General features: G+C 39.8%; 5 protein-coding genes and 1 pseudogene across 10 annotated transcripts; 2 read left to right on the top strand and 4 right to left on the bottom strand.

Annotated features, from left to right (window-relative positions):
• The first annotated feature begins 9,211 nt into the window (after window positions 1-9,211).
• Window positions 9,212-40,048, top strand: LOC142194140 (uncharacterized; annotated as a pseudogene).
• A 1,567-nt stretch (window positions 40,049-41,615) lies between these two features.
• On the bottom strand, window positions 41,616-43,917 carry COA6 (cytochrome c oxidase assembly factor 6). The gene is made up of 3 exons (XM_075266319.1): window positions 43,839-43,917; window positions 42,656-42,806; window positions 41,616-42,004 (listed from the first exon to the last, which is right to left on the bottom strand). Exons 2-3 carry the CDS (start codon window positions 42,797-42,799, stop codon window positions 41,909-41,911), a joined length of 240 nt encoding a protein of 79 aa, XP_075122420.1. The 5' UTR covers window positions 42,800-42,806; window positions 43,839-43,917; the 3' UTR covers window positions 41,616-41,908.
• Window positions 43,918-49,745: 5,828 nt separating this feature from the next.
• On the bottom strand, window positions 49,746-55,477 carry LOC142196090 (gastrula zinc finger protein XlCGF66.1-like). 5 transcript variants are annotated; one of them, XM_075266295.1, is made up of 7 exons: window positions 55,360-55,477; window positions 54,864-55,043; window positions 54,351-54,530; window positions 52,735-52,864; window positions 51,834-51,919; window positions 51,702-51,747; window positions 49,746-50,606 (listed from the first exon to the last, which is right to left on the bottom strand). In XM_075266295.1, exons 2-7 carry the CDS (start codon window positions 54,951-54,953, stop codon window positions 50,032-50,034), a joined length of 1,107 nt encoding a protein of 368 aa, XP_075122396.1. In that variant the 5' UTR covers window positions 54,954-55,043; window positions 55,360-55,477; the 3' UTR covers window positions 49,746-50,031. The 5 variants fall into 5 exon arrangements, with proteins under 5 accessions (XP_075122396.1, XP_075122400.1, XP_075122397.1 ...); XM_075266299.1 differs by having other exon boundaries at window positions 51,834-51,913; XM_075266296.1 differs by having other exon boundaries at window positions 54,864-55,003.
• A 2,188-nt stretch (window positions 55,478-57,665) lies between these two features.
• PAAF1 (proteasomal ATPase associated factor 1) lies at window positions 57,666-92,855 on the bottom strand. Its single transcript, XM_075266294.1, has 12 exons — window positions 92,797-92,855; window positions 91,132-91,172; window positions 89,649-89,752; window positions 89,478-89,567; window positions 61,195-61,293; window positions 60,952-61,102; window positions 60,685-60,879; window positions 60,451-60,542; window positions 59,977-60,092; window positions 59,393-59,475; window positions 59,222-59,304; window positions 57,666-58,320 (listed from the first exon to the last, which is right to left on the bottom strand). The coding sequence occupies exons 1-12, from the start codon at window positions 92,841-92,843 to the stop codon at window positions 58,243-58,245; spliced, it is 1,179 nt and encodes a 392-aa protein (XP_075122395.1). The 5' UTR covers window positions 92,844-92,855; the 3' UTR covers window positions 57,666-58,242.
• A 164-nt stretch (window positions 92,856-93,019) lies between these two features.
• COA4 (cytochrome c oxidase assembly factor 4 homolog) lies at window positions 93,020-94,134 on the top strand. Of its 2 annotated transcripts, none has more exons than XM_075266317.1 (2): window positions 93,020-93,105; window positions 93,703-94,134. In XM_075266317.1, the coding sequence occupies exon 2, from the start codon at window positions 93,708-93,710 to the stop codon at window positions 93,960-93,962; it is 255 nt and encodes an 84-aa protein (XP_075122418.1). In that variant the 5' UTR covers window positions 93,020-93,105; window positions 93,703-93,707; the 3' UTR covers window positions 93,963-94,134. The 2 variants fall into 2 exon arrangements, with proteins under 2 accessions (XP_075122418.1, XP_075122419.1); XM_075266318.1 differs by having other exon boundaries at window positions 93,054-93,105; window positions 93,690-94,134.
• A 25,555-nt stretch (window positions 94,135-119,689) lies between these two features.
• Window positions 119,690-125,454, bottom strand: MRPL48 (mitochondrial ribosomal protein L48). Its single transcript, XM_075266312.1, has 9 exons — window positions 125,432-125,454; window positions 125,123-125,191; window positions 124,982-125,034; window positions 123,060-123,100; window positions 122,720-122,805; window positions 122,240-122,409; window positions 120,347-120,449; window positions 120,016-120,105; window positions 119,690-119,859 (listed from the first exon to the last, which is right to left on the bottom strand). The coding sequence occupies exons 1-9, from the start codon at window positions 125,432-125,434 to the stop codon at window positions 119,785-119,787; spliced, it is 690 nt and encodes a 229-aa protein (XP_075122413.1). The 5' UTR covers window positions 125,435-125,454; the 3' UTR covers window positions 119,690-119,784.
• Window positions 125,455-127,969: the final 2,515 nt, after the last annotated feature.

Raw genomic sequence — 127,969 nt, 5'->3', positions numbered from 1 at the left:
ACATGGTGACTTTGGGACAGAAGTATTTGAAGTTAACCCTTTCCCACTGGTGGCATTTTTTGATTTTCGTTTTTGACTCCCCTCCTTCTAAACCCCATAACTTTTTTATTTCTCCGCTCCCAGAGTCATATGAGGTCTTAATTTTTCCTGGGACAAATTTTTCTTCATGATGCCGCCATTATTTATTCTATATAATGTACTGGGAAACAGGGAAAAAATTCAGAATGGGGTGGATTTGAAGGAAAAATGCATTTCTGCGACTTTCTTACGGGCTTTGGTTTTACGGCGTTCACTGTACAACCAAAATGACATGTCCCCTGTATTCTGTGTTTCGTTACGATTCCGGGGATACCAAATTTATAAGGTTTTATTTACATTTTGACCCCTTAAAAAAAATCCAAAACTGTTTAAAAAAATTTTTTTTTTAAAAGTTGCCATATTCCAACAGCCGTAACTTTTCTATACGTACGTGTACGGGGATGTATAGGGTGTCTTTTTTTGTGGGGCCGGGTGTACTTTTTAGTTCTACCATTTTTGGGAAATGTTATTGCTTTGATCACTTTTTATTCAAATTTTTATCAGAATCGAAACAGTGAAAAAATGGCGGTTTGGCACTTTTGACCATTTTTCCCGCTATGGCGTTTACCGAACAGGAAAAATATTTGTATAGCTTTGTAGAGCGGGCGATTTCGGACGTGGGGATACCTAACATGTATGTGTTTCACAGTTTTTAACTACTTTTATATGTGTTCTAGGGAAAGGGGGGTGATTTGAATTTTTTATCCTTTTTATTTATTTTTTTTATATGTTTTTTACTTTTTTTAAACTTTTTTTTTTCCTTTATTAGACCGCCTAGGGGTATTGACATGGGTGGGCGGTGTCGCGGATTGTCAGAGTGGTGGGGGGCGGCAAACATGGCTGCTCCGGAGCGTTATAGAGCGCCTCCTGGAGTATCGTTAAGGTGAGGGGCAAAGTGGTAAAGTATATGTATATGAGATTGTGTGGGGTTAGGGGCGAGGCTGGAGAGGGCAATATGAATTTTGTGGCTTGCTATGGTCCAAAGTGTGTGAGATTGCAGAGATGGTGGTGTGAGTTTGGGTTTTGTGGGGGTCCTGGCACAAACGTATGTGCACTATTGTGACGAAAAGTAGCCTATTGCGCAATCGGGTGTATTAACTATGTTTGTGGAAAATTTCAGCCAAATCGGTCGAGCGGTGTTTCCGTGATTGAGGAACAAACATCCGAACATCCAAAACTCACAAACCCACAAACTTTCACATTTATAATATTAATAGGATATATATATATATATATATATATATATATATATATATATATATATATATATATATATAATGAGGTTAACCAAGTATAAGAATACATAAGGGCAGTGTAGAACAGTGACACACAAGAAGTAAGAAATGTCTCTATCTCCAGCAGAACTGCTTATCACTGTTGTTCATAGTTTGATAGAACACATATATTTGAGTAACATTTATAAAATTCATATGAAAATTCAGTTATGAAATATTAATACTATATTTTAAAGCTGGAGTCGGAGTCGGTACATTTCTACCGACTCCGACTCCAACCAAAACTAACTTCGACTCCACGACTCCGACTCCACAGCCCTGCTGCTAAGTAGATCCAACGTAACACTCAATCGGCGGCTGTCCTCTGCGGGTACCACACCGCCAGAGAAGGACAACCACTCAGTCCACGCAGTAGAATGAGCTCTCCACGTAGAGGCAGCAACCGAGCCTTGGACGAGAGGAATCAGACAATCTCTACCAGATCCCACAAGTAACTCGGGCACGTCGCACCTTCCAGATCCGCCGTAGGATGTAATGACCGAAAGACCTGAAATTGCGAGCGAGACAGAGAGTCAGCAATGGAATTTTCAACTCCCGGGATATGTCTCGCCCGGAACCAAACATTAGATTGCAAACAGCACAAGACTAAGTGGCGCAACAAAGACAATACCTCCAGCGATGACGACGACTGCCGTTAATCGCCTGCACCACAGACATATTATCGGTCCAGAAGCAAATTCTACCATTGCTAAAACTCCGAGCCCAAAGCTCGACAGCCACCACTATTGGAAATAACTCTAGCAATGGAAGATTCCTGACCAAACCGGCGTTAGCCCAGGAATCCGGCCAGGAACCCCTACACCACTGATTACCAAACACCGCAGCGTAACCGTCACTACCCGCTGCATCCGTGAATAAGCACAAGTCGCAACTAGACAACTCAGCCTCCTGGCAAATAACACGGCCGTTAAAAGACAACAAAAACTCGCGCCATATCAGTAAATCGGCACGCAACGACTTAATAATTCTAATAAAATTATGCGATGCCTGCACGCCCTTTCTCGCGAGCGACAGCCTGCGACAAAAGGCCCTACCCATAGGGATAACCCTACAGGCAAAATTCAATAAACCTAAAAGAACTTGCATCTGACGAAACGTGACCTTACGAGATCTGGACATCTCCTCTACAGACGCTAACAGACGATCCAACTTATCCGACGGCAAACGAAACACCATGGAGACCGTATCAATCTCTATCCCTAAAAACGAAAGACAGGTAACCGGACCAACCGTTTTTTCCTCAGATAGCGGGACCTCAAAGCGATCCATCAGTGATTTAAAGGAACGAAGCAACAACTCACATGTAGGAGACCCCGCCGAACCAACAAACAAAAAATCATCGAGATAATGTATCGTTGATAACAGACCTGACTCAAAACGTAACGCCCATTCCAAAAAGGAACTAAATAACTCAAAATAATAACAAGAAATTGAACAGCCCATCGGCAAACACATGTCCACAAAGAAAAAAACCACGCAAGGAACAACCCAATAAATGAAAACAGTCGGGGTGGATGGGCAAAAGACGGAAAGCCGACTCGATGTCAGACTTGGCCAAGAGGGCACCCGGGCTAGCCCTCCTGACCAAGTCCACCGCCCTGTCAAAAGACGCATAATGAACTGCAGCCTCCTCTTTTGATATTCCATCGTTTACCGAATCACCCCTAGGAAAAGACGATGGATGAGGCGGAACTTGCCAGGTTCTTTCTTTGGAACCAGGCCCAAAGGAGATACCCTGAAATTTGAAAATGGGGGGGTACTAAAGGGACCCGCCATCCTGCCAAGCTCCACCTCCTTCATCACCCTCTCCCATGCTAACTCAACATTCTCAGAAACCGACTTCAAATTAGAACATAACAATGACGATACCGACGGAACAAAAGGGATAACAAAACCGTCTTTGAAACCATCAAGCAGCAGCTTTGCCTCCCGTTTCTTGGGATACAGGCTTAGCCACCGACTGATGACCTGCCCTCTCACCGGAGTTCTCCGGGACACCGGTGGAACCCACTCTGGCAGACTGCTTTCCTTTCTTGGAACAACGGAGAGCCGGGTGGGTACCACCACATATGGAGCAATCATGCCGGAATTTGCATGATGCGAAAAATCTACAGTGACCTTCGTTAAATAACCAGCATGACCCGGTCGGTTTCTGGGAGACTGAACCCGAGGGGGCATCCCCGGGGACTGCCTGAAAGGGACGCATAGCCTTCTGCGATAGGATCAACTGGATCCAGACATCAGCCGCTTTTGAAGCCCAACCAATGGCAGGAGTAAAGGCTAAACGCCGCCTGTACTCCTCGTCATAGCGCCACCAAGCCGCACCACCGTGCATTTTGTGGGCGCTATAAATTGTGTCTAGGTACACGAAAAGCTCTGGACCCTTCTCAGGCGAGTGCTGACACAAGATATACGATAAAACAGAAAAGGCCTGTAACCAATTCCCAAACGTCTTAGCGACTTTGGGCTTCCTATCTGAACCGCGCTCAAATGACCTCTCCTTATCAACCGTCACATGGTCGGGTGAAAGGAGAGACCAAATGTCAATATACTCCCCTTTCAAAATCTTTTCCCGAGTGTCTGCCGGAACGTTAATGCCTAGCAGAGACACTCCGCAAAAGATGGAGTCACGGAAAGTCATACCAGTCTGCCCATCTACGGACGGAAGGCAAACACCCCAAGAAGCCGTAGGTGAAGCGGCCGGTGCAACCGAACCATCTAACTGACTAGCTACCCTACGCAAAACTGAAGCTAAATCCTCAGGAGGGCCCTGGGCCGATAGGGCAGACCAAGCAAGAGAAGCAGAGCACTCACCTTCTCTTCTGGTCCCTGATTCTGGCAAAGGAGGGGCCGGCGGTGGAACGGAGACTGCCAACTGAGCAGGTGAAGAAACTTGAGGATGCTGGTGAACCGAAGGGCTGTGGGACGCCCCCGGAGAGCCCCTTCTGGATGTCCTCCCCACTGAAGCATGGCTCGTTCTGGAATGTGAACGTCTTGACCCGGAGAAAGAAGAGCGTCTATGTGACCCAACCGAGGAACGGCGGAGAGAGGAGGACCTTCGTTCGCCCGACTGGGTACGGGAAAACCTACTTCTAGACCTGGATCGCTGACGTCTTCCTCGGGAACGCGAACGATGGCGAAAACTCCTCCTGGAGTGGACAGGTGACCTCTCCCTCGACCGGCGGCGAGAGTGCCTTTGTAAACCTGAAGAGGAAGAAGAAGCAGAGGCAGAAGTGCGTCTATGCCGGTGAGGTGACATAACACCGGAAGGGGCCTGTGCATGTGAACTCAATCTATGTCCAGCAGGATCCCGAGCTGAACCCGTAGCCATGGGCGACTGCAGCAAAGCGGAGGGAGGGGCCTGGGAGCTGAGCAAAGCCCCATGTAAACTAACCGTTGATACAGTAGCAGGGTAACCCCCCAGACCAGGATACTGCAAAGGCTGACATTGAGGCTGAAGGGGAAGTGAAATATGACCTGTCGCCCCCCTGCTCCCCAAACCCCCCCCCCCCCCACAGGGCTTACCGGGCTGCTGGAAGAGGAAGCCGACGGCAAAGGGGGGGCCCATGCACTTCCATGCACAACCCCGAGGTGGGCATACGCTGTCCCGTGCTGCATTTGAGAAAATGGCGCCGGCCCCTCCCCCCCGCCACCCGGCCGGGAAATACTCGCATCCGCGCCCACTACAGCAAGCGGGAGATCTAGGGGCTCCCGCGCGCCCATGGAGGGATTCCCTGCTGCAGCCTCAGTAAAACGCCCAGGGGAAGCGAAGCCACCCTCGCCCAGATGAGCGCTAGGACCCGGGAGCAGTGTTCGCCCACCCACGTGACCCGCCGCACGCTGAGAGACAGGGATGACAGCAGTACCCGCACCTGCAGAAGCTGACGGCCGTGCGCGGGCCCGCGAACGCTCGGGTGCACGAGATTGACAACCTGCCGACACGGACTTACCCTTCGTCGCCGCCGCTGCGCCCGATCTCCCGCTCCGCCTCTTACCATACCCGGGGGGGGACTGGGACTCAACCGACGTGGAGGCCTGGCTTCCTTCTGCTCACCCGACGGACCCTCCGGCTGTGCTCCCGACATGTTAAGCTGTTGCTCCACCGACACGGTCCCTTGGAAATTCTTCAGCAAGGCATCAAGCCAGCCAGAACCCTCCGTCCTGAACCTGTCAACAATGAGCCGCTCCACGTCCATTGGCGCTCGATCCTCTCTCCAGCACGACACTGAGAGAAGGTGCTTCCACAACCACGTGACCTCATTTATATACTACTCCACCCTTTGAACCCAAGGGCCAATCCGAATAACCCACAAATGGAGTCTCCAATAATTTTAAAGGTAAACCTGTAAATCTCCCGCCAGTCCCAGCCCTTTTCTCTATATGCTTCAAGGGCCCATAGTATTACAAAGGGTTCTTGTACACAGCAGTGATCTGGCACAGGTCGTCCTCAGGGTCAGGGCTTAGCAGAATTTAGATACCACATCCTTATAAAATATCTCTTGCTGCTCCATGGTAGATCCAGATGACGCTGCCACAATCACCTCAGGTTGGGCTCTTATAAACTCAAATCTTCCCGCCACTGAGACCAAGCGACCAATCAGCTGCTGACCTTGCTGCTAGGCAGATCACCTCAGAACCTGCTCATGCTAAAAATAGCACAGCTGACACATCTCCATCTCCCGCCACAGCTGCCAGCTGACCAATCAGCTCATGACTCCTGTTACTAGGCAGACTTCACAGAAATCACCAGAACCTGCTCGTGCCTGGACACAGCTGACCCATCATTGACCTCCATCAGGTAAGACCAACTGTAAAGAACAAAGAGGGAGGGAACAATGATACCGGCCATACCAATAATAATTTAACTAATTCAATTAATAACCAACAAATTAAACCACCGTCCTGGGATCTGCAACACCTTGGGGCCCATTCGCTGTGACACATAGGGCCCTAACATGACAAGCAAGGAATAAACCATTATTTATGCAGACAGATCAATGTGTCATTTTGGTCATTAGGTGGCAGCAGCACAATAAGCCTAATGTGGTATAATGTAATGCCAATATGAAGCCATTACACACTATTATATAAGGCAAGGGTCCTCAAACTTTTTAAACAGTGGGCCAGTTCACTGTCCCTCGGACCATTGGAGGGCTGAAATATAGTTTAAAGGGATTCTACCATTAAAATCACATTTTTTTTCTCGTAGGAATAGCCTTAAGAAAGGCTATTCTTCTCCTACCTTTAGATGTCTTTCTTAAGGCTATTCCTATGTCTTATTGACAAAAAATGGAGATGAATGCAACCGTGGGGTGGAGGGGGGCACTCAATTTTCAATCTCCGGGGGCGTTCACACTTGTGCTAATGGTGCCAGCAGAACCAGCTCAGGATTAATGCTGGGAAGACCAAGGAGATGGTGGTGGACTTTAGTAAACGGAGAGGTGCTCCGACCCCGGTGGAGAGCCAAGGAACATGTATTGAGATAGTCAGGACCTATAAGTACCTGGGCGTGCTCCTCAACAATAAACTAGACTGGGCTGATCACCTGGAGGCGCTGCACAGAAAGGGCCACAGCAGACTCTACCTGCTCAGGAGGCTGAGGGCCTTCGGAGTCCAGGGGACACTTCTTAGGGCCTTCTTCAACTCTGTGGTTGCCTCAGCCATCTTTTTCGGTGTGGCCTGCTGGGGAAGCAGTATATCAACCAGGGACAGAAATAGACTTGACAGGCTGATCAGGAGGGCCAGCTCTGTCCTGGGGAGCCCCTTGGACCCAGTACAGGTGGTGGTTGACAGAAGGACGCTGTCTGTGGTGACCTCCATGCGGGAGAACAAATCACACCCCATGTATGGGACCCTCATGGGACTTGGCAGCACTGTAAGTGACCGTCTGCTTCACCCCAAGTGTAAGAAGAAGCTATCGCAGGTCCTTCCTTCCAACCGCGACCAGGCTGTATAATCTACATCAGACCAAGCGAAAATCACTCCGCACAGAGAACTAATGATTATGACCATGAGGTCTTCCTCTTTCTCTTCTGTTTTTCCTTAGCTGCTATGGCCTCCTAGTATATCTTCTCTTCTCAGCTTATGTGTGTCTACGTCTGTAATATATTACTCTATATTATCCTGTATCTGTATTACTATGCTGCTGTAACACGCTGAAATTTCCCCAATGTGGGACTATTAAAGGATTATCTTATCTTATCTCTTATCTTATTTACTAAAGATTTCCTCGGACAGTGAACGTGATCCTCAGCAGGACAAAGCTTTTAGTTTTCCATCTCTGAATTTTGAAAGCCGGAACTTTTTTCTTATAATCTCCATCGATAGATTTTTGCAGGACAACTTGTGTTTTTTAACCCCTGAAAGAGCAGCCAAGTGACAACTGAAGAGTCTCCCCCTACTGCTGACATCCTCCCCTCATGTGACATCACAGGTGCTATAGCCACTGTTATATACTGCACTGCTAAACTCCGCCCTCTTATGTAGTAATCACATGACCGTGACACCGCCCCCAGATCAGTGACATCATCACAGGTCCTAGAACTATTGTGGTGTAGGGAATACAGAGCAGATACTGGACGGAGATATCGCTGCAGTAAGTGGAAGGTTTACTATTATTATTCTGACTGTGTGCGGTATATAAGCTATACGCTGCGAGACTAGTTAATCCCTTACATAGCTTGTATTAAAATTATATTCACAAAGGGTTAAAGGACAAAATGCATCGCACAGTTTGTTATGCAATTTCTCCCGAGCACAGAAATCCCCCACATGTGGGTGTAAACTGATATTTGGGCGCACGGCAGCGAATGGAAGCGAAGGAGCGACACTTTGCATTTAAAAAGCTATTTTTACTGGAATAGTATTCGGGTGCCCTGTCTCCTTTGCAAAGCCCCTAAAGTACCAAAACAATGGAAACCCACCAAAAGTGACCCCATTATGGAAACTACACCCCTCACAGGATTCATCAAGGGGGATAGTGAGCATTTTGACCCCACAGCTGTTTCTCAGATTTTATTAACATTGGGATGTGTAAATGAAAAATTCCTAAAACATCACTTTATCCCCAAAGTTTTCATTTTTACAAGGGGATAAAGGAGAATCAGCCCCCCACAGGTAGTTACACAATTGCTCCTGAACACGGCAATACCCAATTTGTGGTTATCTGCTGTATGGGTACATGGTGGGGCGCGGATTGCATAGAGCATTATTTGGCCTTTGGAGGGCAGATTTTGCTGGAATAGTTTTCAGGTGCCATGTCACATTTGCAGAACCCCTAAAGTACCAGGACAATGGAAACCCCTCAAAAGTGACCCCATTTTAGAAACTATATACCAATTTCTCAAGGAGTATTATCATCTTGGGCCCAAGACTGCTTCCCAAAAATTAATGTACAAATCAAAATTAAATTTTTTTATAGAAATATGCCATTTCAGTGCCTAATACAGTATGTTGCGACCACTTTGTGTCATCAGAGACAGGCAATCGCAAAACTATTAAATGGGCTATCCCAGGGACAAAGAAGTTTATATATAAAAGTATATGTGGGCATCAACTGCTTGGGCACACAGCAGGACTCAGAAGGGAAGGAGCACTGCGTGTTATAGCTTTTGGAGTATAGACTTTCTGGACATTGTGTTGTTTTTGCAGAGCCCTAGAGGTGCCAGTAAACTGGTTTTTATGGTCTTAGAATAAACCAGGGCTGTGGAGTAGGTAAGTTTTGGTTAATAGTCATGTGGCCACCATACACATCAGATAGTTGGTCTGTCCTTCTGAAATACAAAGATTTTGTCACCTTTCTCTAATGTGTATGGCGGCCTTTCTCTATACATAGGATTACACTGTAGGGAAGAAGACATTAAATGACTGTCTGACTCGCAAAAGCCATCTACGTATGTCAGGAGGACGGGGTAAAACCCAGAGACCCATCACTGAGTCTCCACCTTTATCACTGATACATGAACAGAAGATCCTAGACTTTACCAACAAGATCACTGAGCTGCTGACTGGAGAGGTGACCCTGCTGGAAATACTGGGAAATTACATAGTAACCCTACTGGAGTGGTCTGGGTGATGATGGTATTTTTCTGTTGTCAGATTCCTATAAGGTGTCAGGACGTCCATAGAGGAGTGGGAGTATTTAGAAGAACACAAGGATCTGTACAAGGACATAAAGATGGAGGACCACCAGCCCCTCAAATTACCAGGTAAGGAGAGACTGTTCTTCTGGGAACCTTGTGTCTTGGCATCATGTGGATGTTACTGTGACGTGTACCACCTACCTAAATATAACAGACTAAGACCACCGCATGCATGGCAATGTAGAATGGGGAAGTGCTAGTGCAAATATAAAAACACCAAAGGACTCAGCACTATGGCTATGGCGGCTGTTTAAAGTGCATGCAACTGAGGGAGTTATCAGACATGACAGGTCAACTACAGATTGTGCAGTATTAAAGTGATGTCTAATTGGTATTGAAGGGGCAATTGTGATGGTAGAGGACAGGGTCGATTACCAGACAAGGTTATGCTTTTCAGATATTTGTAGGTGTAAATGTTATAGAAAGCTTTGTAAGGCTGAGGCCCCACATGCACCTTTTAAGGAATATTGTAAACTTCTCAACTTTGCGTTTCAAAAATTTAAATCACGTAATCCATTTTTAATCCTAACAGAAAATTCCAGAAAAAATTCTGAGGAAAATTTATCTCTGAAATATAATGTAGAAGATGAAGTTATAAACTATAAAGTTGAAGAAGAAGAAGATATCACAATCTATAAGGCAGAAAATGAAGATGTAAACTATAAAGTAAAAGATGAAGATACTTCAACCTACAAAGTAGAAAATCAAGATGTCATAAACTGTAAGGTAGAAGATGAAGATGTAAATTATAATGTGGAAGATAAAGACATGAGTCATAAAGTAGAAGATGAAGATGTCATAAACTCTCAGGTAGAAGATAAAGATATCTTGCAGCGTTCTTCAGAAGACCTCCTCACTCTCGATGTAAATCCAGGGCTTCACAGTACAGATCTATCATATAATCCCCCTAATCCCGGTGACCCATCTCCTGACCAGTCTCCGATTGTTACCACAAGTGCAGATCACAAAGGGGGTAAAAAATATCAATGTGATGAATGTGGAAAACACTATATAAAAAGGTCATCTCTTTATGCGTGCAGAAATCGTCACAAGGTTGGGAGGCCACATTGCTGTTCAGAATGTGGGAAATGCTTTCCCTGTAGGTCAGCGCTCGAACAACATCAGAGAAGTCACACGGGGGAGAGGCCATTTTTATGTGTAGAATGTGGCAAATGTTTTAGACAGAAATCAAATCTGGTTCTACATCAGAGAATTCACACCGGAGAGAAGCCATATTCATGTTCAGAATGTGGGAAATGCTTCATGTTGAAATCGGTTCTTCTCAAACATGAGGAGATTCATACCGGAGAGAGGCCGTTTTCATGTCCAGAATGTCTGAAATGTTTTACGCGGAAGTCAGTTCTTGTTGAACATCAAAAAGTTCACACAGGAGAGCGGCCACACGTTTGTTCAGAATGTGGGAAATCTTATATAACGAAAAGAAATCTTACTATTCATGAGAGAATTCACACAGGAGAGAAGCCATATTCATGTTCAGAATGTGGAAAATGTTTTATACAGAAATCAATCCTTGTTAGACACAAAAGGACTCACACAGGAGAAAAGCCGTTTTTGTGTTCAGAATGTGGAAAGTATTACAGTACTAGATTAAATCTTCTGGAACATCAGAAAATTCACACAGGAGAGAAGCCATATGCATGTAAGGAATGCGGAAAAACTTTTACAAAAAGTCGCTATCTTATTACTCATGAGAGAATTCACAGCGGGGAGAAGCCATATTCATGTTCAATATGTGGAAAAAGTTTTACAAATAAGTCTTGTCTTGTAAAACATGAGAAAATTCACACAGGGGAGAAGCAGTTTTTGTGTACAGAATGCGGGAAGCGTTATAGTAGTAAATACATTCTCCTGAAACATGTGAGAATTCACACAGTACTTAACATGCTTCCGTCCAATCTACTGAAGAAATGAAGATACTTGTTTGTTCTGAGTCTTGAAGCTGAATCCTCATCTTATTTTTTTGCTGAATTCATAAGTTCTTTCATGTTGCAGGAGAATTCCATGTAATAGTGAAAATCTATGGGCACTCTAACTATTACGGGTAAAAGTGATAGAACAGAATAAAAAATACACTGAAGTAATTTTTTAAATAAAATAAGAGTCACTGATGTCATTCCTTGTCTTGAATATTTGGTGCTGCCCCTTTGGCAAAGACAGTTTTTAGTAGGCAATTATAAGGTCTTATTCACACATGGATATGTTATATATATGCCTGGTCTCCGATATATATAGACTGTTGTCCTCCTCTGGAGGTGGACACCTTTGGTCCATAAATACGTCTAGATGGTCTGAGGCCCTGGATAGACGGATCTCACCAGAGCAATGGCAGGTTATATGGTCTCGTGCAGCTAAATCCTCTTCATGTGTGACATTTAGGGAAACACATTACAAGATGCTTATGCACTGGCACCATACCCCTGCCTTGCTTCACTCTCTTAATCCGACCACACCCCGTACCTGTTTGCACTGTCAGACTTCAATAGGCACATTAGAGGTCAGGACTATCGCTAATGCCCTTTTTCTTCTGGGAGTCCCATTAGACCCTGTCGCCTTCCTCCTTCATCTTCCCCCAAGACATCTAGGTAAGAAAACTTCTTGGTTATTCCTTTATTTATGCACAGCAGCTAAGACGCTTATTGCTCTAACCTGGAAAATGGGGCGACCCCTACAGCTCCTGAGTTGATAGCATGGAAGAACGATGTTCGGAGCCTGGAGTATCTAACCGTCTTCCTCAATCATTAGGTAGAGGCTTTTGCTGCGATCTTGTCCTACTGGGATACTTACTGTATTTTACAAGGTTTCTAGGGCCTGTCCTCCTTCCCTCTCCTTTTTTCCTTACCTGTTCTTCACCCGTCTCCTTGTCCCTTATGATTTCCTGAAGAATATCACCTTGCCAAGCCTCTTCGCACACCTGCGATCACCCTTCTTAACCTTCCACTCATGCCCTGTAAGTGGACTGAGTTCACAGGATAATATGAAATGAGCTTTATAAATTTTATATATTTATTAACCCAAGTGGGTCAGTACTAGCCGCTAACATAACAGAATACAACATAACAGAAATACACATCAAGGATGGTCAAGCAAATACAGGAAAAAGCACAATACAGTACAGAAAATAAAATGGGAATAAAAGTAAAAACAAATACCAGAACAAATGTGTAATTCAGTTCACTGTGGTCTCACTCCTAGAGCCCAGGATCAGAACAAGTGTAGAGGGTCTTCTTGTAGAGAAGGGACACCCCAGCTGCCTCCTTACTGAGTATCACAGAATCTTGTACTTCCTCCCAGTAAAAGGCTGGTTTCTAGCCACACCTTCCTTCTAGGTAATCTCCTACCCACACTGCAGAATCTTGAGAAAGAGGTATACCTTCTAGGCTGCTGGGAAAGATGTGTCTGGGGTTCAACTCAGGTTCATTAGCCCGCTCTCCCTCCTTGGACACCTGCTGTCCAGTGACTGTAAACTGGCTGGCCAGAAAGACACCCCCGGAGCCATCAGAAAATGGGGACATGACTTTGGGATGGGGGAGCCAATAACTCCCACAGTTTCTTCTTTGTGCAGTAGTTGTGTACATTTATACACACTGGTTCAGCTTTTAGGAGTATATATCTGTGTATATTCAGCATTAGGAGTAGATATGTGTGTATATTAGGAGTATATATGTGTGTATATTCAGCATTAGGAGTATATATATGTGCATATTCAGCATTAGGAGTATATAGTGCCTAGTGTGTTACTGTAGGGAGGGAGCAGTTTAGGATCAGATGTCACTTCCTGTCTCCTCCATCTTCATCCTCTTTGAGGAAACATGTCTGCTGTATCAGGGAGTATAATACTGGGGTCTGTCACCTTACACAGCACTGGTGTGACCATATTCACATTACACAGCACTACTAGTGTAGTATCACCCACTATACTGTATATACTGCAGTATTACCTCAGTATATATACAGTCACAGACAGGGGTGAACCTACCTTTTTCGCTGCCCGAGGCGGAGGAGGAGGGGGCGGAGCGAAGGGGGCGTGGTGGCGCAAGGGGGGCGGGGCGGAGTGGCGTTAGCAGGCAGAGAGCAGGCAGGGAGAGGACTTGCTCTCTGCCTGAGCGTGAGGGGAGGCGCTGGAGCAGCGCTGCTCCAGCGGCTTCCCCAATCCACCGCTCGGTGACGCTAAGCCAGTCCAGGACAGCTTGTCCTGGACTGGCTTAGGTAAGCAAAAATGCCGCCCTCCCCGGGGCCCTGGCATAGCGCCGCCTGAAGCGGTCGCTTCAGGTCGCCTCATGGGAGGTGCGGCGCTGGTCACAGAGTCCCCTCATGTATTTACCTCACACACTGCAGTATATAGCTGATATATCATATATACTGGCGTATTACCTCAGGAGATATACAGCCACAGAGTCCCCTCATGTATTTACCTCACACATGGCTGATATATCATATATACTGCAGTATTACCTCAGGATATATACAGTCACAGAGTCCCCTCATGTATTTACCTCACACACTGCAGTATATAGCTGATATATCATATATACTGCAGTATTACCTCAGTATATATACAGTCACAGAGTCCCCTCATGTATTTACCTCACACACTGCAGTATATGGCTGTATATCTCTCTATATTATAAAAATGAATTCCTGTCTGTCTGTCTGTCTGTTCTCTAATGCAAACCAAACGACTGGACCGATCTTCATCAAATTTGGTACAGAGATACTTCAGATATCCGGGAAGGTTTAAGACGAGACTCCAACTCGCTCGGACGTACCGTTGCTGAGATTCAGTATTCCAAACACAAACCCCCCCCCTTAGCCAATACAAACCTGCAAGACTTTCACTCATATTCCAACTGCAATATACACGGTCACTCCACATGCACAATACATCACTGATATCCAAACTGAGATACACGCATCAGAGGATTAGATACACAGATCAGCACACAGTATCACACACCAGAGGATTAGATACACGGGTCTGCACACAGTCCCACACACCAGAGGATTAAATACATACTTCTGCACACGGTTCCACACACTGAAGGATTTGATACGTGCGTCTGCACACGGTTCCAGATGCCGAAGGATTAGATACAGGCGTCTGTCTACACACAGTTCCACACTCCAGAGGATTAGATACGCGCGTCTGCACACATTTGTACACGCCATAGGATTAGATACACGCATCTGCACAGAGTACCACATGCCGTAGGATTAGATACACGCGTCTACACACAGTTCCACACTCCAGAGGATTAGATACGCACTTCTGCACACAGTTGTACACGCCATAGGATTAGATACACGCGTCTGCACACAGTACCACATGCAGTAGGATTAGATACGCGCGTCTACACATAGTTCCACACGCCGAAGGATTAGATACGTGCCTCTTCACACAATACCACACAGGGGAGGATTAGATACGTGTGTGTGCACACAGTACCACACTTTGGAGGATTAGATACATGCCTCTGCACACAGTACCACAAGCCAGAGAATTAGATACGTGTCTCAGCACACAGTATCACACGGGGGAGGATTAGATACGCGCGTCTGCACACAGTACCACACGGGGGAGGATTAGATACGCGCGTCTACACACAGTACCACGTGCCATAGGATTAGATACACACGTCTGCACACAGTACCACATGCAGTAGGATTAGATACGTGCGTCTACACACAGTTCCACATGCCGTAGGATTAGATATGCACCTCTTCACACAATACCACACAGGGGAGGATTAGATACGTGCATCTGCACACAGTACCACATGACCGAGGGTTAGATGTGCGCGTTTGCACACAGTTACACACGCTGAAGGATTAGATACTTGTGTCTGCTCTAAGTACCACACGGGGGAGGATTAGATACACACATCTGCACACAGTTCAACACGCTGGAGGATTAGATACGCATGTCTTCACATAGTACCACCGCCAGAGGATTAGATACGCGTTTCTACACACAGTATCACACCGGGAAGGATTAGATATGCGCATCTGCACACAGTACCACACGCCAAAGGATTGGATATGCACATCTGCACACAGTTCCATACGCCGGAGGATTAGAAACGCCCATCTGCACACTGTACCACATGCCGTAGTATTAGATATGTGCGTCTGCACACAGTTTCACACGCCGGAGGATTAGATACGCGCGTCTGCACATAGTACCATACGCCGGGGGATTGGATACATGCGTCTGCACACAATACCACATGCCAGAGGATTGGATACGTGCATCTGCACACAGTTCCACACACCAGAGGATTAGATAGGCAGGTCTGCACACAGTACCACATGCCGTAGGATTAGATACGTGCGTCTGCTTACAGATCCACACGACAGAGGAATAAATACACGCATCTTCACACAGGATTAGATACACACGTCTGCATACAGTACCACATGCTGTAGGATTAGATAGACGCGTCTACACACAGTTCCACACGCCGTAGGATTAGATACGCGCCTCTTCACACAATACCACACAGGGGAGGATTAGATACGTGCATCTGAACACAGTACCACACTTTGGAGGATTAGATACATGCCTCTGCACACAGTACCACATGCCAGAGAATTAGATACGCATCTCAGCACACAGTTCCACATGGGGGAGGATTAGATACGCGCATCTGCACACAGTACCACACGCCAGAGTCATTAGATACGCGCGTCTGCACACAGTTTCACTTACTGGAGGATTAGATACGCGCCTCTTCACACAATACCACACGGGGAGGATTAGATATGTGCATCTGCACAAAGTACCACACCAACAAGGATTGGATACTTGCATCTAAACACAGTACTACACGGGGAAGGATTAGATACAGCTTTACTCCAGGTATCCATAACAACTGATCACAGGTTTTTCACTGACATCCAAAATGAGATACACATAATCACATGACGCTTATGGACATACACACAAACCACATACAAAATACACCAGTGCAAAATTGGACAATTCTTATGGGGCCACTACACAAACATAAATTGTAATATACCCGTGCGAAGCCGGGTCCTCCCTCTAGTATCATATATACTGCAGTATTACCTCAGGATATATACAGTCACAGAGTCCCCTCATGTACTTACCTCACACACTGCAGTATATAGCTGTATATATCATACAGTATATACTGTAGTATTACCTCAGGATATATACAGAGCCGGACGCTGCGTTTTTCCTTCCTATGCTGGCCATGCTGAGCGCTTTTTAAACTTTGTAATGGATGTTTTCCTACTCTAAAATGGAGAAATAAAGGCTGAGTTTTATTTAAACTTGAAAAATGTGTGCTGGATGGTGATTTCAAGAAAGTATGATATGTATATGGTTGATCCTTTCCTACACGGCGTCGTATGGAAAATGTTTCTGACTTACGTCGAAATACGGTTTACAACACTGCATAAGGACGGATCAACGTCGTAAGTCGAGGGCTACCTGTATAGTTATTTACTAATGTGTTTTCTTAATACTTTAGCTTAAACATAATCCTAAACTATAGCTATTGTTTTTCATCGGAGGTATGGTCCCCTGATGTGGAGGGGTAACCATCGGAGGTATGGCCCCATGGTGTGGAGTGGTGACCATTGGCGGCATGGCCCCCTGGCGTGGAGGTGTAACCATCGAAGGTATGGCCCCTTGGATGTGGAGGGGTAACCATCAGAGGTATGGCCCCCTGGTGTGGAGGGGTAACCATCAGAGGTATGGCCCCCTGGTGTGGAGGGGTGACCATCGGAGGTATGGCCCCCTGGTGTGGAGTGGTAACCATCGGAGGTATGGTCCCCTGGGTGTGCAGGGGTAACCATCAGAGGTATGGCCCCCTGGTGTGGAGGGGTGACCATCTAAGGTATGGCCTCCTGGGTGATGAGGGGTAACATCAGAGGTATGGCCCCCTGGTGTGGAGGGGTGACCATCGGAGGTATGGCCCCCTGGTGTGGAGTGGTAACCATCGGAGGTATGGTCCCCTGGGTGTGCAGGGGTAACCATCAGAGGTATGGCCCCCTGGTGTGGAGGGGTGACCATCGGAGGTATGGCCCCCTGGTGTGGAGTGGTAACCATCGGAGGTATGGTCCCCTGGGTGTGCAGGGGTAACCATCAGAGGTATGGCCCCCTGGTGTGGAGGGGTGACCATCGGAGGTATGGCCCTCTGGTGTGGATTGGTAACCATCTAAGGTATGGCCTCCTGGGTGATGAGGGGTAACCATCGGAGGTATGGCCCCCTGGTGTGGAGGGGTGACCATTGGAGGTATGGCCCTCTGGTGTGGATTGGTAACCATCTAAGGTATGGCCTCCTGGGTGATGAGGGGTAACCATCAGAGGTATGGCCCCCTGGTGTGGAGGGGTGACCATCGGAGGTATGGCCCCCTGGTGTGGAGGGGTAACCATCAGAGTTATGGACCCCCTGGTTACGGCAAACCAATTAAATTTAAGAAGACCCTGTTAGGGTAAGTCCCTAGGGTCATGGCTATCAGTTTTCACATGCCTGTCCACTAAGTTGAGCCCTCCGAGCTGGTGCTGGTTGCGGCTGGAGGGAGAGAAAAATATTTATAAAAAAAAAAAGGCATGTTTTGATAAAAATCTATAGCTTCAAGGACCCTTTCTGATGATTTGTACTTTTCTTAGTGAAGATATATGACCGCTTATATTGACCAACTCATATTTCTCTTAAGGTTGTCAAGCTGCAGTAGAGAGTCTATCGCAGCCAGCTAGCGAATGGAGCCCAGCACTGCTTACCATGATAACCCCATGCTCTGTGTGCAGGAGGTATATAGGCCTATAGCCCCCCCCCCCCTCCCTTTGCAGAACGGGCAGCATCAGGATAGTGCTGGTCCATGTCCAGCAAAGATGAACATTTCAGCTTCTACTTTTCTTGGTGCCCTTGGGCCAGCGCGTGCGGCTAAGGGTAAAGGTCATCGAGTGCTCAGAAAATGATTGAGAGGTGACATTACAGGGTCTCTCACTGCCTTCAGAGACTACGGTATCTCCAGCGGATCATGGGCTTCTTCTCATCATGCTAAGCAACATTTAATGGCTTGTTTTACAGTTGATGTGGTTGTGACCCATCAAACAACAATGGAGGGTTATTTCTTTATGTCTTTCGTTGCATTTTCAGTAACCTTCATAGCTTAGTATTGTGGGGGAGCTAATATGAGGACTTGTAGTATATAAGGTACAGGCTAGTGCATTCCTACTCAGTTTGGTGGCGGTCGAGTCCATTTAAGGTGTCCCATGGCCTCTTCTGTGGCGGTTGAGGAGTCCGGTGGAAGTTGCAGGCAAGTTATTGTGGACTTATTATAACTAATAGAGGAGGTTAAACCTCATGGTGGGGAACAGGCTGAGCTTTGGGAATGACTGGCCTGAAGGATGTCGTAATAGTAACGTCATCCAGGGGCAGGCACAGGGGTTAAGCACGGGGTCGTTGGTGCCTGCCTCTTCTGTCTTTTTGGAGTAACGCCCTCTTCTCCGTGTCTTCTTCCAGCTTCTTCTCGTGAAATCCCGCGCCTGCGTAGTAGCGCTTCCCTCCGAATCGCTACTGCGCAGGCTCACTTGCCATTTCACTTAATGGCAGTTCGCGATTATACTGCGCATGCGCAGTACTGTCGCGTACGTCTACGGGGACTGAGCCTGCGCAGTTTCGGAGGGAAGCGCTACTACGCAGGCGCGGGATTTCACGAGAAGAAGCTGGAAGAAGACACGGAGCAAGAGGGCGTTACTTCAAGAAGACAGAAGAGGCAGGCGTGCCCGAAGCTGACTTCGCATCGTTTATCCCCGCCCAGGGTGCACGTTCAGGTAAGTTTTGCATATATGTTTTTATCCTTTTATTTAAAAACGGGACCGGGGGTTAATATAAGATTTACGGTGCCTGAATAGCCTTTTTAAAGGCTATTCACCCATATGTGGGGCTCTATTAGCATAATTTTGCTGATAGAGCCCCTTTAACCCCTTAAGGACCAGGCCATTTTTTGGTTTCGCATTTTCGTTTTTCCCTCCTTACATTTCAAGAGCCATAACTTTTTCATTTTTCAGTTCACAGAGTCACATGATGGCTTATTGTTTGCGGGACAAATTGTACTTTGTAATGGCATCATTCAATATGCTGTGCAATGTACTGGGAAGCTGGAAAAAAATTCAGAATGAGGTGCAATTGGAGAAAAAATGCATTTGCGCCATATTCTTATGGGTTTAATTTTTACAGCGTTCACTGTTTGGTACAAATGACATGTTACCTGTGTTCTACGTGTCAGTACGAACGCGGTGATACCAAATTTATATAGTATTTGAAATGTTTTGATACTTTTAAAAAAATGATAAACTTTGCAAAATAGAAAAAAAAATTGTGTCATCATGTTCTAACACCTGTAACTTTTTCATATTTCCATGTATGGAGCTGGTTGTGGCGTCTTTTTATGCGGGACAAGATGACGTTTCTATTGATACCATTTGGGGAAAGATCTGATGGTTTGATCACTTTTTATTCAATTTTTTATAGGAGGCAAAGTGTTGAAAAAAACGCTATTTGGCTATTTTTATTTTTTTTTGCCGCTACGCCGTTCGCAGTACGGGATAAATGTTTTAATATTCTAATAGTTCAGGCATTTTTGAGCGCGGGGATACCTAATATGTTTATGTTTAATGTTCTTTAATTACTTTTATAGCTGATCTAGGGAAAGGGGGGTGATTTGAACTTTTATATTTTTTTAATTTTTTCAATACTTTTAAAAACTTTTTTTTTTCTTGTTATACATTTATGATCAGACCCCTTAGGTACCTTGAAACCTAGGGGGTCTGATCGCTCATACAATACTACAGTATTGCAGTGAATAGGAAAATCGCAGCACTTCTATTAGAGGCTGCCTCTGGCATCGTCTAATAGATCTCGTGCAGAGACAAGCCTGGAAGCCTTCAATAGGCTTCCGGCTGTCAGAGCAACCGATCACCGCCCTCATGTGACGTTCAGGAGGACGGCGATCGGCGAAACATGGCGGCGCCCGTGCCGCCAGCGCCGTTTACACACTGCGGTCACGTTTGACTGCAGTGTGTAAAGGGTTAACAGCAGCGATCGGCTCGGGCACCGACCGCTGCTGTTAGTGGCAGGTCCTGGCTGTATGATACAGCCGGCATCTGCCCTGTATGGAGCGAGCGCAGCGTGTGAGCTCGCTCCATACATCCCCATGCGACCCATGACGTACAGTTACGTCATGGGTCGCTAAGGGGTTAAAGTGTACTGGCTCTGCTAGAATTGCAAGCCGGATCGGCCGCCCCCTTTATTTATTTATTGCTGTCTGGCTGGGGGCTGTATATTAGACCGCCGGGGATCTCACAGTATTTGGGAATCCCAATGGTCTAGCACAGGGGTAGGGAACGTACGGCTCTCCAGCTGTTGCAAAACTACAACTCCCAGCATGCATACTTGCTCTGCTTTTCTTGTTACTCCCATGGATGTGAATGGAGCATGCTGGGAGTTGTAGTTTCACAGCAGCTGGAGAGCCGAAGGTTCCCTACCCCTGGTCTAGCACTTCACCTGACTCCTCCTGTCATTATTTTACTTCTGTGAGTTTAATAAAGCTGTGGCCATTTTGACACCTAAAATAAAGTGTTTTATGCATTTATCCCAAAGTCCATATTTACCGTAGTTTGGGTGGTTTTAGGAAGGAGTGAGGGACATCCCATATCCAAAGTCATGTTTTCAACCCTTTGATAAGATCACTTGCATAGCCCCCGACCGACCGGGATACGGCAGGACAGCCCCGATTTTACACTGTTGAACCGGATGGCTTTCAGTTTATCCTGTTATGCCCCAGAAGTGTTATCCTCATTAAAGGGATTGTCCCATCTGAAGCATCCTATCTCTACTGCTCGCTTATGTAAATGGAAGACTTTTGCTAAATACTGTATATTGCTTTAGAAATGCTGCTTTAGCCCATGGCAACCAATCAGAGCTCAGCTTTCACTTTTACTGAGCAGTTTAAGTAATGAAAGCCGATCTGTGATTGGTTGCTGTGGGTGACACAGACCAGTTTTTATTAATAAGGAGGTTAAAGGTAGGTTTTCTATAACAAGAGGCTCCAATAAATCCCATTCTAAGGGGCCCTCACATCCTTTCAGTGCGGGTTAGCAATGGAAATGTCCCAAATAGCAGGGAGGGGGCGCAGCTGGTTCACAACACCAGCACATTGTCCACCAGCTGAACCAGTATATGTACTGAAGGGGTTGTCCAGGTGGGAATATCATGGCTACTATCTTTCCAAAACAGCACCACACCTGTGTATAGGTTGGTACTGCGCATGTCTGTGCGGCCATTTTCTTGTGGCCGCTTACACAAGCGTACTGCATGCACAGTTAGCTCCGGTAAGCGGCCACAAGAAAATGACCGTAGACGGCTCTGCCTGAACCCCGATGGCAGAACGGACTGCACATGCCTGGGATTTAGATCGCAAAGATACCAGCGCCGGAAGAAGACATTGCAGCGGCGAAGAGGCATGCCGAAAGAAGATGAAGCAGTGCAGGAGAGCTTTCAAGGAGCACAGGGAAACGCCCCCAGTGCTGCGAGAAAACTCATTTGCATAACAACAAAAAACGGGAATATCTACCGAACGGCGTCGTGGAGAAGACTTCTAAAGGTAGGAAAAGAATAGCCTTTCTTAAGGCTATTCCAACTTGTTAATAGTAAAATATGGGATTCTAATGATAGAATCCCTTTAAGGATAAGTAGAAGTGTCAGAGTAAAACATGGGGCACGAAGACCGAGTCATAATAAAGAGGGCATCTTATGAAGACAACCTGGGTGTACATGGCCAATAGAGGAACATTCCAGGTCCAGCTGTGGCAGACGATGGCCATCCTTGTATGACATAAAAGGGGTTGTCTGGGACCCAAAGTTAAGAGATACTGATGACCTATCCTATAAATCAGGGGTAGGGAACCTTTGGCTCTCCAGCTGCTGTGAAACTACAACTCCCAGCATGCTCCATTCACTTCCATGGGAGTTCCCAGAACAGCAGAGCCAGTATGCATGCTGGGAGCTGTAGTTTTGCAACAGCTGGAGAGCCGTACGTTCCCTACCCCTGCTATAAATGATCAGTGGGGGCCGACACCTGGACCCCACACTGATCAACTCATTTGGCTGCTGCAAGCTGTATAAAAGTTATAATGCTGGAATCGGTTCTATTCAAATGAATGGGAGCAGAGCTGCAGTACCCTGGTGTCACCACTAGAGTGTATGGCTCTGTACACTGTATACAGCTTCCAGCTCTATATACCATAGTGGTGGTGCTGGGGAACTACAGCTCCGCACCCATTCACTTGAAGCTAGAGCTACTTCCGGCTCTATATCTGGTATATGAGTCCAGCAGCCAGTACAGCTGATCTGTGTAGGTTCCAGGTGTCAGACCCCCACTGATCAGATACTCATGGCATATCCTGTGGATAGATAATCCGTATCCATTACGGCAATTTGACTATTTTATTTATTTATTTTTTACTTTTTTTTTTTGTAAACTAGCCCAGGACAGGGCCTCTCTGAAAACAAACCGAGTGGGCCTATCCTGGGCTGTTTTAGACCTCTGCAACTCAGTACAAGCTCGTGTCATCACATTGCTTGTGCAGAGACACAGAAGTCTTTTGCCGGGCGGAGAGGACATGGTGGCAGCAGGAGCAGCAGCAGCAAGGTAGGTAAATAAATACTTTTTTTTTTTTTAATAGCCTGCTACCTGCTGAAGTATCCCCAGCAGGTAGTGGCCCATTTATCTACCTCCCCGGGCCACTTCTCCTTCTGCTATAGGACGTGGGGGACAGCCATAAGCGTGCTTAGCCTCGTACCCTCTACCGTCATAATTATACTTGGGGTTTTTTTTCAGACCCCCGTGTATAATAATTGGAGCCCCAGGGGAGGTGAGAGAACATAATAAACACTTTTACTTACCCTGCCTGGATCCGGTGTTCATCGTAGCATGATTCTGGCCTGTATGATACTACGTGACATCTGGGACATTACTATAAAGGCCTGAAGCCTGTGCTAGGAGTAACAGCAGATCCAGGAGAGGTGAGTATCATTGTTTATTTTGTTTTTTCACCTCCACTGAGTCCCCAATTATTATACACTGGGGTCTGAAAAGACCCCAGAGTATAATAATAGTTCATGGGTGGACCACTGTGGGGCATAATAGAGTTAGATAGGTAACTGTGGCGTATAATAGATTTGTGGGCAACTGTGGGGCGTAATAGAGGTTGCAGGGTCCACTGTGGCCCCTGCAACCTCTATAATCCCCTACAGGAACCCATGCAACCTCTATTATGCCACATTGCGCCCCTCTGCAACCTCTATTATGCCCTACAGTCTATTGTGCCACTGTGGGTCATAATAGAGGCTGCAGTGGCCGCTGTGAAGCATAGTAGAGGTTGCAGGGGCCGCTGTGGGGCATAATAGAGGTTGCAGAGGTCCCTGTGGGACATAATATATATATACATATATATGGGGGTCGGGTACGTGGAGAAGTGAGGGGTCAGAGATGTCTGTGTTGCAAACTTTACAGAGTCAAGTCACAGCTGGAAGAAGTGGTCATGGCTGTCCAAAGGGAGGAGACGGGAAATGTGGGAAGATGTCTCCTGTAAGTAACAAAATATTACTGCACTGTATTCACTGTAATGTTACCACTAGCGCCCCCCCTTTCCTGCTGCCTGAGGCGGGCCAAAAGACAACCTTTCCCCCGATATTCAATCCGGAGGAAGGGGGGTTCTTTTGATCGTCCGCCTGCAGAGAGGCTAGGTTCACCACTGTGCAGTAGTAGCATAATTACTCATCTCTGAGGTGCTCAGCATCTGTTATTTAGAATTAGTTCAATGATGTCACTGATCTGTGATGATGTCATGGTCATGTGATCAGTCCATGAGAGGGTGGAGCTTAGCAGAGCAGTATATAATAGGTTCTGTGTAATGGGTTTGTGATGTGGAGGAGAGGCTTTAGCTGTCACACTGCTGCACTGCCAGGGCTTAGATACGTGTGAAGCGCAGAACCTCTGACCACTGACAGTGGCTTTTGGACTATCAGGCCAAGTGTACACGTGATGAATGACACAACAAGATCACAATGTCAGGCTGCGGAATCCACGACTACTGATAGGGAACTTGTAAAGCTTTCGCCTTTTGCTAAAGATTTCCTCGGATAGTGAACGTGATCCTCGGCAGGACAAAACTTTTAGTTTTCCATCTCTGAACTTTGGAAGCCAGAACTTTTTTCTTATAATCTCCATCGATAGATTTTTCAGGACAACTTGTGTTTTTTTAACCCTTAAAAGAGCAGCCAAGTGACAACTGAAGAGTCTCCCACTACTGCTGACATCCTCCCCTCATGTGACATCACAGGTCCTTTAGCCACTGTTATATACTGCACTGCTAAACTCCGCCCTCTTATGTAGTAATCACATGTCCATGACACCGCCCCCAGATCAGTGACATCATCACAGGTCCTAGAACTATTGTGGTGTAGGAAATACAGAGCGGATACTGGACGGAGATATCGCTGCAGTAAGTGGAAGGTTTACTATTATTATTCTGACTGTGTGCGGTATATAAGCTATACGCTGCAAGGCTGGTTAACCCCTTACATACCCTGCCCTGTGGGGTAATGTATGTCCCTGCAAACCTTAAAGGGGTTGTCCACTTTCAGACCATTATTAACCCTTTAAGGACTGGGCCTAAAATTACCTTAATGATCAGGCCTCATTTTTCAAAACTGACGTGTCACTTTATAGGGCAATAACTTTGAGACGCTTTAACTTAAACAAGTGATTTTTCCTGAACACGGCAATCCCCCATATGTGGTCGTAATCTGCTGTATGGGAACATGGAGGGGTGCGGAATGGAAAGAGTGTTATTTGGCTTTTGGAGGGCAGATTTTGCTGGACTAGTTTTTAGGTGCTATGACACATTTGCAGAGTGAGTAGAGATGAGCGAACACTATTCGAAACAGCCATTTCGAATAGCACACTCTCATAGAAATGAATGGAAGCGGTCGGCACGAAGACTTTGCCAGCAGCCAGCCGCTTAACCCCCTGCGTACCAGCTACGTCCATTCATTTCTATGGGAGCGTGCTATTCGAAATGGCTGTTTCGAATAGTGTTCGTTAATCTCTAATAGTGAGCATTTTGATACCACAGCTGTTTCACATATTTTTTTTAACCACTTCCGGACCGCCCATAGATTTTATATCTCCGGGAAGTGGTTTCCTTGTTCTGACAGGACCTGCCGGTACGTCCTGTCAGAACACAGCAGCTGTACGGAAATCGTGCAGCTGCTGATAATGGGAGCTGGCTATAACTTCAGCCGGAGCTCCCATAGAGAAGACAGGGAAGGTTTATTACCAATGAGCTCAACTAGTGCTGTATACACAGTTATGAGCGCCACCATGATGCAGCTGCCCTCTGACCCAGCGGTCACGTGATCCTACAGGACCCAGATCAGCTCTGTATACTGTGTATACAACGTGCAGGAGGCTAAATGTACCAGCCCCAGTTGCAGGAGAAATCAGCCTCCCTAACAAAGAAAAAAGTGATCAGATGTCCCCAAAGGTTTCTTATGACCTTATGGGGCCACCATCTGAAAAAAATAGAAAAAAGTTTAACATTTTTTTAAATAAAAGAATTAAAAAAATAAGTGAAATAATACGCCAATAAAATGCCGTTATTAAAGGTTATAGCCCCACCCCCGACAACACCATACAAAATAAAAATTACCATAACAGAGAGGAAAAACTACTAAGGGGAGCCTTCACATGATGTAACGCTGCGCTCATTCTGATTGTAAAAACACGTTCAGAATGAGCGCGTTAAAAGCAGCTCCCATTGATTTGAATGGGAGCCGGCATACGTGCACTCCCCATTGAAATCAATTGGAGGCTTTTTCCCAATTGCTTTCAATGTATTACGCACGCTCCCCATTATTCAATGGGGAGCGCACGTATGCCGGCTCCCATTCAAATCAATGGGAGCTGCTTTTAACACGCTCATTCTGAACGTGTTTTTACAATCAGAATGAGCGCAGCGTTACATCGTGTGAAGGCTCCCTTATAAAGTTTTTCAGTAGGACTTTGTGTTAAAAAAAAAAAAAAAAAAAAAAAAAGAAAAGTGAAAACCAGACACAATTTTCCTCCTTGTTATGTTTATATTTTCCCGGATATAAAAAAATTAAAAAACATTCAAAAATAAAAACAACATAAAAATAAAGCCCTATGTGTCCCCGAAAAAAGACACAGAAATTAGTTGAATGAGATGTATGAGAAAAATGTTACAGCCCTCTAAACCACACATACAAAATAAACCTAAAATGTGTTTGGTCCTGGACCACAAATTGGCCCGGTACTACGGAGCCACACGGTGGCTCAGTGGTTAGCACTACAGCCTTGCAGTGCTGGAGTCCTGTGTTCAAATCCCACCAAGGGCAAAAAACCATCTGCAAGGATTTGTATGTTCTCCCCGTGTTTGCATGGATTTCCATCCCATAGTCCAAAGACATACTGATAGGGGGAAAAAAAAGTGTGGGGCTCACAATCTACATTAAAAAAAAAACTGGCCCGGTACTGAAGTGGTTAACTTTGGCATGTGAAAATGAAAAATTACTTTTTTCCAATAAAACGTCAATTTAGCGTCAAATTTTGTAATTTTTACAAGGGTTAACGATGAAAAAACAGTTTGTTAAGCAATTGCTCCTGAACATATGAATACCCCATATGTGGTTGTAAACTGCTGTATGGGAACATGGTGGGGCTCAGAATGTACGGAACGTTATTTGGCTGTTGGCATGCAGATTTTGCTGGAATAGTTTTCATGTCACTTTTGCAGAGCCCCTAAAGTACCAATGCAGTGGAGACCGCCTAAAAATGACCCCATTTTAAAAACTACACCCCTCAAGAAATTTCTCAAGGAGTATTATCATTTTGAGCCCAAGACTGCTTCCCAAAAATTAATGTACAAATTGAAATTTTAAATTTTTATAGAAATATGCTATTTCAGTGCCCAATATGTTGTGCCCCCTTTGCGTCATCAGAGACAGGCACTCCTAAAACTATTAAGTGGGCTATCCCAGGGACATAAAAAATTGTATATATGGGTATAAACTGCTGCACGGGCACACAGCAGGGCTCAGAAGGAAAGAAGTTCTTTTTGGAGTATAGATTTAGAGGGACTTTCTATGCGTCATGTTGTTTTTGCAGAGCCCTGCAGGTGCCACTAAACTGGAATTCCATAAGAAGTTACCAAATTTTGTAGGGGCAATTTTATGGTATCTGAAATTGTTACGTGGTGTCCAAACCCCAACAATCTAAATTAGTGTTCTAAAAGCAGAAGATCCTAGACCTTACCAAATAGATCACTGAGCTGCTGACTGGAGAGGTGACGCTGCTGGCAATATTTAGAAATTACACAGTAACCCTACAGGAGTGATCTTGATGGTATTTTTGTGTTGTCAGGTTCCTATAAGGTGTTAGGACATCACTGTCTATTTCTTCATGGAGCAATGGGAGTATTTAGAAGAACACAAGAATCTATACAAGGACGTAATGATGGAGAACCACCAGCCCCTCACATCACCAGGTAAGGAGAGACTGTTCTTCTGGGAACCTTTTGTCTTGGCATCATGTGGATGTTACTGTGACCTGTACCACCTACTTAAACCTAACAGACTAAGATTCCCCCATGCATGGCAATGGTGCCCTATTATGGAATGGAGGGTGCTAGTGAAAATCTAAAAACACCAAAGGATTCAGTACTATGGCTATGGTAGCTGTTTAAAGTGTATTGAAGGCAAGGTGTACTTTGCTCCTAGGGACCCAGGTTGTGTCTGTGAAGTCAGGTGGCAAATTACAGGTGTGACTTTGCAGGGTGCAGATCTAGCCAGCAAACTAATGGAACGAAGAGAGAGAACATTAGCAAACCAGCCGAAATGAAAATCAGGAGGGTACAGATAAAGCCAGATTGTAAAGAATTGCCAGTAGATACTGCCAGGGTCAAGTCCAGGAGGGAACAGATATAGCCAAATAAGGAAGCAAGCGGTTACAAGCCAGAGTAAGTGCTATAACAGTGATCAAAGCCCAAAGTGTGAGTACTGAGGACATCCAGGGGGCCAGGACACATGAAGCCATCACAGGCACTAACTCCCGTGTCAGTGTCAAGTTTAGCCCATGATAATGAACCAAAGCACTGATTGGCTTGACATGCCAGGCCACGGCCCCAGACAGAGTTTAGCTGATGGGCATAGCAAGCACCACAAAACAGCCACGTAACAGACACACTCATTGTTCACGATTTCCCCCAGCACCGCTGCACACCCCGGGGCGATGGCTGCTGGGAAGTGTCGCAGAAGTGCGGACAGGTCAATTCTGAACACTGAGGCAGTTTTATAGCCAGGAATACAAAAACTAAAAGGTGGTCTTCTCCTTGGTGCTGGATACCCTTCTGAGTTTGGTAAAAAAAAAAAATTGGATCAAACATGGCGTGTGTTTCCAGGCGATAAGGAATATTGTAAACTTCTCAACTTTGTGTTTCGAAGATTTAAATCATGTAATCCATTTTTCATCCTAACAGAAAATTCCAGTAAACATTCTGAGGAAATGTTATCTCTAAATTATAACGTAGAAAATGAAGCTATAAACTATAAAGTGGAAGAAGAGGAAATCACAATCTATAAGGTAGAAGACAAAGATGTAAACTATAAAGTAAAAGATGAAGATACTTCAACCTACAAAGTTCAAGATGTCATAATCTATAAGGTAGAAGATGAAGAGGTGAACTGTAAGGTAGAAGATGAAGACATAAGTCATAAAGTAGAAGATGAAGATGTAAACTATAAAGTAGAAGATGAAGATGTAAACTGTAAGGTAGAAGATGAAGATACTTCAACCTACAAAGTAGAACATCAAAATATCATAAACTATAAGGTAGAAGATGAAGAGGTGAACTATAAGGTAGAAGATGAAGACATAAGTCATAAAGTAGAAGATCAAGATGTAAAGTATAAAGTAGAAGATAAAGCCATAAACTATAAAGTAGAAGATGAAGATGTAAACTGTAAAGTAGAAGATGAAGATACTTCAACCTACAAAGTAGAACATCAAAATATCATAAACTATAAGGTAGAAGATGAAGACATAAGTCATAAAGTAGAAGATCAAGATTTAAAATATAAAGTTGAGCATAAATGCATAAATTATAAAGTAGAAGAAGATGAAGACATAAGTCATGAAGTAGAAGATACCTTAACTTATAAAGTAGAAGATCAATATCAAGTAGAAGATGAAGATGTCATAAATTCTAAGGTAGAAGATAAGGATATCTTGCAGCGTTCTTCAGAAGACCTCCTCACTCTCGATGTAAATCCAGGGCTTCACAGTACAGATCTATCATATAATCCCCCTAATCCCGGTGACCCATCTCCTGACCAGTCTCCGATGGTTACCACAAGTGCAGGTCCCAAAGGGGATAAAAAATATCAATGTGATAAATGTGAAAAACACTATAAAAAAAGGTCATCTCTTTATTCTCACAGAAATCGTCACAAGACTGTGAAGTCACATTGCTGTTCAGAATGTGGGAAATGCTTTCCCTATAGGGGAGACCTCGAACAACATCAGAGAATTCACACGGGGGAGAAGCCATTTTTATGTGTAGAATGTGGCAAATGTTTTAGACAGAAATCAGCTCTGGGTCTACATCAGAGACTTCACACAGGAGAGAAGCCATATTCATGTTCTGAATGTGGGAAATGCTTTATGTTGAAATCGGTTCTTCGCGAACACGAGGAGATTCATAGCGGAGAGAGGCCGTATTCTTGTCCAGAATGTCTGAAATGTTTTAGGCGGAAGTTTGATCTTGTTGAACATGAAAAAGTTCACACAGGAGAGCGGCCGTATGCTTGTTCAGAATGCGGGAAATCTTATAAAAGAAAAAGTAATCTTACTACTCATAAGAGAATTCACACAGGAGCGAAGCCACACGTTTGTTCAGAATGCGGGAAATCATATACAAGAAAAAGTAATCTTATTATTCATGAGAGAAATCACACAGGGGAGACGCCATATTCATGTTCAGAATGTGGAAAATGTTTTACATAGAAAACATGCCTTGTTAAACATGAAAAGACTCACGTGGGGGCGAAGCCGTTTTCATGTTCAATATGTCTAAAACATTTTACAAGTAAGTCCAATGTTTTAAGACATGAGAAAGTTCACACAGGGGAGAAGCAGTATTCCTGTACAGACTGTGGCAAGACTTATAGTAGTAAATTCAGTCTTATGAAACATGTGACAGTTCACACAGTACTTAACATGGTTTCGACAAATCTACTTTGAATGCAGTCCATGATGGAAAAGTATTGTGTGTATCCAGAAGAAATGAAGATCCTTGTTTGCCCTGAGTCGTGAAGCTGAATCCTCATCTTGGTTTTTGGTGCGTTCATAAGTTCTTTCATGTTGCAGGAGAATTTCATGAATCTATGGGCACTTTAACTTTTATACAACAGAATAAAAATACACTGAAGTCATATTTTTAATAAAAATAAAATTCACTGATGTTATTCCTTGGCTTGAATATTTGGTGCTGCTCCTTTGGCAAAGGCAGTTTTCAGTAGGCAATTATAAAGTCTTCTTCACACACTGATATGATATCTGATATCTATAGACTGTTGTCCTCCTCGGGGAGCGGACATCCTGGATCCATAAATATGTCTAGATGGTCTGAAGCCCTGGATAGACAGATCTCACCAGGGCAATGGCAGGTTATATGGTCTCATGCGGCTAAATCCTCTTCATGTGTGACGTTTCAGGAAACACATTACAAGATGCTTATGCACTGGCACCATACACCTGCCTTGCTTCACTCTCTTAATTTGACCACTCCCTCTACCTGTTGGCGCTGTCAGACTCCAATAGGCACATTAAAGGTCAGGACTATCACTAATGCCCTCTTTCTTCAGGGAGTCCCATTAGACCCTCTCACCTACCTCCTTAATCTTCCCCAAAGACATCTAGGTAAGAAAACTTCCTGGTTGTTCCTTTATTTATGCACAGCAGCTCATCCTACCTCCCTTCCCCCTTTTTTCCCTACATGTTCTTCACCCATCGCCATGTCCTTTATGATTTCTTGCTGTGAAGTATATCGCCTTGCCAATCCGCTTGACACACCTGCGATCACCCTTCTTAACCTTCCACTCACGCCCCGTAAGTGGACTGAATTCACAGGATAATATATATTTATTAACCTAAGTGGGTCGGTACTAACCGCTAACATATACAGAAATACACATAATGGATGGACAAGCAAATACAGGAAAAAGCACAATACAGTACAGAAAATAAAATGGGAATAAAAGCAAAAATGAACACCATAACAAATCTGTAATCCGGTTCACTGTGGTCTCACTCTTAGTGCCCAGGATCAGAACTAGTGTAGAGGGTCTTCTTGTAGAGAAGGGATACCCCGGCTATCCCCTAGCTGCTGAGAAAGATGAGTGTCTAGGGTTCAGCTCAGGGCCATTAGCCCACTCTCCCTCTTTGGACATCTGCCGTTCAGGGGCAATAAACTGGCTAACCAAAAAGGCAATCTCCCATGGTATACACATAAAACAACTGAAGCAAATTGACCATAAATGTAAACACAACTTAAACACAAGATTCCTAAAGGGATGTAACACTAATATGAATAAGGAATAACACATTTCATACATAGCTGATACATAGATACATAGCTAAGGGTCGCTCATCATCACACCTGCATTGTTACTTTTGGTTGTTTTTGCTAGCCTTTTTTTTGCAGGCACCCACTATGGACCATATAATACTGTGTGTGGGTCACTGGGCATATAATACTGTGTGGTGGCCACTGTGAAGCATATAATACTGTGTGGGGCCCACTGTGGAGCATATAATACTGTGTGGGGCCACTGTGGAGTATATTGTACTATTTTGGGGGCACTATGGGGCAAATTGCACTGTGTGTGGTCCCTTCACTATTTATATAACACAATATATGTTCTATAGCAGACGTGATATCATTACAAGCTGTGATAAAATTGCATGGTCACTCTAAAACAGATCCTGTCCGATGTAAGTAGCGAAGTGTTCAAAACTTCCAAATGCAGAGACTGTTACTTTTCAGTACAATGTTGTTTCTATTATTGAAAGCTCCGTAAAGCTCCATTTACACGAGTGTATTTTGCAGATCTGCACAGTATTGAGGTTAAATTACCGAGTTGGCACTTTGTGATAATGTAGTGGGTTTTGGGTTGCAGTTTGGGCACTCAGTCTCTAACAGGTTCGCCCTCACTGCTATAGGGTGTGTGCGGTTGTACTCACACAAAGCACAGATGGATCTAGTGGATATCAGCTGGAAAAATCTATTATTTTAATTTTTTAATATATTTTGATATGTCCCAAAAAAATTTTGAAATGACAAAAAAATCCTAAATTTAATAAACAGTAATTTACATTAATAAAACAAACATCATCCAGCAATGATCATGTCCTGGACACCGAATGCCATCTTTCTGGATTCATGGTGATCTTGTAATCCTTCCACCTCCACCAATGTCAAAACATTTTCCCTGTCTGATTTCTACCCTTAGGGTCCATTCACACGGAGTAAAATGGTGAGGAATTTGGTGTGAAATTTTTCACGCTGAAAAAAAAGCCTCCCATTGATTTCAATGGGTTCTGCTAGCTTTTTTTTTTTCCACTAGCGGAATTTTTTGACGCTACCTACCCATCTCTGTGGACAGAGGCTTTCAAAGCCTTGCTGTAACTGCTGGCACTTGGCGGCCTCCTCCTAATTGTCTTCTAGACACAGCCAGTAACAATACCCGGTGTCCCAGCATGCTGTACTTACCTGCGCGGAGGGCGACAACATTATACCACTGAAATAAAGGCAAAATGGGAAAAAGATTAAGCAGCGGCCTACTAATGTTCACTGTCAGCAAGTAGAGGTGCAGAATGTGGCCCTACTGCCTAAAAGTACAACTGTTTGGTACGCCCATGGCAACCAATTTACCTCACCCCCCGATCTTCATCGGCTGCTCCCCTCTGCCAGTCCCCCCACTGGTTACCCATAGCCCAGCGAATTGAATTCAATTGATTTCTCCCGTGCATCCCCCATACTCTGGAACTCCTTACCACGACACCTAAGACTGAGCCCCATAATCACAGGCTTCAAGAAGGCCCTGAAGACTCCCCTATTCAGGAAGGCCTCCAACCTCCAATAACACTATCATCGCACTGCCATCTGTACAGTCTCCCCCTCTCCTTCTGTCTCTACCCCCTTCCCCCATAGATTGTAAGCCCTCGCGGGCAGGGCCCTCTACCCCACTTGTTAGTATTATATCTACCTGTATAATTTGTATAATTTGTGTATTGTATGTAACCCCCAAATGTAAAGCACCATGGGATTAATATAATAATGTACAGCACCATGAGATTAATATAATAATGTACAGAGCACCAGGGGATTAATATAATAATGTACAGCACCATGGAATTAATATAATAATGTACAGCACCATGGGATTAATATAATAATGTACAGAGCACCATGGGATTAATATAATAATGTACAGCACCATGGAATTAATGATGCTATATAAATAAACAATAATAACCAATCAGAGCTCAGCTTTCTTTTTTACTGAGCAGTTTAAGTAATGAAAGCCAAGCTGTGATTGGTTGCCGCAGGTAACACAGACCAGCTGGTTCACAACACCAACACATGTCCAGATGGGAATATCATGGCTGCTATTTTCCCAAAACAGCGCCACACCTGTGTGTAGGTTGTGCCTGGTACTGCAGCTCACAGGTTCTTGGAAATAGTGGCCATGTTTTTCTAATCTCATATAACCCCTTTAAGGATAAGTAGAAGTGTCAAACATGGTGTAAAACACGGGGCACAGAGACTGAGCCATATTAAAGGGGGTATCTTATGAAGACAACCTGGGTGTACATGGCCAATAGAGGAACATCCCAGGTACAGCTGTGGCAGATGGGGCCACCCTTGTATGGCATAAAAGGGGGTGTCTGGAACCCAAAGGTAAGAAATACTGAATGACCTATATCCTGTGAATGATCAGTTGGGGGGCCGACACTTGAACCCCACACCGATCAGCTGATCCAGCTGCTGGAAACTGTACACAAGGTATAAGGCTGGAATCCGCTCTATATGTATCATATATGTATAATAAATGTATAATTTGCATACCGGCGGAAAACGGGATTTTAACCAAACACCGGCGCGGAGAAGACATATAAACGTAGGAGAAGAGTAGCCTTTCTTAAGGCTATTCTGTCATGTCAATGAGAAAAAAAGGTTTTTAATGGTAGAATCCCTTTAAGGGGTTACATAAATAGTTAATTAATCAACAATTTTCAATAACCAATATTTAACCAATTAATAAAATAACCAATAAATAACCAATAATATAATTCAAATAATTCATTAGTAACCATTCAAATAATTGATTGAAACCAGTCCCCCCGGCATTAGCTGGTAGACAAAATCCCCACTAACAAAGCATCGCAATCCCCACTAACATGGATGCTGCTCCATTGAAGATCCAGATGACGCTGCCACAATCACCTCAGGTTGGGCTCTTATAAACTCAAATCTTCCCGCCACTGAGACCAAGCGACCAATCAGCTGCTGACCTTGCTGCTAGGCAGATCACCTCAGAACCTGCTCATGCTAAAAATAGCACAGCTGACACATCTCCATCTCCCGCCACAGCTGCCAGCTGACCAATCAGCTCATGACTCCTGTTACTAGGCAGACTTCACAGAAATCACCAGAACCTGCTCGTGCCTGGACACAGCTGACCCATCATTGACCTCCATCAGGTAAGACCAACTGTAAAGAACAAAGAGGGAGGGAACAATGATACCGACCATACCAATAATCAATTTAATTAATAACTGACCAATTAACAATCATTACTATGGGACTGGCGCGGTACTCGGCATCCTGTCAGCAATTCTATAGTGACCACAAGGAGCCTATAGTCCCAAATTCCAGACAAACCACATAAGTGACATTTGTGACGTGTTGTGGATATTCTTGTTGTCCCTGTTCAGATTTGGATCCGACTACTGATAGTGAACATGGAAATCTCTCGCCTTTTACTAAAGATTTCCTCGGATAGTGAACGTGATCCTCGGCAGGACAAAGCTTTTAGTTTTCCATCTCTGAATTTTGAAAGCCAGAACTTTTTTTTTTTTATAATCTCCATCGATAGATTTTTGCAGGACAACTTGTGTTTTTTAACCCCTGAAAGAGCAGCCAAGTGACAACTGAAGAGTCTCCCCCTACTGCTGACATCCTCCCCTCATGTGACATCACAGGTGCTATAGCCACTGTTATATACTGCACTGCTAAACTCCGCCCTCTTATGTAGTAATCACATGACTGTGACACCGCCCCCAGATCAGTGACATCATCACAGGTCCTAGAACTATTGTGGTGTAGGAAATACAGAGCGGATACTGGACGGAGATATCGCTGCAGTAAGTGGAAGGTTTACTATTATTATTCTGACTGTGTGCGGTATATAAGCTATATGCTGCAAGACTGGTTAACCCCTTACGTAACATATGTCCCTGCAAACCTTAAAGGGATTGTCCACTTTCAGACCAATATTAAGAGACAAATATTACTGTTTATTAAAAATTTGTAAAATTTTCCATTATACGTTTTGTCTCAATTCCTCCTGGTCACTCAATCTGCTTACTCTCAGTGGATAAATATCAGTCCATGGGGGAAGGTGAGTATAAATATATTTTACAGCTCCCTTGGGCCTAGTCCTATTATACTCGGGAGTCTGAAGAGTATATTCATTTCATGTCCAGTTCTATTCCATCAAGTCTGAACTGAACCAGATCGATTCGGATAAAGCAAATCTTTAGAGGTTCACCATCCCTTAGTTCTTTGTCCGGAGAAGAAGAGGTGACGCTACCATGAGTCCTATGTCATGCCAACAGTAAAGTCAGAGAGGCCGTGGTGTAGATGTCAGAGTGGGCAGGAGACAACAGTATGCCTACTGGGAGACTTTAAGGGCACGTTACACCGGTTCAAAGTGCAAAGGAATTTGAAGTGGACTTCCACCTCAAATTATTTTCCAATTTCTGGCCCTTGGCTTTCCTTCACTTTCTCTTGCCGCAGGTTCTGTAGCCGGGAATCCATACCAAAATCAAACCGGATCTTGAATACAATGGGAGCAAGATTCAGCACAGAATTTGGCGCTCATTTTGCATTTGAAATCAAAATCAGCTCCAAATTAGGGTGTGAACAATGTTCCAGATTTAATAAATTTGGTCCCATTTGTACAAGAATTCTGACGAATAAAGTTTCACAAAACTTCTATTGGATTTACAGGACTAACCACCCAAAGGTTGGGCCCGCATCTATCAGACAATTACAGCACTGTCTGTGAGTGTTCCTAAATGTCCTTGTTGGGAATACTCCTTTAATCCATATGGTGATGGCGATGAGATCCGGTGATGTCCTCTGTATGACCTAAAGCCCCTCATTTTCTCCTAAAAGTTCAGGCAGTAATAGATCCCTCCTGTTGATCCAGTTTTTTTCATCCCAAACAGTTCTTCTCCATCCAAGAGGTGACTTTTCTATATTTCTATGCAATATTAGACTGAAGTTCCTCCAGGCCACCAGATACAATTATTTTCGGAGTGCACCCTACAACAACCCCTAGGACATAGACCACAGTACCCTTTATATTTAGGCGTCTTTTGCTGGGCCATTATTGTGTTAGATCCTGGGCCTACTGGAGAATCCTCTGGTGGACTGGTACAACACTGTTTCTACAGTCTTAGGTAAAACCAGGGCTGTGGAGTAGGTAACCTTTGGTTAATAGTCAGGTGTCCGCCATACACATCAGATAGTTGGTCTGTAATTCTGAAATACAAAGGTTTGGTCGTCTTTCTCTAATGTGTATGGTGGCCTTTCTCTATACACAGGATTACACTGTAGGGAAGAAGACATTGGATGACTGTCCGACTCTCAAAAGCCATCTATGTATGTCAGGAGGATGGGGAAGGACCCAGTGACTCATCATGGAGCCTCCACCTCCATCACCAATACATGAGCAGAAGATCCTAGACCTTACCAACAAGATCACTGAGCTGCTGACTGGAGAGGTGACCCTGCTGGGAATACTGGGAAATTACATAGTAACCCTACTGGAGTGGACTGGGTGATGACGGTATTTTTGTGTTGTCAGGTTCCTATAAGGTGTCAGGACATCACTGTCTATTTCTTCATGGAGGAGTGGAAGTATTTGGAAGAACGCAAGGATCTGTACAAGGACGTAATGATGGAGAACCACCAGCCCCTCACATTACCAGGTAAGGAGAGACTGTTCTTCTGAGAAACTTGTGTCCTGACTTTAACAGGGTGCAGATCTAGCCAGCAAATCAATGGAACAAAGAGAGAGAGAGCATTAGCAAACCAGACGAAATAAAATCAGGAGGGTACAGATGAAGCCAGATTGTAAAGAACTGCCAGTAGATACTGCCAGGGCCAAGTCCAGGAGGGAACAGATATAGCCAAATCAGGAAGCAAGCGGTTACAAGTCAGAGTAAGTACATAACAGGTTAATGACTATAACAGTGAGCAAAGCACAAAGTGTAAGTACTGAGGACATCCAGGGGGCCAGGACACATGAACCCATCACAGGCACTAACTCAGTGTCCGCGTCAAGTTTAGCCCTTGATGCTGAACTAGAGCACTGATTGGCTTGAGATGCCAGGCCACGGCCCCAGACAGAGTTTAGCTGGAGAGCATAGCAAGCACCACAAAACATCTGCGTAACAGACACACTCATTGTTCATAATCTCCCCCAGCACCGCTGCACACACTGGGGTGATGGCTGCTGGACAGAAAAGCAAGTGTCGCAGAAGTGCGGACAGGTCAGTTCTGAACACTGAGGCAGTTTTATTTATAGCCAGGAATACAAAAACTTAAAAGGTGGTCTTCTCCTTGGTGCTGGATACCCTTCTGAGTATGGTCAAAAAATTGTATCAAAAATTACACGTGTGTTTCCAGGCGAAAAGGAATATTGTAAACTTCTCAACTTTGTGTTTCGAAAATTTAAATCACGTAATCCATTTTTCATCCTAACAGAAAATTCCAGCAAAAATTCTGAGGAAAATCTCTCTCTAAATTATAACGTAGAAGATGAAGCTATAAACTATAAAGTGGAAGAAGAGGAAATCACAATCTATAAGGTAGAAGATGAAGATGTAAAGTATAAAGTAAAAGATGAAGATACTTCAACCTACAAAGCAGAAGATCAGGATGTCATAATCTGTAAGATAGAAGATGAAGAGGTGAACTGTAAGGTAGAAGATGAAGACATAAGTCATGAAGTAGAAGATGAAGATGTCATAAACTCTCAGGTAGAAGATAAGGATATCTTGCAGCGTTCTACAGAAGACCTCCTCACTCTCGATGCAAATCCAGGGCTTCACAGTACAGATCTATCATATAATCCCCCTAATCCCGGTGACCCTTCTCCTGACCAGTCTCCGATTGTTACCACAAGTGCAGGTCACAAAGGGGGTAAAAAACATCAATGTGATGAATGTGGAAAACACTTTATAAAAAGATCAACTCTTGTTGCTCACAGAAATCGTCACAAGGTTGGGAGGTCACATTGCTGTTCAGAATGTGGGAAATGCTTTCGCTATAAATCAGACCTCAAACAACATCAGAGAAGTCACACGGGGGAGAGGCCATTTTCATGCTTAGAATGTGGCAAATGTTTTATGTCAAAATCAAATCTGGGTAAACATCAGAGAATTCACACTGGAGAGAAGCCATATTCATGTTCACAATGTGGGAGATGCTTCATGTTAAAATGTGTTCTTCTCCAACACGAGGAGATTCACACTGGAGAGAGGCCGTATTCATGTTCAGAATGTCCAAGATGTTTTAGGCGTAAGTCTGATCTTGTTGAACATCAAAAAGTTCACACAGGAGAGCGGCCACACGCTTGTTCAGAATGTGGGAAATCTTATATAAAGAAACGTGATCTTACCGCTCATGAGAGAATTCACACAGGAGAGAAGCCATATTCATGTTCAGAATGTGGAAGATGTTTTATACAGAAATCAAGTCTTGTTAAACACGAAAGGACTCACACAGGGGAAAAGCCGTTTTGGTGTTCAGAATGTGGAAAGTGTTACAGTACTAGATTAAATCTTCTGGAACATCAGAAAATTCACACAGGAGAGAAGCCATTTTGAGGGTGATGAGGTAGAAAAAGTTTATTATTCGGTGAAATTAACGTGGTTTTCACAAATCTTTGCCTGGAGTCCATGATGAAACAGTATTGTGTGTATCCAAGATCCTTGGTTGCCCTGAGTCGTGAAGCTGAAGCCTCATCTTGTTTTTTTGCTGTTTTTTCATGTTGCAGGAGAATTCCATGAAATAGTGAAAATCTATGGGCACTCTAACTATTACGGGTAAAAGTGATAGAACAGAATAAAAAATACACTAAAGTTATTTTTTAAATAAAATAAAATTCACTGGTGTCATTCCTTGTCTTGAATATTTGGTGCTGCCTCTTTGGATAAGACAGTTTTCAGTAGGTAATTATAAGGCCTTATTCACACATGGATATGTTATATATATGCCTGGTCTCCGATATATATAGACTGTTGTCCTCCTCTGGAGGTGGACACCTTTGGTCCATAAATATGTCTAGATGGTCTGAGGCCCTGGGTAGACAGATCTCACCAGGGCAATGGCAGGTTATATGGTCTCGTGTGGCTAAATCCTCCTCATGTGTGACGTTTAGGGAAACACATTACAAGATGCTTATGCACTGGCACCATACACCTCCCTTGCTTCACTCTCTTAATCCGACCACTCCCCGTACCTGTTTGCACTGTCAGACTTCAATAGGCACATTAGAGGTCAGGACTATCGCTAATGCCCTTTTTCTTCAGGGAGTCCCATTAGACCCTGTCGCCTTCCTCCTTCATCTTCCCCCAAGACATCTAGGTGAGAAAACTTCTTGGTTATTCCTTTATTTATGCACAGCGGCTAAGACGCTTATCGCTCTACCCTGGAAAATGGGGCGCCCCCTACAGCGCCTAAGTTGATAGCATGGAAGAACGATGATCACAGCCTGGAGTATCTAACCGCCTTCCTCAATCATAAGGTAGAGGCTTTTGATCCTTTATTTATGCACAGCGCCTAAGACGCTGATCGCTCTACCCTGGAGAGAAGCTTTATTCATGTCCAGAATGTGTGAGATGTTTTAGATGATCTTGTTCAAAATCAGAAATAGTTTTATACAGAAATCAGATTTTCCTATCCATAAGAGAATTGTTAAACCCGAAAAATTCACATGCGAGAGAAGAGGTTTTGATTCCCAAATGTGGGAAGTGTTATATGTAAGCTTAGGGAAAAATGGAGAATTCACACAGGAGAGAAGCTATCTTTATATTTACTGTGTCATGACCAGAGTGTGGGAACTCTTATTTTATATTGGAGTTTGTTAAAAGGATCCTGTTTGGGGAACTAAATATTCCAGGGGGGGGAGGGGGGTTAGTACCCCAAACTGCCCTATTGTGAAGCCATCTTTATCCACAATAAATAATAGGAAAGCTCTATACTCACCCTGCCAATGTACTTCTCTGCGTCATTGCAGATTTTCACTGAAGCCAGAGCAGTACATCTCGTCTTTGGTACGCATGCGCTCCACTTTTAAAAACTGCGCAGGCACCAGAGAGGATTCGGACTTCACGGGTTCTCTTTAATTACCTCATGTCATCAAAGTGGGCAAGGATGAGCACTGAATAGGGATCTTCTAGGATGACGCTTTATTAGAATTGATTGGAATTTTTCTCTATCCGTTTCGATGCTGCCGGGCCCCCTAGTTTACCACTTTACCCATTAGATTGCAAATTGTATCCTACCCAGTGTCTGAATCTGCAGCACAGGAGTCCTTCCACCGAAACCAACTGAAAACTTATGAATGCAGCTCTGGATGCGACAGGAGTAGAGAACATGAAGGGACTTGGTATCAGCAGGTTGTATTTATTCACAAACCACGTATAGATATAAAACCAGAAGAATCCAGGAAAATCAGGGTGTATGCTCACGGTGGGACCGGCGACAATCACATGATTATATTGTGTAACCAAACGCTCAGTGGCAGCCCCACTGTGAGCATGCACCTTTGTACATTACAAAATGGCGGCTTCTGTGACAGCGACAAGGTGCAGAGAGAACAGGACCGCTCGGTTTATGACGATTAAGGTTCCAATAGATTCATTAAAATACCCCTATCCTCCATGAGGGCGCCGCCGCTACCTCTCCTCTGTGGGTTTTGCCGGCTCAAATCCTTTGGCTTCCATCTCTTCTTTGAATTTTAGGTAATCTCGCCTCTTGTCAAAGTACTTAATCTGTGAGGAGGGAGAAGGAATCACAAAATCAGAGTCTAAAGAGATTGTATCCTCTAGTCACCTCCAAAGCTGCATTCAAACCCTTTTTCTTTAGCATCATGCTGACCAGATAAATGTGTCCATAGCCTTCTACTGCCAGATAGAGGTGCTGGCCAGAGAGGCGAAACACCTGCTTGGGGGCAGAGGGAGGAGAACAATAGACTTACACCATGATATGGCCGGAGTAGGAGAGTGTTGGGGCCTATAGGTAATATAATATCCTGCTGTTTGTCTATACACAGAGAGAGAGCAGGGAGCAGCAATCTAAGAGTTAATGAGCAATAACTGACATTGTAAGTGCAGCTCTGGATGTAACTGGAGTATACCTGAAGCCCTACAGCATATCTAACATGGAAGGATTTGCACAATGACTGAACTAGGATTATAACACGGAGCCCTCCAACCCACAAAATGTCTAAACAGTCTTCCCAATCTGTGACCCCTACCTATAGAAAGGACCATCTGTTACAGGCCTCACACCTGAGGCTGCACTACTGAGACTGCCAAGCACATTTATGTCATGGTGACCTTGTGATGATCTAAATAACCAACTATAACAGAATCCACGTCCTCTTTGGCTTGTACCATGACGTAGATGCTGACGGTACCTACCCACTGCCGTGGACAGAGACTTTCAAAGCCTTGCCGTAACTGCTGGCACTTGGCGGCCTCCTCCTTATTGTCTTCTAGACACTGCCAGTAGCGGTCCCGGGCGTCCCAGCATGCTTTTCTCTCCTGCGCGGAGGGCGCTGACATTATAACACTGAAATAAAGGCAAAATGGGAGAAAGATTAAGCAGCGGCCTAGTCAAGTTATTGGGAGCAGAGGTGCAGTACCCTGGTGTCACCACTACGGTGTATGGCTCTGTACACAGCTTCTGGCTCTATATACTGTAGTGGTGGCTCTGCAGTCATTCACTTGAAGCTAGAGCTACTTCCGGCTGTATATGGTTCCAGCAGCCGGATCAGCTGATCTGTGCAGGGTCCAGGTGCCAGACCCTACTGATCAGATACTCATGGAATATCCTGTGGATAGATCATCCGTCTCCATTACCTTTGGGTTTCTGACAATCCCCTGAATGGCCACCATGTTATACTACATTGCAAAGCGCCTTGCTAGCAGCAGCGTCCCCAGGCAAAATTGGTTGATTGACAGGGGTCAGGAAGTTTAGCTGCATTCTAAGGCTGATGAGACCTCCTTAAAGGGATATTCCCATAATAACAAGCTATAACCCCTAGATCAGTGGGCGTCTGAGTCTGACAAGTCTGCAATGGTCACACATGTGCAGTATCACTCCATTCACTTCTATGGGACTGGTGCGGTACTCGGCATCTTGTGTGCTACCGTTGTAGAGCAGTGGATCTGCGGCTGCACACGGTCCCCGTCCACTACACCAGATTTTGGACCTCCGAGGCTGTTAGAACCGATGACCTGTGCAGGGGACAGGTGTTGGACCCCGGATTTCGGGTCTGAAAACCTCTTTAAGCCCCGTTGGATCGATATCGCTCTTTCCTCCATCGTCCACTGCACCACCTCTTGTCATGGACTTGTCATCTATCGGCCCTGAGTCTTCTATGGACAATCCCTTTAAGTCCCTATAACAGAATTACAGCCTGACTGACACCCAGGGCTATGCAGACTGTCACTCCTTATCTGGGGGGTGTCAGCAGCTTCAAGACCCTGATAGCATACAAAGGACCCCAATGACCCTAAGGTCAAAGGGAAAGAGGTGAGATGAGAGCCCCCTCCTCTACTCCCCGCCCCCACCTGCACCCCTCACCCCTACAACTCTTACCAGACACCAGTCAGCACACACACCACAGAGACATATAGAGGACTTTCACATTGCAGTCGCGCGTTAATGACGTCACACACTAGCCTACACGAGCTGCAACTTGTAATTACCAGCGAAGCCACGCCTCCCCAGTCACATGACTTGGAGACGGTCCGGTGATTTCTGACGTCAGCAGGTCCTCGCCCGGTCTAGGATTTAGTCTTGAGCGCTGACGCTGCAGATTCCTCCCACAGTCCTCGGCCTGATCTCCGGCCTCTCTTCTTCTTCCTCCGCCGCCTCGTCTTTTGTGTTTCTAGAGCCGGCTGGTAAGTGTCGTCACTAGGTGTAGGCTGGACGCCATTTTGTTGGTGGGTTATAGATCTCCATCTTATACTCTGTAGATTCCTGAATTGCAGTGAAAAGGAACCAGATCATTGTGAAATCCCTTCAGGTAAATAAAGTGACGCGGTGATAGACCTCCATAGTGCTGGGAGGGGCTGTATAGTGACTGAGAACTCTGTCCTGCCAAAATATTGTCCTTGTAGGCCGCCGGCGTCCATAACCCGCAGGGATCCTGGCCATAGGGTCATCTCCGAAGTGCATGCGCTTACTATGAGGGTCGCCATGTCATGTCTCAATCTATTACAGGCTTCTGTCCACCGAGAAAACGGAGCTCACGCATGTGACTGAAGGGAATGCGATGTGTGGCGGTGAGGACATAAACGGAGAGGACTATGGCGCGGGAATGTCTCCGGTGCGGGCAGAGATTCCAAAGCGCGATCATCTTCATCAGTCGCGAACATGTCCCCTGTGCAATGTGTCAGCGAGATTCCTGGATAAATCCCCCCTGTGATCAGGGCCGCACCTCTAAGGAGGCGAGGTGACGGTGCCGCGGCCATTCCCCCCCCCCCCCCCCTAAACTAACACAGGAGAAGGCCGCTCTTAAAACAACCCAAGTGGCCCCTCTTCTGTGGTGGTTTAGATCTCTGCGTGTCAGCGCAGGCGACGTCATCACGCCACCTATGCTGAGACGCAGACGTCTTACTGCCAGGTGAAGAGGAGGTGGCAGGGCCGCCATCAGGAATTTTGGGGCCCCATACAGCCTAAGTGTCTCCCCCCCCCCCCCCCCCCGCCATTTTAAAACTACTTTATTTTGCGACATACCCATTCTGTATTACATTTCCCTTTATTTAGCAGCATTACAAGGCTTAATCAGATTCTATTTGCAGGTAAAATCTGCTCCGTGTGACAGCGCCTATAGAGAGCCAACACCATCTATAAGAGCCCTCCTAATAAATCCTCAGGGCTTATTCACATTGCGTTTTTGGCCTCCCTTGCTGGGACACGTTGGTAACCAGTCAGAATCAGCTGTCAACTTATCCCTGCACGAAGAACTGGCCATTAAAAAAAAAGGGGGGGCCTGCAGTTCTCCGTGCAGGGATAAGTGGGGAGCTGATTGTGACTGGTTACCAACGTATCCCGGCAAGGGAGGTCAAAAACGCAACGTGAACACTCATTTAAAGTGAAAGTCCCAACCCCAAACAGGCTGCCTACATCATTATTAATACAAAGCACACATACCTTTGGAGGTATTTTGTGCTTTGTAGTTCTCCAGCTAAAAACTTATATCTCCCTATATTATAAAAATGAATTTCTGTCCGTCTTTCTGTCTGTCTGTTCTCTAATGCGAACCAAATGACTGGACCGATCTTCACCAAATTTGGTACAGAGATACTTCAGATACCCGGGAAGGTTTAAGACGAGACTCCAACTCGCTCGGATGTACCGTTGCTGTGATACAGCATTCCAAACACAGTGCCCCCCCCCCCCTTAGCCAATACAAACCTGCAAGACTTTCACTCATATTCCAACTGCAATACACACGGTCACTCCACATGCACAATACAACACTGATATCCAAACTGAGATACACGCATCAGAGGATTAGATACACAGATCAGCACACAGTATCACACACCAGAGGATTAGATACACACGTCTGCACACAGTCCCACAAACCAGAGGATTAAATACGCACTTCTGCACACGGTTCCACATACCGAAGGATTAGATACAGGCGTCTACACACAGTTCCACACTCCAGAGGATTAGATACGCGCGTCTGCACACATTTGTACACGCCATAGGATTAGATACACGCATCTGCACAGAGTACCACATGCCTTAGGATTAGATACACGCATCTACACACAGTTCCACACTCCAGAGGATTAGATACGCGCGTCTGCACACAATTGTACACACCATAGGATTAGATACACGCGTCTTCACACAGTACCACATGCAGTAGGATTAGATACGTGCGTCTACACACAGTTCCACACGCCGAAGGATTAGATACGCGCCTCTTCACACAATACCACACAGGGGAAGATTGTATACGTGTTTGTGCACACAGTACCACACTTTGGAGGATTAGATACAGGCCTCTGCACACAGTACCACAAGCCAGAGAATTAGATACGCGTCTCAGCACACAGTTCCACATGGGGGAGGATTAGATACGCGCGTCTACACACAGTACCACATGCCATAGGATTATATACGCGCGTCTGCACACAGTACCACATGCTGGGGGATTGGATACATGCGTCTACACACAGTTCCACACACTGTAGGATTAGATACGCACCTCTTCACACAATACCACACAGGGGAGGATTAGATACACGTGTCTTTACACAGTTGTACACGCCATAGGATTAGATAAACGCGTCTTCACACAGTACCACATGCAGTAGGATTAGATACGCGCGTCTACACACAGTTCCACATGCCGAAGGATTAGATACGCGCCTCTTCACACAATACCACACAGGGGAGGATTAGATATGTGTGTGTGCACACAGTACCACACTTTGGAGGATTAGATACGTGCGTCTGCACACAGTACCACATGCCGTAGAATTAGATACGCGCGTCTACATACAGTTCCACACTCCAGAGGATTAGATACGCGGGTCTGCACACAGTTGTACACGCCATAGGATTAGATACACACGTCTGCACAGAGTACCACATGCCGTAGGATTAGATACACACGTCTACACACAGTTCCACACTCCAGAGGATTAGATACGCGCGTCTGCACACAGTTGTACACGCCATAGAATTAGATACACACGTCTGCACACAGTACCACATGCAGTAGGATTAGATACGCGACTCTTCACACAGTACCACACAGGGGAGGATTAGATACGTGTGTGCACACAGTATCACACGTTGGAGGATTAGATACATGCCTCTGCACACAGTACCACAAGCCAGAGAATTAGATACGCGTCTCAGTACACCGTATCACACTGGGGAGTATTAGATACGCGCCTCTTCACACAATACAACACAGGCGAGGATTAGATACGTGCATCTGAACACAGTACCACACGGGAGGATTAGATACAGGCCTCTGCATACAGTACCACATGCCAGAGAATTAGATACGCGTCTCAGCACACAGTTCCACATGGGGGAGGATTAGATATGCGCATCTGCACACAGTACCACATGCCAGAGTCATTAGATATGCGCGTCTGCACACAGTTTCACTTACTGGAGGATTAGATACGCGCCTCTTCACACAATACCACACGGGGAGGATTAGATATGTGCATCTGCACAAAGTACCACACCAACAAGAATTAGACACTTGCATCTAAACACAGTACTACACGGGGAAGGATTAGATACAGCTTTACTCCAGGTATCCATAACAACTGATCACAGGTTTTTCACTGACATCCAAAATGAGATACAGATAATCACATGACGCTTATGGACATACACACAAACCACATACAAAATACACCAGTGCAAAATTGGACAATTCTTATGGGGCCAGTACACAAACATAAATTGTAATATACCCGTGCGAAGCCGGGTCCTCCCTCTAGTATTATATATTATTGCCCCAGTTCCCTCTCCGCAGTGCCGCACACCCGATGCTCCAACAATCCCCCCCATCCACCTTCTAACATCTTTCCATTGCCCCCTGTACCCATACCTCCCAACTTTTAAAGAACCAAAAAAGGGACAAAATGTGCAGCGCGCTCTGTGCGGCGTGGCAAATTTAGCCCCACCCACTGTTATGTTGACTCCGCCCATTCTCATAAATTTTTCATGTGCCCGCACACAGTATAATCCTCCTACAGTAACCCATAAATTATGTCCCACCTCTATTTCTCCCCCAGCTTCATATACACCCTTCATCTGCCCCCAGATTCATGTCCACCCCTCCATCTCTGCCCCCAGATTCATGTCCCCTCCATCTCTGCCCCCAGATTCATGTCCCCTCCATCTCTGCCCCCAGATTCATGTCCCCTCCATCTCTGCCCCCAGATTCATGTCCCTTCCATCTCTGCCTCCAGATTCATGTCCCCTCCATCTCTGCCCCCAGATTCATGTCCCCTCCATCTCTGCCCCCAGATTCATGTCCCCTCCATCTCTGCCCCCAGATTCATGTCCCCTCCATCTCTGCCCCCAGATTCATGTCCCCTCCATCTCTGCCCCCAGATTCATGTCCCCTCCATCTCTGCCCCCAGATTCATGTCCCCTCCATCTCTGCCCCCAGATTCATGTCCCCTCCATCTCTGCCCCCAGATTCATGTCCCTTCCATCTCTGCCTCCAGATTCATGTCCCCTCCATCTCTGCCCCCAGATTCATGTCCCCTCCATCTCTGCCCCCAGATTCATGTCCCCTCCATCTCTGCCCCCAGATTCATGTCCCCTCCATCTCTGCCCCCAGATTCATGTCCCCTCCATCTCTGCCCCCAGATTCATGTCCCCTCTATCTCTTCCCCCAGATTCATGTCCCCTCCATCTCTGCCCCCAGATTCATGTCCCCTGCATCTCTGCCCCAGATTCATGTCCCTCCATCTCTGCCCCCAGTGTCATGTCCCTCCATCTCAGCCCCCAGATTCATGTCCCCTCCATCTCTGCCCCCAGTGTCATGTCATCCTCTCCTTCATCTGCCCCCAGTTTCACGTTCCACCTCAGTGTACACGACATTACACTTACCTTCTCCTCGCTCCCTTGCAGCTCCCTGCGCGCCTCTCTCTCACTGGCGCACAGTTGTAGACGCGATGTGACGTCATCACATCGCGTCTACAAGCCAGTAGCAGCGGCGGCGGCGGTGGTGAAGCAAAGAGCTGAGCTGTGTCAGCTCCTTGCTTCAGCCGCGTATGTCTTCAACTCAGATCTGCGTCCTCTGGACGCAGATCTGAGTTGAAATAGGACATACAATGACTGCTGCGGGCGCCAGGGGGCCGGCACACGGTGGCGGGCCAAGACCGGGCCCCCCCCATTTTTCAATTTGGCCGGGCCCCTGACGCCAGTAGCAGTAGTACTGGCCTATCGGCGGCCCTGGGAGGTGGCAGGAGCGGCGAGGTCGGTAAGTAATATAACTTTTTTTTTGTTTGTTTGTTTTATAATAGGAGTATCCCCAGCAGGTAGCAGTCTATTTACCAACCTCCCGGACCTGTTCACTGTCGCCCCTGCTTTTCCTTGTACTATAGGCCGCGGAGGGCAGCAGTGAGCAGGCAAGAGTTCCAGCGGGCCACAGGTTGGGGGGGCATGGGGTAGGTAAGATGGGGGAAGGGGGCACGGAGTAGGTAACATGGGAGAAGGGGGCATGGGGTTAGGGGGGGAAGGGGGCACGTTCCTGGGGGGGCAAAGGGGCACGGGGTAGGAGGAAAGAGTGACCACATGGGGAAGCGGGTAGGGAGAAAGGGGGATGGCGGGCGCCAGGAGGGAGAGGAGGTAAAGACATCTAAAGGTAGGAGAAGATTAGATTTTCTTGAGGCTATTCCAACGTGTGCTCTACAAAAAATGAAGTTTAAATGAGAGGATCCCTTTAAGAAGATGGACGGGGCAAACAACCCAAAGATCAGATTCAAGAGTGGTGTGCATTTTTATTATGTTCATTCAAGAAATGAAAGGGTTAACAGCAGGGTAGGCGGGGCCTCGGAGGCGGCTCTAGGCCCTGGAGATGTGACCATTCCTTCTTGGAGTTGAAGCTCTCACTGTCTGGACGAATCCCATCATCATCGGACTGATCTGACAATCAGGAATCTAGGAAAGCTGAGTGGCAATCCTCATGCGAGCTGTACTGCTTGTCACAGAATATGAGAACCTATACAGAATTATATACAATCTAATCAATCCAATATGGCTCCCGGCACCACATTTTGCCCCCTCAGACAGGCGTCTTGTGGTTCCTGCGATGTTTCGCCAGGTGGGTGTTCTGGGAGAAGCATTTCCCGCACTCGGAGCAGACAAATGGCCGCTCCCCGGTGTGTATCCGCTGGTGTCTGGTGAAAGCTGACTGGTACATGAAGCGCTTACCGCAATCCAGACAGACAAATGGCTTCTGCTTGGGGCCAAACTCCAAAGTGGAGATGGGTGGAGTCTGGTGCAAGGCGGGAAACCATGACCCCGCCCCGTGCAGCGCCTGGTGTGTCAGGAAATCACTGGCGGTGCTGAAACAGTCCTGGCAGTGCAGACATTGGTACGCTGTCCCGGCAGTGGCGGCCTCCAGAACAGAGAAGATGTCATTGTCAAGCCCCGCCTCCTGCGCATCACCGCCATCATCAGCTTTTGGTCTGAGCGGCACTGGATTGCCCTTCCTCCGTTTACTTGGCTGGTGATAGGAATTCTCAGAGCAATTCTCTTTCTGACCTGGTGTTGGCGCCATTGTGGTGAGTTTCACGGGTAGGTCACAAGGGTCAGCGCAAAGACGGTCGGACTGTACTTGGTCGCCAAGCGTTAATGCTAAGAAAAGAAGGAGATGGGGTTTATTACTAGTGTCAGGTTGCCCTGAGCTTTCTGAATACAATGCGAGAGTTTGTGTGAAGACTGACACTGGCAAGGAATAAGAGCGTTACAATGAAGAGTGGCACAGGCAAGGAATGGAAGAGTTACAGTCAAGACTGACAGAAGTACATACAGTAGCTTACAAAGGTATTCATGCCCCTTGAACTTTTCCACATTTTCTCACTTTATAACCGCAAACTTATATGTATTTTATTGAGATTTTCAGTGATAACTAACAAAGGAGCCGGTAATTGTGAAGTAGAAGGAAGATGATACACTATGTACTGTGCAAAAGTCTTCAGCCCCCTGTACTTAAATAAAATCCAATGCACACAGTTGTCTTCAGAAGTCACTTAATGGGTTAATAGACTCCGGCTGTATGTAATGTAGTCTCAGTGTGTGTGTATATATTATATATATATATATATATATATATATATGGACCTGTTCTGTGAAGGCCTCAGTGGTTTGTTAGAAGACACTAGTGAACAAACTGCATCACAAAGACCAAGGAACTCACCAGACAGGTTAGAGATAAAGTTGTGGAGACGTATAAACCAAGGTCAGGTTATAAGAACATCTCCTGAGCTTTGAGCATCCCAAGGAGCCCTTTACAATCCTTCATCCAAACATGGAGAAAGTATCTACAACTCCAAACCTACCAAGACATGGCTGCCACCTAAACTGACAGATCAATGACAAGGAGAGCGCTGGTCAGAGGAGCAGCTGAGAGGCCCATGGTCAGTGTGGAGGAGCTGCAGAAATCCTCAGGTACAGGAGAATCTGTCCACAGGACAACTAGAGGTCACTGCGCACCCCACAAATCTGACAATCTACATGGAAGAGCGTCAAGAAGGAAACCATTGTCATAAGAAGGGGCGTCTGCAGGTTATGGGATAAAGCTCAAAGGGTGTGAAGACTTTTACAAGGCAATGGAACAATCCGTTCTGTACAATGTATCAGTTTGGAGTTCAGGCCTTTGGAAACTGGATACAATTGTAACAAACCCTCGGGGTGATCCCGATCGCTGACATCACAGATCTTACACCTCACCTGAAGTCACATGACCAGGGTCCGCCTCCTCCGCCCGCGGCCCCATCTGTATCATAGGGAGAGAGGAAAGAGTCAGGAATATTGGGACTTTTAATGGCGGCCATATTGGTTACACCCAGCTTTCCATTGTACCTGATAATCCCACAAGACAGACCCGGCATCTTCTACACAGTCCTGAGGGGGAGGGGGGCTCCCAAGATAGTCCTGAGGGTCTCCACCTGTAAGAAACAGACGATTAGGTGCAGCCCTTTCTTGAAAAGCTGGGGGAAAGTCTTCATATGGTGTCACTCAGCTCTCCTAGACCCCTGAGTGTCAAAGCTGCCTAGTAATACAACTGTACCAGCCAAATACTTAGACTTTACTCATCCTGCTCCAGTCACATCCAGAGCTGCAGTAACATGGATATCAGATCTTAATTCACATTTACCAAGGTCTGTGCTGCTTCACTGGCGTAATGGAATATTATCATCTTAATGCTGCTCTCGATGTGACTAGAGAATAACAATTATCACTGCAGCTCTAGGTGTGATTGTAGTTTACAAATTGTGATTGCAGCTTTCACGAATGCTATGGATGTGATTGCAGTATATCTAATATTGATGCAGCTCTGGATGTGACTACAGTATAAACTAATGTCAATGCAGCTTTGGATGTGACTGCAGTATAACTAACATCAATGCAGCCTTAAATGTGACTACAGTATAACATCAATACAGTTCTAGATATGACTGCAGCTTTGGATGTGATTGCAGTATATCTAACACCAGTGCAGTTTGGGCTGTAACTGCAGCTCTGGATGTGACTATACAGTATAACTAACGCCAATACAGCTCTGGATGTGACTGTAGTATATCTAACATCAATGCAGCTTTGAATGGGACTACAGTATAACATCAATACAGTTCTAGATATGACTGCAGCTCTGGATGTGACTGTAGTATAACAACTCTATTATAATAATTAGAATCCAGTTTTGGATGTAATTGGAGTATCAATATCATAAGGGCAGCTCTGGATGTGACTGGAGTCTGACACTTCCATCCTGTGGTGCGGGTCTGCTCAGCCTCCATCATGATGTCCATGTACAGATCCTGATGTTCTTCTATGTAGCCCCACTCCTCCATGGAGAAGTAGACGGTGACGTCCTGACACCTCACAGGAACCTGACAACACAAAGATACCATCATCACCAAGACACCCCTATAGTCCCCGCTCCTCTATAATCCCACATTTTATAGTCCCCGCTCCTCTATAGTTCTCTCTCTTCTATGGCTCTGCCCTCTACAGTCCCTGAGCGGAAGTGTAACTATAGGGGGTACAGAGATAACAATCGCTAGTGGGCCCCGCAGCTTCAGGGGGCCAAAGAAAACAACAGTATTCTAGATAGATTACAAACTGGGTCCCCATAATCCCTGCTGCACTATGGTCCCCCTCCCCATAATCCCTGCTGCACTATGGTCCCCCTCCCCATAATCCCTGCTGCACTATGGTCCCCCTCCCCATAATCCCTGCTGCACTATAGTCCCCATCCCCATAATCCCTGCTGCACTATAGTCCCCTTCTCATAATCCCTGCTGCACTATAGTCCCCGTCCCCATAATCCCTCCTGCACTATAGTCCCCATCCCCATAATCCCTGATACCCTGTAGTCCCCTTCCCCATAATCCCTGCTGCACTACGGTCCCCTTCTCATAATCCCTGCTGCACTATAGTCCCCATCCCCATAATCTCTGCTGCACTATAGTCCCCTTCTCATAATCCCTGCTGCACTATAGTCCCCGTCCCCATAATCCCTCCTGCACTATAGTCCCCATCAGCGCTGCACCTCCCATGAGGCGACCTGAAGCGACCGCTTCAGGCGGCATTATGCCAGGCCCTGGGGAGGACGGCATTTTTGCTGACCTAAGCCAGTTCAGGACAAGCTGTCCTGGACTGGCTTAGAGTCACCGTCACTGAGCGGTGGATTGGGGAGGCCACTGGAGCAGCGCTGCTCCAGGGGCCGCCCCTCACGCTCAGGCAGAGAGCAGGTCCTCTCCCTGCCTGCTCTCTGCCTGCTAAAGATGCTCGCTCCACTCGGCCCCGCCCCCTCTGTGTGGCCCAGCCCGCTTACGCTCGGCCCCGCCCCCTCTACTCCACCGGGGGCGGCTTTCTGACATCTGCCTCAGGCGGCAGAAACCCATGGTTCACCCCTGGTCCCCATCCCCATAATCTCTGCTGCACTATAGTCCCCTTCTCATAATCCCTGCCTCACTATAGTCCCCATCCCCATAATCCCTGCTGCACTATAGTCCCCATCCCCATAATCCCTCCTGCACTATAGTCCCCATCCCCATAATCTCTGCTGCACTATAGTCCCCTTCTCATAATCCCTGCTGCACTATAGATCCCTTCCTTATAATTCCTGTTGCACTATAGTCCCCATAATCCCTGATACCCTGTAGTCCCCTTCCCCATAATCCCTGCTGCACTATAGTCCCCTTCTCATAATCCCTGCTGCACTATAGTCCCCATCCCCATAATCTCTGCTGTACTATAGTCCCCGTCCCCATAATCCCTGCTGCATTGTAGTCCCCGTCCCCATAATCCCTGCTGCATTGTAGTCCCCATCTCATAATCCATGTTGCACTCCCCTTCCCCCGTTGCGCTCACCTCTTGGCTCAGCAGGTGACTGATCTTGTGGGTCAGTTCCAGGATCTTCTCATTTCTTCCCTTATGAGTTGGAGTCTCCATCATGGCGGGGGGCGGGAGGCTGCGGAGTCTGTCATCCAATATGGCGGAGCTGCTCTTCATCCTGTCATGGTCCGTCGGCTTCTTCACAATGATATAATCCTGGAACGGAGCATAGATGGCTTCAGAGCAAAAATCAGAATAGTGCCCCCTCTTGGTTCTTCATTGTAGAGGGTGCCCCTTCCCTTATCATTTTTGGGACAGATATGAGGGGGTTTATGGATATCAGAAACGCTTTAAATTTGGGTCGTCGTCATGCACTGACTTCCCAAAAACGGGAGGTAGATTTGTGACTACCTTACACACTAATGCTGGAGTCACTGATCATGGCTGCACCCATTTGGAGCAGAGCTGCAGTGTAAAGCATTAGCATGGGGTTAAGCTTATTCGGCAGTAGGCGGAGTCCAGGCTACCTCAGACGTGTGGGGGTCTCACCTCTCCGGTCAGCAGGTAGATAATCTGCAGGGCGACATTCAGGAGGGTCTCGGTCATCGGCTTATTGTCCATCCTCTTCATGGGCGTCATGACCTCCAGCGCTGACCAAGGCAAGAAGAAGAGTCCGATGTCCTGGAAAGCTGGGTGGAAACCATCAGAGGCCACGGGGAAGTCACCCAGCTTTCCCAGGAACAGATTTACTTAACAAGCTGTATAATTACTATAGTCACCACTACAGCTCACATAGGGTTAACACCAAGCTTTCCTCAGCTCCTGCATGGTTAGTCTGCCTAGGTATGCAGCAGGGGATAGATCGCTGCCATATTACAGACTCAGAAGATGCTGGGATTTGTAGTCCCACAACAGCTGGACATCGGCAGGATGTGTATCATAGGAGATTAGGTATGTAGCACCAACCTATACTGCAGCGCTGTACCCCCCCCCCCCCATCCTGAGTACTAGGCAGGATTAACCCTGTGATGGCTGTGTCACCTACCTGCAGCTCACACTAGAGAGCTCACTGTCCCTGGTCTCCTGTCTGCTTTATGCAGCCGCCATATTGTGAGTGGTCTGAGGATGACGTCACTGCTCTCCGCACACACTGGCTCTTTCTGTTTCCTTCTTTCCTCTCCTCTCCCTTATTTTCTATCTGCTCTCTTCCCTCCTCCCTGTCCCCGCTCCTTCTCTCCTCCTCCTGATGTTTCTAGGATCCATCTCCTCTCTCCTCCTACTTCTCACAGCTTTCTCCTCTCCGAGTTCTAATTTTATCCCCTCTTTCCCCATCTACCTCTCTACATGCTGAGCTTCTCTCCTCTCGGCCGTTCTCTTCTCTCTTCCTCTTAGTAATTCTCTATCTCCTCTCAGCAGCTCTTCTTACCTTCTTTCTACCTTTAGAAAACCCCACTTTCTGTACACTCAGCTCACTTCTCTCCCTCTCTCTTTCCTCTCAGCAGCTCTAATAATAAATTTTATTTATCTAGCGCCAACATATTCCGCAGCGCTGTACAATTTGTAGGGTTCAAATACAGACAGATACATTACAAAGAAAGTCATTTCACACAATGGGACTGAGGGCCCTGCTCGCAAGAGCTTAAAGACTTTATGAGCCATCACCAGTCGTGTCCTGTAACATGTGGATGGAGCTTGGACCTATGAAGATAGCATGAGATGACATCATATCATGTGGGGAAATGTGGGAGCGGGGACAGAGGAGGGTTAAGGGTTTACGTTAGACATTGTGATAGGCCTGTCTGATAAGATGTGTCTTTAGTTTGCGTTTGAAGTTGTAGAAATTGGGAGTTAGTCTGATTGTCCGGGGTAGAGCATTCCAGAGAAGTGGTGCAGCTCGGGAGAAGTCTTGTATACGAGCGTGGGAGGTTCTGATAATAGAGGATGGAAGTGTTAGGTCATTGAGTGAGCGGAGAGCACGGGTTGGGCGGTAGACAGAGATGAGGGAGGAAATGTATGGAGGTGCGGCATTATGGAGAGCCTTGTGGGGGAGGGGGAGAACTTTATATTTTATTCTATAATGAATAGGCAGCCAATGTAGTGACTGGCACAGACCAGGAGCTCTCTTCTCTCCTCTCAGCAGCTCTTCTATTCTCTCAGCAGCTCTCTCCTCTCTGTAGCTCTCAGCAGCTCTCTCCTCTCAGCAGTTCTTTTCTACTCTCAGCAGCACTCTTCTCTCAGCAGCTCTTCTCTTCGCAGCACTCTACTCTCAGCAGCTCTTCTCTTCTCTCAGCAGCTCATTTCTTCTCTCAGCAGCTCTTCTCTTAGCAGCACTCTACTCTCAGAAGCTCTTCTCTTCTCTCAGCAGCTCTCTTCTCTCAGCAGCTCTCTCCTCTCAGTAGCTCTCTTCTCTCCTCCTCTCAGCAGCTCTTCTCTACTCTCAGCAGCTCTCTTCTCTCAGCAGCTCTTCTCTCTTCCTCTCAGCAGCTCTCTTCTCTCCTCGCAGCAGCTCTCTTCTTTCTACTCTCAGCAGCTCTTTCCTCTCAGTAATTCTCTTCTCATCTATCAGAAGCTCTCTTCCTCCTTTTTATTCTACGCTCAGCTCTTCTTCCCTTGTTTCTACGTTTAGCCTCCCCCATTGTCTATACACTCAGCACTCCTTTTTATATATTCATTTCTATTCTCATCTCCCTCCTTTTTCTATTCTCAAAACTCTTTTCCTTTCCCCTACTGTCAAGACTTGGGACTTTTTTCTTTTCCATATATTCATAGTGCTCTCTTCTCCTCTCAGCAGCTCTCTTCTCCCCTCCTCATCCATGACTGGGCAGTGACTCCCACTTTTGTAATATTTTTGATGGATTTTGGTATTGTCTTTAGCATCCTCTCCCCTTAGCTTTCTTCTCCCTTACGCTCTCTACATCTTTTCTTTTTCCCTCCTCACAGCTCTTTTCTCCTCTCTTCCCCCTCCTCAGTTCTTCTCTCTTCCCTTCTTTCCACGCTTTTTCTTGTGGCGGTCTCCCATCATCATCCTCTTGACTGTAGATCTTTGGGGGACCAGGACATGTTGAATGAGTAGTGAGTGTTTTATTGTCCCCTCTCGCTACTCCTAACATGTTGGCTCAGGCTGGGTTCACACCGGCGTTGGCACTCCGTACAGGAATTTCGTTCCCCTCTCCGCATTTTCAGGCAAAAACCACACGGACCCCATTATATTCTATGGGGTCCACAGTGTGTCCCCGCTGTAATAGGATAAAGCTAATCCTACCATTTAACCCCTTAGGTGCTGCAGTCTCTGCTGATCCCAGGGATCATCTTATATGGACACAGCGACACAAGCTTAGAAAAAGTGCAACTTTAATAACAGAAATGAAATAATTTTTTTTACTTAAATACTTAGAAAAATAATAAGCCTGAATTTTGGCATCTGCTTTGTTAACAACTGGAGAATTCTTGGTTCCATTGGCAACGCCTGGTCACATGACTGAATGGATCGTCCTGTTTTATAGAAGTGTTCTACAGGAAAAATTCTACAAATTTCTAATCGATTTTCGGGTCAATTTCCTAAGAGCGCCCCCTGCAGTCAGTTACATTTTATTTTTTTTAGAAAATTTGCAATTTTTGCACACAAATGACGCACCGAAAATGGCGAGTTTTCTCATTCCATGTTGGCCATGTAGGGAACTGCAGTTGGTTCCATTCAAGGTTTCAGCCCTGCAGGACCCTAGCTAGTAGAGTAGCATATACCCTCGTGATGGTATACGTGAGCGATATCACACAGCACTAATGCTACAAGCTCCAATCTCTATGTGATCCTCAGCCACAGACATGCACAGCTCAGATGATACAAGGCGACGCCCCTGCTTCACGCCCCGCCCACAGCTTCAGCAAGAACACTTGTGATTGGCCGCCGTGCACAGGTAGGCGTGGCGACTCAGAGGTCAGCGAGCTGATATTTGCGGATAACCCCGTCCCTGCAGCATGTATAAACCAATTTCTCAGAGACTGCGACCTGCAGAGAGAAACACAGGGGGGTAAAGACAGAACCGAAACCTGACACACTGCTCTCCTGAAATGCTCTGTGCTGCTGTGGGAGCCTGGCCACTTATAACACTACTCTACATTGCCAGGAAAGTCTGCTCCTTCCGCCATGTAACCCTCCATTTGTGACCTCTCGCAAGACAGACACACTCGTCTCCTGAAATGCTCTGTGCTGCTGGAGACACACTTCCTCCTGAAATACTCTGCTCTGCTGGGGCACCCTGAGATTTCCATTATATGCAGTAAGCAACTATTATTCAGTGACTTTCCACGAGATCAGCACATCATTCTCCTGATACACACTGTGCTGCTGTGTGACGCTGAGCCTCCCACTATAAGCAGTATCATACTGTGACCTACTGCACTCCTCTCCTGAGATACTCTGTGCTGCTGGGGGACCCTGAGGCTTCAACTATATATGATAAGCAACTACCATTCTGTCACCTTCCACTGGATCAGTATACTCCTCTTTTGAAATACTCTGTGCTGCTGGGGGACCCTGAGCCTTCAGCTATAAACAGTATCACAGCAGCACAGAGTATTTCAGGAGGGGAGTGCAGAAGGTCACAGAAGGATAAGTTATTTACCGTATGTAATATAAGGCTCAGTGTGAGTAACTATCATTCTATGATCTCCCCCAAGGTTCGCAACCCTTCTCCTGAAACACTCTGTGCTGCTGTGAGAATCTGAGCCTTACACTTTAACAGTAACAGTCATTCTATGGCCCTCCAATCTCCTCTCCTGAGATACTCTGCGCTGCGGCGATACAATAATTCTTCCAATACCTAGCACCTGGAAATCAGATAGTTCCCGGGGTCCCCAAGGTATTTTGGGGTCACTCGGGGTTCCACATAGTTTGTGGCGTCTCTTACCTTATAGACGGGATCACAGTCCGGTTCTGTGAGCTCTAGAACACGATCCAGATCCTGCTGGAGGATGAAGCACGTCCCGTCCGCTGGAAAATAGAATTGTGAAATGTATGTCACGTGCACGTGAGATATGGCAAGGGCCCGCACAAAATCGCAACGCTTCTATGGCCGTACCTTGACTGGCGATGAAGCCCTCCCTGAATGGCGCCAGCGATAAAACCGGGGCTCCCGACTTGGACATGGTCTGAACGGGGACTCTGAGAAGAGACGGGACAATAAGAGACAATGCAACACCACCAGCCCCCACATCGTAACCCAGTATTTTTGTATATTTCCGTTCACAGGGCCAGGGCTCATTTTTTGTTGGATAAATTGTACTTTATAATTATACCAATTATTATTCCTTACAGTCTGACACCCAACACTCCCACTGACTAGCTATGTTGAGCAGCTGACAGACAGAGAATGGAGTAGGAAGCAGACAGCTCCGTTCTCTGTGTAGTGGCCAGACAAGGTACTGACAAGAACAGCTCACATTCATCCAAATAGGACCGAAGCTGCAGTTACTCTATTCAGCCACTACAAAGAGAACGGCGCTGTCTGCTTCTTGTTCCATTCTCTGTCATATTAATGACCCATCTTTAGGATAGGTCATCAATAGTACACTAAACCCCTAAATAGACCCGGCATCAACCATAATATTACTGCACACATCGGTCAAAGGTTAAAGTGTCTGTGACATCAGAGGGTGCACTTACTTTGTGTTTCTGATGTCCAGCTGGTAGATGTTACCATCTTGACTCCCTCCTAAGATGTTCACACTGGAGAGGAACGTGCAACAATTAAAGGCGTCTGCTCCGTCAAAGGTGAAGACCTACAATGTGAAGATGGAGGAGAGGGGTAGAGGAGTAGGAGTAGTTACTCAGGAGAAGTTCTAAGTACCTGCAGGCCAATCTAGGACAATATTTTTTTTCACCACTAGGGGGAGATCACACAAAGTAAGCCGCACAAATCAGTATGCAGAGAGCTCCCCCTGGTGGAGGCTGCGAGAAAACAGAATTTAAAGGGGGGTTTCCAGCTTTAGATAAGACAGATGAGTATCAGATTGGGGGGAGCTCGGCACCTGGGACCCCCATACAACTATGTAAGCCTAGGAACCCCCTTGTGCTGTCCGCCATATTGGGCTCGAAGCCAAAGGACCTTAATGGTCAACCCTCTGAGTAGTGACTTACAGACTGTCGGCTCTGCAGACTCACACACTCCAGCTTCTTATCTTCTCTCGCCAGGAGCAGTAACTTTCCTTCAGTCCCGATCTCCCGGTCACCTACAGCCAAACACGAAAAACATAATTAAAAAACGCCTTCCTTTTGTGTATACAGGTCTTATGTAGATCTATAGGTTTCCATGATTACAGACTACATGTAAAGCCTGTGTGTAGTCTGAGCCTGCCATCACCTTGCACTTACTTGGGGGTGTCTCTGGTGTTCCCAGGTCAATGGCGTTATCAGCGACACCAACGGAGATCCCATTAATGGAGGCTCCACAGTCCGCCACTACAGCCAGGCACGCAGATTTACCGCAGTCCCATAATCTTGCGGTGCCGTCCCTGGAACACGACACAACATTTCTCCCCCGATCGACCACAGCCAAATCCAGAATACCTGGAGAGTAAAGATGTCCGATAACCATATATGTATGTAACCAGAGCGGCAGGACGTATGGCGGTTATATACCTGCTTTATGGCCTTTAAAGGTGACCGGGCAGCTGGCGTCTTCCACAGACCAAATCTTGACTTGTGCATCCATACCGCCACTTAGGACCACCATACCAGAGGGGAAGTACATACAGCAATTAACATCATAGATGTGACCTTCCAGGAGCCGCTGGGGGGAGAGAAAAACCCGAAAATCAGTCCCAGCCCTGAGAAGAAAAAGGTAAAACCAGAAAGACCCAAATAATCAAACAAGAGACGTACTCTGATCTCTCCATTATTAGTCTGCCAGATCTTCATTGATCCATCTGTACTAGTGGAGACCCCCAGTCCTCCCCCACTGGAGACATCGAGACATGTGACCTGCAAAGAGAAGGACAAGGCGGTATTATAGTAGTTATATTCTTGTACATAGGAGTAGTATTATAGTAGTTATATTCTTGTACATAGAAGCAGTATTATAGTAGTTATATTCTTGTACATAGGAGTAGTATTATAGTAGTTATATTCTTGTACATAGGAGTAGTATTATAGTAGTTATATTCTTGTACATAGGAGTAGTATTATAGTAGTTATATTCTTGTACATAGGAGTAGTATTATAGTAGTTATACTCTTGTACATAGGAGGTAGTATTATAGTAGTTATATTCTTGTACATAGGAGGTAGTATTATAGTAGTTATATTCTTGTACATAGGAGCAGTATTATAGTAGTTATATTCTTGTATATAAGAGTAGTATTATAGTAGTTATATTCTTGTACAAAAGAGGTAGTATTATAGTAGTTATATTCTTGTACATAGGAGCAGTATTATAGTAGCTATATTCTTGTACATAGGAGGTAGTATTATAGTAGTTATATTCTTGTATATAAGAGTAGTATTATAGTAGTTATATTCTTGTACATAGGAGGTAGTATTATAGTAGTTATATTCTTGTACATAGGAGCAGTATTATAGTAGTTATATTCTTGTACATAGGGGCAGTATTATAGTAGTTATATTCTTGTACATAGGAACAGTATTATAGTAGTTATATTCTTCTACATAGGAGGTAGTATTATAGTAGTTATATTCTTGTACATAGGAACAGTATTATAGTAGTTATATTCTTCTACATAGGAGGTAGTATTATAGTAGTTATATTCTTGTACATAGGGGGCAGTATTATAGTAGTTATATTCTTGTACATAGGAGTAGTATTATAGTAGTTATATTCTTGTATATAGGAGTAGTATTATAGTAGTTATATTCTTGTACATAGGAGTAGTATTATAGTAGTTATATTCTTGTACATAGGAGTAGTATTATAGTAGTTATATTCTTGTACATAGGAGTAGTATTATAGTAGTTATATTCTTGTACATAGGAGGTAGTACTATAGTAGTTATATTCTTGTACATAGGAGCAGTATTATAGTACCGTATTTTCCGGACTATAAGGCGCACATAAAAACCTACGATTTCCTCAGAAATCGTAAGTGTGGCTTATAGTCCGGTGCGCCTTATATATGGATGGAAGCGGCGGCAAAGTCTGCGTGCCACTTCCATACATACATAAAAGGCACCGTAAGGGGGCATTCACACTACGGAACGCCGGCGTGTATCACAGCCGTACACGCCGGCGTTACAGCAGGGCTGCCGGACACTTCCCATTCATTTCTATGGGAGCCGGCATGCGAGCGCTCCCTATAGAAATGAATGGAAAAAAGCAGTCCATTCATTTCTATGGGGAGCGCTGGCATGCCGGCTCCCATAGAAATGAATGGGAAGTGTCCGGCAGCCCTGCTGTCACGCCGGCCTGAAACAGAACGTGAAACTTACCGAGCGGTGCAGGGCGAGCGGTGCAGGGCGAGCGGTGCAGGGCGGGCGGGCATTCAGGCCTCCTCTTCCTCCAATGTCCTGACCACTTCCTCCGGCGCTCGCGATCTGATAATGGCCTGGGCGCATGCGCAATATCATAATGCTTCTACTACGGCTACTGCGCATGCGCCCAGGCCATTATCAGTTAGCAAGCGGCGGAGGAGGAGGACGGAACATCGGAGGAAGAGGAGACCTGAATGCCCGCCCACCCTGCACCGCTCGGTAAGTTTCACATTCTGTTTCAGACGTTTATTTTAAAACGGGGGGGGTAGTTTAATCTAACTTTTACGGTTGGGCTCTATCAGCATGATTTTGCTGATAGAGCCCCTCCTCGCCTGCCGAGCGCTTCCAATAGAAGCGGCTGGCACGCGGGGGGTTAAGCGGCCGCTGGCAAAGTCTGCCTGCCGCCGCTTTCAATAACATATAATGCGCACCGGACTGCGGTTTATAGTCCGGTGCGCCTTATATATGAACCGAGACGGACTATAAGGCGCTCATGGGCAATGCGCCTTATAGTCCAGTGCGCCTTATAGTCCGTAAAATACGGTAGTTATATTCTTGTACATAGGAGCAGTATTATAGTAGTTATATTCTTGTACATAGGAGGTAGTATTATAGTAGTTATATTCTTGTACATAGGAGTAGTATTATAGTAGTTATATTCTTGTACATAGGAGCAGTATTATAGTAGTTATATTCTTGTACATAGGAGCAGTATTATAGTAGTTATATTCTTGTACATAGGAGCAGTATTATAGTAGTTATATTCTTGTACATAGGAGCAGTATTATAGTAGTTATATTCTTGTACATAGGAGGCAGTATTATAGTAGTTATATTCTTGTACATAGGAGTAGTATTATAGTAGTTATATTCTTGTACATAGGAGGTAGTATTATAGTAGTTATATTCTTGTACATAGGAGGTAGTATTATAGTAGTTATATTCTTGTACATAGGAGTAGTATTATAGTAGTTATATTCTTGTACATAGGAGTAGTATTATAGTAGTTATATTCTTGTACATAGGAGTAGTATTATAGTAGTTATATTCTTGTACATAGGAGTAGTATTATAGTAGTTATATTCTTGTACATAGGAGGTAGTATTATAGTAGTTATATTCTTGTACATAGGAGTAGTATTATAGTAGTTATATTCTTGTACATAGGAGTAGTATTATAGTAGTTATACTCTTGTACATAGGAGTAGTATTATAGTAATTATATTCTTGTACATAGGGGCAGTATTATAGTAGTTATATTCTTGTACATAGGAGTAGTATTATAGTAGTTATATTCTTGTACATAGGAGTAGTATTATAGTAGTTATATTCTTGTACATAGGAGTAGTATTATAGTAGTTATATTCTTGTACATAGGAGCAGTATTATAGTAGTTATATTCTTGTACATAGGAGTAGTATTATAGTAGTTATATTCTTGTACATAGAAGTAGTATTATAGTAGTTATATTCTTGTACATAGGAGTAGTATTATAGTAGTTATATTCTTGTACATAGGAGTAGTATTATAGTAGTTATATTCTTGTACATAGGAGTAGTATTATGGTAGTTATATTCTTGTACATAGAAGTAGTATTATAGTAGTTATATTCTTGTACATAGGAGTAGTATTATAGTAGTTATATTCTTGTACATAGGAGTAGTATTATAGTAGTTATATTCTTGAACATAGAAGTAGTATTATAGTAGTTATATTCTTGTACATAGGAGTAGTATTATAGTAGTTATATTCTTGTACATAGGAGCAGTATTATAGTAATTATATTCTTGTACATAGGGGGTAGTATTATAGTAGTTATATTCTTGTACATAGTAGTATTATAGTAGTTATATTCTTGTACATAGTAGTAGTATTATAGTAGTTATATTCTTGTACATAGGAGTAGTATTATAGTAGTTATATTCTTGTACATAGAAGTAGTATTATAGTAGTTATATTCTTGTACATAGGAGTAGTATTATAGTAGTTATATTCTTGTACATAGGAGCAGTATTATAGTAATTATATTCTTGTACATAGGGGGTAGTATTATAGTAGTTATATTCTTGTACATAGTAGTATTATAGTAGTTATATTCTTGTACATAGTAGTATTATAGTAGTTATATTCTTGTACATAGGGGGTAGTATTATAGTAGTTATATTCTTGTACATAGTAGTATTATAGTAGTTATATTCTTGTACATAGGAGGTAGTATTATAGTAGTTATATTCTTGTACTTAGGAGTAGTATTATAGTAGATATATTCTTGTACATAGGAGCAGTATTATAGTAGTTATATTCTTGTACATAGGAGTAGTATTGTAGTAGTTATATTCTTGTACATAGGAGTAGTATTATAGTAGATATATTCTTGTACATAAGGGGCAGTATTAAAGTAGTTATATTCTTGTACATAGGAGTAGTATTATAGTAGTTATATTCTTGTACATAGGAGTAGTATTATAGTAGTTATATTCTTGTACATAGGAGCAGTATTATAGTAGATATATTCTTGTACATAGGAGGCAGTATTATAGTAGTTATATTCTTGTACATAGGAGCAGTATTATAGTAGTTATATTCTTGTACATAGGAGCAGTATTATAGTAGTTATATTCTTGTACATAGGAGCAGTATTATAGTAGTTATATTCTTGTACATAGGAGTAGTATTATAGTAGTTATATTCTTGTACATAGGAGTAGTATTATAGTAGTTATATTCTTGTACATAGAAGTAGTATTATAGTAGTTATATTCTTGTACATAGGAGTAGTATTATAGTAGTTATATTCTTGTACATAGGAGCAGTATTATAGTAATTATATTCTTGTACATAGGGGGTAGTATTATAGTAGTTATATTCTTGTACATAGTAGTATTATAGTAGTTATATTCTTGTACATAGTAGTATTATAGTAGTTATATTCTTGTACATAGGGGGTAGTATTATAGTAGTTATATTCTTGTACATAGTAGTATTATAGTAGTTATATTCTTGTACATAGGAGGTAGTATTATAGTAGTTATATTCTTGTACTTAGGAGTAGTATTATAGTAGTTATATTCTTGTACATAGGAGCAGTATTATAGTAGTTATATTCTTGTACATAGGAGTAGTATTATAGTAGATATATTCTTGTACATAGGAGCAGTATTATAGTAGTTATATTCTTGTACATAGGAGTAGTATTGTAGTAGTTATATTCTTGTACATAGGAGTAGTATTATAGTAGATATATTCTTGTACATAAGGGGCAGTATTAAAGTAGTTATATTCTTGTACATAGGAGTAGTATTATAGTAGTTATATTCTTGTACATAGGAGGTAGTATTATAGTAGTTATATTCTTGTACATAGGAGTAGTATTATAGTAGTTATATTCTTGTACATAGGAGCAGTATTATAGTAGATATATTCTTGTACATAGGAGGCAGTATTATAGTAGTTATATTCTTGTACATAGGAGCAGTATTATAGTAGTTATATTCTTGTACATAGGAGCAGTATTATAGTAGTTATATTCTTGTACATAGGAGCAGTATTATAGTAGTTATATTCTTGTACATAGGAGTAGTATTATAGTAGTTATATTCTTGTACATAGGAGGTAGTATTATAGTAGTTATATTCTTGTACATAGGAGTAGTATTATAGTAGTTATATTCTTGTACATAGGAGCAGTATTATAGTAGTTATATTCTTGTACATAGGAGGCAGTATTATAGTAGTTATATTCTTGTACATAGGAATAGTATTATAGTAGTTATACTCTTGTACATAGGAGTAGTATTATAGTAATTATATTCTTGTACATAGGGGCAGTATTATAGTAGTTATATTCTTGTACATAGGAGTAGTATTATAGTAGTTATATTCTTGTACATAGGAGGTAGTATTATAGTAGTTATATTTTTGTACATAGTAGTATTATAGTAGTTATATTCCTGTACATAGGAGGTAGTATTATAGTAGTTATATTCTTGTACATAGGGGGTAGTATTATAGTAGTTATATTCTTGTACATAGTAGTATTATAGTAGTTATATTCCTGTACATAGGAGTAGTATTATAGTAGTTATATTCTTGTACATAGGAGTAGTATTATAGTAGTTATATTCTTGTACATAGGAGTAGTATTATAGTAGTTATATTCTTGTACATAGGAGTAGTATTATAGTAGTTATATTCTTGTACATAGGAGGTAGTATTATAGTAGTTATATTCTTGTACATAGGAGTAGTATTATAGTAGTTATATTTTTGTACATAGGAGTAGTATTATAGTAGTTATATTCTTGTACATAGGAGTAGTATTATAGTAGTTATATTCTTGTACATAGGAGGTAGTATTATAGTAGTTATATTCTTGTACATAGGAGCAGTATTATAGTAGTTATATTCTTGTACATAGGAGCAGTATTATAGTAGTTATATTCTTGTACATAGGAGGCAGTATTATAGTAGTTATATTCTTGTACATAGGAGTAGTATTATAGTAGTTATACTCTTGTACATAGGAGTAGTATTATAGTAATTATATTCTTGTACATAGGGGCAGTATTATAGTAGTTATATTCTTGTACATAGGAGTAGTATTATAGTAGTTATATTCTTGTACATAGGAGTAGTATTATAGTAGTTATATTCTTGTACATAGGAGCAGTATTATAGTAGTTATATTCTTGTACATAGGAGGCAGTATTATAGTAGTTATATTCTTGTACATAGGAGCAGTATTATAGTAGTTATATTCTTGTACATAGGAGCAGTATTATAGTAGTTATATTCTTGTACATAGGAGCAGTATTATAGTAGTTATATTCTTGTACATAGGAGTAGTATTATAGTAGTTATATTCTTGTACATAGGAGGTAGTATTATAGTAGTTATATTCTTGTACATAGGAGTAGTATTATAGTAGTTATATTCTTGTACATAGGAGCAGTATTATAGTAGTTATATTCTTGTACATAGGAGGCAGTATTATAGTAGTTATATTCTTGTACATAGGAGTAGTATTACAGTAGTTATACTCTTGTACATAGGAGTAGTATTATAGTAATTATATTCTTGTACATAGGGGCAGTATTATAGTAGTTATATTCTTGTACATAGGAGTAGTATTATAGTAGTTATATTCTTGTACATAGGAGGTAGTATTATAGTAGTTATAGTCTTGTACATAGGAGTAGTATTATAGTAGTTATATTCTTGTACATAGGAGTAGTATTATAGTAATTATATTCTTGTACATAGGGGCAGTATTATAGTAGTTATATTCTTGTACATAGGAGTAGTATTATAGTAGTTATATTCTTGTACATAGGAGTAGTATTATAGTAGTTATATTCTTGTACATAGAAGTAGTATTATTGTAGTTATATTCTTGTACATAGGAGTAGTATTATAGTAGTTATATTCTTGTACATAGGAGCAGTATTATAGTAGTTATATTCTTGTACATAGGAGTAGTATTATAGTAGTTATATTCTTGTACATAGGAGGTAGTATTATAGTAGTTATATTTTTGTACATAGTAGTATTATAGTAGTTATATTCCTGTACATAGGAGGTAGTATTATAGTAGTTATATTCTTGTACATAGGGGGTAGTATTATAGTAGTTATATTCTTGTACATAGTAGTATTATAGTAGTTATATTCCTGTACATAGGAGTAGTATTATAGTAGTTATATTCTTGTACATAGGAGCAGTATTATAGTAGTTATATTCTTGTACATAGGAGTAGTATTATAGTAGTTATAGTCTTGTACATAGGAGTAGTATTATAGTAGTTATATTCCTGTACATAGGAGGTAGTATTATAGTAGTTATATTCTTGTACATAGGAGTAGTACTATAGTAGTTATATTCTTGTACATAGAAGTAGTATTATAGTAGTTATATTCTTGTACATAGGAGTAGTATTATAGTAGTTATATTCTTGTACATAGGAGTAGTATTATAGTAGTTATATTCTTGTACATAGGAGTAGTATTATAGTAGTTATATTCTTGTACATAGAAGTAGTATTATAGTAGTTATATTCTTGTACATAGGAGTAGTATTATAGTAGTTATATTCTTGTACATAGGAGTAGTATTATAGTAGTTATATTCTTGTACATAGGAGTAGTATTATAGTAGTTATATTCTTGTACATAGGAGTAGTATTATAGTAGTTATATTCTTGTACATAGGAGCAGTATTATAGTAGTTATATTCTTGTACATAGGAGTAGTATTATAGTAGTTATATTCTTGTACATAGAAGTAGTATTATAGTAGTTATATTCTTGTACATAGGAGTAGTATTATAGTAGTTATATTCTTGTACATAGGAGTAGTATTATAGTAGTTATATTCTTGTACATAGGAGTAGTATTATAGTAGTTATATTCTTGTACATAGAAGTAGTATTATAGTAGTTATATTCTTGTACATAGGAGTAGTATTATAGTAGTTATATTCTTGTACATAGGAGTAGTATTATAGTAGTTATATTCTTGTACATAGAAGTAGTATTATAGTAGTTATATTCTTGTACATAGGAGTAGTATTATAGTAGTTATATTCTTGTACATAGGAGCAGTATTATAGTAATTATATTCTTGTACATAGGGGGTAGTATTATAGTAGTTATATTCTTGTACATAGTAGTATTATAGTAGTTATATTCTTGTACATAGTAGTAGTATTATAGTAGTTATATTCTTGTACATAGGAGTAGTATTATAGTAGTTATATTCTTGTACATAGAAGTAGTATTATAGTAGTTATATTCTTGTACATAGGAGTAGTATTATAGTAGTTATATTCTTGTACATAGGAGCAGTATTATAGTAATTATATTCTTGTACATAGGGGGTAGTATTATAGTAGTTATATTCTTGTACATAGTAGTATTATAGTAGTTATATTCTTGTACATAGTAGTATTATAGTAGTTATATTCTTGTACATAGGGGGTAGTATTATAGTAGTTATATTCTTGTACATAGTAGTATTATAGTAGTTATATTCTTGTACATAGGAGGTAGTATTATAGTAGTTATATTCTTGTACTTAGGAGTAGTATTATAGTAGATATATTCTTGTACATAGGAGCAGTATTATAGTAGTTATATTCTTGTACATAGGAGTAGTATTGTAGTAGTTATATTCTTGTACATAGGAGTAGTATTATAGTAGATATATTCTTGTACATAAGGGGCAGTATTAAAGTAGTTATATTCTTGTACATAGGAGTAGTATTATAGTAGTTATATTCTTGTACATAGGAGTAGTATTATAGTAGTTATATTCTTGTACATAGGAGCAGTATTATAGTAGATATATTCTTGTACATAGGAGGCAGTATTATAGTAGTTATATTCTTGTACATAGGAGCAGTATTATAGTAGTTATATTCTTGTACATAGGAGCAGTATTATAGTAGTTATATTCTTGTACATAGGAGCAGTATTATAGTAGTTATATTCTTGTACATAGGAGTAGTATTATAGTAGTTATATTCTTGTACATAGGAGTAGTATTATAGTAGTTATATTCTTGTACATAGAAGTAGTATTATAGTAGTTATATTCTTGTACATAGGAGTAGTATTATAGTAGTTATATTCTTGTACATAGGAGCAGTATTATAGTAATTATATTCTTGTACATAGGGGGTAGTATTATAGTAGTTATATTCTTGTACATAGTAGTATTATAGTAGTTATATTCTTGTACATAGTAGTATTATAGTAGTTATATTCTTGTACATAGGGGGTAGTATTATAGTAGTTATATTCTTGTACATAGTAGTATTATAGTAGTTATATTCTTGTACATAGGAGGTAGTATTATAGTAGTTATATTCTTGTACTTAGGAGTAGTATTATAGTAGTTATATTCTTGTACATAGGAGCAGTATTATAGTAGTTATATTCTTGTACATAGGAGTAGTATTATAGTAGATATATTCTTGTACATAGGAGCAGTATTATAGTAGTTATATTCTTGTACATAGGAGTAGTATTGTAGTAGTTATATTCTTGTACATAGGAGTAGTATTATAGTAGATATATTCTTGTACATAAGGGGCAGTATTAAAGTAGTTATATTCTTGTACATAGGAGTAGTATTATAGTAGTTATATTCTTGTACATAGGAGGTAGTATTATAGTAGTTATATTCTTGTACATAGGAGTAGTATTATAGTAGTTATATTCTTGTACATAGGAGCAGTATTATAGTAGATATATTCTTGTACATAGGAGGCAGTATTATAGTAGTTATATTCTTGTACATAGGAGCAGTATTATAGTAGTTATATTCTTGTACATAGGAGCAGTATTATAGTAGTTATATTCTTGTACATAGGAGCAGTATTATAGTAGTTATATTCTTGTACATAGGAGGTAGTATTATAGTAGTTATATTCTTGTACATAGGAGGTAGTATTATAGTAGTTATATTCTTGTACATAGGAGTAGTATTATAGTAGTTATATTCTTGTACATAGGAGCAGTATTATAGTAGTTATATTCTTGTACATAGGAGGCAGTATTATAGTAGTTATATTCTTGTACATAGGAATAGTATTATAGTAGTTATACTCTTGTACATAGGAGTAGTATTATAGTAATTATATTCTTGTACATAGGGGCAGTATTATAGTAGTTATATTCTTGTACATAGGAGTAGTATTATAGTAGTTATATTCTTGTACATAGGAGGTAGTATTATAGTAGTTATATTTTTGTACATAGTAGTATTATAGTAGTTATATTCCTGTACATAGGAGGTAGTATTATAGTAGTTATATTCTTGTACATAGGGGGTAGTATTATAGTAGTTATATTCTTGTACATAGTAGTATTATAGTAGTTATATTCCTGTACATAGGAGTAGTATTATAGTAGTTATATTCTTGTACATAGGAGTAGTATTATAGTAGTTATATTCTTGTACATAGGAGTAGTATTATAGTAGTTATATTCTTGTACATAGGAGTAGTATTATAGTAGTTATATTCTTGTACATAGGAGGTAGTATTATAGTAGTTATATTCTTGTACATAGGAGTAGTATTATAGTAGTTATATTTTTGTACATAGGAGTAGTATTATAGTAGTTATATTCTTGTACATAGGAGTAGTATTATAGTAGTTATATTCTTGTACATAGGAGGTAGTATTATAGTAGTTATATTCTTGTACATAGGAGCAGTATTATAGTAGTTATATTCTTGTACATAGGAGGCAGTATTATAGTAGTTATATTCTTGTACATAGGAGTAGTATTATAGTAGTTATACTCTTGTACATAGGAGTAGTATTATAGTAATTATATTCTTGTACATAGGGGCAGTATTATAGTAGTTATATTCTTGTACATAGGAGTAGTATTATAGTAGTTATATTCTTGTACATAGGAGTAGTATTATAGTAGTTATATTCTTGTACATAGGAGCAGTATTATAGTAGTTATATTCTTGTACATAGGAGTAGTATTACAGTAGTTATACTCTTGTACATAGGAGTAGTATTATAGTAATTATATTCTTGTACATAGGGGCAGTATTATAGTAGTTATATTCTTGTACATAGGAGTAGTATTATAGTAGTTATATTCTTGTACATAGGAGGTAGTATTATAGTAGTTATAGTCTTGTACATAGGAGTAGTATTATAGTAGTTATATTCTTGTACATAGGAGTAGTATTATAGTAATTATATTCTTGTACATAGGGGCAGTATTATAGTAGTTATATTCTTGTACATAGGAGTAGTATTATAGTAGTTATATTCTTGTACATAGGAGTAGTATTATAGTAGTTATATTCTTGTACATAGAAGTAGTATTATTGTAGTTATATTCTTGTACATAGGAGTAGTATTATAGTAGTTATATTCTTGTACATAGGAGCAGTATTATAGTAGTTATATTCTTGTACATAGGAGTAGTATTATAGTAGTTATATTCTTGTACATAGGAGGTAGTATTATAGTAGTTATATTTTTGTACATAGTAGTATTATAGTAGTTATATTCCTGTACATAGGAGGTAGTATTATAGTAGTTATATTCTTGTACATAGGGGGTAGTATTATAGTAGTTATATTCTTGTACATAGGAGTATTATAGTAGTTATATTCCTGTACATAGGAGTAGTATTATAGTAGTTATATTCTTGTACATAGGAGCAGTATTATAGTAGTTATATTCTTGTACATAGGAGTAGTATTATAGTAGTTATAGTCTTGTACATAGGAGTAGTATTATAGTAGTTATATTCCTGTACATAGGAGGTAGTATTATAGTAGTTATATTCTTGTACATAGGAGGTAGTATTATAGTAGTTATATTCTTGTACATAGTAGTATTATAGTAGTTATATTCCTGTACATAGGAGGTAGTATTATAGTAGTTATATTCTTGTACATAGGAGGTAGTATTATAGTAGTTATATTCTTGTACATAGTAGTATTATAGTAGTTATATTCTTGAACATAATAGTATTATAGTAGTTATATTCTTGTACATAGGAGGTAGTATTATAGTAGTTATATTCTTGTACATAGGAGTAGTATTATAGTAGTTATATTCTTGTACATAGGAGTAGTATTATAGTAGTTATATTCTTGTACATAGGAGGTAGTATTATAGTAGTTATATTCTTGTACATAGGAGTAGTATTATAGTAGTTATATTCTTGTACATAGGAGTAGTATTATAGTAGTTATATTCTTGTACATAGGAGTAGTATTATAGTAGTTATATTCTTGTACATAGGAGTAGTATTATAGTAGTTATATTCTTGTACATAGGAGTAGTATTATAGTAGTTATATTCTTGTACATAGGAGTAGTATTATAGTAGTTATATTCTTGTACATAGGAGTAGTATTATAGTAGTTATATTCTTGTACATAGGAGTAGTATTATAGTAGTTATATTCTTGTACATAGGAGTAGTATTATAGTAGTTATATTCTTGTACATAGGAGTAGTATTATAGTAGTTATATTCTTGTACATAGGAGGTAGTATTATAGTAGTTATATTCTTGTACATAGGAGTAGTATTATAGTAGTTATATTCTTGTACATAGGAGTAGTATTATAGTAGTTATATTCTTGTACATAGGAGTAGTATTATAGTAGTTATATTCTTGTACATAGGAGGTAGTATTATAGTAGTTATATTCTTGTACATAGGAGTAGTATTATAGTAGTTATATTCTTGTACATAGGAGTAGTATTATAGTAGTTATATTCTTGTACATAGGAGGCAGTATTATAGTAGTTATATTCTTGTACATAGGAGTAGTATTATAGTAGTTATATTCTTGTACATAGGAGTAGTATTATAGTAGTTATATTCTTGTACATAGGAGTAGTATTATAGTAGTTATATTCTTGTACATAGAAGTAGTATTATAGTAGTTATATTCTTGTACATAGGAGTAGTATTATAGTAGTTATATTCTTGTACATAGGAGGTAGTATTATAGTAGTTATATTCTTGTACATAGGAGTAGTATTATAGTAGTTATATTCTTGTACATAGGAGTAGTATTATAGTAGTTATATTCTTGTACATAGGAGTAGTATTATAGTAGTTATATTCTTGTACATAGGAGTAGTATTATAGTAGTTATATTCTTGTACATAGGAGGTAGTATTATAGTAGTTATATTCTTGTACATAGGAGTAGTATTATAGTAGTTATATTCTTGTACATAGGAGTAGTATTATAGTAGTTATATTCTTGTACATAGGAGTAGTATTATAGTAGTTATATTCTTGTACATAGGAGTAGTATTATAGTAGTTATATTCTTGTACATAGGAGTAGTATTATAGTAGTTATATTCTTGTACATAGGAGGCAGTATTATAGTAGTTATATTCTTGTACATAGGAGGCAGTATTATAGTAGTTATATTCTTGTACATAGGAGTAGTATTATAGTAGTTATACTCTTGTACATAGGAGTAGTATTATAGTAATTATATTCTTGTACATAGGGGCAGTATTATAGTAGTTATATTCTTGTACATAGGAGTAGTATTATAGTAGTTATATTCTTGTACATAGGAGTAGTATTATAGTAGTTATATTCTTGTACATAGGAGCAGTATTATAGTAGTTATATTCTTGTACATAGGAGTAGTATTATAGTAGTTATATTCTTGTACATAGAGTAGTATTATAGTAGTTATATTCTTGTACATAGGAGTAGTATTATAGTAGTTATATTCTTGTACATAGGAGTAGTATTATAGTAGTTATATTCTTGTACATAGAAGTAGTATTATAGTAGTTATATTCTTGTACATAGGAGTAGTATTATAGTAGTTATATTCTTGTACATAGGAGTAGTATTATAGTAGTTATATTCTTGTACATAGAAGTAGTATTATAGTAGTTATATTCTTGTACATAGGAGTAGTATTATAGTAGTTATATTCTTGTACATAGGAGCAGTATTATAGTAGTTATATTCTTGTACATAGGGGGTAGTATTATAGTAGTTATATTCTTGTACATAGTAGTATTATAGTAGTTATATTCCTGTACATAGGAGTAGTATTATAGTAGTTATATTCTTGTACATAGGAGCAGTATTATAGTAGTTATATTCTTGTGCATAGGAGGTAGTATTATAGTAGTTATATTCTTGTACATAGTAGTATTATAGTAGTTATATTCCTGTACATAGGAGGTAGTATTATAGTAGTTATATTCTTGTACATAGGGGTAGTATTATAGTAGTTATATTCTTGTACATAGTAGTATTATAGTAGTTATATTCTTGTACATAGTAGTATTATAGTAGTTATATTCTTGTACATAGGGGGTAGTATTATAGTAGTTATATTCTTGTACATAGTAGTATTATAGTAGTTATATTCTTGTACATAGGAGGTAGTATTATAGTAGTTATATTCTTGTACTTAGGAGTAGTATTATAGTAGTTATATTCTTGTACATAGGAGCAGAATTATAGTAGTTATATTCTTGTACATAGGAGTAGTATTATAGTAGATATATTCTTGTACATAGGAGCAGTATTATAGTAGTTATATTCTTGTACATAGGAGTAGTATTGTAGTAGTTATATTCTTGTACATAGGAGTAGTATTATAGTAGATATATTCTTGTACATAAGGGGCAGTATTATAGTAGTTATATTCTTGTACATAGGAGTAGTATTATAGTAGTTATATTCTTGTACATAGGAGGTAGTATTATAGTAGTTATATTCTTGTACATAGGAGGCAGTATTATAGTAGTTATATTCTTGTACATAGGAGCAGTATTATAGTAGTTATATTCTTGTACATAGGAGCAGTATTATAGTAGTTATATTCTTGTACATAGGAGCAGTATTATAGTAGTTATATTCTTGTACATAGGAGTAGTATTATAGTAGTTATATTCTTGTACATAGGAGGTAGTATTATAGTAGTTATATTCTTGTACATAGGAGTAGTATTATAGTAGTTATATTCTTGTACATAGGAGCAGTATTATAGTAGTTATATTCTTGTACATAGGAGGCAGTATTATAGTAGTTATATTCTTGTACATAGGAGTAGTATTATAGTAGTTATACTCTTGTACATAGGAGTAGTATTATAGTAATTATATTCTTGTACATAGGGGCAGTATTATAGTAGTTATATTCTTGTACATAGGAGTAGTATTATAGTAGTTATATTCTTGTACATAGGAGGTAGTATTATAGTAGTTATAGTCTTGTACATAGGAGTAGTATTATAGTAGTTATATTCTTGTACATAGGAGTAGTATTATAGTAGTTATATTCTTGTACATAGAAGTAGTATTATTGTAGTTATATTCTTGTACATAGGGGCAGTATTATAGTAATTATATTCTTGTACATAGGGGCAGTATTATAGTAGTTATATTCTTGTACATAGGAGTAGTATTATAGTAGTTATATTCTTGTACATAGGAGTAGTATTATAGTAGTTATATTCTTGTACATAGAAGTAGTATTATTGTAGTTATATTCTCGTACATAGGAGTAGTATTATAGTAGTTATATTCTTGTACATAGGAGCAGTATTATAGTAGTTATATTCTTGTACATAGGAGGCAGTATTATAGTAGTTATATTCTTGTACATAGGAATAGTATTATAGTAGTTATACTCTTGTACATAGGAGTAGTATTATAGTAATTATATTCTTGTACATAGGGGCAGTATTATAGTAGTTATATTCTTGTACATAGGAGTAGTATTATAGTAGTTATATTCTTGTACATAGGAGGTAGTATTATAGTAGTTATATTTTTGTACATAGTAGTATTATAGTAGTTATATTCCTGTACATAGGAGGTAGTATTATAGTAGTTATATTCTTGTACATAGGGGGTAGTATTATAGTAGTTATATTCTTGTACATAGTAGTATTATAGTAGTTATATTCCTGTACATAGGAGTAGTATTATAGTAGTTATATTCTTGTACATAGGAGTAGTATTATAGTAGTTATATTCTTGTACATAGGAGTAGTATTATAGTAGTTATATTCTTGTACATAGGAGTAGTATTATAGTAGTTATATTCTTGTACATAGGAGGTAGTATTATAGTAGTTATATTCTTGTACATAGGAGTAGTATTATAGTAGTTATATTTTTGTACATAGGAGTAGTATTATAGTAGTTATATTCTTGTACATAGGAGTAGTATTATAGTAGTTATATTCTTGTACATAGGAGGTAGTATTATAGTAGTTATATTCTTGTACATAGGAGCAGTATTATAGTAGTTATATTCTTGTACATAGGAGCAGTATTATAGTAGTTATATTCTTGTACATAGGAGGCAGTATTATAGTAGTTATATTCTTGTACATAGGAGTAGTATTATAGTAGTTATATTCTTGTACATAGGAGGTAGTATTATAGTAGTTATATTCTTGTACATAGGAGTAGTATTATAGTAGTTATATTTTTGTACATAGGAGTAGTATTATAGTAGTTATATTCTTGTACATAGGAGTAGTATTATAGTAGTTATATTCTTGTACATAGGAGGTAGTATTATAGTAGTTATATTCTTGTACATAGGAGCAGTATTATAGTAGTTATATTCTTGTACATAGGAGCAGTATTATAGTAGTTATATTCTTGTACATAGGAGGCAGTATTATAGTAGTTATATTCTTGTACATAGGAGTAGTATTATACTCTTGTACATAGGAGTAGTATTATAGTAATTATATTCTTGTACATAGGGGCAGTATTATAGTAGTTATATTCTTGTACATAGGAGTAGTATTATAGTAGTTATATTCTTGTACATAGGAGTAGTATTATAGTAGTTATATTCTTGTACATAGGAGCAGTATTATAGTAGTTATATTCTTGTACATAGGAGGCAGTATTATAGTAGTTATATTCTTGTACATAGGAGCAGTATTATAGTAGTTATATTCTTGTACATAGGAGCAGTATTATAGTAGTTATATTCTTGTACATAGGAGCAGTATTATAGTAGTTATATTCTTGTACATAGGAGTAGTATTATAGTAGTTATATTCTTGTACATAGGAGGTAGTATTATAGTAGTTATATTCTTGTACATAGGAGTAGTATTATAGTAGTTATATTCTTGTACATAGGAGCAGTATTATAGTAGTTATATTCTTGTACATAGGAGGCAGTATTATAGTAGTTATATTCTTGTACATAGGAGTAGTATTACAGTAGTTATACTCTTGTACATAGGAGTAGTATTATAGTAATTATATTCTTGTACATAGGGGCAGTATTATAGTAGTTATATTCTTGTACATAGGAGTAGTATTATAGTAGTTATATTCTTGTACATAGGAGGTAGTATTATAGTAGTTATAGTCTTGTACATAGGAGTAGTATTATAGTAGTTATATTCTTGTACATAGGAGTAGTATTATAGTAATTATATTCTTGTACATAGGAGGCAGTATTATAGTAGTTATATTCTTGTACATAGGAGTAGTATTATAGTAGTTATATTCTTGTACATAGGAGTAGTATTATAGTAGTTATATTCTTGTACATAGGAGTAGTATTATAGTAGTTATATTCTTGTACATAGGAGTAGTATTATAGTAGTTATATTCTTGTACATAGGAGCAGTATTATAGTAGTTATATTCTTGTACATAGGAGTAGTATTATAGTAGTTATATTCTTGTACATAGGAGGTAGTATTATAGTAGTTATATTTCTTGTACATAGTAGTATTATAGTAGTTATATTCCTGTACATAGGAGGTAGTATTATAGTAGTTATATTCTTGTACATAGGGAGGTAGTATTATAGTAGTTATATTCTTGTACATAGGTAGTATTATAGTAGTTATATTCCTTGTACATAGGAGTAGTATTATAGTAGTTATATTCTTGTACATAGGAGCAGTATTATAGTAGTTATATTCTTGTACATAGGAGTAGTATTATAGTAGTTATAGTCTTGTACATAGGAGTAGTATTATAGTAGTTATATTCCTTGTACATAGGAGGTAGTATTATAGTAGTTATATTCTTGTACATAGGAGGTAGTATTATAGTAGTTATATTCTTGTACATAGGTAGTATTATAGTAGTTATATTCTTGTACATAGGAGGTAGTATTATAGTAGTTATATTCTTGTACATAGGAGGTAGTATTATAGTAGTTATATTCTTGTACATAGTAGTATTATAGTAGTTATATTCTTGTACATAGTAGTATTATAGTAGTTATATTCTTGTACATAGGAGGTAGTATTATAGTAGTTATATTCTTGTACATAGTAGTATTATAGTAGTTATATTCTTGTACATAGGAGGTAGTATTATAGTAGTTATATTCTTGTACATAGGAGTAGTATTATAGTAGTTATATTCTTGTACTTAGGAGTAGTATTATAGTAGTTATATTCTTGTACATAGGAGTAGTATTATAGTAGTTATATTCTTGTACATAGGAGTAGTATTATAGTAGTTATATTCTTGTACATAGGAGTAGTATTATAGTAGTTATATTCTTGTACATAGGAGGTAGTATTATAGTAGTTATATTCTTGTACATAGGAGTAGTATTATAGTAGTTATATTCTTGTACATAGGAGTAGTATTATAGTAGTTATATTCTTGTACATAGGAGGTAGTATTATAGTAGTTATATTCTTGTACATAGGAGTAGTATTATAGTAGTTATATTCTTGTACATAGGAGGTAGTATTATAGTAGTTATATTCTTGTACATAGGAGCAGTATTATAGTAGTTATATTCTTGTACATAGGAGGCAGTATTATAGTAGTTATATTCTTGTACATAGGAGCAGTATTATAGTAGTTATATTCTTGTACATAGGAGCAGTATTATAGTAGTTATATTCTTGTACATAGGAGCAGTATTATAGTAGTTATATTCTTGTACATAGGAGTAGTATTATAGTAGTTATATTCTTGTACATAGGAGGTAGTATTATAGTAGTTATATTCTTGTACATAGGAGGTAGTATTATAGTAGTTATATTCTTGTACATAGGAGTAGTATTATAGTAGTTATATTCTTGTACATAGGAGTAGTATTATAGTAGTTATATTCTTGTACATAGGAGTAGTATTATAGTAGTTATATTCTTGTACATAGGAGGTAGTATTATAGTAGTTATATTCTTGTACATAGGAGTAGTATTATAGTAGTTATATTCTTGTACATAGGAGTAGTATTATAGTAGTTATATTCTTGTACATAGGAGTAGTATTATAGTAGTTATATTCTTGTACATAGGAGGTAGTATTATAGTAGTTATATTCTTGTACATAGGAGTAGTATTATAGTAGTTATATTCTTGTACATAGGAGTAGTATTATAGTAGTTATATTCTTGTACATAGGAGTAGTATTATAGTAGTTATATTCTTGTACATAGGAGGTAGTATTATAGTAGTTATATTCTTGTACATAGGAGTAGTATTATAGTAGTTATATTCTTGTACATAGGAGCAGTATTATAGTAGTTATATTCTTGTACATAGGAGGCAGTATTATAGTAGTTATATTCTTGTACATAGGAGTAGTATTATAGTAGTTATATTCTTGTACATAGGAGTAGTATTATAGTAGTTATATTCTTGTACATAGGAGTAGTATTATAGTAGTTATATTCTTGTACATAGAAGTAGTATTATAGTAGTTATATTCTTGTACATAGGAGTAGTATTATAGTAGTTATATTCTTGTACATAGGAGGTAGTATTATAGTAGTTATATTCTTGTACATAGGAGTAGTATTATAGTAGTTATATTCTTGTACATAGGAGTAGTATTATAGTAGTTATATTCTTGTACATAGGAGTAGTATTATAGTAGTTATATTCTTGTACATAGGAGGTAGTATTATAGTAGTTATATTCTTGTACATAGGAGTAGTATTATAGTAGTTATATTCTTGTACATAGGAGTAGTATTATAGTAGTTATATTCTTGTACATAGGAGTAGTATTATAGTAGTTATATTCTTGTACATAGGAGGTAGTATTATAGTAGTTATATTCTTGTACATAGGAGTAGTATTATAGTAGTTATATTCTTGTACATAGGAGCAGTATTATAGTAGTTATATTCTTGTACATAGGAGGCAGTATTATAGTAGTTATATTCTTGTACATAGGAGTAGTATTATAGTAGTTATACTCTTGTACATAGGAGTAGTATTATAGTAATTATATTCTTGTACATAGGGGCAGTATTATAGTAGTTATATTCTTGTACATAGGAGTAGTATTATAGTAGTTATATTCTTGTACATAGGAGTAGTATTATAGTAGTTATATTCTTGTACATAGGAGCAGTATTATAGTAGTTATATTCTTGTACATAGGAGTAGTATTATAGTAGTTATATTCTTGTACATAGAAGTAGTATTATAGTAGTTATATTCTTGTACATAGGAGTAGTATTATAGTAGTTATATTCTTGTACATAGGAGTAGTATTATAGTAGTTATATTCTTGTACATAGAAGTAGTATTATAGTAGTTATATTCTTGTACATAGGAGCAGTATTATAGTAGTTATATTCTTGTACATAGGAGTAGTATTATAGTAGTTATATTCTTGTACATAGAAGTAGTATTATAGTAGTTATATTCTTGTACATAGGAGTAGTATTATAGTAGTTATATTCTTGTACATAGGAGCAGTATTATAGTAGTTATATTCTTGTACATAGGGGGTAGTATTATAGTAGTTATATTCTTGTACATAGTAGTATTATAGTAGTTATATTCCTGTACATAGGAGTAGTATTATAGTAGTTATATTCTTGTACATAGGAGCAGTATTATAGTAGTTATATTCTTGTGCATAGGAGGTAGTATTATAGTAGTTATATTCTTGTACATAGTAGTATTATAGTAGTTATATTCCTGTACATAGGAGGTAGTATTATAGTAGTTATATTCTTGTACATAGGGGGTAGTATTATAGTAGTTATATTCTTGTACATAGTAGTATTATAGTAGTTATATTCTTGTACATAGTAGTATTATAGTAGTTATATTCTTGTACATAGGGGGTAGTATTATAGTAGTTATATTCTTGTACATAGTAGTATTATAGTAGTTATATTCTTGTACATAGGAGGTAGTATTATAGTAGTTATATTCTTGTACTTAGGAGTAGTATTATAGTAGTTATATTCTTGTACATAGGAGCAGTATTATAGTAGTTATATTCTTGTACATAGGAGTAGTATTATAGTAGATATATTCTTGTACATAGGAGCAGTATTATAGTAGTTATATTCTTGTACATAGGAGTAGTATTGTAGTAGTTATATTCTTGTACATAGGAGTAGTATTATAGTAGATATATTCTTGTACATAAGGGGCAGTATTATAGTAGTTATATTCTTGTACATAGGAGTAGTATTATAGTAGTTATATTCTTGTACATAGGAGGTAGTATTATAGTAGTTATATTCTTGTACATAGGAGTAGTATTATAGTAGTTATATTCTTGTACATAGGAGCAGTATTATAGTAGTTATATTCTTGTACATAGGAGGCAGTATTATAGTAGTTATATTCTTGTACATAGGAGCAGTATTATAGTAGTTATATTCTTGTACATAGGAGCAGTATTATAGTAGTTATATTCTTGTACATAGGAGCAGTATTATAGTAGTTATATTCTTGTACATAGGAGTAGTATTATAGTAGTTATATTCTTGTACATAGGAGGTAGTATTATAGTAGTTATATTCTTGTACATAGGAGTAGTATTATAGTAGTTATATTCTTGTACATAGGAGCAGTATTATAGTAGTTATATTCTTGTACATAGGAGGCAGTATTATAGTAGTTATATTCTTGTACATAGGAGTAGTATTATAGTAGTTATACTCTTGTACATAGGAGTAGTATTATAGTAATTATATTCTTGTACATAGGGGCAGTATTATAGTAGTTATATTCTTGTACATAGGAGTAGTATTATAGTAGTTATATTCTTGTACATAGGAGGTAGTATTATAGTAGTTATAGTCTTGTACATAGGAGTAGTATTATAGTAGTTATATTCTTGTACATAGGAGTAGTATTATAGTAGTTATATTCTTGTACATAGAAGTAGTATTATTGTAGTTATATTCTTGTACATAGGGGCAGTATTATAGTAATTATATTCTTGTACATAGGGGCAGTATTATAGTAGTTATATTCTTGTACATAGGAGTAGTATTATAGTAGTTATATTCTTGTACATAGGAGTAGTATTATAGTAGTTATATTCTTGTACATAGAAGTAGTATTATTGTAGTTATATTCTCGTACATAGGAGTAGTATTATAGTAGTTATATTCTTGTACATAGGAGCAGTATTATAGTAGTTATATTCTTGTACATAGGAGTAGTATTATAGTAGTTATATTCTTGTACATAGGAGGTAGTATTATAGTAGTTATATTTTTGTACATAGTAGTATTATAGTAGTTATATTCCTGTACATAGGAGGTAGTATTATAGTAGTTATATTCTTGTACATAGGGGGTAGTATTATAGTAGTTATATTCTTGTACATAGTAGTATTATAGTAGTTATATTCTTGTACATAGTAGTATTATAGTAGTTATATTCTTGTACATAGGGGGTAGTATTATAGTAGTTATATTCTTGTACATAGTAGTATTATAGTAGTTATATTCTTGTACATAGGAGGTAGTATTATAGTAGTTATATTCTTGTACTTAGGAGTAGTATTATAGTAGTTATATTCTTGTACTTAGGAGTAGTATTATAGTAGTTATATTCTTGTACATAGGAGCAGTATTATAGTAGTTATATTCTTGTACATAGGAGTAGTATTATAGTAGTTATATTCTTGTACATAGGAGTAGTATTATAGTAGTTATATTCTTGTACATAGGAGGTAGTATTATAGTAGTTATATTCTTGTACATAGGAGTAGTATTATAGTAGTTATATTCTTGTACATAGGAGTAGTATTATAGTAGTTATATTCTTGTACATAGGAGGTAGTATTATAGTAGTTATATTCTTGTACATAGGAGTAGTATTATAGTAGTTATATTCTTGTACATAGGAGGAGTATTATAGTAGTTATATTCTTGTACATAGGAGCAGTATTATAGTAGTTATATTCTTGTACATAGGAGGCAGTATTATAGTAGTTATATTCTTGTACATAGGAGCAGTATTATAGTAGTTATATTCTTGTACATAGGAGCAGTATTATAGTAGTTATATTCTTGTACATAGGAGCAGTATTATAGTAGTTATATTCTTGTACATAGGAGTAGTATTATAGTAGTTATATTCTTGTACATAGGAGGTAGTATTATAGTAGTTATATTCTTGTACATAGGAGGTAGTATTATAGTAGTTATATTCTTGTACATAGGAGTAGTATTATAGTAGTTATATTCTTGTACATAGGAGTAGTATTATAGTAGTTATATTCTTGTACATAGGAGTAGTATTATAGTAGTTATATTCTTGTACATAGGAGGTAGTATTATAGTAGTTATATTCTTGTACATAGGAGTAGTATTATAGTAGTTATATTCTTGTACATAGGAGTAGTATTATAGTAGTTATATTCTTGTACATAGGAGTAGTATTATAGTAGTTATATTCTTGTACATAGGAGTAGTATTATAGTAGTTATATTCTTGTACATAGGAGGTAGTATTATAGTAGTTATATTCTTGTACATAGGAGTAGTATTATAGTAGTTATATTCTTGTACATAGGAGCAGTATTATAGTAGTTATATTCTTGTACATAGGAGGCAGTATTATAGTAGTTATATTCTTGTACATAGGAGTAGTATTATAGTAGTTATACTCTTGTACATAGGAGTAGTATTATAGTAATTATATTCTTGTACATAGGGGCAGTATTATAGTAGTTATATTCTTGTACATAGGAGTAGTATTATAGTAGTTATATTCTTGTACATAGGAGTAGTATTATAGTAGTTATATTCTTGTACATAGGAGCAGTATTATAGTAGTTATATTCTTGTACATAGGAGTAGTATTATAGTAGTTATATTCTTGTACATAGAAGTAGTATTATAGTAGTTATATTCTTGTACATAGGAGTAGTATTATAGTAGTTATATTCTTGTACATAGGAGTAGTATTATAGTAGTTATATTCTTGTACATAGAAGTAGTATTATAGTAGTTATATTCTTGTACATAGGAGTAGTATTATAGTAGTTATATTCTTGTACATAGGAGTAGTATTATAGTAGTTATATTCTTGTACATAGAAGTAGTATTATAGTAGTTATATTCTTGTACATAGGAGTAGTATTATAGTAGTTATATTCTTGTACATAGGAGCAGTATTATAGTAGTTATATTCTTGTACATAGGGGGTAGTATTATAGTAGTTATATTCTTGTACATAGTAGTATTATAGTAGTTATATTCCTGTACATAGGAGTAGTATTATAGTAGTTATATTCTTGTACATAGGAGCAGTATTATAGTAGTTATATTCTTGTGCATAGGAGGTAGTATTATAGTAGTTATATTCTTGTACATAGTAGTATTATAGTAGTTATATTCCTGTACATAGGAGGTAGTATTATAGTAGTTATATTCTTGTACATAGGGGGTAGTATTATAGTAGTTATATTCTTGTACATAGTAGTATTATAGTAGTTATATTCTTGTACATAGTAGTATTATAGTAGTTATATTCTTGTACATAGGGGGTAGTATTATAGTAGTTATATTCTTGTACATAGTAGTATTATAGTAGTTATATTCTTGTACATAGGAGGTAGTATTATAGTAGTTATATTCTTGTACTTAGGAGTAGTATTATAGTAGTTATATTCTTGTACATAGGAGCAGTATTATAGTAGTTATATTCTTGTACATAGGAGTAGTATTATAGTAGATATATTCTTGTACATAGGAGCAGTATTATAGTAGTTATATTCTTGTACATAGGAGTAGTATTGTAGTAGTTATATTCTTGTACATAGGAGTAGTATTATAGTAGATATATTCTTGTACATAAGGGGCAGTATTATAGTAGTTATATTCTTGTACATAGGAGTAGTATTATAGTAGTTATATTCTTGTACATAGGAGGTAGTATTATAGTAGTTATATTCTTGTACATAGGAGTAGTATTATAGTAGTTATATTCTTGTACATAGGAGCAGTATTATAGTAGTTATATTCTTGTACATAGGAGGCAGTATTATAGTAGTTATATTCTTGTACATAGGAGCAGTATTATAGTAGTTATATTCTTGTACATAGGAGCAGTATTATAGTAGTTATATTCTTGTACATAGGAGCAGTATTATAGTAGTTATATTCTTGTACATAGGAGTAGTATTATAGTAGTTATATTCTTGTACATAGGAGGTAGTATTATAGTAGTTATATTCTTGTACATAGGAGTAGTATTATAGTAGTTATATTCTTGTACATAGGAGCAGTATTATAGTAGTTATATTCTTGTACATAGGAGGCAGTATTATAGTAGTTATATTCTTGTACATAGGAGTAGTATTATAGTAGTTATACTCTTGTACATAGGAGTAGTATTATAGTAATTATATTCTTGTACATAGGGGCAGTATTATAGTAGTTATATTCTTGTACATAGGAGTAGTATTATAGTAGTTATATTCTTGTACATAGGAGGTAGTATTATAGTAGTTATAGTCTTGTACATAGGAGTAGTATTATAGTAGTTATATTCTTGTACATAGGAGTAGTATTATAGTAGTTATATTCTTGTACATAGAAGTAGTATTATTGTAGTTATATTCTTGTACATAGGGGCAGTATTATAGTAATTATATTCTTGTACATAGGGGCAGTATTATAGTAGTTATATTCTTGTACATAGGGGTAGTATTATAGTAGTTATATTCTTGTACATAGGAGTAGTATTATAGTAGTTATATTCTTGTACATAGAAGTAGTATTATTGTAGTTATATTCTTGTACATAGGAGTAGTATTATAGTAGTTATATTCTTGTACATAGGAGCAGTATTATAGTAGTTATATTCTTGTACATAGGAGTAGTATTATAGTAGTTATATTCTTGTACATAGGAGGTAGTATTATAGTAGTTATATTTTTGTACATAGTAGTATTATAGTAGTTATATTCCTGTACATAGGAGGTAGTATTATAGTAGTTATATTCTTGTACATAGGGGGTAGTATTATAGTAGTTATATTCTTGTACATAGTAGTATTATAGTAGTTATATTCCTGTACATAGGAGTAGTATTATAGTAGTTATATTCTTGTACATAGGAGCAGTATTATAGTAGTTATATTCTTGTACATAGGAGTAGTATTATAGTAGTTATAGTCTTGTACATAGGAGTAGTATTATAGTAGTTATATTCCTGTACATAGGAGGTAGTATTATAGTAGTTATATTCTTGTACATAGGAGGTAGTATTATAGTAGTTATATTCTTGTACATAGTAGTATTATAGTAGTTATATTCCTGTACATAGGAGGTAGTATTATAGTAGTTATATTCTTGTACATAGGGGGTAGTATTAAAGTAGTTATATTCTTGTACATAGTAGTATTATAGTAGTTATATTCTTGTACATAGTAGTATTATAGTAGTTATATTCTTGTACATAGTAGTATTATAGTAGTTATATTTCTGTACATAGGAGTAGTATTATAGTAGTTATATTCTTGTACTTAGGAGTAGTATTATAGTAGTTATATTCTTGTACTTAGGAGTAGTATTATAGTAGTTATATTCTTGTACATAGGAGCAGTATTATAGTAGTTATATTCTTGTACATAGGAGTAGTATTATAGTAGTTATATTCTTGTACATAGGAGTAGTATTATAGTAGTTATATTCTTGTACATAGGAGGTAGTATTATAGTAGTTATATTCTTGTACATAGGAGTAGTATTATAGTAGTTATATTCTTGTACATAGGAGTAGTATTATAGTAGTTATATTCTTGTACATAGGAGCAGTATTATAGTAGTTATATTCTTGTACATAGGAGCAGTATTATAGTAGTTATATTCTTGTACATAGGAGTAGTATTATAGTAGTTATATTCTTGTACATAGGAGTAGTATTATAGTAGTTATATTCTTGTACATAGGAGGTAGTATTATAGTAGTTATATTCTTGTACATAGGAGTAGTATTATAGTAGTTATATTCTTGTACATAGGAGTAGTATTATAGTAGTTATATTCTTGTACATAGGAGGTAGTATTATAGTAGTTATATTCTTGTACATAGGAGTAGTATTATAGTAGTTATATTCTTGTACATAGGAGGAGTATTATATTAGTTATATTCTTGTACATAGGAGCAGTATTATAGTAGTTATATTCTTGTACATAGGAGGCAGTATTATAGTAGTTATATTCTTGTACATAGGAGCAGTATTATAGTAGTTATATTCTTGTACATAGGAGTAGTATTATAGTAGTTATATTCTTGTACATAGGAGGAGTATTATATTAGTTATATTCTTGTACATAGGAGCAGTATTATAGTAGTTATATTCTTGTACATAGGAGGCAGTATTATAGTAGTTATATTCTTGTACATAGGAGCAGTATTATAGTAGTTATATTCTTGTACATAGGAGTAGTATTATAGTAGTTATATTCTTGTACATAGGAGTAGTATTATAGTAGTTATATTCTTGTACATAGGAGTAGTATTGTAGTAGTTATATTCTTGTACATAGGAGTAGTATTATAGTAGATATATTCTTGTACATAAGGGGCAGTATTATAGTAGTTATATTCTTGTACATAGGAGCAGTATTATAGTAGTTATATTCTTGTACATAGGAGTAGTATTATAGTAGATATATTCTTGTACATAAGGGGCAGTATTATAGTAGTTATATTCTTGTACATAGGAGTAGTATTGTAGTAGTTATATTCTTGTACATAGGAGGTAGTATTATAGTAGTTATATTCTTGTACATAAGGAGCAGTATTATAGTAGTTATATTCTTGTACATAGGAGTAGTATTATGGTAGTTATATTCTTGTACATAGGAGCAGTATTATAGGAGTTATGTCTATAGGCAGCACTGGAAAGGTGACCGAATCGTATATTTTTCTAATTTAACCAATATCGTATTGTCAGAGACACAAGGAATAAAAAATACCTTACACTTTTCTCATGCACTCTCGGGAAGCTGGTATAAGGAGCCAGAAATTTACTGGAGACATTCTCGGCGGGGCAGGAGATGAGGAGGCTCCTCTGTAGAATAGAAGGTGAGGATTGGTTTGGTATTGTTACTTCAGCGCTGCTCACGTTACATTATCTGATAGAATTTTATACCTTTGTGACTTCAAGAACAGAGAATTCCTCTGAGGATGTAATTTCTGGGATCCCGTCTGCAGAGATTCCTTCGCACTTCAGGGTCCCGTAGACTGTCGGCTTCCCTGTAAGATACAGGTAGGTAGGACAGCAATCACACGGACGCCACTTCCACTACATCTCTGTGCTGAATTTCCTTATGTCTGCTACATTCAGTCACGTTACATGTGTTGTTATATTTTATCAGTTCCTAGGAAAGCTGGATGACAAGTAAACTTTCGCTTCTACTGATTTAAGCTACAAGTTGTCACCCATCATTCTGTTATGCGCCTTCCCCTCTTGTCATCCAACTTTCCAACACCCTTGAACGGCATATTGTCTAGTAATGTAGCCTGTAGAATAAACCTTGTACATAGGAGTCGTATTTCTTGTCACTCAGCTTTGCCAGGAGCAGATTGATACATCTATACACATACGAAGCGATTTCTATTTTGTATGTGTCCTAGTGCTATGTTCAGATTGCTGCTGCAATTTTTGTCATTCGAAATCTCTCCTTACAGATCTATGTGTTTATGGCGCTGTTCACACTGGTGTAGTTGTTTCTACTTTAAGGCTAAGGCCCCAGTGGGTGGAAACGCAGCGTTTTTGGGCATTGCAGAAAAAACGTCGCGTTTTACAGTACCAGCATAGTGAAGGTGGTTTTGTCTACTCCTAGCCCCACAATGCAGAAAAAAAACGTTGCGGAAACGCAGAGTTTTTCCCTCCATAGATTTCTATGGAGAGTGTGAAAACCGCAGCAAAAACGCGTTGCGGAAAAGCATCAAAATCCGCAGACAAAAACTCACTGTTTTGCTTGGTCGAGGCTAAGGCCCCACGGGCCGGAACGCCGCGCTAAAGCGCTGCAGGAACAACCACGGCGTGAAAGTTTTTCCTCTGCAGACTTTCTGTTACGATTATATCTATGGGAAAGCCGCCTGTGTTTCCGTAGATATAATGGACATGTTGCGATTTTCAAAACCGCGACGGTAGCGATTTTTTTCCACAAAGTGGGCATGGGATTCGCATGAATCCAATTCACTTTGCAAACACTGTAAAACGCCACTCGTTTCCGCCATGGCCAAATCGCGGCATTTAAATAGCAGAGGACCATAATCCCTTAGGATTTTCAACATCGCCTTTCAATTACCTTTATTGCACATGAGAAACTCGAGCAAAAACGCGATGAAAAACTCAACAAAAAAACTCATATGAATTTTCACAGCACAAACTGAAAAACGCATGTACAGCGTTTTCTCTGCATTTTTTTTACGCTGCGTTTTTTTGCTGCGTTTCCGCCCAGTGTTATGCTGGATCCATCAGGTTTCTGTCTTCTGCAGGTGTGAACAGTGCATTCCTATAACTCGGGATTGGCCCGTCCATTCACTTCCATGGCCAGTATGTAATACTACATTCCTCCTGTAGGGGCCACTGCAGAGCACAGGACCGCCAGGACGCAACGTCTCACCTGGGATCTTACACGAGACCCACGCCTCGCCTTCTGCCTTCCTGAGAAACAAACAGAAAAACCTCCATTATAGCAGAATATAAAGCTGCACATTGTAACAGACCCTCAGCTGTGAGAAGGATCAGGGTGTGAGATAGAATTCCTTATTCTGCAATGTGTGAATGAGATTAAACAAAATCTGAGACTCTTTGCAGGTATTGTATAACACTAGGTGTCCGGAGCATGGGGGCTGAGCCGCAAATCTGAGAACTAGTCCTTACATCATCAATGCTATATCGTAGGGGGTCTATCACACGGCCCACCGACAAGCTGTATGAGGCAGTGACAACCCTCAGGTGATGTCACATCCATCCGTCACCTGTTTGCAGCTCTGCCCCATTTAAAGGGATCCTGTCAAACACTTTTTTTTCTAACATGTTGGAATAGCCTTAAGAAAGACTATTCATCTCCTACCTTTAGATGTCTTCTCCGCGCCGCCGTTGGCCTAAAATCCCGTTATTTCTTGGTATATAAATGAGTTCTTTCACAGCACTGGGGGCGGGACCCAGCACTCAAACAGCACTGGGGGCGTCCCCAATGCTGCCAGAACACTCTCCAGCGCCGCCCTCCATCTTCTTCTTCATCGCATCTTCTTCCGGCGGCGGCTTGTAACTTCTAAGCCTCGGGCAAGCTGACGGCACATGCTCGCGGCCACGAGAAAATGGCCGCTTCCAATACTATGAAAGCGGCCATTTTTCTTGTGGCCACGAGCATGCGCAGTCCGCTTACCCTAGGCCCAAGGCTTAGAAGTTACAAGCCACAACTGGAAGAAGAAGATGGAGGCGGCGCTGGAGAGTTCTCTGGCAGCATTGGGGACGCCCCCAGTGCTGTTTGAGTGCTGAGGCCCGCCCCCAGTGCTGTGAAAGAACTCATTTACATACCGAGAAAAAACGGGATTTTAGGCGAACGGCGGCGCAGAGAAGAAAACGAAAGGTAGGAGATAAATAGGCTTTTTTAAGGCTATTCCGACGTAGTAGTTAGAAAAAAAAGGGTATGAATGATAGGATCCCTTTAACTGAATGGTGCTGAACTGCAATACCAAGCACAACCACTATACAACGTATGGCGCTAGTCTGACGGGTCCCATGTGTCAGGACTCCACCACCCCCACTGATCCAATAGTGATATCCTGTGCTCAGGATGGTGCACGCGCCTGGCCAGACATGTCTGCGGATCCCCCGCTGCAGACCCCGGTATCCCTAGATTGTATCCCTTTAAAATAACGTCCAGGGAATACACAGGAGCCATAACAACCGCCATAAGACGTACAGGTATATACCACCATCATACATCCTACTAAAGTCTGTGGTGATGTAATTTCATATTTCAGCCATCTGGCTATGGTGGCGCCAGCGATGACTAGACCCGTCACCATACATGTAATATAATGTATAACAACATTCGCCATTTAAAGGGATGCAAGCTATAAACCCAATATCCTGCAAACACGATCTAGGACATCAATACACAACTTTAGGCGCCCAGTTATTGTGACACTACAACTCCCAGCATACCTGACAGCTGAATGTCCTAGAGCACACTGGGCATTGTAGTGTCACAACAGCTTCGCCTCCATACTAGGACACAATGCTCATAGTAATGGCCGTCTATTCCTCCCCAGCCCACCTCAAGCACTGAGCCCAGTCACTCTGAATATAAATCCTGGCGGACATGTTTGTGCAGGCAAGACGCAACCGGAAGTGAGCCTGGAGAAAGCAAACAGGCTGGGGAGGAAGTAGAAGCCTCTCGACGCTAGAGGCCGCTGCGCTGGCGCATGAAGTGTCTCTCGTCAGCGGGACGGCTACTGCACGCATTGTAACGACGTTTGGGCTACGATAAAATGGCGTCGGCCGCTGCTGGAGACAGGAAGAGTAAGGACAGAATGGTGATAGGGCAGGAGTGACCCGAGAGGACACCGAGACAGTAGTGAACTAGGTAAGAGCTCGGTTTATGCTTATTGCAGATTGTGAAGAACTACAAGTCCCAGGAGAATACCTGTAAATGTAGAGATTTCCTAACACTTCGCAGATACAGTTTGTTACAATGTATCAAGTCTAGAATGCAAACTGATAACATCTTACCTGCACTGATACATTGTAACAAATTAACAGGATTGTCCAGTCCCTTACCACACATAACATAGAAGCAGCATCCACCAATCACAGCGGCGACTAGTTAACTAGTTAACCCTTCAGGTGCCTTGGTCAATTATAACCAGCAGAGCGGGGTCACCGCCATATAGGACTGGTACCAAGGCAGCGCAGGAGCGCCACAAACTGTAGTGGTGAGTGTAGGTACTGCCGCGCTGCCCCATTACATATTGGATAGAATGGATACAATTGTAACAACCCCTCAGCTGTGAGAAGTATTAGGCCATGATGGGTCTGGTAAAGCAGGCTGACAACCAGTACGGCCACCAAACTTTCCTAGAGTCGCCACTGACAAATCACTTTAGGCCTTGATGGACAAATTTGCTATTCAGGAGCCTGGGAAAGCTATACATCCTTAATTCATTCCAGTATTGTTTTGCAGTGAACATGTCCGCCCCGACGCCTCGCCCCCACGACCGTACTCGCAAGGAAGAGGAGGAGGATGATCCGGTGGATCGGATGATTGCACAGACCGGCTGTACAGCGTTTCACTATGCGGTGCAGGAGTGTATGGCGGAGCATCAGGACTGGAGACGCTGCCAGGACCAAGTGCAGGACTTCAGGAACTGTATGCAGGACTATCAGAGGAGGAGGATGGAGGAGCTGAAGAAGAAGAGACACATTGCTGAAACCGCTTCTTAGCCTATAGGGGGCATACCCCACACTTGACTCCGCCTCTTACTGTGTCATATGACTGCGCTGTAGCTGCGGGAATCAGATCCAATGTCTGGACAATTCTTGTGGTCACATGACTACAGGATACTAGTCACTGCTAGCCACCGCAACTTTATGAAGTTTCTTGTAAATAAAAATCCAATTTGGTTAACCCCTTCAGTACCGGCCCAATCTGTGCTCCAGGACCAGACACATTTTCGGTTTATTTGGTATGTGCGGTTTTGAGGGCTGTAACATTTTTCTCATATGTCTCATTCAACTAATTTCTGCATCTTTTTTCGGGGGACACATAGGGCTTTATTTATATGATGTTTTTATTTTCCAATGTGTTTTCCTTTTTTCTATATCCGGGAAAATATAAACAAATTAGGAGGAAAATTATGTCTGATTTTCACTTTTTTTAATTTTTTTTCATTTAATAACACAAAGTGCCACTGAAAAACTTTATAAAATAGTTTTTCCTCTCCGTTATGGTAATTTTTATTTTGTATGGTGTTGTCGGGGAGGGGCTATAACCTTTAATAACGGCGTTTTATTGGCGTATTATTTTACTTATTTTTCAATTATTTAATTTTTTTTAAATTTGTTCATATTTTTTTTTCACATGGTGTCCCCATAAGGTTATAAGAGACCTTTGGGGACATCTGATCCCTTTTTTCTTTGTTAGAGAGGCTGATTTCTCCTATAACTGGGGCTGGTACATTTAGCCTCCTGCACGTTGTATACACAGTATACAGAGCCGATCTGGGTCCTGTAGGACCCAGCAGCTGTTGCAAGACACTGATCCTGGCGGATCACGTGACCTCCGGGTCAGAGGGCGGCCGCATCATGGCGGCGCCCATAGCTGTGTATACAGCACTCATTGAGATTTGTATACACAGCGATCGAGAAGGCAGGGAAGGGAATAAACCTGCTCTCTGAGAGCTCCAGCTGAAGTTACAGCCACCTCCCAATATCAGCAGCTGCACAATCTCTTACCGATACATCTCTTACCGGCGGCCGCAAAATAGCGCCGCGTATACGGTACCGGCTCTCATTGAAAACAATGGAAGCATATACGGCCCGCAAAAGCTCCCGCGGCATCTACGTTCCACATTACGAACCAAAATAATTTGTGTGAACCCGGCCTTATACTGCAGGATTAGGAATGCACCATCTCTGAAATATTTGATGGCCGTGCACATGATGATGAGCGCTTTCACACTATCTGGAATTTGTGGGATGAGTTCTGGGCCTCCCAGCCTTCGTGATTACCCAATCCACTGGAACATCACGCCATCCCTTTGTTGTTTCTTAACCCCCCCCCCCCAACCCTGCAAAATCACGGCCGCAAAATAACGCGGCGTATATGATCCAGGCTCCCATTGAAATCAATGGCAGCGTATACGGCGCTCAAACTCTCACACGCAGTATACGTGCCACATCACGCGGCATGTTACTCCGTGTAATGGACCCAAATACTGCCTCCTATGTACAAGAATATAACTACTATAATACTGCTCCTATGTCCAAGAATATAACTACTATAATACTACTCCTACGTACAAGAATATAACTACTATAATACTACTCCTACGTACAAGAATATAACTACTATAATACTGCTCCTATGTACAAGAATATAACTACTATAATACTGCTCCTATGTACAAGAATATAACTACTATAATACTACTCCTATGTACAAGAATATAACTACTATAATACTACTCCTACGTACAAGAATATAACTACTATAATACTGCCTCCTATATACAAGAATATAACTACTATAATACTACACCTATGTACAAGAATATAACTACTATAATACTACTCCTATGTACAAGAATATAACTACTATAATACTACTCCTATGTACAAGAATATAACTACTATAATACTGCCTCCTATATACAAGAATATAACTACTATAATACTGCTCCTATGTACAAGAATATAACTACTATAATACTGCTCCTATGTACAAGAATATAACTACTATAATACTACTCCTATGTACAAGAATATAACTACTATAATACTGCTCCTATGTCCAAGAATATAACTACTATAATACTACTCCTATGTACAAGAATATAACTACTATAATACTGCCTCCTATATACAAGAATATAACTACTATAATACTGCTCCTATGTACTAGAATATAACTACTATAATACTACTCCTATGTACAAGAATATAACTACTATAATACTACTCCTATGTCCAAGAATATAACTACTATAATACTGCTCCTATGTCCAAGAATATAACTACTATAATACTACTCCTACGTACAAGAATATAACTACTATAATACTACTCCTACGTACAAGAATATAACTACTATAATACTACCTCCTATGTACAAGAATATAACTACTATAATACTGCTCCTATGTACAAGAATATAACTACTATAATACTACTCCTACGTACAAGAATATAACTACTATAATACTACTCCTACGTACAAGAATATAACTACTATAATACTGCCTCCTATATACAAGAATATAACTACTATAATACTGCTCCTATGTACAAGAATATAACTACTATAATACTACTCCTATGTACAAGAATATAACTACTATAATACTACTCCTATGTACAAGAATATAACTACTATAATACTGCCTCCTATATACAAGAATATAACTACTATAATACTGCTCCTATGTACAAGAATATAACTACTATAATACTACTCCTATGTACAAGAATATAACTACTATAATACTACTCCTATGTACAAGAATATAACTACTATAATACTACTCCTATGTACAAGAATATAACTACTATAATACTGCCTCCTATATACAAGAATATAACTACTATAATACTGCTCCTATGTACAAGAATATAACTACTATAATACTACTCCTATGTACAAGAATATAACTACTATAATACTACCTCCTATGTACAAGAATATAACTACTATAATACTGCCTCCTATATACAAGAATATAACTACTATAATACTGCTCCTATATACAAGAATATAACTACTATAATACTACCTCCTATGTACAAGAATATAACTACTATAATACTACTCCTATATACAAGAATATAACTACTATAATACTACTCCTATGTACAAGAATATAACTACTATAATACTACTCCTATGTACAGGAATATAACTACTGTAATACTACTACTATGTACAAGAATATAACTACTATAATACTACCTCCTATGTACAAGAATATAACTACTATAATACTACTACTATGTACAAGAATGTAACTACTATAATACTACTCCTATGTACAAGAATGTAACTACTATAATACTTCTCCTATGTACAAGAATGTAACTACTATAATACTACTCCTATGTACAAGAATATAACTACTATAATACTACCTCCTATGTACAAGAATATAACTACTATAATACTACCTCCTATGTACAAGAATATAACTACTATAATACTACCTCCTATGTACAAGAATATAACTACTATAATACTACTCCTATGTACAAGAATATAACTACTATAATACTACCTCCTATGTACAAGAATATAACTACTATAATACTACTCCTATGTACAAGAATATAACTACTATAATACTACCTCCTAGCTGTGAGGACGTGTTTTTGTAGCTCTCCTGAGGCTCCTGATGTCTGGAGATAGCCCAGGGCGGGGCCACCCTGGGTGGGGAAGTTCCCCTGCCAAGGCCCAGGCTCCAAGGCCTTCTCTGGGAAGCAATTCCCAGACAACTAAAAAAATGGATGGAAATCCTAAAGTCCCCAGTAATGGGAATCGTGTCCAGTGTGTCAGCAGTCCTAGTGCAGCAAGCCAAGATGGGAAGAAAGTTGTAAAGGAAGAAGTAACGGAAGCAAGCAGTAGTACGGTGCAACAACCAAGCAAAATGGTTGAATGTAAGGAGCAAACTTTGCAGCCTGTGCAGACTCCATTGCAGGTTGCAGGTGTCCAGTCCACCCCACCCTCCTGCAGACAGAGGAGAACATCCCTGGAGAAGCAGACCATGCAGGAGAACATGCAGCAGTCTGTATTGGTACGGTCTGAGCGGACAAGATCTGGAAGCGGTAACTACAAAAATGTAGTGAAGGCAGTGGAGGAGATCAAAGGGAGACCAGCGGGGAAGCTTCAAGGTACCAGCAGTACAGTCACTGGAAATAAACTGGGACATAGTCCCCAGTCTGGACATTGTGGGCCCATGGCAGTGACAACAGCCGTAGCATGTCAGAAATCACAGGCTACACCAACCAGAAGCCATACTGGGGGTAACCAACCTGCAAAGCTTTCCAACAATGCACAGACTGTCACAGCTACTGAGCGAGCACCAGAACTGCGCCTGGCAGACGAGATCCCAGCACTGGTCAAGCGACTGGAGACATTGAAGGCCAGTAAAATATATCTGCAGAGACAGATTGAATGTGCGTATAATCTAAAAAAGTCTGCATGCCCTGAGAAACTGGTGTTACTGGACAGGAAGCTGAGCGCACTGGCGAAAGAGCTCGCCGAGAACGTACGGGAGACCGAGACTGTACTGGAGCAAATGGGACCGGTGGGAGAATCATACAGAAACCAGCAGCGGTTCCAGGAATACCAGAAGTCACCATCACCTTGTGCTAAAGCTGGGTCTGAACCCTCTCAAGGTGGCAGCCAGCAGTCCCATGTAAAACCAGTTCTGCAGCCAGCAAGTTTCCCTTTTAAGGAAGGGAATTTGTACGGGAAAGCGACCAGTGTTCAGCAACAGCAAAAACCTGCAGCAGTTCTCAGCAAGGCACCACAAGTCCCAGCAACCAGCACTTTGCAACCAGGTCATGGACCCCTGCCTAATGGTAATGAAGTAGCAGCTGTGCAGACACCACAAGTCCCAGGAGACAAGTCATTGCAGCAGGACTATGGACTCTTACCTGAAGGTACTGGGGGAGTAACATATTTGGGGTTACAGGTTGTGGACTCTGTTGTGCAGGACTCTGCTGCCGCTGACTGTAGTGGTAATATGGACTCTGCTATGCAGGACTCTGCTGCCGCTGACTATAATACTAATATGGACTCTGCTGTGCAGGACTCTGCTGCCGCTGATTGTCTGACTAATGTGCCTGATATTATGGATATTCCTGTATGTGATAACGGCCCAGCAGGGGAAGGTGTTTCTGGGGGGGATCCTTCACTATCTATGGCGTCAGACCCCTCTGCAGTCCAGTCTCTGGAGTCTGGTGATATTGCAGACATAGAGGTTGATGGTGGGGCGGACACAGGACAGTCCAGTGTGCAGGACTTTCCCCCTCTGGATACTCGCACAGTAGCAGAACCACATGGTACAGGTGCTCAGCAGCCCACACAGCGCCCACAAACACGCCAAGATGGCGGATCCGGCCGTACCTCCTCAGGGAATGCCTGGAGCCGCGGTGCTCCATCTTTTGCATCAAACTCCAGTTATACAGGCCAGGCTTTCAGGAGGAGGAATGTAGTCAGGTTTAGGCACGGAGGTGCCAAGGAGGATCTGCCGGATAGGAGGTTTGTGGTCCGAGAGCTCCTATGTACCCAGATGGGCTTTGTGCCGACTGATATCCTGGCCGTCATAAACCTTCCTGACCGCCAGGGGTATGATGTTAGTTTTAAGCTGATGTCTGATCTGGACCGGTTCTGGGCCAATCTCACCAGGTTGAGAGATACGGAAGGTTGGGATAAGTTCAGTTTCATCCCCATCTCTAGGCCAGATACAGCCTCTGTCACAATTGTATTTTGGAATGAAGCCGTTCCCCCTCAGGATATTGTCATCTGGCTCAGGAGGCATTGTGACCTCATGTCCGATCTTAGTAAGAACAGGGATGAAGACGGGGTCTGGACCGGTGGGTGGAGGGTCCTGGTGAAGTTGCGTCAGCAGAACAACATAACCCAACATCTGCCCAATTCGTTCTTTATAGGCCGAGAAAAAGGGATCTGCTTCTATGCGGGTCAGCCTCGCCGGTGCTTCAAGTGTGGGAAGGCCGGCCATGTGGCCAGTGTATGCTCCATGGTAAAGTGTAGCCTATGTAATGAAATGGGCCACGTGAGTGCCACATGCCAAAGCATTAGGTGTAACCTGTGCGGTCGGATCGGTCACCCCCACAGAGATTGTCCTGATGCCTGGCATAACATCTGTAAGGATAGCCCTGATGAAGACTTGCTGGCAGCGGCTGATGACATACAGGAGGAGGAGGAGGCGCTATTGTCAGGGTCAGTAGTCACGGAGGCGGAGCCTCAACCACATACAGGTGATACCACCCAAGACCAGGCCGAGTCAGGTCCCATTGAGACGACCATGGAGGTTGTCGAGCAGGTTGTACAACCCTCAGTGGTCGTCTCTTCTCCTGCCCGATCATCCAACAATAATAAAAGGAGGAAGAAGGATAAAGCCAGCCGTAAGCCTGAGGGTGAGTGGACCACGGTAGAAAAGCCTACAAAGATGAGAGTAAGTAGTGCAGGCGAGGTCACTGCAACGGGGAATAGATTTAGTGTCCTATCAGAGTCAGACGGAGAAGCAGAACTAGACAGAGAACTCTCACGGATGATGGCGGAGTATGAGGAGGAGCCAGAGGGCGATCCTCCCAATAAGAGGAGACCCCACCGAGATGAGGGGCAGTCCGAATCAGACATGGAAACAGCTGGTCACCTGGACACCTCTGACTCTGATCTATGACAATGGGGCCCATCTCTCTGTTTCTCATATTCCTAGTTGTTCTGATGGCAGGTTTCTATCTTAAAGTTATCTCTAGTAATGTGAATAGCATCCGAGCAAGGAGGACAAGACACGCAGTGTATGAACATCTGAGATATCTTGATGCCGATGTCTATTTCTTACAAGAAACCCGTTTAAATACTTTAGGACTAATACGAGAAGCAGAGAGAGAATGGAAATCTGGCCCGTCCTTCTGGTCTCTGGCTGTGGAACCTTATGCCGGGGTTTCTATACTGTTTAACACCCCTGATGTCACCATACACAGATTCACTGAGGTTCTGATGGGGAGGTGCCTGGTTTTAGAAGTTACCATCCGAGGCAGAAGGCTCCGACTCATTAATATCTATGGTCCACCGCAGTCGGTGATTGAAAGGGCACGTCTGTTTGATGAAGTCAAGCAGTACTTGTTTACATCTGTTCCGGTAGTCATGGCAGGGGACTTCAATGCCACCATGTCATCCAGTGACAGACCTACTGGTCGGCCTCTCACCAGGGACTGCAAGGTCTTAAGCAGAATTATTTCACAGGCTGGTCTGTCTGATGTGTTTACTGAGGGTGGTAGGAAACCAAAATTCACTTACTCCTGCGCTGGTAGATGCAGTCGGATAGACTTAGCTCTGGTCAGTCCCGCTGAGCATGTTAGTGAGAAAAGTGAAAAGACAGTCCCTTATTCTGACCATCTGGCTTTGTATTTTTGCTTGGGCTCCACAAAACGCCCTGATATTGGGAGAGGCCTATGGAAGCTCAATTCCAGCCTCTTGGACGATGACTGTGTCCGGAGTTGTGTCCACTCTCTATTTCAGAACCAGCTTGAGAGAGTGGTGTTTTATGATAACATGGCAGACTGGTGGGAGGATGTCAAGGAGGAGATCAGATCCCTCTTAAGGAGACTGTCAGTTAAGAAGGGGAAGAGTAAATATAGCCAGTATCTCAGGCTGCGGAAAGAATTAGAGTCACTCTATTCGGCGGGCGGGGATAACCAACAGAAGATTGACCGGCTGAAATCTGAGATCAGTCAGTATCAGTACCGCAGGTATACATCCCTGGTTCTTGAACGGGATTATGGGTCCTTAGGGGCTCCGGATCCTTTTGAGAATTGCAGGGAGCGGGTGGCAAATAAATCGGTCACAGGTCTCACTGACTCCCAGGGTGTGTTACAGGAGTCTCGGGAGGGTATCCTGGGGGTGGTGAGAACTTACTATGCTGACTTGTTTCAGAAGAAGGTTTTGGATAGAGAGAAGGTGGCTCAATTCTTGGAGGCAACTCCAGGTCCTGATACTAATGATTTGGACTTTTCTCCTTTGACAGCAGAGTTAACAGTGGAGGAGGTGAAAGAGGCCATAGATAAGTTACATCTAAAGAAGGCACCAGGTCCAGATGGGATTACAGCTGAGTTCTATAAGAAATTCCGAGACCTCTTGGCACCAATTCTCGTGGATGTATACAAAACTAGTCTAGAAAACCACCTGATGCCTCCATCCATGAGAGTGTCCTCCCTGATCCTGCTGTCTAAAGGTAAAGAGCCTAGTGACATCAAGAACTGGAGGCCGATTGCCCTCTTGAATGTCGATAGGAAGATTCTTGCAAAAATTCTGTTCTCTAGATTAGTTTGTTTGTCCCCGGCACTGTTGGCAGGCTCACAGTTTGGCACAGTTAAAGGGCGGAACATCTCTGGAGCAGTTATCTCGATAAGGGAGATGTTTGAGAGATGTAAAGCTCTGAGGTGTGGGAGATATGTTGTGAGTCTTGACCAGGCTAAGGCCTTTGACAGAGTAGACCATGAGTATCTATGGGCGACTTTGACAAAGTACGGTATTCCGGGACAATTTGTGGATTGGCTGAGAACTTTGTACCGTGAGGCGGAGAGCTTTCCTCTGATTAATGGTTGGCAGGGTGATGCTTTCAGGGTTGAGGCAGGGGTGAGACAAGGTTGCCCACTGAGTCCATTACTGTATGTGTTTGCCATAGACCCGTTTCTTAGGTCACTGCAGGAGTGTGATTTTCAGGGGGCGCCGGTCCCCCACTGCTTGCCCCTGAGAGTTGTTGCCTACGCGGATGATGTGACTGTGGTGATATCTGAGCCTCGTGAGGTGGAGATGTTGTCTGCAGCCATCAGAAGTTACTCAGAGGCCTCCGGGTCTCTTGTCAACCTTGAGAAGAGTCAAGCTCTCTGGACGGGTCATACTGGTCCTACATTTGATCTGCCGCAGTTTGCCCAGGCCTCCTCCTATATTAAGATCCTTGGGGTGAAATTCGGGAGGGATGATAATTGCAGACTAAATTGGGAAGAAAAGTTGGAATCCGGAAATGCAAAGGTTCAGCGATGGAAGAACTGGAGGCTGACCTATAGAGAAAGGGTTAAAATGTTGAAGACTTACCTGGTCCCTGTCTTCTTGTACGTCTCTGTTGTCTTTCCTTTGCCAGAATCTTTCTCCGCTAGGCTCTTTAGCCTGTTCTTCCAACTTTTGTGGGGGAACAGGTTGAACCCAGTAAAAAGAGGGATAACCTACCTACGGAGGAGAGAGGGTGGGCTGGATATGTTAAATCCAAGGGTGTTTTTTGACTCCATGTTTCTAAAAGTAAATTTTGGTTGCCTGGACTCAGATAACAGCTCCCTGTGGGTAAATAGTATCAGGGACTGGATATTGCCTTTTGCAGAATCCTGGGTGCGAGGCGGCAGCCTTAAGAGGGGTCGATCGACTCGTGACTACCTCCCCCAGTATCTGGACTATGGCATAAGGTGCCTAAAAAAATGGGGTATTGAAAAGACCTATCTGGTGAGTAAGACCAGGAGAGATCTATACACCAGGGTATGTAAGACCTTCTATTGTCTCCAGCCGGCATTGAGGGACTGTACATCTATAACCCTGCAGGATAGTCTGAGGCTCCTCACTGGTCTGAGGCTCCCTGCAAAGTTCTTTGACATTGCCTGGCTATCTCTGCATGGGAAACTTTTTGTAAGAGGCAACCTAAAACATCTCAGTGTGACAGATCGGGCATGTCCATTAGGTTGTCAGCAGGAGGAGACCATGGCACATTTTATATCAGAGTGCGGGGGAGGGCGAAAGATCTGGCAGGAAATATCCCGGAGGCTGAAAATTCCCCGATTACAATCACTCAAATACCCCGAAATCATATATGGCATCCCAACTAATATAGGTGACATTAACCGGGAGACCCTGTATATTATTATTACTGTCATCAAATATTATCACTGGCATACGAGGACCCAGGTGTCCCTACACAGAGAGCCCTTCCGTCATATGACCGCTGTCACATATATCATGTCTGAACTGAGGTGGATAAAGTCTCTGGAGGTCAGAAAAAAGTCTGATAATGTAAAATTGTGGAGAAATGTATATATCGATTGCTGAATATTCTGATAACACTGCAAATAAGTCTGTTCATTTATTTATGGATTTATTTTTTTTCCCCCCTCTTTATCCTGCCAGCAATGGACTCTTAAGTTAAAGTGATTCTCATTTTTGTTATCTGACAGACATGTCTGATTTATGTTATATTATTATTATTATTAGTTATTAATTCTGCTGGAATGTAATGTATTTTTGTTTTGTTTTTACTAATAAAAATTACCTCCTATGTACAAGAATATAACTACTATAATACTGCTCCTATGTACAAGAATATATCTACTATAATACTGCTCCTATGTACAAGAATATAACTACTATAATACTACCTCGTATGTACAAGAATATAACTACTATAATACTGCTCCTATGTACAAGAATATAACTACTATAATACTACCCCTATGCACAAGAATATAACTACTATAATACTACTCCTATGTACAAGAATATAACTACTATAATACTACTCCTATTTACAAGAATATAACTACTATAATACTGCTCCTATGTACAAGAATATAACTACTATAATACTACCTCCTATGTACAAGAATATAACTACTATAATACTGATCCTATGTACAAGAATATAACTACTATAATACTAGTCCTATGTACAAGAATATAACTACTATAATACTGATCCTATGTACAAGAATGTAACTACTATAATACTACTCCTATGTACTAGAATATAACTACTATAATACTACTCCTATGTACAAGAATATAACTACTATAATACTGCTCCTATGTACAAGAATATAACTACTATAATACTGTTCCTATGTACAAGAATATAACTACTATAATACTGCTCCTATGTACAAGAATATAACTACTATAATACTGCTCCTATGTACAAGAATATAACTACTATAATACTGCTCCTATGTACAAGAATATAACTACTATAATACTACTCCTATGTACAAGAATATAACTACTATAATACTACTCCTATGTACAAGAATATAACTACTATAATACTACTCCTATGTACAAGAATATAACTACTATAATACTGCCTCCTATATACAAGAATATAACTACTATAATACTGCTCCTATGTACAAGAATATAACTACTATAATACTACTCCTATGTACAAGAATATAACTACTATAATACTGCCTCCTATATACAAGAATATAACTACTATAATACTGCTCCTATATACAAGAATATAACTACTATAATACTACCTCCTATGTACAAGAATATAACTACTATAATACTACTCCTATATACAAGAATATAACTACTATAATACTACTCCTATGTACAAGAATGTAACTACTATAATACTACTCCTATGTACAAGAATATAACTACTATAATACTGATCCTATGTACAAGAATATAACTACTATAATACTACCTCCTATGTACAAGAATATAACTACTATAATACTGATCCTATGTACAAGAATATAACTACTATAATACTAGTCCTATGTACAAGAATATAACTACTATAATACTGATCCTATGTACAAGAATGTAACTACTATAATACTACTCCTATGTACTAGAATATAACTACTATAATACTACCTCCTATGTACAAGAATATAACTACTATAATACTGATCCTATGTACAAGAATATAACTACTATAATACTAGTCCTATGTACAAGAATATAACTACTATAATACTACCTCCTATGTACAAGAATATAACTACTATAATACTACCTCCTATGTACAAGAATATAACTACTATAATACTACCTCCTATGTACAAGAATATAACTACTATAATACTACTCCTATGTACAAGAATATAACTACTATAATACTACCTCCTATGTACAAGAATATAACTACTATAATACTACCTCCTATGTACAAGAATATAACTACTATAATACTACCTCCTATGTACAAGAATATAACTACTATAATACTACCTCCTATGTACAAGAATGTAACTACTATAATACTGCTCCTATGTACAAGAATATAACTACTATAATACTGATCCTATGTACAAGAATATAACTACTATAATACTAGTCCTATGTACAAGAATATAACTACTATAATACTGATCCTATGTACAAGAATATAACTACTATAATACTAGTCCTATGTACAAGAATATAACTACTATAATACTGCTCCTATGTACAAGAATGTAACTACTATAATACTACTCCTATGTACTAGAATATAACTACTATAATACTACTCCTATGTACAAGAATATAACTACTATAATACTGCTCCTATGTACAAGAATATAACTACTATAATACTGTTCCTATGTACAAGAATATAACTACTATAATACTGCTCCTATGTACAAGAATATAACTACTATAATACTACTCCTATGTACAAGAATATAACTACTATAATACTACTCCTATGTACAAGAATATAACTACTATAATACTGCCTCCTATATACAAGAATATAACTACTATAATACTGCTCCTATGTACAAGAATATAACTACTATAATACTACTCCTATGTACAAGAATATAACTAATATAATACTGCCTCCTATATACAAGAATATAACTACTATAATACTGCTCCTATATACAAGAATATAACTACTATAATACTACCTCCTATGTACAAGAATATAACTACTATAATACTACTCCTATATACAAGAATATAACTACTATAATACTACTCCTATGTACAAGAATGTAACTACTATAATACTATTCCTATGTACAAGAATATAACTACTATAATACTACTCCTATGTACAGGAATATAACTACTGTAATACTACTACTATGTACAAGAATATAACTACTATAATACTACCTCCTATGTACAAGAATATAACTACTATAATACTACTACTATGTACAAGAATATAACTACTATAATACTACTCCTATGTACAAGAATATAACTACTATAATACTACTCCTATGTACAAGAATGTAACTACTATAATACTTCTCCTATGTACAAGAATGTAACTACTATAATACTGCTCCTATGTACAAGAATATAACTACTATAATACTACCTCCTATGTACAAGAATATAACTACTATAATACTGATCCTATGTACAAGAATATAACTACTATAATACTAGTCCTATGTACAAGAATATAACTACTATAATACTGGTCCTATGTACAAGAATGTAACTACTATAATACTACTCCTATGTACTAGAATATAACTACTATAATACTACCTCCTATGTCCAAGAATATAACTACTATAATACTAGTCCTATGTACAAGAATATAACTACTATAATACTGATCCTATGTACAAGAATATAACTACTATAATACTAGTCCTATGTACAAGAATATAACTACTATAATACTGCTCCTATGTACAAGAATGTAACTACTATAATACTACTCCTATGTACTAGAATATAACTACTATAATACTACTCCTATGTATAAGAATATAACTACTATAATACTACTCCTATGTACAAGAATATAACTACTATAATACTGCTCCTATGTACAAGAATATAACTACTATAATACTGTTCCTATGTACAAGAATATAACTACTATAATACTGCTCCTATGTACAAGAATATAACTACTATAATACTACTCCTATGTACAAGAATATAACTACTATAATACTACTCCTATGTACAAGAATATAACTACTATAATACTGCCTCCTATATACAAGAATATAACTACTATAATACTGCTCCTATGTACAAGAATATAACTACTATAATACTACTCCTATGTACAAGAATATAACTACTATAATACTACTCCTATGTACAAGAATATAACTACTATAATACTACCTCCTATGTACAAGAATATAACTACTATAATACTACTCCTATGTACAAGAATATAACTACTATAATACTACTCCTATGTACAAGAATGTAACTACTATAATACTACTCCTATGTACAAGAATATAACTACTATAATACTACTCCTATGTACAGGAATATAACTACTGTAATACTACTACTATGTACAAGAATATAACTACTATAATACTACCTCCTATGTACAAGAATATAACTACTATAATACTACTACTATGTACAAGAATATAACTACTATAATACTACTCCTATGTACAAGAATATAACTACTATAATACTACTCCTATGTACAAGAATGTAACTACTATAATACTTCTCCTATGTACAAGAATGTAACTACTATAATACTACTCCTATGTACAAGAATATAACTACTATAATACTACCTCCTATGTACAAGAATATAACTACTATAATACTACCTCCTATGTACAAGAATATAACTACTATAATACTACCTCCTATGTACAAGAATATAACTACTATAATACTACTCCTATGTACAAGAATATAACTACTATAATACTACCTCCTATGTACAAGAATATAACTACTATAATACTACCTCCTATGTACAAGAATATAACTACTATAATACTACCTCCTATGTACAAGAATATAACTACTATAAAACTACCTCCTATGCACAAGAATGTAACTACTATAATACTGCTCCTATGTACAAGAATATAACTACTATAATACTACCTCCTATGTACAAGAATATAACTACTATAATACTGATCCTATGTACAAGAATATAACTACTATAATACTAGTCCTATGTACAAGAATATAACTACTATAATACTGATCCTATGTACAAGAATGTAACTACTATAATACTACTCCTATGTACTAGAATATAACTACTATAATACTACCTCCTATGTACAAGAATATAACTACTATAATACTGATCCTATGTACAAGAATATAACTACTATAATACTAGTCCTATGTACAAGAATATAACTACTATAATACTACCTCCTATGTACAAGAATATAACTACTATAATACTACCTCCTATGTACAAGAATATAACTACTATAATACTACCTCCTATGTACAAGAATATAACTACTATAATACTACTCCTATGTACAAGAATATAACTACTATAATACTACCTCCTATGTACAAGAATATAACTACTATAATACTACCTCCTATGTACAAGAATATAACTACTATAATACTACCTCCTATGTACAAGAATATAACTACTATAATACTACCTCCTATGTACAAGAATGTAACTACTATAATACTGCTCCTATGTACAAGAATATAACTACTATAATACTGATCCTATGTACAAGAATATAACTACTATAATACTAGTCCTATGTACAAGAATATAACTACTATAATACTGATCCTATGTACAAGAATATAACTACTATAATACTAGTCCTATGTACAAGAATATAACTACTATAATACTGCTCCTATGTACAAGAATGTAACTACTATAATACTACTCCTATGTACTAGAATATAACTACTATAATACTACTCCTATGTACAAGAATATAACTACTATAATACTGCTCCTATGTACAAGAATATAACTACTATAATACTGTTCCTATGTACAAGAATATAACTACTATAATACTGCTCCTATGTACAAGAATATAACTACTATAATACTACTCCTATGTACAAGAATATAACTACTATAATACTACTCCTATGTACAAGAATATAACTACTATAATACTGCCTCCTATATACAAGAATATAACTACTATAATACTGCTCCTATGTACAAGAATATAACTACTATAATACTACTCCTATGTACAAGAATATAACTAATATAATACTGCTCCTATATACAAGAATATAACTACTATAATACTACCTCCTATGTACAAGAATATAACTACTATAATACTACTCCTATATACAAGAATATAACTACTATAATACTACTCCTATGTACAAGAATGTAACTACTATAATACTATTCCTATGTACAAGAATATAACTACTATAATACTACTCCTATGTACAGGAATATAACTACTGTAATACTACTACTATGTACAAGAATATAACTACTATAATACTACCTCCAATGTACAAGAATATAACTACTATAATACTACTACTATGTACAAGAATATAACTAATATAATACTACTCCTATGTACAAGAATATAACTACTATAATACTACTCCTATGTACAAGAATGTAACTACTATAATACTGCTCCTATGTACAAGAATATAACTACAATAATACTACTCCTATGTACAAGAATATAACTACTATAATACTGCTCCTATGTACAAGAATATAACTACTATAATACTGCCCCCTATGTACAAGAATATAACTACTATAATACTGATCCTATGTACAAGAATGTAACTACTATAATACTACTCCTATGTACTAGAATATAACTACTATAATACTACCTCCTATGTACAAGAATATAACTACTATAATACTAGTCCTATGTACAAGAATATAACTACTATAATACTGATCCTATGTACAAGAATATAACTACTATAATACTAGTCCTATGTACAAGAATATAACTACTATAATACTGCTCCTATGTACAAGAATGTAACTACTATAATACTACTCCTATGTACTAGAATATAACCTACTATAATACTACTCCTATGTACAAGAATATAACTACTATAATACTGCTCCTATGTAAAAGAATATAATTACTATAATACTGTTCCTATGTACAAGAATATAACTACTATAATACTGCTCCTATGTACAAGAATATAACTACTATAATACTACTCCTATGTACAAGAATATAACTACTATAATACTACTCCTATGTACAAGAATATAACTACTATAATACTGCCTCCTATATACAAGAATATAACTACTATAATACTGCTCCTATGTACAAGAATATAACTACTATAATACTACTCCTATGTACAAGAATATAACTACTATAATACTACTCCTATGTACAAGAATATAACTACTATAATACTGCCTCCTATATACAAGAATATAACTACTATAATACTGCTCCTATGTACAAGAATATAACTACTATAATACTACTCCTATGTACAAGAATATAACTACTATAATACTGCCTCCTATGTACAAGAATATAACTACTATAATACTACCTCCTATGTACAAGAATATAACTACTATAATACTACCTCCTATGTACAAGAATATAACTACTATAATACTACCTCCTATGTACAAGAATATAACTACTATAAAACTACCTCCTATGCACAAGAATGTAACTACTATAATACTGCTCCTATGTACAAGAATATAACTACTATAATACTACCTCCTATGTACAAGAATATAACTACTATAATACTGATCCTATGTACAAGAATATAACTACTATAATACTAGTCCTATGTACAAGAATATAACTACTATAATACTGATCCTATGTACAAGAATGTAACTACTATAATACTACTCCTATGTACTAGAATATAACTACTATAATACTACCTCCTATGTACAAGAATATAACTACTATAATACTGATCCTATGTACAAGAATATAACTACTATAATACTAGTCCTATGTACAAGAATATAACTACTATAATACTACCTCCTATGTACAAGAATATAACTACTATAATACTACCTCCTATGTACAAGAATATAACTACTATAATACTACCTCCTATGTACAAGAATATAACTACTATAATACTACTCCTATGTACAAGAATATAACTACTATAATACTACCTCCTATGTACAAGAATATAACTACTATAATACTACCTCCTATGTACAAGAATATAACTACTATAATACTACCTCCTATGTACAAGAATATAACTACTATAATACTACCTCCTATGTACAAGAATGTAACTACTATAATACTGCTCCTATGTACAAGAATATAACTACTATAATACTGATCCTATGTACAAGAATATAACTACTATAATACTAGTCCTATGTACAAGAATATAACTACTATAATACTGATCCTATGTACAAGAATATAACTACTATAATACTAGTCCTATGTACAAGAATATAACTACTATAATACTGCTCCTATGTACAAGAATGTAACTACTATAATACTACTCCTATGTACTAGAATATAACTACTATAATACTACTCCTATGTACAAGAATATAACTACTATAATACTGCTCCTATGTACAAGAATATAACTACTATAATACTGTTCCTATGTACAAGAATATAACTACTATAATACTGCTCCTATGTACAAGAATATAACTACTATAATACTACTCCTATGTACAAGAATATAACTACTATAATACTACTCCTATGTACAAGAATATAACTACTATAATACTGCCTCCTATATACAAGAATATAACTACTATAATACTGCTCCTATGTACAAGAATATAACTACTATAATACTACTCCTATGTACAAGAATATAACTAATATAATACTGCTCCTATATACAAGAATATAACTACTATAATACTACCTCCTATGTACAAGAATATAACTACTATAATACTACTCCTATATACAAGAATATAACTACTATAATACTACTCCTATGTACAAGAATGTAACTACTATAATACTATTCCTATGTACAAGAATATAACTACTATAATACTACTCCTATGTACAGGAATATAACTACTGTAATACTACTACTATGTACAAGAATATAACTACTATAATACTACCTCCAATGTACAAGAATATAACTACTATAATACTACTACTATGTACAAGAATATAACTAATATAATACTACTCCTATGTACAAGAATATAACTACTATAATACTACTCCTATGTACAAGAATGTAACTACTATAATACTGCTCCTATGTACAAGAATATAACTACAATAATACTACTCCTATGTACAAGAATATAACTACTATAATACTGCTCCTATGTACAAGAATATAACTACTATAATACTGCCCCCTATGTACAAGAATATAACTACTATAATACTGATCCTATGTACAAGAATGTAACTACTATAATACTACTCCTATGTACTAGAATATAACTACTATAATACTACCTCCTATGTACAAGAATATAACTACTATAATACTAGTCCTATGTACAAGAATATAACTACTATAATACTGATCCTATGTACAAGAATATAACTACTATAATACTAGTCCTATGTACAAGAATATAACTACTATAATACTGCTCCTATGTACAAGAATGTAACTACTATAATACTACTCCTATGTACTAGAATATAACTACTATAATACTACTCCTATGTACAAGAATATAACTACTATAATACTGCTCCTATGTAAAAGAATATAATTACTATAATACTGTTCCTATGTACAAGAATATAACTACTATAATACTGCTCCTATGTACAAGAATATAACTACTATAATACTACTCCTATGTACAAGAATATAACTACTATAATACTACTCCTATGTACAAGAATATAACTACTATAATACTGCCTCCTATATACAAGAATATAACTACTATAATACTGCTCCTATGTACAAGAATATAACTACTATAATACTACTCCTATGTACAAGAATATAACTACTATAATACTACTCCTATGTACAAGAATATAACTACTATAATACTGCCTCCTATATACAAGAATATAACTACTATAATACTGCTCCTATGTACAAGAATATAACTACTATAATACTACTCCTATGTACAAGAATATAACTACTATAATACTGCCTCCTATATACAAGAATATAACTACTATAATACTGCTCCTATATACAAGAATATAACTACTATAATACTACCTCCTATGTACAAGAATATAACTACTATAATACTACTCCTATATACAAGAATATAACTACTATAATACTACTGCTATGTACAAGAATGTAACTACTATAATACTACTCCTATGTACAAGAATATAACTACTATAATACTACTCCTATGTACAGGAATATAACTACTGTAATACTACTACTATGTACAAGAATATAACTACTATAATACTACCTCCTATGTACAAGAATATAACTACTATAATACTACTACTATGTACAAGAATATAACTACTATAATACTACTCCTATGTACAAGAATATAACTACTATAATACTACTCCTATGTACAAGAATGTAACTACTATAATACTTCTCCTATGTACAAGAATGTAACTACTATAATACTACTCCTATGTACAAGAATATAACTACTATAATACTACCTCCTATGTACAAGAATGTAACTACTATAATACTACTCCTATGTACAAGAATATAACTACTATAATACTACCTCCTATGTACAAGAATATAACTACTATAATACTACCTCCTATGTACAAGAATATAACTACTATAATACTACCTCCTATGTACAAGAATATAACTACTATAATACTACCTCCTATGTACAAGAATATAACTACTATAATACTACCTCCTATGCACAAGAATGTAACTACTATAATACTGCTCCTATGTACAAGAATATAACTACTATAATACTACTCCTATGTACAAGAATATAACTACTATAATACTACCTCCTATGTACAAGAATATAACTACTATAATACTGATCCTATGTACAAGAATATAACTACTATAATACTAGTCCTATGTACAAGAATATAACTACTATAATACTGATCCTATGTACAAGAATGTAACTACTATAATACTACTCCTATGTACTAGAATATAACTACTATAATACTACCTCCTATGTACAAGAATATAACTACTATAATACTGATCCTATGTACAAGAATATAACTACTATAATACTAGTCCTATGTACAAGAATATAACTACTATAATACTGATCCTATGTACAAGAATATAACTACTATAATACTAGTCCTATGTACAAGAATATAACTACTATAATACTAGTCCTATGTACAAGAATATAACTACTATAATACTACCTCCTATGTTCAAGAATATAACTACAATAATACTACTCCTATGTACAAGAATATAACTACTATAATACTACCTCCTATGTACAAGAATATAACTACTATAATACTGCCCCCTATGTACAAGAATATAACTACTATAATACTGATCCTATGTACAAGAATGTAACTACTATAATACTACTCCTATGTACTAGAATATAACTACTATAATACTACCTCCTATGTACAAGAATATAACTACTATAATACTAGTCCTATGTACAAGAATATAACTACTATAATACTGATCCTATGTACAATAATATAACTACTATAATACTAGTCCTATGTACAAGAATATAACTACTATAATACTGCTCCTATGTACAAGAATGTAACTACTATAATACTACTCCTATGTACTAGAATATAACTACTATAATACTACTCCTATGTACAAGAATATAACTACTATAATACTGCTCCTATGTACAAGAATATAACTACTATAATACTGCTCCTATGTACAAGAATATAACTACTATAATACTACTCCTATGTACAAGAATATAACTACTATAATACTACTCCTATGTACAAGAATATAACTACTATAATACTGCCTCCTATATACAAGAATATAACTACTATAATACTACTCCTATGTACAAGAATATAACTACTATAATACTGCCTCCTATATACAAGAATATAACTACTATAATACTGCTCCTATGTACAAGAATATAACTACTATAATACTACTCCTATGTACAAGAATATAACTACTATAATACTTCTCCTATGTACAAGAATATAACTACTATAATACTAGTCCTATGTACAAGAATATAACTACTATAATACTGATCCTATGTACAAGAATATAACTACTATAATACTAGTCCTATGTACAAGAATATAACTACTATAATACTGCTCCTATGTACAAGAATGTAACTACTATAATACTACTCCTATGTACTAGAATATAACTACTATAATACTACTCCTATGTACAAGAATATAACTACTATAATACTGCTCCTATGTACAAGAATATAACTACTATAATACTGCTCCTATGTACAAGAATATAACTACTATAATACTACTCCTATGTACAAGAATATAACTACTATAATACTACTCCTATGTACAAGAATATAACTACTATAATACTGCCTCCTATATACAAGAATATAACTACTATAATACTACTCCTATGTACAAGAATATAACTACTATAATACTGCCTCCTATATACAAGAATATAACTACTATAATACTGCTCCTATGTACAAGAATATAACTACTATAATACTACTCCTATGTACAAGAATATTACTACTCCTATGTACAAGAATATAACTACTATAATACTACTCCTATGTACAAGAATATAACTACTATAATACTGCCTCCTATATACAAGAATATAACTACTATAATACTGCTCCTATGTACAAGAATATAACTACTATAATACTACTCCTATGTACAAGAATATAACTACTATAATACTACTCCTATGTACAGGAATATAACTACTGTAATACTACTACTATGTACAAGAATATAACTACTATAATACTACCTCCTATGTACAAGAATATAACTACTATAATACTACTACTATGTACAAGAATATAACTACTATAATACTACTCCTATGTACAAGAATATAACTACTATAATACTACTCCTATGTACAAGAATGTAACTACTATAATACTACCTCCTATGTACAAGAATATAACTACTATAATACTACTACTACTATGTACAAGAATATAACTACTATAATACTACCTCCTATGTACAAGAATATAACTACTATAATACTGCTCCTATGTACAAGAATATAACTACTATAATACTACCTCCTATGTACAAGAATATAACTACTATAATACTACCTCCTATGTACAAGAATATAACAACTATAATACTACCTCCTATGTACAAGAATATAACTACTATAATACTACCTCCTATGTACAAGAATATAACTACTATAATACTACCTCCTATGTACAAGAATATACAGTCCTATGAAAAAGTTTGGGCACCCCTATTAATCTTAATCATTTTTAGTTCTAAATATTTTGGTGTTTGCAGCAGCCATTTCAGTTTGATATATCTAATAACTGATGGACACAGTAATATTTCAGGATTGAAATGAGGTTTATTGTACTAACAGAAAATGCGCAATATGCATTAAACCAAAATTTGACCGGTGCAAAAGTATGGGCACCTCAACAGAAAAGTGACATTAATATTTAGTAGACCCTCCTTTTGCAAAGATAACAGCCTCTAGTCGCTTCCTGTAGCTTTTAATCAGTTCCTGGATCCTGGATAAAGGTATTTTGGACAAACAATTCAAGTTCAGTTAAGTTTGATGGTCGCCGAGCATGGACAGCCCGCTTCAAATCATCCCACAGATGTTCAATGATATTCAGGTCTGGGGACTGGGATGGCCATTCCAGAACATTGTAATTGTTCCTCTGCATGAATGCCTGAGGATTTGGAGCGGTGTTTTGGATCATTGTCTTGCTGAAATATCCATCCCCGGCGTAACTTCAACTTCGTCACTGATTCTTGAACATTATTCTCAAGAATCTGCTGATACTGAGTGGAATCCATGCGACCCTCAACTTTAACAAGATTCCCGATGCCGGCATTGGCCACACAGCCCCAAAGCATGATGGAACCTCCACCAAATTTTACAGTGGGTAGCATGTGTTTTTCTTGGAATGCTGTTTCTTTTTGGACGCCATGCATAACGCCTTTTTTTATAACCAAACAACTCAATTTTTGTTTCCAAAATGAAGCTGCCTTGTCCAAATGTGCTTTTTCATACCTCAGGCAACTCTATTTGTGGCGTACGTGCAGAAACGGCTTCTTTCTCATCACTCTCCCATACAGCTTCTATTTGTGCAAAGTGCGCTGTATAGTTGACCGATGCACAGTGACACCATCTGCAGCAAGATGATGCTGCAGCTCTTTGGAGGTGGTCTGTGGATTGTCCTTGACTCTTCTCACCATTCTTCTTCTCTGCCTTTCTGATATTTTTCTTGGCCTGCCACTTCTGGGCTTAACAAGAACTGTCCCTGTGGTCTTCCATTTCCTTACTATGTTCCTCACAGTGGAAACTGACAGGTTAAATCTCTGAGACAACGTTTTGTATCCTTCCCCTGAACAACTATGTTGAACAATCTTTGTTTTCAGATCATTTGAGAGCGGGCTGTCCATGTTCGGCGACCATCAAACTTAACTGAACTTGAATTGTTTTGTAGAAAGAAATGGTCCAAAATACCTTCATCCAGGATCCAGGAACTGATTAAAAGCTACAGGAAGCGACTAGAGGCTGTCATCTTTGCAAAAGGAGGATGTACTAAATATTAATGTCACTTTTCTGTTGAGGTGCCCATATTTTTGCACCGGTCAAATTTTGGTTTAATGCATATTGCGCATTTTCTGTTAGTACAATAAACCTCATTTCAATCCTGAAATATTACTGTGTCCATCAGTTATTAGATATATCAAACTGAAATGGCTGTTGCAAACACCAAAATATTTAGAACTAAAAATGATTAAGATTAATAGGGGTGCCCAAACTTTTTCATAGGACTGTAACTACTATAATACTACCTCCTATGCACAAGAATGTAACTACTATAATACTGCTCCTATGTACAAGAATATAACTACTATAATACTACCTCCTATGTACAAGAATATAACTACTATAATACTGATCCTATGTACAAGAATGTAACTACTATAATACTACTCCTATGTACTAGAATATAACTACTATAATACTACCTCCTATGTACAAGAATATAACTACTATAATACTGATCCTATGTACAAGAATATAACTACTATAATACTAGTCCTATGTACAAGAATATAACTACTATAATACTAGTCCTATGTACAAGAATATAACTACTATAATACTGCTCCTATGTACAAGAATGTAACTACTATAATACTGCTCCTATGTACAAGAATATAACTACTATAATACTGCTCCTATGTACAAGAATATAACTACTATAATACTAGTCCTATGTACAAGAATATAACTACTATAATACTGCTCCTATGTACAAGAATATAACTACTATAATACTGCTCCTATGTACAAGAATATAACTACTATAATACTGTTCCTATGTACAAGAATATAACTACTATAATACTAGTCCTATGTACAAGAATATAACTACTATAATACTACTCCTATGTACAAGAATATAACTACTATAATACTGCTCCTATGTACAAGAATATAACTACTATAATACTACTCCTATGTACAAGAATATAACTACTATAATACTACCTCCTATGTACAAGAATATAACTACTATAATACTACTCCTATGTACAAGAATATAACTACTATAATACTGCTCCTATGTACAAGAATATAACTACTATAATACTACTCATATGTACAAGAATATAACTACTATAATACTACTCCTATGTACAAGAATATAACTACTATAATACTACTCCTATGTACAAGAATATAACTACTATAATGCTGCTCCTATGTACAAGAATATAACTACTATAATACTGCTCCTATGTACAAGAATATAACTACTATAATACTACTCCTATGTACAAGAATATAACTACTATAATACTACCTCCTATGTACAAGAATATAACTACTATAATACTGCCTCCTATGTACAAGAATATAACTACTATAATACTGCTCCTATGTACAAGAATATAACTACTATAATACTACTCCTATGTACAAGAATATAACTACTATAATACTGCCCCCTAGGTATAAAAATACATGCATTTGAATCTTCAATCAATATATTTAGACAGGAATCAGCCAAAGATTTTTTTTTTTTAAAAAAAAGCTTTATTTTAAATATATTTATAGGTTTTTTTTTTTATTTGCGCCTACAGCGGTTGGTCACATGACTTCTGACCTCTGATGTCACTATTATGCGCTGACGTTCTCTCAGTTCATGGACGCTCTCAGGTTGTCCAGATCGGGCCGGGACTTAAATCTCTCCAGGTAATCCTCCTCTGTGTGCTGCAGAGATCAGACCGGGACAAAAGTCAGAGCAAAACACAACCAATGGGAAAGTGAAACTATAAAATCTCCTCTAAACACAAATGACCACCTGTGTCGCCATATCGCACCCATGTGCAGTAGCGCTGCTAATATGGGTAGTCTTATATTACTCACCTCCTTGACATGTAGGTTAACCCCTTCAGGCTGGTTCATTGTGAAAACTTCAATGATAATGGGAGCCAAAGTGGCGCTCAGGCCGCTGACCTGCAGACCAAGCAGCAGAGGAATAATCAGAACACCCACTGTGTCCACAAGAGTCACTACCTTCGCCATTTTGTTAAAGCTCAGACTTCTTATATAGGTTCTAAAGGTGTATGAACTGTAATTATACAGTATAGAGGCTCCTGTTTAGCGCCCCCACTAGGGTATCAACCAATCACCATCACACTGTCTCTCTATCATTCCCTCTCAGTTATGTTACTGCAGGGCAGCGTTATCTACTTACCTGGACAACCCTTTCATGGACGGTCAACACACAGTCCACAGACATCTTGTTACCCACATCTGGCATGAGCAGCACCTCTTTGGTCTTGGTTGGTTTAGCATAACTGCAAAAGGAAAATGTTCGTTGTTGTACCGTGTTAGCCAGTGGGTTGGAAATATTAAAAAAACACGAAAACTTGGTAATCTTCAGTAGTTGATACCTTTTTAATGGCTCACTCATAATGATGACAAATGGCTGACGTTTCGGAACGCTAGGCTCCTTTCTCAAAGCAAATTTAAAAACATTTTTGAAGGATGCATATATATATATATATATATATATATATATATATATATATATATACACAGAGCAGGCACAAAGGGTGTTAGATTTCAGGAGGAGGGGGGGGGGGTGGTTGATTGTTAGTAATTGGTAGAGACAATGTAAACACTTACAGGTCCTTATCAGTTCACACTGTAAAAAGACATGAAACCCTGTGATGCATTAAGTCCACACTCTAGTGTCTGAAGCAGTGTCATGAATTTATATTCATGTATGCGCCTTTCTCTCTTTGATCTGAAATTCCCTCTCAAAACTACCTCCTATAACTGCAAAGACACAGACGCATGGTTTACCAACATCCAAACCAGAAAAGTGAGCGCAGCTCTGGAGTATAATACAAGATAAGTAATGTAATGTATGTACACAGTGACTGCACCAGCAGAATAGTGAGCGCAGCTCTGGAGTATAATACAGGATAAGTAATGTAATGTAAGTACACAGTGACTGTACCAGCAGAATAGTGAGCGCAGCTCTGGAGTATAATACAGGATAAGTAATGTAATGTATGTACACAGTGACTGTACCAGCAGAATAGTGAGCGCAGCTCTGGAGTATAATACAGGATAAGTAATGTAATGTATGTACACAGTGACTGCACCAGCAGAATAGTGAGCGCAGCTCTGGAGTATAATACAGGATAAGTAATGTAATGTATGTACACAGTGACTGCACCAGCAGAATAGTGAGCGCAGCTCTGGAGTATAATACAGGATAAGTAATGTAATGTATGTACACAGTGACTGTACCAGAAGAATAGAGAGCACAGCTCTGGAGTATAATACAGGATAAGTAATGTATGTACACAGTGACTGTACCAGCAGAATAGTGAGCGCAGCTCTGGAGTATAATACAGGATAAGTAATGTAATGTATGTACACAGTGACTGTACTAGCAGAATAGTGAGAGCAGCTCTGGAGTATAATACAGGATAAGTAATGTATGTACACAGTGACTGTACCAGCAGAATAGTGAGCGCAGCTCTGGAGTATAATACAGGATAAGTAATGTAATGTATGTACACAGTGACTGTACCAGCAGAATAGTGAGCGCAGCTCTGGAGTATAATACAGGATAAGTAATGTATGTATGTACACAGTGACTGCACCAGCAGAATAGTGAGCGCAGCTCTGGAGTATAATACAGGATAAGTAATGTAATGTATGTAGACAGTGACTGCACCAGCAGAATAGTGAGCGCAGCTCTGGAGTATAATACAGGATAAGTAATGTAATGTATGTACACAGTGACTGCACCAGCAGAATAGTGAGCGCAGCTCTGGAGTATAATACAGGATAAGTAATGTATGTATGTACACAGTGACTGCACCAGCAGAATAGTGAGCGCAGCTCTGGAGTATAATACAGGATAAGTAATGTAATGTATGTACACAGTGACTGTACCAGCAGAATAGTGAGCGCAGCTCTGGAGTATAATACAGGATAAGTAATGTAATGTATGTACACAGTGACTGTACCAGCAGAATAGTGAGCGCTGCTCTGGCGTATAATACATTACTGATCCTATACTTCTCCTCAGTGACTCTTCTGGGTATATATAACATACATATCTCACCTTTCCTCCACCCTTATAGACATCTGGTTGAAGAAGTTATGCATGTACTGAGCGAAGTGTTCCACGTAGAGCATGTTGTACCCGGACACTTGGAAGTTTAGCATGCCATATTCATTCTCTGTGCCTTTTTTAATTTCCTTTTTCAGTGACTTGCCTTTTTTCTTTTGGTCCTGAAGGGGGAAACAGAATATGATCTATCTGTAATAAGAGAATATTACATTTTCTATTCACTGGCTTGATGAACCCAAGATCCTGAGGCCAGAGCGACCCATAGGAGGTAAGAAGGATGGGAAAGTATACACAGATATACAGCAGAACCTGTACGTAGAGATCTGTACACACATCTATACAGCGGCCTAAAGAGATGCAGCTCAGCGCTGGAACCCCAGGACCCCTTCCCCATTATTCTCAGCAACATAGACTCCCACTATAAGGAAGCACGGGGGTCCCTGTTATATATCGTATATAAGACGTCCTCACCACTTCTGGGGGTAGCAGGAACTTGTAGCGGCCGATGCCATGAGTAGGCTGTGACTTGTAGGATCTTCTGTCTTCTATCAGGAAACCTGTATGCAAAGGGGGAAAGGGTCACCTTTAAATACACTGCCCAGAATAATAGTCACCTTTGTATGCCATTATACAGTCACATTCACACCTGATTGCTATTGGAAACAGTCAGTAAGCTTGGAGCCAGACACTGGGTAGATGACTGTAGGTGTCACTTCCCACAAGGCCTCCACATATATTGTACTGTCAATCAGTGCTGAGTATGCCGCACATATCTGCACTCTTCTGCCGTGTCCAGATCAGGTCTACTCACCATTACTGCTGCTCAGGAGCCCCGTGTGTCCTGGGAGTCTGCTGCAGGGAAAATATCAAGATACCATATTACATTATGTACAAGGTTATACAATCTGGTAATTCAGTAATTACAGAATGTGATGTAATAGTTATTGCGGAGTCCTCCATACAGCTGATCCTTGGGGGGGCTCCAGCACGGGGATCGTCTGGCCCCGAACCCATCTACAGCACATGGGTCCCCTGACACAGCATCCTTGTGTGGACCACAGACTGTAAGTGACTCCTAGCAGCTGCCACGTGGATGGCTACAACCAGAGGCCACTGCTGAGGACCTGCGGATGGGTTGGCAGAGCGGAGGCCAGGCGAGTATGACTACTAACCCTGCCCTGTCCTCCGACACCCTGTTAATTTTCAGTTGGGACCCCCCCAAAAACCCTTGAACCCCTGAACACGAGGGCTACGTTGTTACTTACACTGCTATATCATTCTCCATTGTCTAACAGGACTATAGTCATTGTGTTCTACGCCTGCGGCACTACAAGTCTCAGCAAGGGAAGACGTGATCTCTCTACAACGGGGGGAGGGGGGGCGGTTTGTGTCCTGCCCTAGAGAGCCCCTTAATGGCGTATCGCCACGCAGCAGTATCTGCTACATGCTATTGCATACCTCCCAACCATCCCGATTTCCGCAGAACATTCACGATTCCGGTAACGTGTCCCGCGGTCCCGGTTGGAGGGAGGTATGTCCCGATTTCAACTCAGATCTGTGTCCAGAGGACACAGATCTGAGTTGAACACATACGCGGCTAAAGCAAGGAGCTGTCACAGCTCAGCTCCTTGCTTCGCCGCTGCATTCCACTACTGGCTGTGTAGACGCGAAGTGATGACGTCACATCGCGCTTACAACTGTGTTCGAGAGAAAGAGAGAGGCGCGGAGAGAGCGGCGGGGTGCGAGGAGAAGGTAAGTGTAATGTGTACACTGAGATGGAACGTGAAACTGGGGGCAGATGAAGGAGAGGACGGCATGACACTGGGGGCAGAGATGGAGAGGACATGAATCTGGGGGCAGAGATGGAGGGGACATGAATCTGGGGGCAGAGATGGAGGGGACATGAATCTGGGGGCAGAGATGGAGGGGACATGAATCTGGGGGCAGAGATGGAGGGGACATGAATCTGGGGGCAGAGATGGAGGGGACATGAATCTGGGGGCAGAGATGGAGGGGACATGAATCTGGGGGCAGAGATGGAGGGGACATGAATCTGGGGACAGAGATGGAGGGGACATGAATCTGGGGGCAGAGATGGAGAGGACATGAATCTGGGGGCAGAGATGGAGGGGACATGAATCTGGGGGCAGAGATGGAGGGGACATGAATCTGGGGGCAGAGATGGAGGGGACATGAATCTGGGGTCAGAGATGGGGGGACATGAATCTGGGGGCAGAGATGGAGGGGACATGAATCTGGGGACAGAGATGGAGGGGACATGAATCTGGGGACAGAGATGGAGGGGACATGAATCTGGGGGCAGAGATGGGGGGGACATGAATCTGGGGACAGAGATGGAGGGGACATGAATCTGGGAGCAGAGATGGTGGGGACATGAATCTGGGGGCAGACGAAGGGTGTATACGAAACTGGGGGAGAGATGGAGGGGGGACATATAATTTACGGGTGACTAGGAGGATTATACTGTGTGCGGGCACATGAAAAATGAATGAGAATGGGCGGAGTCAACATAAAAGTGGATGGGGCTAAATTTGCCGCAGCGCGCCGCACATTTTGTCCCTCTTTCGGTTCTTCAAAAGTTGGGAGGTATGTATTGTGTCTGTGCGAAATGTGTAATGAGTAATACAGCAACCAAATACACCGGCTCCCCTGTCAGCGCATGCTGCACCTTGTAGTCCCACAGCATCAGATACACAATAGAGGGGCACTCACCTGCACAGAGCGGCAGTGGACCTGAGTAGAGCGCCCCCTCTGACCGGCAGCATCTGGAGGGGGAGACAAAGACAGAGATCAGACCCTGCAATCCTTCCCAAATATCAGCCACCACCCCAATCCCCCCTGTACACTACTCACAGTCACCTTCTCACCACATGGGGGACAGTACTGGCAGGAGCGCAGGATGTGCAGCACAGAAATCCCTCCCTGCAGCAGAGACATAAAGGTTCTGCTGTAACCAAGGACACAGGACGGCCCCCTGCGGGAGGGTTAACTCTTCACTGTCACATATGTCTGACGGCCTCCGAAACACCGGGCTGTGCAGGATATAATACTACAACTCCTAGATGTGCTGACAGGGGCATGCTGGGAGTTGTAGTTTTACAAAAGCCGGAGAGACACAAAATGTTAAATCTGAATAAATGTGATAAATTTGTCGTCCTTTACCATTAACCCATTGAAGACCTTGATGCCCGTTTATCCTTAAAGGGGTTGACTCACAATAACATCTTATCTCCTATTGACAGGACAGCTGATAAGTACCCAATGGGGTCCGACACCGGGGACCCCCAACCGGTCAATAGCATGGGGTCCTGTATCCCCCATTAGAACGGAGTGATACTCTCTGTGTAAGCGGCCATTTTTATTGTGCCCGCGGGCATGCGCAGTCAGCTCTGCCAAAAGCCTAGAAACTTGAACGCAGCGCCGGAAGAAGACGTGTGAAGAGGTTGTTCCAGAAGAAGATGGAGGTGGCCCTGGAGAGTTCTCTCGCAGCATTGGGGGACAGCATACTGACGAAAACCGGGATTTCTACCGAACAGTGGCGCGGAGAAGACATCTAAAGGAGAAGAAAAGCCTTTCTTAAGGCTATTCCTACGTATGATCGACAAAAAATTAGATTCTAAAGCTAAATGCTGCGGGAACACATTGCGGTTCTTCCCACAGCGCTTTGAACAGAAAGTTCACAGAGTTTTCCTCCGCAGACTTTCTCTTACCATTATATCTACAGGAAAGCCGCCGGCGTTTCCATAGATATAATTGACATGCTGCGATTTTCAAAACCGCAACGGCTTTTGAAATCGCAGCGTGTCCGAGATGCAATTTCTTCCGCAAAGCGGGGATGGCATTCGCATGAATCCCATCCACTTTGCAAGTACTGTATAACGCCGTGATTTTTCCCGCGGCGTTTCCGGCCCATGGGGCCTCGGCCTAATGGTAGAATCCCTTTAAGACCTGCCCTTGGACCCTGTACCAAAACCAAGGGGGACCGTCTGGGCGGGATTATTGCAAAGTTTCAGGGGATAGAAAGAGGGACAAATTCTGCAGAGCATACAGCCACACCGCAGCAAATAGACGTATGACAATCCTTACCTCTATCCCTGCCCATGCTCTCTTTGACTCTGCCCAATCCCACCCAGCCCATTTGTGCCCCAACATGGTGTAAAGCCCCTTTAGTGGACCCCCATATGGTAGCAGGCCCATTTGTGGCCCCCACACATAGGAATACTCACGTTGCCCTGTACCTCTTATTTCTGTGCAGGCTGCGGTGCCCCATAGTGGACCACATGCTGCCATATTGTCATTCTATCTGTATCTGGCGGACTTCGATAGAGTTGAATTTGGGACACGCTGTCAAAATCCGTATATGTCTGCTGTGTTGTGTGTATTGGATTTGTGGCAGAAATTAAGGACCTGAAGTTAGGGGAAGTGTCCAATGTCTACCAAGATGTGCCAAATCTATCATACATCGCGTGCAAGATGCGATAACTTTGGCGTTTCTTGTGTCTGTGCTTACACTTTACTATGAGCCAACCATTAGTCACTGTGGGCCGTATATACTATATTATACAGGCCAAATTTCCAAACCTCTAGCCAGAACGTAGGAGACTGTGATACAACTGCACCCCATTTTCTACATCTCACCCTTTTGGGGGTCACATTCTATTTACCTTCTGTTGTCGCACCCCCATAATGTGAGTTTGGGCAGCAGGACTGTATTACATGACCCCAAAACTTTTCTGCAGGACACAACCATTTGGGGACCAAGCCCGTTTTATTACCTGCTGTCCTGCCCTCTAAATCTGAGTATGGGCCTTGGGACTGGGTTACATGTTGTAGTCTCCTGTGGCCACACATGTAAACTATGGATGGAGCGCCATGCATTTGGGAGATTTGGCAAGTATGACATATACACAGTACATCCATGCACATAAACACATACATGTAGGCTATATACCACGCTGAGCGCTCACACAATGGTTATATAAACATACTATGGCTGCAGGATGGGGCTGGGGTGTCCACTCAGAACAGGTGAGGGTCCCAGAGGTGGCACCATTGTCTATCCTAAATTTATTGTATATCCTGTGAATCCTATTAATATTATAAATGTGAAAGTTTGTGAGTTTGTGGGTTTGTGTGTTTGGATGTTTGCATGTTCGGATGTTTGTTCCTCAATCACGGAAAAACCGCTCCACCGATTTGGCTGAAATTTTCCACAAACATAGTTAATACACCCGATTAAACAATAGGCTACTTTTTGTCACAATAGCGCACATACGTTTTTCCCAGGACCCCCACAAAACCCAAACTCACATCACTATCTCTGCAATCTCACACACTTTGGACCCCGATTTGGCTGAAATTTTCCACAAACATAGTCCCTACACTCGATGGCGCAATAGGCTACTTTTCGTCACAATAGCGCACATACGTTTTTCCCAGGACCCTTTGGATGTTCGGATGTTTGGCGGTCAATCACGCAAAAACCGTTCCACCGATTTGGCTGCAATTTTCCACAAACATAGTCCCTACACTCGATTAAACAATAGGCTACTTTTCGTCACAATAGCGCACATACGTTTGTGCCAGGACCCCACAAAACCCAAACTCACACCACCATCTCTGCAATCTCACACACTTTGGACCATAGCAAGCCACAAAATTCCTATTGCCCTCTACAGCCTCGCCCCTAACCCCACACAA

The sequence above is a fragment of the Leptodactylus fuscus genome, chromosome 2, assembly GCF_031893055.1.
Source record: "Leptodactylus fuscus isolate aLepFus1 chromosome 2, aLepFus1.hap2, whole genome shotgun sequence".
Taxonomy (NCBI): Eukaryota; Metazoa; Chordata; class Amphibia; order Anura; family Leptodactylidae; genus Leptodactylus; species Leptodactylus fuscus.
The sequence above is the reverse complement of the archived record's forward strand: the minus strand, read 5'-3'. Positions and strand labels throughout refer to the sequence as shown.

Coding starts and splice junctions, on each gene's coding strand:
- COA6 (XM_075266319.1), bottom strand. CDS start 42,799: ATGTCAGCGCCCTCCGCGCAGGAGAGAAAAGCATGCTGGGACGCCCGG. Junction 42,005..42,655: donor GTCTCTGTCCACGGCAGTGG/GTAGGTACCGTC, acceptor CCCTCCTCACAG/ATTAAGTACTTTGACAAGAG.
- LOC142196090 (XM_075266295.1), bottom strand. CDS start 54,953: ATGACGCCCATGAAGAGGATGGACAATAAGCCGATGACCGAGACCCTC. Junction 54,531..54,863: donor TCTACCTGCTGACCGGAGAG/GTGAGACCCCCA, acceptor GCTCCGTTCCAG/GATTATATCATTGTGAAGAA. Junction 50,607..51,701: donor CCCTGGTCATGTGACTTCAG/GTGAGGTGTAAG, acceptor TTCTTTTCTTAG/CATTAACGCTTGGCGACCAA.
- PAAF1 (XM_075266294.1), bottom strand. CDS start 92,843: ATGTCCGCCAGGATTTATATTCAGAGTGACTGGGCTCAGTGCTTGAG. Junction 60,543..60,684: donor AACACCAGAGACACCCCCAA/GTAAGTGCAAGG, acceptor GTTTGGCTGTAG/GTGACCGGGAGATCGGGACT. Junction 59,476..59,976: donor CTGGACATCAGAAACACAAA/GTAAGTGCACCC, acceptor GTCTCTTCTCAG/AGTCCCCGTTCAGACCATGT.
- COA4 (XM_075266317.1), top strand. CDS start 93,708: ATGTCCGCCCCGACGCCTCGCCCCCACGACCGTACTCGCAAGGAAGAG.
- MRPL48 (XM_075266312.1), bottom strand. Junction 125,035..125,122: donor CATGTGGTGAGAAGGTGACT/GTGAGTAGTGTA, acceptor CTCCCCCTCCAG/ATGCTGCCGGTCAGAGGGGG. Junction 120,450..122,239: donor TCTATAAGGGTGGAGGAAAG/GTGAGATATGTA, acceptor TTCCTTTTGCAG/TTATGCTAAACCAACCAAGA.